Raw genomic sequence first — 144,179 nt, 5'->3', positions numbered from 1 at the left:
TGAGAAATGGCAATTGCACTGGTTGAGTCACTAAATATGGGAATTTGTGAGATTTTGAAGCCATAGTCACGCAGTTGAGTTTGCATCCATATGACTTGTGAGCAACAGCTGGCGGCAGCGACGTATTCAGCTTCTGCTGTTGATGTGGATACACAAGTCTGTTTCTTTGAAGTCCAACTCACTAGTCTACCTCCTAGGAATTGACAGCTACCAGATGTACTCTTCCTATCTAGCTTGCATCCTCCGTAGTCTGAGTCGGCGAAAATGTTCAGCTGAAAATCGGATTTAGCTGGATACCAAAGGCCAAGTTTGGGAGTGCCTTTAAGGTATTTGAAGATGCGTTTCACAGCAACTACATGGGATTCCATAGGATTTGCTTGGTATCTGGCACACACACATGTAGAAAACATGATGTCAGGTCTACTGGCAATGAGGTATAAGAGTGATCCGATCATTCCACGATATCTTTTCTGGTCAACGGGTTTGCCATTTAAGTCTGCATCGATTTTGTATCCAAAAGCCATTGGGGTTTTTGCGGTATTAGATTTGTCGATTGAAAAGCGAGTGAGTAGGTTTTTGACATAATTCTCTTGGTTGATGAAAATGCCATCAGTTGACTGTTTGATTTGAAGTCCGAGAAAAGTAGTCATCTCCCCAATCATGCTCATTTCAAATTTGCTCTTCATTAGATCTGCAAACTTAACACTTAAAGATTCATCAGTAGAACCGAAAATAATGTCATCAACATATATTTGTACGATTAACAGATGTTTATTAAATATTTTACGAAAGTGGGTTTGATCGATTGAACCTCTTTTAAAACCTGATTCTTAGAGAAAGGTTGACAACGTGGCATACCAAGCTCGGGGTGCTTGTTTCAAGCCATAGACAGCTTTCTGTAATTTAAAGCTGTGATCTGGAAATTTGGGATCTTCGAAACCTGGTGGTTGTTGGATGTATACTTCGCGATCTATCTCTCCGTGTAAGAATGCACATTTAACGTCCATTTGGAATACTTTGAAATTATGTGCAGCATATGCAAGAAAGATGCGAATTGCTTCAATTCGGGCAACTGGAGCATACATTTCATCATAGTCGATTCCCTCTTGTTGTGAATATCCTTTGACTACAAGACGTGCCTTGTTTCGACAAATGATTCCTTGATCGCCGATATTGTTTCTGTTTACCCATCTTGAACCTATAACAGTGACATCGGGTGGAGTAGGAACAAGATTCCATACGTCGTTTCTTTCAAATTCTGCTAGCTCTTCTTGCATAGCTTTTACCCAGTCTGGATCTTTTATAGCAGAATGTATGGTTTTGGGTTTAGTCATGGATAAGAAGGCTCTAAATAAACATTCATTTGTGGATGCGGCTCTAGTCTGAATGCCTGAGTTGGGATCTCCGATGATTTGGTCTGTAGGATGATTTCTGGTCCACTTTATTAAGCGATTCTCTTCCGCTATAATAATTGGAGTTTCAGTATCCCATTGTTCTTCTCCGGGTGTTTCATGTTGGAATAGGTTTGAAGGTTCCCCCATAAATGATGCATCAGGATTGTTTTGGCTATTTGGGGATTGGGTGATCAAAGGAGGATTTGGTGTTTGTTCCAAAGAGGAAGTATGTGTTGGTGGTTCCCCCTCAAATTGATCTGCATCATTTTGGTTTGTTTGTGTAATAACTTCACTGGGTGTTCCTGTAGGGTCAATTGAAGTAGTTAGAAGTTCAGAATTGTAAGCGGTTTTGGTTGTTCAAAAAGTAAATCAAGATCGATTTCAATGTCTATGTCAGGAGAAAGTGTTTGTTGAATTGGATTTTGAAAAATATTTTCAATCATTTTAGAACCAAAATGTTCACGATCCAATTTCCTGACATAAAATTCATCGAAATGAACATCGGTACTTTCTTCAATTACTCTAGTACGTTTGTTCAGTACTCGATAAGCAGCTGAAGAAAATGAGTAACCAAAGAAAACTCCTTTGTCCGACCTTCATTCAAATTTTGAAAGGTGATCTTTATTGTTCTTTACGAAGCATCGACAACCAAAAATATGAAAAAATTTAATGTTTGGTTTTCGGTTGTTAATGACTTCATATGGTGTTTTATGAAGATGTTTATGGATTAAGGAACGATTTTGAGTGTAGCAAGTTGTGGCTATTGCTTCTGTCCAGAAGTATTGTGGCAGATCAGCGAAGATAAGCATTGATCTTGCAGCTTCACATAAAGTTCGGTTCCTTCTTTCGACAACACCGTTCTGTTGTGGAGTGTATGGGGCTGAGAAGTTATGTTCAATTCCTTTGTCTTTGAGAAATGAATCTAGAGTCTTGTTTTTGAACTCTAAACCATTATCACTTCGGATTCTTCGAACAGGTCGTTTGAGCTTCAGTTCGATTTGTTTGATGAAGTTGATCATCTCTTCAGGTGCTTCTGATTTTAGTCTTAGGAAAAAGACCCAAGTAAAGCGCGAGAAACCATCAACGACAACAAGAATGTACTTCTTCCCTTGTATGGTTTGGGTTTTGGCAGGGCCACAAAGGTCTATGTGCAACAACTCTAGTGGTTCGGATACACTAGATTCTGAGATGCTTTTGTGAGTGGATCTGGAAAGTTTTCCTTTTTCACATGCGGCACAAAGAGTTTCGTTATCAAGCTTCAGAAGTGGTAGCCCTCGAACAAGATCATCGCCGATTAATTTGTTGATGTACCCAAAGTTTAGATGGGAAAGGCGGCGGTGCCATAACCAACTAATATCTGTTGGGGCTTTAGATAGCAGACATATATCGGGTTTACCATAGATAAGATCCATGTGAAGTGGATACATATTTCCGGCACGGTCAGAATCAACTATAACATCTTTGGTTTTGGCGTCCATGATCAAGCTTCGTTGTTTGGTGAACAGAACTTCAAGATTGTTATCACACAGTTGAGAGACACTGATGAGGTTGTGTTTCAGGTCATCGACGAATGCAACTTTCTTTATGGTGAAATTACCATTTGTTATGTTTCCATAACCTTTGATTTTTGTTGTCATGTTGTTGCCGAAGGTAACATCTTGATTGGTTTGTGTAGGTTTGAAGTCACGTAAGTAGTTTCGGTTTCCTATCATATGCTTGGAGCAGCCACTATCAATATACCATGTATGATCACTGGGTTCTCCAGCATTAAGTACCTGCAATCAAACATAAAGTTTAGGTACCCAAATCTGAATGGGTCCTGGTTTGTCAGTTGTTATTTTGGGTGCTTTGCTTAATATTCTTTTATCATTTGACTTCACATTATTGTAATGGTTTGGTTTATGACGATGGAATGGTTGAGGTTTGATTTGATCTATCAATTTTACCCAAAATGTGATTTGTTTTTGAAAACCTGTGGGTTGATAAGATCTGTGACTTGGTGAAAGATATTCTAGATGTGACGGTTTGTTTGAAAAGTTTTCTTCATATCTGGGATGTGATGGGCGGTTTTGAAAAGCTTTTTGAAGATGATGGTTTGAAACTTTCTGATGTGATGGGTTTTGAAAGTTCCTTGAATGATGAAAAGTGATATCTTGAAAGAGGTTTTCAAAACGTTTTCGAAAAGATTTTGGTTTTTGTTTGGAAACCTGTTTATGAGGTATGACGTAGGGTTGAACTGGTTTCTTTGGTTGGTTTTCAAAAATGTTAGGCTTGATAAGTGGGGTTTTGGTGACTTGAATGGATTTTTTGCTTGTTTGTTGTTTCTTGGAGTATTTTTGTCCCAGACTAGTTTTTCCAACAATTGATGAAATCATTGTAGGAAAAGCAGTTGGTACAGAAGTACTACCATCCTCATAAGAGGAATTTTCTCCATTCAAAAGGGTTTTATGTTTAGTGGTTCCGTCGGTATGTTTGATCTGGTGAGTTAAAGAACTAGCAGAGTCTGTTTCAGAATTTACAACTCTTTTGAAAGACTTTTTGGAAACAGTGAAAGCAGTATCATCTGGGCTACAGTTGATAACTGTTTCGTCATCTGAATCTTCCGCATTAACAGATGTGTAAAGATCTGGTAGAGTGGATTCAGAGTTTTCACAATTCGTCATGTTTTCCTGTTTTGCTTGTTCTATTTCAAAGGATTCTCTTCCAATTCCTGGTCTGTAATTCGTATCAATTTTGCCAGTTCCTAAGGTGTTTGCCTTGGTGAAAATATCATCGCTTAGTTTTCTAGCAACTTTGATAGAATCCATATTCCATATCAGTCTTTTATTCTCAGTTTCAAGAGAATTGATTTGTTTTAAAGAATCAGTCAGTTTTTCATTTAAAATATTGTATTTGTCAGTTGATTCTTGAAAGTCTTGTTTCAACTGAAGGATTTCCATTTCTAAAACATCTTTTATGTCAGAAGAAATGACTGACTGATTTTTTTGTTCCAAATCCCTTTTCTGAATTAGGGTTTGATTTAATTATTCCAAGACATGATTATAATCTTCTGATTTTCTTTCAACGTCTCTTTCCAATTTGCTTTTCGTTCTTGTTGATTCTCCAAATTTGAGTTGCAAGGTTTGTAACTCAGATTTGAAAATATCATTATTGACCATTGTGTCATGATATGTTTTGAGATCTGCTTCCAGACTTTTCTCAATCTTGGTTATGTGGGACTCAAAAATTGTTTTAGAAAAACCAAGTCCAGAGATCATAGACTATACCTGTTCTATGACGTTGGGAGCTCTTGAAGGTATATCGACACCAGCTACGAAGCAGAAGTTTGATTGTGTAGGTTCATTGTCAGTTTCGTCATCAGAAGTTGGCCAATATTCCACGCATGGTTCACGGATTGCCATCAATGCTCTTTGCTTTTCTTGGTTTTGTTTTTTTTTTGTTAATTTTTTTGAAAGGATTCTGAACAAGTGATATTAAAATGAAATATTTAAAGAAAATCTTATGGAAGGTTTATAAATGCTAACGAAAAGTTTTTCGACAAAAATTTCAAGGTAAATCACACAAGCTCTAATACATTGAGATATATTATTCCTTTTTATATCAGCTCAGATACCGATTGTTGGAAATATAAAAATCTGATCACCACAACAACAGACTCGGTTACCAGTTACAGTGTGACAGATATATAAGTTAAAGATATAAGATGTAGATATATATATAAGAATAATAAATGTGGAATAAGTATAAATATGAAAGCTATAAATGATTGAAAGCTATAATAATATAAATGACTGTATTTAAATGACGTAAAACTATAAATAATATAAATGACTGTATTTAAATGACGTAAAGCTATAAATAATATAAATGACTATATTTAAATGACATAAAGCTATAATAAAGTATATAAGTATATAAATATATATCAAGTAGGTTCGTCAATAAATTGACTGAACTGGACTGTTGGAACGACTGGTCGATATTTGAACTCTTGGAATGACTGGTCGATATTGGGACTCTTGGAGCGACTGGTCTATATTGGGACTCTTTGAACGACTAATCGATATTGGGACTCTTGGAACGACTGGTCTATATTTGTTCAAAGATCAATCCGGTATTTGATAAGTAACAAAAAGTTCATTCAAAGCTCGGTTTTATGTAAAACAAGTTGTTTACAAAAGGGTACAAAATACATGAGTTTATGTATTTGTATTTGAGGTATTTTTGGGTAAAAACATGCACACGGGTTGTGTAAGATAAGGCACAAGTAACACGGGTCGTGTAGGAAGGTTTAGGAGGGTTTTGGAGGGTTTTCTTGATGATGATCCTGAACACGGGTCGTGTAGAATAAGGCACAAGTGACACGGGTCGTGTAGGAGGTTTTAGAAGGTTTTCAAGGTCAAAATCCTGAACACGGGTCGTGTAGGATGTTTTAGAAGGTTTTCAAGGTCAAAATCCTGAACACGGGTCGTGTAGAATAAGGCACAAGTGACACGGGTCGTGTAGGAGGTTTTAGAAGGTTTTCAAGGTCAAAATCCTAAACACGGGTCGTGTTGATTTAGGCAAAAACAACACGGGTCGTGTTCGCGCAGATCCTTGCATTCACAGATCAAAAACCTTCAGTTTTCGGAAAATCTCTCTGGATAGCCAATACTCTCTCGCGTCTCTCTGGGGTTTCCCGTGGTCAAAATCGTCCACGAAAATTCCTAGATGTAGGTAAGGTTTTAAAGAATTTATGGTGAAAATCTCCCTAGTCTTATCTTTGCTGTGTTGTTCCCGGTTTTTATTTTCTCACTTGCAAATTCTGGTCTCGAAAACAGCAAGATGGTGATAGTTGAGGTGATTTAAAAAGGGTTTTTTGAGGAGGTTTAAGGAGGGTATTTGGAGGGTGTTTAGAGAGTATTTTGAGGTTGTTTGGAGGTTGTAATAAGGTTGATATAAGGTTGATATAAGGTGGTGATGGTGGTGAAAGTTTATGAAGATGATGATGAATAAAGACGGGTTTTGTTTTTGATCTTGATGCAGAAGGTTTTGGGGTGTTTCATGGTCGTGTTTTGGTAGTTTTGATGTAAGAGAGGTGTTTGGTGGTGAATGGTGTGATGAACAAAGATGGTAAAGATGAAGAACCTTGAGTTTCAATGAAGAAGATGAAGATGGTTGATGGTGTTCTTCATTTAGTTTGTTGATGATCTTGATGTTCTTCACTTCATTGTTGTTTGATCTTGGTGTTCTTCACTTTCTCCATGGATTTATCTTGGTGTTGAAGAAGATGAAGATTGGTGATGTTCTTGGGAGTGTTTGTAGGAAGTGTTACAAGATAACAAAATGAACACACACACTAACACATACATACTCACGTACATATATACTTGAAAACAAATATCTTCTTCTACTTGAGTGGTTGTGAAAGAGTAATGGCTGCAAGTTGTAGTAGGAGCTAGTAGCAAAAACGTGGGATGGGTTTGCTTCTCATTTCCTTGACTTTTCCTTTTGACTTTTCCACACATATATATATATATATATATATATATATATATATATATATATATATGTATATATATATATAATACATATACACATATATAATACATATATATATATATATATATATATATATATATATATATATATATATATTGTTGAAACTGTTCAGTCGCACAGCTAATTTTCTCGTCTATGCGTTTTCGTCATTCGCGTGTTTTCATATTTTCCGTTTTGATCACGCATTCATGCAACCTGAAATAACTGATAATATTTGTTAGATAATACAAAAACAGTTCGTCTTATTTCAGTGATGGTCACATACAAGGTCACATACAAAAACATTTTTCAACAGTTTCCTTGACCAAAGCAACTGGACAGGATGATTTATGGAGAGAGAGGATATTATGGTTTATTAATATATTATATGAATAATATATTAAAGGAGAAATCATATTGTTTAATTAATATTCGTCAAGAATTAAGTAAGAATTAGTTTTGTGGCTGAAAGAGATTAATTAAATAAAAGGGATTGGAATTTTTAATTATAAGATAATTGAATTTGGGTTGTGTATCCTTATGGATATAAGGGTGGATGAAATTAGGGTGGAAGCCTACCTTGAAATCGTTCAAGCCCTATTCCAGAAGGTTCTTGGAGCTGCTTAGGGCCTAAGCTATCCAATTAGGGTTTTGACTGAAACCCTAACAGCTCAGCTATTTAAGGACCCCTAGGGCTGCATATTTCGGTTACCAGAAGAAACCCTAGAGTTCCTATAGCCGAAATTGTGCCTCAATTCTCTCTCTTCTAGATCATCTTCTTTCCTTGGTGTTTGTAAGCCATTAGAGGTATTACACTTGTGATACTAATCCCTCAAATCTTGAAGATTCTTGCAACTTGTGAAAGGTAATCATCTAAACTTGTATTAGTTGTTAGTTTCAGTTTTGTATGGTAGATCTAGGGTTTTTAAGCTTTGGATAAATTTGCATGTATAATAGAGAAACCTAGATCCAAAGCTTTAGGGTTTTGCATGTGCACATATGAATGTTCTTTTGCTCAAAACCCATCAGCGGTATCAGAGCCTTGCTTGGTTTTTATTGTATTTGATGCATTGTGTGTTTGTCCTTTGCTTAAAATCAATTTTCTGGCCTTCTGCCTGACAGACTCGTCGAGTCCCAAAGTGGTCTCGCCGAGTCAGATGAACTCGATGAGTCTAAAAGGGGACTCGGCGAGTCGGGCTGTCAGACAGAGGGAAATTCGGGATTTTTTCTTACTTTGACTTGGGATAATTACCATAAATGTTTTTAATTAATAAAATCTGAATTTTATTGATTCCTTATGATTATCTTTGTCAAAATAAAAGATATTTGTCATCTAATTAAATAATTATTACATTATTTGATAAATCTTAATTATTTGAATTATTTGATCAATTATCTTGCATGAAAGTGGATTAGGTCAAAATTAGATAATCACCAAATTAATTATTTATTTGTATTATTTGAATTTTGATCAAGATATTTTGAAATGTTTCAAAACTTGCCCTCAAGTTTTGGGATTTTAATTTTTGGATCAAAAGTTTAATTTTGAAATGTTTAAATTCTAAACCCTAGAATTTTACAAGTTTAAAATTCACCCTATACTATTATAATATTATAAGAATAATTATTATATATGTATAAGATAAATGCTAGTCTTACCATTAGTAGGCCTCATTCACGAAACCGATCTATAAGGGGTGTCTAAGGTTGCTGCCTATAAAATGACAGTTTAATGGGTGTCCACTCTCACCCATCGCTTCCTTGATTGGTGGAGGGTCGTTAGCCGAACGGGTAGGATATGGCAACTAAATTCCTCATTAAAAGTATAATGATTAATAAAGTAACTAAATATTTTTTATAAAATTCCCAATCTTACTTACTTTAGGAAAAATGTGAAAATGATGCTATTCCATGAAATTACACTTTGTACCCTTGCCAATAAATTAGTCGAGCGTGTGTGGTTAACCGGCACACTAATTTGGGTCTAGCAAAGGTGGCAAAGGGTGACTTGATGTTTGTCATAGATTAATAGAGCATGTGTGGCTAACCGGCACATTGATTAGGTGACTGTAACATTGAGGGCACCATGTACATTTGCATGGTTATTCACACCTTGTTTGTGATCCTCAGTATCCTAGTCACAAACTTCAAGGGAATATCGAGATTTAAACATGGTGGAGATTAGTGAATCGTCATTCACTTACGTTCAAATTGTTTGTTGTTTAGATTACGGCATCCCTCTTTTAAATTGAAAATAATGTTGTTGGATCCTAGCCCTAATTTCTCATTTGGGTGTTTAATTGGGGATTCTTATCTAATCAACTTTGTCTCTTTTCCCTTTTATATGTCTAACTCGAACAATAACAACGCTTCAGGCTCAAACCCTTCAGGCTCATTCTCACTCATGAGTTTGTGTGGGAGGGTGATTTTTGATGGGACCAATTTCAACGATTAGATCCGGAACATCCGCATGGTTACCCACTATGAGGACAAAGAGTATGTTCTCGATGAAAAGCTGAAGGAGGTAAATGTCAACACTACTACTCCCGAGGAGATCTCTGCTTTTGAGGCCCACAAGCGCATGCTACGAAAGTCCATTGCATCATGCTCGCGACTATGACTGCAGAACTCCAAATTTCCTACGAGGACTTCTACCCCTATGAAATGCATCAGGATTTACTGGACAGGTACCACCAAAGCGCCAGGCACGAAAGGTACGTGATCATCACTTCGATGATCACGACCAAAATGAGGGACGAAGAGTCTGTCACTGCTTATCTCCAGAGAATGAAGAGATATGTTGACCGCCTACTGAAGTTAAATGTTAACTTCGATGAAGAGCTGGCGATTGATATTATTCTTCATTCCCTGCTTCCTTGCTACAACCAGTTCCGCATGAGCTACCACATGAACAAAGAGGAGGTCTCGTTGAGCAAGCTTCAAGGCCTGTTAAGGACTGCTGAGAGCAACCTCAAGGACAAATCCGTTGCACCAACTCCTACTACTGCTGCCCCCGTCTTGGCTATTAGGCAGGGGAAGGGTAAGAAGAGAAAGGCTCCTTCCAAGAGCCAACACAAGGGAAAGTCTCATGATGGCACCTCTTCTAGTGGAACCAAGGCTTGTACCACTACACCCTCCTCCAACCCTAAGGATGCAGAGTGCTACTACTGCCATGACAAAGGGCATTGGAAACGAAGTTTCCCGAAGTATCTGCAGGACATCAATGATGGAAAGATAAAACCATCTTACGCAGGTATTTATACTATTCAATCTAATGACTCATCGCATGCTATTTCTTGGGTTCTTGATACAGGATGTGGTTTTCACATTTGTTCTGATTTGAAGGGCCTAAGAAGAAATAGGGATGTGGAACATTGGAAGATAAACTTGATCATGGGTAACAGAAGATCGTCGCCTGTCACCAAGATTGGAGTTTACTCTTTAGTGCTTAGTAGTGGGTTAGGACTGGAGTTGAATAATTGTTTCTATTCTCCAGAAATGGATAGAAACATCATTTATTTTCGTGGTTTATATAAACAAGGATTTTGATTTTCGTTTGATAATGAAAAAGGTTCTATTGATGCTTTCTTTAATGGTGTTTTCTATTTTGAAGCATTTCCTTATAATGACATATATGAAACTGTGATGGTTGTAGATAATTTAGGAAATGATGTGTTGCATATCGATTCTTCCAATGATTTAGATAAAGCATGCTTGTGGCATTGTCGTCTTGGACATGTCATCAAGAAACGCATAGCCCAAATCCAAAAGGATGGAGTGTTGGAGTCATTTGACCTTAGGTACGATGACGTGTGCGAGTCTTGTTTACTTGGAAAGATGACCAAGTCACCATTCACTGGTTCTTGTGAAAGGGGTGAGGGTTTATTGGATCTCATACATACAAATGTATGTGGACCCTTTAGATCCACCACAAGGGATGCAAGCCACTTCTATGTGACTTTTACCGATGATTATAGCAGATATGGCCATATCTACTTAATCAGACACAAGTCAGAAACCTTTGAAAAGTTCAAAGAGTTCAAGTAGGAAGTGGAGAATCAGTTGGGCAGGAAAATCAAGATGCTTCGATCCGATCGAGGTGGAGAGTACCTAAGTCTTGAGTTCCATGACTGCCTCAAGGAATGCGGAATCGGTTCGCAATTGACGCCACCTAGGACACCGCAGTTGAATGGTGTAGCTGAGAGGTGCAATCGAACCTTGCTCGACATGGTTCGTTCCATGATGAGTCGTGCTTCGCTACCTATCTCATTTTGGGGGTATGCCTTAGAGACTGCCGCCCATATCCTTAACCTAGTCCCTACGAAGAAGGTTGCCAAAACACCTCACGATATGTGGATAGGGAAAGCTCCCTCATTCTCACATATCAAGGTTTGGGGTTGCGAGGCTTTTATAAGACGAGAGACTCACGACAAGCTCAAACCTCGTAGTGAGCGATGTATTTTCATCGGCTATCCACAGAAGTCCTTTGGATATCTCTTCTATAGAACTAGTGACAATGTTGTCTTCGTTGCGAGGAGAGGGGTTTTCCGAGAGCGAGAACTCATAAGCCAAGGAGATAGTGGAAGGCAAATCGATCTTGAAGAGCTTCAAGAATCGAACAATGAAGGAACCTCTAACACTGGCGCTCAACCTGAGGAGGAAACTCCTGTTGAATCGATTGACGAATCCTTACCTCTTAGACGTTCCAATAGAGTTAGTGTTCCACCTGTGTTATATGGTTTTCATATAACAAGCAAAGGTGATACGTTTATTAGTGATAGTACACTAGTAAATTTGGACGAACCTGTGACAACAGTCAAATTTTGGTCAAAAATAAATTGATCAATAATCGTAATTGGGATGAACCAAGTGGTAGAGTTTGTAACAAGGTTTCCAAAAACATAAAGAACACTGAAATCCGAGTTATAACGAAGAAGTTATGACCAATCGAAAATCCGCGATAAAACCGGCAAAACACTGTTCAGTGTAAAAAGCGAATTTTCAATAAAAGGATTTTTAGCCTTAACAATCTAAATGAAAGTTGTAGAATATGTTAAACCGAGAACGTTCATAAAAAGAACGTCAAAATCTGACTTCGTATGAGGAAGTTATGATTTTTCGAAGTTTCGGTTTAGCAGTAGACGGCTAAAAATTCGAAATATAAATCGATCGATATTTGGCCGACGCAACTTAAACGAGAATCGAAGGTCTCATCAAAAGTAGCACAACGGTAAAAAGACAGACAAAAACTGACGTCGGATGAAGAAGTTATGAATTTTTAACGGATTCCCGTCCCGGTCTATTTAAACTAATAATATTAGAAATAAAGGCAAATATAGCCGGCGAAGTCTAAACGAAAGTCGTAGAGTATGATTTTACCTACGCGTGCATATAAAGAACGCCAAAAACGGAGCTCGTATGAGAAAGTTATGATTTTCGCAAGTTTTTGGCACAAAAATCAAGAAAATGTTGAAAACCGGGAAATTTCGCATGAGTCACCTCGGACACGTCATCCCTCGCATGCGAGGCCTCCACGTGGCACCTCCTGATAGGACCGAGCTTCTTGTGTCGTCTTCTGATTGGACCAAGTCTGCGGTCCACTCGCATTCGGACAGCCTCGCAGGAGACACCCCGCGGATGCTCGTCGGACACCCCCTCGCATCGTGGCATCCTCCCATTGGACCAAAGGTTGGTCGAATCCGAAGCCCCCACCTGTCCGAACCGAAGCCACCGTCTCGCCACCGGGTCCGAGCCTCACACGTGTACACTTCACATGTCCGACGCGTGTCCTGCTGACTCCTCGCCCTCGCCAGGTGGCTGCTGACTCACCTTCTCGGACCGCACCCTCGCACCCCTATATAAAGGGTGCGAGACTCCTCGGCTAAAAAGGGTTTTTCACCCCAAAACTTCCCAAAATTCACATTTTAACCCCGTAAACTTTCTCACGACCCCCCAAGGCCCCGGTATCGTGTCTAAAGCCCGAAGCAAGCCCTGGAGCCCCGGAATTCTCGAGAAGTCATCCTCTCTCCTGTCGAAACTCTGCCCGGTTTGAGCCGGTTTTTCGTCAAACAAACTCTTTTCCGGAAAACGAAACGCTGCCCGAATCACCGCTTATCAAAGTGAGTTCATACCCCTATAATTTACCTTTTCAATGGTTTTTAAATGCTTTTTAGGGGGGGGGGGAATACAAGTTTAACACAATAATAAATTGTGTTAATAACTGTATGTGATAATAATCACACAAAAAGTTTCCGTATGCTTTTAAGAATTATCAAATACTTCCAAAATAACGTAAAGCCATGTTAAATCTTAAAAGTCATGTAAACTCTGTTAAATTCTTTGAAAAATATTTTAAAAGCTATTTCAAAGTATAAATGCCAAAATCATGTTTATATATGTATAAATATATAAATAAGATTTGAAGGGCTTAGGACTAATGAATTATCTTATATCCTTTTCCTTGTTTGGATGTGGAATTAGGGTTGTATTATTTGTCCGAAGGTCGTTTCCTTCTTAATTATACATATATATATATATATATATATATATATATATATATATATATATATATATATATATATATATATATATATATATATATTGTACATATATGAGTACAAAAGGTTACTCCTTTTGGTATCATCACCTTTGTAACAGGCTGAGCAAAGGTGTTCATCCATGAGAAACCATGCTAATCAGATAGAACATATAAATTATAATAGGTATAATTTATGATTCAAAACTAAAGATACAAGTATGACTCACGACTGTATGTTTTCCAAGGAAATTACCAAAATACATTCAACTATAACAAGATATGTATAACACCTTTAATATACGAACAACATATTAAAGAAGTAAAGATACATCATACCGGGTTTGCATTAACAAAGGTACTATACAGAGTACCAGAGTTAGCAAACATGAGCTAATGCCGGGTTTGCATTAGCAAAGGTACTATACAGAGTACCCGAGTTAGCAAACACGAGGTAATAATACATCCTGTCGGGTTTGCATTAGCAAAGGCACTATACAGAGTACCCGAGTTAGCAAACACGAGGTAATAATACATTCTGTCGGGTTTGCATTAGCAAAGGTACTATACAGAGTACCCGAGTTAGCAAACACGAGGTAATAATACATCCTGCCGGGTTTGCATTAGCAAAGGTACTATACAGAGTACCCGAGTTAGCAAACACGAGGTAATAATACATTCTGCCGGGTTTGCATTAGCAAAGGTACTATACAGAGTACCCGAGTTAGCAAACACGAGGTAATAATACATTATACCGGGTTTGCATTAACCAAGGGTACGATACAAAGTACCAGAGTTAGCATTCACAGGGTAATAATAATACATCGTAAATCTCGTTGAAACAATAAATTTGTGACCCTTCACGGTGTACTTATCTAAGTACGACCTTTTAAGTCCTGAACTATTAGCCAGAATCTCTTTTAGGGAGAGCGTGAATTTGTGTATAGATCTATATGGGACTGACAATCCCGCACCTCTACTGTTCGCTAGAGTTTGACCGGCAGGCCTAGGGTGTCAAATATCATTCCAGTTCCGACGCCTGAAGAACGTCGCCGCATGCATATCAGTCATATTAGTATGGTTAATAGAACTCACATGGATAAAACAACGAGTGAATTACAAAGTAATACACTTCTCTTATAACAGTAAGAAAAGTTAATTACATCCCGACCAGATATACCTTCAGTAGCTTTTACTTATAGTAAAAGCTACGTATCATGAAATCAAGTATTGTACTTCTGGTTTTGAACATTTAAAACCACAAAGCGGTATTATGGATAATACAATACTCTCCAGGATAAATACCAAGGTTTTTACTATATAACAGATATAACTAAGAACACTTTTACAAATGAAACGGTTTATGGGATTAAACCACTTTTACCAATGAAACGGTTGATGGGATTAAACCACTTATACAAAGGAAACGGTTTATGGGATTAAACCACTTATCAAATGAAACTTAGTCATTTAATCTTTGTAAACTAGTATAACATAAAAGACCTTTAGTGGTTAATTCTATAATTCCTTAGTTATTACATCAGAGTTGTACATAAGTAATGTCCGATTGATAGTGAAATGTGTGACTTCCGCCTTACTTCCTGTTCCTTGTTTGGTTGTGGGCTTAGGGCAGATACACCCATTTAACTGTCCATTCGATATTGTGTTATGTATAATCAGTATAAACTAGGTAATTATAGAGGGAAACTATTGAGGTTATCAGTTAATCACCTCAGGAGATATAGGATTTCCTGGAGAAACCAGTGAACTTATTCAAAGAACTTTGGGTATACTTAACAGAACTAAAATACTTATGAACTCACCAGCTTAAATGCTGATCTACTCTTTCCAAATAACTTGTATTCTCAGGAATCCAGTAGACTGGTACACTCCCGAAGCTTTTGAGAAGACTACCTAGTACCGTACCGCGACTCTTGTCTTCCACTGTACCTACTTTAGTGTTTGAATATGTAATGTTTAAACACTTATGTAAAACTTATACTTATTAATGCAATGGTTGTTTGTACTTTGATTAATATATTGCATTTGTTGTGATACTTACCTAAAGTCCCCCGCCCCCGAATATTTCCGCCATTCTGGTTTGGGGGTGTCACAGAACCTAACAGCTATAAGGAAGCCATGGCATGCCCGAAGTCTGCGAAATGGAAAGAGGCTATGGACAGCGAGATTCAGTCCATGTATGACAACCAAGTTTGGAATTTGGTTGACAATGTGTCAGGTTGTAAGACAGTCGGGTGCAAATGGATCTTCAAGAAGAAGACCGACATGGATGGGAAGGTACACACTTATAAGGCGCAATTGGTTGCGAAGGGTTTACTCAAACTCTCGGAGTTGACTATGATGAGACCTTCTCACTGGTTGCGAAGATAAAGTCTATTAGGGTGATGCTAGCCATTACTGCATTTCATGACTATGAAATATGGCAAATGGATGTCAAAACTGCTTTCCTCAATGGGAAGTTGGATGAGGATGTTTACATAAGTTAGCCAGAGGGTTTTATCGATGGGAAGCATCCTGATAGAGTGTGTAAGCTTGAGAAATCCATTTATGGATTAAAACAAGCATCTCACAGATGGAATCTTTGTTTCGATGAGAAAGTCAAAGAGTTTGGTTTTCTGCGAAGAGAGGATGAGTCATGTGTATATGTCAAAGTCAGTGGGAGTATAGTTAGCTTCCTCGTATTGTATGTCGATGACATACTACTCACAGGAAACGACGTTCCGACCCTGCAGGAAGTTAAGTCCTGGCTTGGGAAGTGTTTCGCTATGAAGGACCTCGGAGGGGCTGCCTATATTCTGGGAATAAGGATAGTGAGTAAAAGACTAATAGGACTTAGTCAGAATAATTACTTGGATAAAGTACTAAAACGTTTTAGTATGGAGAATTCCAAGAAAGGGGAGTTACCAATCCAAAGCAATTCCAAGTTGAGTAAGACTCAAAGCCCGAGTACTGAAGCCGAGATGGCAGAAATGAGCCAAATACCTTACGCTTCCGCAGTTGGCTCAATCATGTTTACCATGACTTGTACTCGCCCTTATGTGGACTTCGCTTTGAGCATGGTCAGCAGGTATCAAGGGAACCCTGGCAGAGCACATTGGACCGCAGTTAAGAATATTCTTAAGTACCTTCGGAGGACCAAGGAATGGTTTCTGGTCCTCGGTGGGAGTGATGACTTAAGGGTGCGAGGCAGTGTTGTAAAAATCTCGATTAGGTCCCGATTAATCTCTGATTATTCCCTAGGCGCTACTTGACCGATTAGAGAGCGCCTAGCGATTAATCCATGCATACAAAATGACTGAAACAGTAGAACCCGATAAAATTTTAACACTTTGAAGAAGTTATATCTCAATAGAAACTATTTGAGGTATGATTAGTGTTGTATTTATCATATTAACCTATTTTGTTATGATATTAGTGGTATTTATGAACTTTTATATGATATTAGTCATATTTAATTTTTTAAAATCTAACAAATTAGCAATTAATGGTCCCCGATTAATCTCTGCCTAGCCGATTAATCCCTTGACCCCAGTCGACCGACTAGCTAACGTCGAGCGATTTTTACAACCTTGGTGCGAGGGTATAGTGACGCCAGTTTCCAAACAAACCGAGATAATTATCGATCTCATTCAGGCTGGGTCTTTACCCTAAATGGAGGAGCAGTGACTTGGAAAAGTTCCAAGCAGGAGACCGTAGCTGATTCAACTTGCGAATCAGAATATATAGCGGCGAGCGAAGCGTCAAAGGAGGCGATATGGTTGAAGAACTTCATCGGAGACCTTGGAGTTGTTCCAGCCACAAAGGAGCCAATGGAAATTTTCTGCATTAATGAAGGAGCGGTTGCCTTGACCAAGGAACCGAGGGATCATGGCAGATCTCGACATATCGGGAGGAAATATCACTTTATTAGACATCAGGTGGAAGAGGGACTCCTCGTAGTGAAGAGGGTATCGTCAGAGGATAACCCAGCAGATCCCCTTACGAAGGAACTGAGTAGGGTTAAGCATTTGCAACACGCTAGGAGCATTGGGCTGAAGGACGATATTAGTTTAGATTAGATAGCTTCGAAACGTGTAATAGATAAATTGTATTAGCATTTGATGATTAAATAAAAGAGTATTATTTATAAGTAAAGTTACTGTCTTGTGTTAATCATTTACCTATTGTTTCACTTTGCATGTTTTGACTTCCTGAATAATAAGATTATTCGAACAGTCCACAGTCACTCATACTTTGGAAGTAGGTATGAAAGAAGACTGTCATGAATTCATTGTAGACTGTCTAAAGGGTATTGGACATAACAAAGGTTTGATGCAACGTTCGTGAGTGCTTATGAATAAAGATTTGAGCATTGGATTAAACCCACGCTTCCTAGTATCACTTCATGGAATTTATCACGAGTGATCGCAAGACGATAATACCATATAATCTTTAAACCTAGATATATGGTTTATTGTTTGCAAGTTGGTTGTGCATTGATAATGCGTAAAGGCATCAGTAACTTGATGTTATAAAACGCATTGTTGTGCATGATTTGATGAGTGAATAGTAAATGCATATAAGTCAAAGTTTATCTGTTCCTTTTATCCTAAGAGGCTAAAAGCGATATCTGGGCCCCTCGATGATTTGGTTTGACTTATGTGCGGTCCCGGTCATGACTAAGTTGATGTGTTCAATTAAGTTCTATGTCAGACGAATCAGAGATCGAGAAACAAACTGCTGGACAAGAAGTATGACTATGTTCCATGTATTTGTCCACACGATATCTTGAGAACGGAGGATTATACGATCCCTTGTCTACAGCACGAGTCAGAGTTCGACAGCGGCTTTTGAGAGCTATGATTGCTAATCGGATCCTGAAGTCGTACTTTCATTTATAGTTATTAGACTTATCCAAGGGAGACTGTTGGATTAGTGACTAAGTCCATAACTATATTTGGTATGTACTTGACCCGGTTGTAGCATGGTCCTTTTGGGTTGCCTTCACCAAAGCAACTGGACAGGATGATTTATGGAGAGAGAGGATATTATGGTTTATTAATATATTATATGAATAATATATTAAAGGAGAAATCATATTGTTTAATTAATATTGGTCAAGAATTAATTAAGAATTAGTTTTGTGGCTGAAAGAGATTAATTAAATAAAGGGGACTAGAATTGTCAATTATAAGATAATTGAATTTGGGCTGTGGATCCTTATGGATATAAGGGTGGACGAAATTAGGGTGGAAGCCTACCTTGAAATCGTTCAAGCCATGTTCTAGAAGGTTCTTGGAGCTGCTTAGGGCCTAAGCTATCCAATTAGGGTTTTGACTGAAACCCTAACAGCTCAGCTATTTAAGGACCCCTAGGGCTGCATATTTCGGTTACCAGAAGAAACCCTAGAGTTCATATAGCCGAAATTGTGCCTCCATTCTCTCTCTTCTAGATCATCTTCTTGCCTTGGTGTTTGTAAGCCATTAGAGGTATTACACTTGTGATACTAAGCCCTCAAATCTTGAAGATTCTTGCAACTTGTGAAAGGTAATCATCTAAACTTGTATTAGTTGTTATTTTCAGTTTTGTATGCTAGATTTAGGGTTTGTAAGCTTTAGATAAATTTGCATGTACAATAGAGAAACCTAGATCCAAATCTTTAGGGTTTTGCATGTGCACATAGAAATGTTCTTTTGCTCAAAACCCATCATTTCCACCATGAAAAACGAAATTGACTATTAAGTTTTAAATGGATTGAAATTCCTAGATCCTTTAAGATTCATTGAACTATTCAATGGCATGTTTAAATCTCGATTGTTCCCTTCAAGTTTGTGACTGGGATGCCGAGGATCACAAACAAGGTGTGAATAACCATGCAAATTAGCTTGATACACCCAATGTTACAACCACCTAATCAATGTGTGCCGGTTAACCACACACGCTCTATTGATCTATGATTAACATCAAGCTACCCTTTGCCATGCACTGTCAGTCCCAGGTTAGTGTGCCAGTTAACCACACACGCTCCACTAACGACCTAACAAGGTGTAAAGTGCAATTTCATGGAGTAGCACCATTTTCACATTTTTCCTAAAGTAACTAAGATTGAGAATTTAATAAAAGTTTAGTTACTTTATAATTATCATTATACTTATAATGAGAATTAATGTCCTATCCTACCCGTTCGGCTAACGACCCTCCACCAGTCAAGGAAGCGGTGGGTGAGAGTGGACACCTATTAAACTGCCATTTTATAGGCAGTAACCTCATACCCCCTTATAGACTGGCTTCGTAAATGAGGCATACTAACGGTAAGACTGACTTTACTCTGATATATATATATATATATATATATATATATATATATATATATATATATATATATATATATATATATATATATTAAACCTATAATATTATAATAGTATAAGGGTTGAATTTTAAACTTTTAAAATTCTAGGGTTTGGAACTAAATGTTTCAAAGTAAGACTTTGCATTTACAAATTCCAAAACTTGAGGGCAAGTTTTGAACTATTCAAAAACTTTTGGAATCCATAACTTATGAGTTTAATATAGGTTTTATGAAAAGACTCTTGACATTCCATAACTTGAGTACAAGTTATGGAGTTCATAAAAACATTTATGTAAAAGACTCTTCAAGTTCCATAACTTGAGGACTAGTTATGGAAGACTTAAAACCATTTTATGATGACATTTAAAAATGAGACTTTTCACTATCCATAACTTGAGGACAAGTTATGGATTTCATCAAAACATTTAGATTAAAAATTGTAACTAACAAAATCAAACAATTTGCCTATGATCTAATTAAACTCATAAATTAAGATAATTCATAACAAACAAGTTTCAAGAAATTAGCCTAATCATATAAACTAATACAAATCATGAAACTTTTACAATTATCTTTTATTTGGATGAGGATAATCATTACCATAGCAACAAAATCAAATTTTATGAACAAAAACATTTTGTGGTAATGATCCTAATCCAAAACAGGCCAAAAAAACGAATTGTTTTACTGAACAGTCACCACCTCGTGGTGATCAGGCAGATTCCAAAAAAATGATTTTTCTTGCTTTAAAAAACAATAAGCATCAAGTATAATAGAAAACAATCCTAGGCTCTGATACCACTGAAGGGTTTTAGTATACTACAACATCCTATGGTGCACATACAACCCTAAATGCTTTGGATCTATGCTTTCTCTAATTATACATGCAATATTGTTTCCAAAGCATTAAGCCAACAACTAGCATGCAATTGACATAAACAACATAGAAATGAGTTATAGAATTACCTCTTTGTTGTAGCTTGTAGTTTTGGCCTTTAAGAACTTAGTACCAACAGTGTTAATGCCTCAAATGGAATCACAACACACCTTTGGACAAAAGATGACTTTTGAGAGAATATGGTGTACACAAATCGAATCAATGATCTCCAAGAACACTAGTGTGTCTAGTCACCAATTTTGGATGCTAAGGGGCTTCTTATATAGTGTGGCAAGATTAGGGTTACACCATGTAAACCCTAATGTGCATGACCTTCCATATTCCTTAGGCTCCATGGGTTTAAACCTCCATGGATCATCCATGGATTGTCACATGGGTTTAGCCCAACCTAAGGAATCATGGATCATTGGCCCACACCATAATAATGAATGATTTACCAAATCAACCCCTTATATTTAATTAGTCTCTTTTGATCACAGAATTACTTCCAAACTAATTCTTGATCAATACTAATTAAATAATATGATTTCATATTAATATATTATAACTTATAATATATTAATAAATCATAAATAACCTCTTCTCAAAAGTCCATCCTATCAAATTGTCTTGGTGATATGCAACCCAAATGGACCATGCTACTCTCGGGTCAAGTACATACCAATAATAGTTATGGGCTTAGACACCTAATCCAACACTTGGTGTATGAATTCCTTTCTAATGAGTGTCGTAGATTAAGCATAAGATACCAAATCAACTTTATTAACAACTATAGTAGTTTTAATTATATTTTATGTGATAAAACATAATTGTGAAGTCTTTGTTGAAGGTTTCAAAAGTTGAGATGCAAACCAGTAAGAACCATCTAAGGCCTTAATGATAATAAAGGATGAATTAAATCTTACTTGGTATGATTTACTTTCTATTCGCTAGAAATATCCTCCTTTAATCTTTTTGGGATAATACTTCACTCACTATTAATTGTATCTTGAATACAAATACCAACTAATAAGTAGATTAAACACTTTATAAGATTTAGTATGGAAGGGCTCCATCTTCATCTTACTTAATGTTTTATGGATTTGAAGCTGTTGTTAGACTAAAGCTTCTAAACCTAAAATCTACTAAATACATATTTGTATAATAATCTAAATGTAGCTTAGATTATTATATTCAAACCCATCAAGAATAGATTCTCTTTTTCTTGTGAAAGCTAAATTAGTAGAAAGCAAGCTTCTAATGACAAAGTAAGTGGGAGGTACATGGAACTTGAAGTAGCTCAAGAACCATAACCTTATGTAGTAATAGTTGGCACTAACTTTAACAAGGATTGTTAAAATTTAATAATAGCTATTCACAAACACAAATTGTTCGCATTAATGGTAGAAATCATCTATGACTTGAGAAATGTGGAATCTCTCATTGATGAGCTTTTATTGTTGGTTTCTGGAAAATCCATCAAATACCAAGATGCTATGTCAGATCTCAAATATGATAAATGACTTAGAGTCATGAACATAAGATGTAACCCATGTATGCGAATCAATTATGGGATTGATCAAAATTTATCCCTATAGCAAGGCTAGAAGGAGTAAATAATTCTTCTAGAAAGAATAAATTACATGGATAACCATACACATTTAAAGCAAGACTTGTAGTAAAAGGAATTTTTCATACTCATGTCATTGACTATGGTCCTTATCATACTCATGACATTGACTGTGATTAAACCTTTTTCACATGTAGCTATGATTAGATCAACAAGGATATTATTTTCTATAAATTCATATTATTAATATGAGATATAGTAAATAGATTTCAAGAAAGACCGCTTTTCTAATAGACATCTACTGGAAGGTATCTATGTATAGATTAGCCTGGAGGTTTTCTTAATCCATGTTCTCCTAACAAAATGTGTAGAGATTGAGATCCACTTTGTGGATATAAAGCAAACATCTCAATGTTGCAATCATCATTTTATGTAAAACCGCAAGTTGTGTTTTTATATCAAAATGAATAGAACATGTGTGTTTACTAAGAACTAGTGGGAGCACAGTGAAATTCCTAATCTTGTATGAATGAGACATACTTAATCATTTGAAATCACATTCTGACTAAGCAATGTTTTTTTCACCTCGAATCGTAAAGTGTTTCTAAAATGAAAGACTTAGGAAGGAGAATATACATTCTTGGAATGTAAAATATATAAAAGATAAATAAAATGAATGTTAAAAGTTTCATGTCCTTATACATATATTGGAAATATCTTGAAAGGGATCAAGACACAAGATTCTTTTGGAGAATTCTTGTCATTGTCATATGGCACCATTTTGAGCTATCCTCAAAAGTACATAGCTCATAGGTTTGAACTAGATGAAATGATTTATATTCTATTTGGTTAACAAATGCATTCATCGTTTACGCCATATTATACATAGGACAGGGTATTTGATCATGCTGTAAGCATGTCATAGGATACTAATTGAATACATGGTTAAGTCACTGGATGACTAAGAGAGCATCCTAAGAGTACTTTAGAAGAACTAAGAGAATGTATATGAGATAATCAGTTTAGAAAGGATCTTTATGGAAATAGCTACACAAGATGTTAATTTCTAAATAGATGTAAGTAATTATGAATTATAATTGGTTTTTGACTTCAGTATGTAATGAAGGGAAAGTTTTTTTGGAATAAGGTCCAAGCAAAACATAATGATACAATCTACTACAAAATAAGAATACACTACTCTAGAAGTTGAATTCAAATATGATTGGATGAATGAGATCATTGAAAAACTATGTTGATTTCTGCCATTCAAAGATCACATAGAAATTTTTGTGACTTCGAGAGTATACTTAATCAAGCTAAGAGACTCTATGTCACGAGAGAACACCAATCATATTCTCCAAGATATTTAACTATACCTAGAGTAAAGTTAAGTATGGAGATGGTTGTATTCACAGAATTCACACAAGTTAAATTTTGACAAATCCATTGATAAAGTCATTCTTTTGAGCTAAGTATGATTGGTCACACTTCAACTATAAGATTTTATTATTCTAGAAATGGGTTTTTTATTTGGATTTAGTATTTGGATACTGGAACATTATAGCAACAACTATTAGATAATGTTATGATATATTGGGATATAGTCATCACATTAATACTTGTTGTGTTCTATATTAACATGTTTAATCCATGAATAATGTTATTATTCTAAAGGTTCATAGTCGGTTATAATTGTGGGAGCAATTATGAAGTAAGACTAATATGAATTGGATTGGTTGACTCTCACTAGATGAAAGTAGGCAAGTGGTTGTAACCAAGTTTCATAGGTACTTGTCAAAGAACTAGTATTGAACTGACCTGCATCAAGATTATCTCATGGATTGCAGTCATTAATGATACTTGATTAAAAGGTATTATCTTTGTATCCTTAACACCTAAGATACATAGTGGGACTTGAGTATAGGGAGTACTATGCTTCGATATGGTCAAATGTTGTTCCTTGACCGGGCAGTTATAAAAGCCATTTTCAGGTATGGTGTGAACTATGCAAGAGGCTTATGTAGTCAAGATGGGATTTGTTCCTCTTATGTGTTGAGAGTTAGACATCTAAGGCGCCTTACCAAAAGTTGAACAATAAATGAGATTGATCGCGATCCGAATCTCATGTTCAACATGATGTCTGTAGAAAAGGGATAACTGATAAACTTACCTTATACACCCATTATAGCTTTGAGCTTTTTCGGAATCGGGCATTGATAGAATGGCACAAACAATCGTATGGTCTTAGGGGCAGTGAAATGTCGCTAGACGTTCACCACTGTCTATATCAGTCTAATATGAGTCTTGCGCAAGTGGGAGATTGAAAGGCCTAATATGCTCAAGAGTCATATTAAAGTGATATTACTAAATAACATATGATACTAATGGGTCACATTAACAACAAATTGATACAATTGATTATTTATTAGAAATTTTTTTTAATAAATATTCAATAAAACTCTTATAATTAAATTGGAAATTATTTATTTCTTGGAAATAATAAATTCCATTAGCAAGTAACTTAATATATATCATATGGTATGATTTATAAGTCATGTACAAACTTTTGGACTAGTTGAATCCTTTTGTCTTTTTCCTAAAAGACAAGGTTTATATTTTATAAAAGCGTTTATAAAAGTTTGACTTTCTTTCTTCTTCTTTATGCAATTTTCGAGATACGCATAAAAAGAAGAAGTGTATGACTTGTCTAATCATGCTTTAAAGGCATGGGAGACATGCTTATGACAATGCGGACAAGTTTGCTTAAAGTGCTAAGGACTAATGGTTAATAACTTCACTTTATGCATATAAACAAGTGAGCTTGTACTTGGATTATTGTATCATTCATTCCTTGATGCAAAATTTGAATCCTCTCTTCCATCTCCCTTTCTCTCTAGTTTTGATTAAAAAACTTGAAGAACACTTGCATCTTCAAGCCCTCTTTAAGATCATATTGGTTATGAACTTAAAGCTTAAGAGTTTTGGACTAGCATCTACATCAAGTTGAGTCATTGTTGGTGTCTCAAAGGTTCCAAATTCTTCATTAACTTCCAAGCCTCCCGAGAGGACCCAAAGAACTACAAAGGTTGTTATTTCTTAACCTCTTCTTTGGTTTGTGTTTTAATCTTTCTATAACTTGCAAGAAGATCCTTGGTAGGTATAAAATGTTTATGTTATTTCAAAAAAAATTAAAGTCTTCCGTTGCCATATATTTCAAGTTTATGAAACTATTTTTTGAACTAAAACCCAACAATATAGTCACGTTGAATAGACTGAGGACCCTTGATCTAGGCTCTCTTACCTATTCCTTGTTTGGTTGTGGTTCTAGGGTAGGGTCATCTGTCCGGGTGGCTAACTCACATATGATTATATACGGCCAGACATTCCTTAGATTGTTGCTACTTAGTACGACATGGTGCTATAGTGATCAGTTAGATCTGTATTCTGGTATCGAGTATGCTGTTATGTTGTAGTGATCTGCTAGATCTGTATTATGGTATTGAGTATAATGTTATGTTGTAGTGATCTGTTAGATCGATATCCTGGTATGTAGTATGTCTCTATGCTATATGTATATTGGTTATCATCTGGTGGAGTGACCTAGGGACTGTCTGTGGTTATGTAGGATAGCCTGAGAACTCTTCTTCTAGGCTCTCTTTCTTGTTCCTTGTTTGGTTGTGGGTCTAGAGTAGGATCATCTGTTCGGGTGGCTATCTCACATCTGGCTACTTATGGTTACGCATTTCATGGAGGTTAGCTGGTAGTGGGAATTTGTGTTGTGAGAGGACTGGTAGGCAGGAGTGAATTTTATGATTGTCGTTTGCCTGTTTTATTTGCCCGCCTGATCCTTGTTTGTTTATATGTCGACATATGGTGGTGGTGGGTTGAGGCAGTCCTGCTTTGTGTTGTAGGCTGACATACCTTGTGCGGCCTGGCTGTAAGCCAAAGGAACGGAGGCTCGAGAGGAGCGGTTGGATTGAGGGGGTAGGCCAACAAACCCTGGTATTACGATATGGATAGACTGATGGCCTGTGAGGCGGTCCAGTCAGGCCGAAGGCCAAAGAGCGGTAGTTCTGCATGCTTGTATGTTTATCGTATGGGGTATTTTTGGGGAAACTCACTAAGCTTTATGCTTACCCAACTGTTTGTGCTTTCAGTTATCATTCGTGATTGCGGGACGGCGAAGGCGGGACTATACACACTCATCAACAACAATGAAGATTCTGCATTTTCTATGATACTCTGATTTTTAATAAATGTAATTTGGAATAAGTGGTTTTCTTAAATAATGGATTAATAAATTGGGAAGTTTTACCTTAATAAAAATGAAAAAATTTTGGATGTGAAAATGGGATGTTTCAGAGTTGCTAATAGAGCTTTCGTTTTCTACAAATCCTAGAACTGAGAGCAGGCTTGCACTTATTAATAACTTAAACATATATGTTCCAAGAGATGAAAGATTTAGGCATATGAGGCTATCTACATTTCTTCATTTTTTATTGAAATTAATTGTTCATTCCTTGTCAGTGAACTTAAGGCTCTACCTGATAGCACTCCTAATGAATTTGATTGTTTTGAAGACGTGTTCATGGCTAGTATCAACCCTGTTAGCATTTGACTTCTCAAATTAAACTCATTTGGCTTTGAATATTTAGATATTCATTTCTATGACTAATATTTTTATTTGTTTGATTGATAATTGATGAATTTTTCCACTTATTTTTGTAGGAGTTTCCTCCAACAAGCAAGCTAGATTCCAAAGTCCATGGTAAACAAAAAATATCCATAAAACATTCCCATAGTGAAATAAATCTCGATGGATTAAAGATAGAGAAAATAATTTTCCTACAACAAGCAACACAAACTTTTCTATTTTTAGAAAAAGATGGAACTCTAAAAAAAATATGAGTGGTGAAATGTGTACAAAAGAAAAATATAAGTGACTAAATATGTATAAAAACAAAACATAAGTAACTAAACATGTACAAAATTAAAACATCGGTAGCCGGAAAACATACACCAGCCGGTCATAATGGTATTTTGTGAAAAATCCAAACAAGTTAAATGGTCAGATTTGTAAAAAAGCAAAAACTATATTATCCTTATAAGTCATTATAAAAAAAATAAAAAATAAAAAATAAAAAAAAAAGTTCCAATTCTAATGCCCCAAAAAATAATTTTATGATAAAATCATTTTTTTTTCTTTTAAAATGGTATGGGCGTTTTTGTATTTTTCTCTAGCTTTAACAGTCACATGTGTATAAATTCTATAGTTTGTTGATATTTTTTCTATTAAACAAATTGAATTGTGTTTTTTTATAATTTTGAAACATTATTTTATTTTAAGACATTTTTCTGAAATTTTTTTTTGCCAACTCAACTATTAACTTCCTATAAAATCGATGATGAAAAAATGTTTTTTTGAACAAAATGATAATTTTATATATATATATATATATATATATATATATATATATATATATACATGCATATATATATATATATATATATATATATATATATATATATATATATATATATATAAAGGGTTATATGGAAAATGAATGATTAGGGCAACACATATTTGAACCAATGAAAACATGACAACACATCACTTTAGAGTAACTATATAAATAACTTCCACAATACATTACTTGTGAATAAAGAAATGGACACGTGTCATTTGATTATTGGTTCCAGCATATGTTGCCCTAGTTATTCATTTTCCATAGAACTCAATTATATATATATATATATATATATATATATATATATATATATATATATATATATATATATATATATATAAGGAACATGAATAATGGTCTCGTTGTGAACGTTCGTTTATGTTTGTTCGTGTAGGTTTTTTTATGTTCATATATGTTCAATTGTGTTTGTTTATCTTTGTTCATTTATGTTCATTTAGCATGTTTATCACACCCCAAACCGGAACGACGGATTCGTTCGGGGGCGGAGGACGTCATGTACAGTATCATAACAATGCATAATAGTAAAACAAGCAACAACATCATCCATTGCATTAATAATATAGTTAATACAAGTGTGTTCTGTGTAAAGTTTGTAAGACACCAAAAATATGTAATCAACAAAATAAAGACGAGTCTTGAGTATACTCCGTCTTCTCAAACACCTGGTCATCTGTACCTGTCTTCTGGTGAACTGAGAATACAAGTTATTTTGAAAGAGAGGATCAGCATTTAAGCTGGTGAGTTCATAAGTATTTTTGTGTCAATTGTTTGCATTAGTTTTACGAAAATGTTTGTATATGTAACTAAAAAGGTTTGTATCTTTCCAGAAAATCCTATATTTTCTACTTAAATGCAAAGTAGTCTTCTACCAAGACTCAACTGTTTTGTATGTTTGTTCTATCGTAGAATGTATGTTTTTCCAAGTTTATGACTATATTTACTAGAAAAATAGTTTGCGTTTCTCAATATGAGGATATCACTATATGAATGAATGGAAAAATGAAGATGTATAGTAGTGTGGTGTAAAATACTCTACTGAAGCACTAACTACCTTAAAACCAAATTGTTAAATAAGGTTAAAAATGTGATTAGGTTATAACCATGCTTGATTGACTAGTATAAAACACGACGTTCTTTAGACGTCGAAATGGTATGAAATTTGTCACCCGTAGACCTGCAGGTCCCACTGTAGGTAGTAGCAAGGTGTAGGATGGTCAATCCCATATACAACTATACACAAACTCACGCTCTCCCTTCAGGAGACTCTGGTTACAAAACGTGACACAACAAGTATATTGCTATGCCATGAAATAGTGTTTCACATTCTAGTTGTTCTGTTCTTGTTATAGTATGTATGTTCTTTTCTGTTATAGTTATAGTATGTATGTTCCTTCTTGTTCTAGTTATAGTTGTTGGATTAGATGTCTAAGCCCATAACTATTATTGGTATGTATTCGACCCGTGAGTAGCATGGTCCATTTGGGTTGCATGACATCGGAACAATTGGATAGACAAAATGAGAAAAGGATACTTATGATTTATATTAATATAGTATAAGTTCTAATATATTAATATGAAATCATATTATTTAATTAGTATTGATCAAGAATTAATTTAGAATTAATTTAGTGATAAAAAAGGAACTAATTAAATATGGACTCTTATTTAAATATAGGATGGGCCAAGTTCATTTAGGTTGGGCTAAGCTTTCATGGACAGTCCATGGAGTTTTAACCCATGGATCCTATGGAAATGAAAGGTCATGGGTATTAGGGTTTACATGAATGTAATCCTAATCCTCCACACTATATAAAGAGGTCTCTAGTTCATGAAATTGGCACTAGTGTATAGTATACAAGAGGGCAAATCCGATTTTCATAGAGTGAACCTAAGTATTCTTCTTCTCTAGTTATTCCAAGGGTTTTTGGTGTTGTGTGAACCATTTTAGGTGCAACACTTGGGGCACTAAGCTCTTAAAGGTTCAAGACTTCAAGCTCCATCAAAAGGTATGTCATCTAACTAGACTTTGTAGTATAGTTGTTCCATTGTATGTTAGTTGGGATGAGAACCTTAGAAAAATCATATTTGCATGTATATTAGAGAAAACATAGATCCAAGGTTTCTAGGGTTGCATGTACACCATACGAGTGTTAGAATGCTCAAAACCCATCAGTGGTATCAGAGCCTAGGCTTGTTTTCAACAATACTTGATGCTACATGTTTTTTCCAAAGTTGAAATTCTGCATTTTTTGCATCTGACTGCTCACCACGACGTGGCAGTCTTTACCACAATGTGGTGATGCCCCTGTATGCAGAATTTCGCGGTTTTGCTTGGTATTGGATGAGGATCATTACCCTAAACTGTTTGTTGAACCTTAAAACCTGTTTTTTGATGTGGTAATGATTATGGTAAACCAATTTCAAGGTTATTATCAAAATTTCAAGTTCTATATGTGTTTATATGATTCTTGAAATTGTTGATATGATTGTTCATACACTTATGAGTTTTGGTAGATCATAGGATTTATTTGCAAATTGGTTGTTAGTTAATTCTTGATCTAAATGTTTTTAATGGAGTCCATAATTTGTCCTCAAGTTATGGATTACCAAAAGTCATTTCTTTTAAAGATCCATTAAAAAATCATAGGTTATATAATTGAAGAGTCTTTCTCATAAAAAGTTTTATGGACTCCATAACTTGTCCTCAAGTTATGGATGTTCAAGAGTCTCTTCATTAAAGTTTTTTTTAAAAACCTTAATTTAACTCATAAGTTATGAAAATCCAAAAGTTTTTGAATTGTTCAAAACTTGCCCTCAAGTTTTGGAATTTGTAAAGTCTCATGCACACTTTAATTCCAAACCCTAGAGTTTTAAAAGTTAAAATTCAACCCTTATACTTTTTAGTATTATAAGTTAATTATATATATATATATATATATATATATATATATATATATATATATATATATATATATATATGTATAATAGCAAGTCAGTATTAGCGTTATTAGGCCTCATTCACGAAGCCGATCTATAAGGGGGTATAAGGTTGTTGCCTATAAAATGGCAGCTTAATGGGTGTCTACTCTCACCCACCGCTTCCTTGACTGGTGGAGGGTCGTTAGCCGAACGGGTAGGACAAGGACTATAATTCTCATCATAATTATAATGATAAATATAAAGTAACTAAACCTTTTATAAATTCTCAATCTTAGTTACTTTAGGAAAATGTGAATTTGGTGCTAACCCATGAAATTACACTTTGCACCTTGCTTAAGTCGTTAGTGGAGTGTGTGTTGTTAACCGGCATACTAACTTGGATTTAACAAGGTTGGCAAAGGGTGGCTTAAGTTTTATCACAGATCGGTGGAGAGCGTGTGTTTAACCGACACATCGATTAGATGATAAAATTAAGGGTACCAAGTTAATTTGCATGGTTATTCACAGATTGTTGTGATCCTCGGCATCCTAGTCACAAACTTGAGAGGGCGCAATCGATATTTAAACATGCCATTTAAAAGTTCAATGAATCTCAAAAGATCTAGGAGTTTCAAACCCAATTAAAACCTAATAATTTTTTTCGTTTGTCATGGTGGAAATTGGTGAATCGTCATTCGCCTACCTTCAAATATTTTGTAGCTTGGATTACGGCATCCCTCTTCCAAGTTATAAAATATTGTGTTGGGTCCTAGCCTTAATATTTCATACTGGGTGTTCTATTATGGACTTAAATCAACTAACTTGAATTTCTCCCATTGTAGATGTCTGGTTCAGACAAATATGATCTTCCTAAATCTCTTCGAACAAGCTTTCCTAATGAAGATGATGTCCCGCAATTGGATCATGGAAATCATTCTTCTCTTCCTCCACCTCCTCCAATTATTCACCCTGACCCACAAGCTCGAAGACTTGAAAAGTTCAAGATCACTCAAGCCCTACTTGCAATGAAACATAAAGATGGAAGACCTGTGTGTACTCATGTCTTAGAGATGAAGTCACATATTGACAGGTTGAGAATGTTGGGTGTCGTTATCCCAATGAAGTTGGCTATTGACTGGGTTCTTCAGTCACTTACTGAGTCATATAGTAAGTTCATTAAGGACTACTATGTGACAGATCACGACATGACCCTTATTGATCTTTCTTATTTGCTTGTTGTTGCTGAATCAGAAATGTTTTGGCGCACTGGAAAAGTAAATTTGGGTGGAAGGTCTATTTCTCAAATTTCCATGGACATTGACAATGGTAACATTGGAAGTCCAGAAAAGCTTTCTCTTCCCAATGGAAACGGATCAGCCTTGGTCAACTCTGTTGACCAAAAGGTAAAGGGAAAGGCTAATTCTGTGATAGTCCCGTGTACCATTCCCAAAGAGTCTATATATTTTTATTGTCAAGAGAAGGGGTATTGGTTGCGAAGCTTCCCTAACTAGCTGAAAGATCTGAAAGAAGGAAGAATCAAAAAGTTTGACTCTGCTTCAGGTAAGTCCACTATCTAACTCTGTTAAGTTCCTAATTGTTGATTCTTAATAAATGATGTGACTAGGTTGCATTTTGATGTTTGGCAGGATCATGCAAAGGGAAGGAAGCTAAAAACAAGAGTATGTTGAATCTGATCACGGAGATGGATTTCAATCGCATGGTTTGGAGATCGGATTTTTGAGCTACTACTTAGGGGTTATGATAGATTGCTAGGAAATATGTAATAGCATTGTTTTCATTTAAAGTTGCATTGTAAGGAAAAAGTTTTTTCCGTATTTTATAAATAAATAAAATTTGTTTTGTTTTATTTTATATCTCCTTGTAATGGAATTTATGGAAAATTGATGTTTGTATGTTTCTAGCAATAATGGAAATATGAATTTGATTCTTTCATTTGTGGTAGTGTTTAAATTTACCAAATAAGGAAAGATTCTCATCACCCAAGTTTCAGTTGGAACCGAAACTTGGAATCATGCAGGCTGTATTGTATGATGACTGAGAATTTTCATCTTTGGAAAATTAAGACTAATTCCTTGTTCACATGTATATGTAAGCCAAGTAAAGGACAAAGGGATCAGGTACACTTGGTTGTACGCTGGTCAGGTCCACCACAAGGAACAATGAGACTATTCGTCATGATTTACTAGAGTTTAGTAAATATGGTTATACTTACAAGCCTGAGTATAATTCTGAAACATTGGAAAAGTTTCAATGTATGGCAGAACGGATGAGAAGAATCAAATTAGGCAGAAAGATAAAAGTTTCTCAAATCTGAAAAGATGGGAGAGTACTTTAGTACCATGTTTTATGATCATCTTAATGATTAAGAAACCATATCACAATTTGATCCTCTAAGGACATCTTGGTGCATTCCCATGGCTAAGAAGAGGAGTCATGAATTGTTGAAGTGGTTAAATCAAGAAGATGAGTCATACTTCGTCCCAAAACAATTCTTAGAGTCATACTCCAAGATTGTAACTTGAGTGACATATCTTAAAGAAGGTTTATGACACTTGTCAAATGTAGAGTAAAATGTTTTCTACTCTTGTACACTTGAAATTGGTAAGTTGTGATGTTTTGGATAAAACAAAGACCAACTAAGGCCAATAGTGTGAAGTGTTTGTCTTGATAATAATCCGCACTATCTCTTGAATATTTGTTTGTCAAGGAATGGTTCTTGGCAAGAGAGACTTATATGTCAAGAGGACAGTGGGAGTCTAAAAGGTCCTGAAAGAGTTTCAAGAACTGATCAAGAATAAAACCTGTAGCTTAACTCTAGTGCACGACTTGAGGTTTGTAACCTATCATGTTGACACATTCTTATTTTTGTGCTCATTCCAGTTAAAGTTGACTATGCATCTGAGTTCTACAAGTTCTCAATCGCTTGCATAACTACTTCGAAGCAATGGCAGGCCCTTGTATTGCCAGGTGGCAAGAAGCTAAGATTGCACAAGTACGGTCCATATGAGTTTGGATTTGTCACTAACCTTGCCTTGTGATTATGGTTTTGACAAATTAACAAGGATAGGAACACATACACCATAAAATATAAGTGTCATAAGGTTTCTCTCCGGTTCATGAAAATGATGGTGAGGAAACGCTTTCACTAAGTAGATAGCAATTGTGATACGTGCATTCTCAAAGTCGTTAGTGGAGCGTGTGTGGTTAACCGGCACACTAACATGGACTTGTGAGAAATGGCAAAAAGGTCAAAACATTATGATTACGGCACCCTCTTCGTAATTGTTTATACACACATGTGAGCTATCTAAGGAAATGTGTATGATTTTGATAAAGTTTTATCAAAGCATCTCGTATCAGAAATCTGAACTTTGGTAAGAAAGTCAATAAAGTATTGATTTCTAGAAGTCCAGCTAATTTCTGGATACATGTCAAAGCTAGTGGGAGCATAAGTGTTATGCTAATAATTATCATGTTAGTGGGAGCATGATTATTATGTAAAGTGTTAGTTATAGAAAACAAAAGTCTCAATTCGTGACTCTGTAAGTTTTGAAAAGTTGTTTTGCTATAATTAAGGGAGAGGAAATTATACTTCTTTTCAATTCTAAAAAGCTTAGATTGAGATTTTACTCATTTTTAGTCAAGGATATAAATATATGAATTTTGGGTTGGAATGGTTCAACATGAGGAAATTCTATATATATTGCGTTCTCAAAATTCGATTATGATTACGGCATCCCTCTTCATAGTCGAATTATGAAAACATGGCAAAAACAAAAATATTTTAGCAAAAGACTGGTCTAGGATCATGTCTGTATATGAGACATCATGAATCGTGTCCCATATGCTTCGGATATAGGATCGATTACATGTGCTGTAATATTTATCCTTTCTAAATTTTCCAAATTCCTGGGGCATTAAGAGGGGAAAAGGCCTAGAATTTGATATGACTAAAATTATTAAGTAATTGTCGAGGACAATCTGAGGTTTACCAAAGATTGGTTGCTTATGGACAGTTGGAAGTATGGTGTAAATTTTTGGAAGGACCATATTGGCATATTCTGAAAAGCGGCAACTCTTGTTCAGAAGTGATAGTCAAAATGAGAATATGGAAATGTCTCCATAGGTGGAAGTTATTCAATCTATGTGAGATTAGAAAACCTAATGCAAGAAGGATGTTCAAAGCAATGTATTTTGAATTTGAGACTTCGTTTCCATGGAATTGATCTCCATTGGAATACTTTGTAATGTCTGTTGCCAAGTCTTTGTGACTTTTTGCATAGTCATTACAAGAGGATCAATGCATATGAGTTTAGAATCTGACAAATTTCGGTAAATGGCAGGAATTTGGAATTCTTACATTTATGATAAGGATTTGGGATTGTGAAATGAGAATCATTAGAATTATGTTCAATTGATCTATTCTACAAAGTAAGGATCATAGACAAACATAGTGTGCATACTTGATGTATGGCATAACTATTGTTTGGACAAACATAGTGTGCATGCTTGGAGCATGACATGACTACTATTTTAATTCAAGTATTAAGTTGATTATTTGAAATATTATGCAACGAATAATGTGTAATCAATATGGTGATAAATAAAAGGTGTTTTATTTATATTCATAAGTTCTGATACCATATTGGATTCGATTATTCTTGTGTTACACTTTACATGTTTTGACTTCCCGAATAACTAGGTTATTCAAACTATCCACAGTCGATCATACTTTGGAAGTAGCTATTGAGGCAAGACTGTCATGAAGGGTCTATAGTTTGTCTGGGACAAAGTGGCTGCAGTGTTCATGAGTGCTCCTGGAATGAGATTCGAGTATTGGATTCAACCCACGCTCATTTGAATCACTTCATGGATTTTATCACGAGTGAATCATGAGACGATAATATCTTATATTCTTCAAACGGAGACGTGTGAGTTGTAGTTGCGCATCAGTTGCACATTGACATATGAAAACGCAACCAGTAACTTGGTTGTTATAAAACATATCGTTGTGTGTAATTTGATGAGTAAGTACAAGCAAACACTTGGGTCAAAGTTTATCCATTCCTTTTACCCTTGGAGGGATAAAAGCAATATATGTGGGGCCCTCGATGATTTAGTGATGACAGCCCGAAGTGCTTGGCCAAGCCTGGACTGATTTGATTTGTTCAATTAGTCAGTCGTCATAAATCAGAAATTGTGAAACAACAAATTGACAGAGAGAATGATTATAATCCATGTCTCAGTCCATATGATATCTAGAATGGAGGAATATATGATCCCTTATCTAATGGACACATCATTTGACTAGGTCAGAGTTCGGCAGCAGCTTTAAGAGCTATAATTGCTAGTCGGGATCTTGGACTCATACGCAATAATAATTTTAGACTTATCCAAGTGGGAGACTGTTGGATTAGATGTCTAAGCCCATAACTATTATCGGTATGTATTCGACCCGAGAGTAGCATGGTCCGTTTGGGTTGCATGGCATCGGAACAATTGGATAGACAAAATGAGAAAAAGGATACTTATGATTTATATTAATATATTATAAGTTCTAACATATTAATATGAAATCATATTATTTAATTAGTATTGATCAAGAATTAATTTAGAATTAATTTAGTGATAAAAAAGGAACTAATTAAATATGGACTCTTATTTATATATTGTATGGGCCAAGTTCATTTAGGTTGGGATAAGCTTTCATGGATAGTCCATGGAGTTTTAACCCATGGATCCAATGGAAATGAAAGGTCATGGTTATTAGGGTTTACATGAATGCAACCCTAATCCTCCACACTATATAAAGAGGTCTCTAGTTCATGAAATTGCCACTAGTGTATAGTACACAAGAGGGCAAATCCGATTTTCATAGAGTAAACCTAAGTATTCTTCTTCTCTAGTTATTCCAAGGGTTTTTGGTGTTGTGTGAACCATTTAAGGTGCAACACTTGGGGGCACAAAGCTCTTAAAGGTTCAATACTTCAAGATTCATCAAAAGGTATCTCATCTAACTATACTTTGTAGTATAGTTGTTCCATTGTATGTTAGTTAGGATGAGAACCTTGGAAAAATCATATTTGCATGTATATTAGAGAAAACATAGATCCAAGGTTTCTAGGGTTGCATGTACACCATAGGCGTGTTAGAATGCTCAAAACCCATCAATAGTATGTATGTTCCTTCTTGTTCTAGTTATAGTATGTATGAACTGACTCATGTATGTTTCACTGATCTAGAAATAGTAAGTAGTAATCCTTTAAAGTATACCTATTTTAGTTTACTAGCATGATTGTTTGATTGTTTCTGATTTGAAGAAAAGACTCAATTACTCACCATAAGCAACTAAGTTAAGTATGATCCTTAAAATGGGTTTAATATTCATATATGTATTTAATGAGCATAACTATGATTTAGCCGACAGTCGAACTAGTGATCCTACCCTAAGCCGACAAGGTATTTAGCAGTACTCCTAAGTTCGTTAAAGCATACTTATACGTAAATAAACAGACGAATATGATTTTGATATAAAAGAAGTCTAAAATAGTTTAAAAGAGTTTTAACAAGTTTTTGAGTATAACAAATCCTTTTGTTTACTGTTTTCACACGTAAATGGTTAACACATTAGTATTGTGTTTTACTTGTATCCCCCCCCCCTAAAAGCATTTAAAAGTGTATTTGTAGGGGTATGAACTCACCTGATGTGAGTGATTCGGATGAAAGTTCGATATAGGATGCTTGGTATGCCAAGTGAAGTCCATAGCACAAATTGATCCTATTTAGCATATGTTAACATATATAGGCCTACAATTAGTGTATGCAACTACTAATATGCAAAGTAAACACCCTTAGGAAGTAAGAAACAATTACAATGAAGTGTTAGAATCAAAAATGGGGGGTTGAAACTTGATCACGGCCAAACAATGAGGGTTCACAGCCTTAGAGTGGTTCACAGCCCAAGAACACTTGAAGTGTTCACGGCCCTAGCTTGAATCTATGTGTTGGGTTATGAGCATTCTAACACTCCTAAGTGTACATGCAACCCTAAATACCTTGGATCTATGTTTTCTTTATTATACATACAATTATGAACATCCAAGGTATTATCCTAATCTAGCATACAAAATAATAAATATAACAAGATAGAATACATACCTCTTTGATGTAGAATGTCTTCATGAAGCTTGAGTGCCTAGTGCCCCAAGTGTGACACCTCAAATGGTTCACACAACATCATGAACTCTTGGAATAACCATGAGAAGAAGACATACATGTTCAAATCGGCTAGCCCTCAAAATATGTATCACTAGTGCCAATTTCTTGAACTAAAGGGGTTCTTATATAGTGTGGCTATTAGGGTTACACCATGTAACTCATGACTTTACCCATTCCTTATGCTCCATGGGTTTTAACCTCCATGGAGTATCCATGGATCACCACATGGGTTAAACCCAACATAAAGGAATCTTGGATCATAAGCCCACATATATAAGAATGAATGATTTACACAATCAATCCCCATATATTTAATTAGTCTCTTTTTGATCACTAAATTAAGTCCAAATTAATTCTTGATCAATACTAATTAAATAACATGATTTCATATTAATATATTAGAACTTATAATATATTAATATGTCACAAAATGTCTTTTCCTCATAAACGGTCTATCCAAATGTTCTGATGCCATGCAACCCAAATGGACCATGCCGAGTCGGGTCAAATACATACCAATTATAGTTATGGACTTAGACACTAATCCAACAGTCTCCCACTTGGATAAGTCTAAAACTATTATTGCGTATGACTTTAGGAACCAACTGCCAATCGTAGCTCTCAAAAGCCGCTGTCGAACTCTGACCTTGTAGATGAACTCTGACCTTTGTCAATGACTTGTCCATTAGATAAGGGATCATATATTCCTCCATTCTAGATATCATATGGACTGAGACATGGATTATAATCATTCTCTCTGTCCATTTGTTGTTTCCCGATTTCCAATTTATGACGATTGACTAATTGAACAAATCAAATCAGTCCAGGCCCGGCCGAGCACTTACATTTGTCATCACCAAATCATCGAGGGGCCCACAGATATCGCTTTTATCCCGAAGGTAAAAGGAATGGATAAACTTCGACTCATATGGCTTGTTCTACTACTTGTTAAATCATACACAAAGGCACGTTTTATAACACCGAGTTACCGAATGCGTTTTCGTGCAATCAATGTACAACCAACTCATAGTAACAACTCATATCTCTAGGTTTGAAGAATATAAGATATTATCGTCTCATGATCACTCGTGATAAAATCCATGAAGTGATTCCAATGAGCGCGGGTTGAATCCAGTACTCAAAACTTATGAGCACTCATGAGTGTTGTAGCCCCTTGTCCAACATCTTAGACCTCTACAAGCCAACCCATGACAGTCTTGATTCATATCTACTTCCAACATATGACCGACTGTGGATAGTTTGAATAACTTAGTCAATCAGGAGAACGACCTAGTTATTCTGGAAGTCAAAACATGCAAAATGAAACACAATAATAATATAATCTAATATGGTATCAAAACCTATGAACATAAATAAAACACCTTTTATTTATCACCATATGATTACACATTATTCATTATATACTGTTTCAGCTATCAACTTTATTCTTGAATTTAAAACAATAGTTGTCCCATGCTCCAAGCATGTACACTATGTTTTCTAAACACTAGTCATGCCATACACCAAGTATACATACTATGTTTGTCTATGATCTTTACTTTGTAAAATAGATCAATTGAACATCACTCCAATGATCCTCTTTTCACAGTCCCAAATCCTTACTGCAAATGCAAGAATTCCAAATTCATGCCATTTACTGAAATCTGTTAGATTCTAAACTTATATGCATTGATCCTCCTGTAATGATTATGCACAGAGTCAGAAAGACTTGACAACAACCATTACAGAGCATTCCAAAGGAGATCAGCTCCTTGGAAATATCCTTCTTGCATTAAGTTTCCTAATCTTACACAGATTGAATAATTTCCAACTTTGAAACATTTCCATATTCCATTTTGACTATCACTTCTGAACAAGAGTTGCCTCCTTACAGATTATGTCAATATGGTCCTTCCAGAATTATCACTATACTTCCAACTGTCCTTGAGCAACCAATCTTTGGTAAACCTTAGATTGTCCTCGACAATTGCTTAATCCTTTTAGTCATATCCAGTTCTAGACCTTTTCCCTTCTTAATGCCCCAGGCATTTGGAAAATTTTAGAAAGGATAAATATAGCACATGTAATCGATCCTATATCCGAAGCATATGGGACTCGAGTCATGATGTCTCACATAAAGACTAAACCAGTCTTTTGCTATAACATTTCCATTTCTATTTGCCAAGTTCTCATAATTCAGATTATGAAAAGGGATGCCGTAATCATAATCGAATTTTAGAACGCAAATAATGGACCCATATATAGAATTTCCTTATGTTGAGTCATTCCAACATGAAATTCATATATATATCCTTGACTAAATACGACTTAAAACCTCAATCTAAGCTTTTAGAATTGAAATGAAGTATAATTTTCTCTCCCTTAATTATAGCAAAACAACTTTTTCAACCCCTGCAACCTCACGAATTGAAACTTTTGTTTTCTATAATTAACATTGCTAACTTGCAACCTTTGTCATAATTATCATGCTCCCACTAACATGATGATTATTAGCATAACACTTATGCTCCCACTAGCTTTGACATGTAATCAGAAATCAGCTGGACTTCTAGAAATCAATACTTTATTGACTTTCTTACCAAAGTTCAGATTTCTGATACTAGATTGCTTTGATAAAACTTTATCAATATCATACACCTTATCTTAGATAGCTCACAGGTGTGTCTAAACAATTTTAGAACTATGAAAAGGGATGCCGTAATCATAGTCTCAATTGTTTAGACCTTTTCCACTTCTCACAAGTCCATGTTAGTGTGTCGGTAAACCACACACGCTCCACTAACGACTTTGAGAATGCAAATATCACAATTGCTATCTAGCTAAAATCTACTTAGTGAAAGTGTTTCCTCACCATCATTTTCATGAATCGGAGAGAAACCTTATGCCACTTAGATTTAATAGTGTATGTGTTCTTATCCATGTGAATTTGTCAAAACCATAATCACAAGACAAGGTTAGTGACAAATCCAAACTCATATTGATTAAACTTGTGCAATCTTAAATTCTTGCCATTTGGCAGCTCAGGTGCCTGCCATTGCTTCCAAGTAGTTGTGCAACCAATTGAGAACTCTCAGAACTCCTATGCAAAGCCAACTTGAATAGGCACAAAAATTTCAACACGATAGGTTATAAACCTCAAGTCGTGTGCTAGTGAAGGACTTTAGGTTTTATTCTTGATTAAGTCTTGAAACTTTCAAGAGCTTTAAGACTCCCACTGTCCTCTTGACATATAAGACTCTCTTGTCAAATATTCAAGAGATAGTGTGGATTCTAATCAAGACAAACACTTCACACAATTGGCCTTAGTTGGTCTTTGTTTTATCCAAAAACATCACAACTTACCAATTTCAAATGTACAAGAGTAGAAACCTTCTACTCTTACATTTGACAAGTGTTTTTAAACCTTCTTTAAGACATGTCACTCAAGTTACAATCTTGGAGTATGACTCTAAGAATTGTTTTGGAATGAAATATGACTCATCTTCTTGATTTAACCACTTCAACAATTCATAACTCCTCTTCTTAGCTACCAGAATGCACTTAGATGATGAATTATGATAAGGTCTCTTAATCATTAAGATGATTATATAACATGATACTCAAGTACTCTACCATCTTTTCAGATTTGAGAAACTTTTATCCTTCTGCCTAATTTGATTCTTCTCATTCGTTCCGCCATACACTGAAATTTTTTCAATGCTTCAGAATTATACTTAAGCCTGTAAGTATAACCATATTTACTAAACTTTAGTAAATCATGACGAATAGTCTTATCGATCTTTTGTGGTGGACTTAATCAGTGCACAAGAATGTGTACTCGATCCCTTAGTCCGTTACTTGACTCACACATCCATGTGAACAAGTAGTTAGTCCTAATTTTTCCAATGCTTGAAGGTTCTCATTCATCATGCTCTACAAATTGCATGATTCCAAGTTTCGGTCCAATTGAAACTTGGGTGATGAGAATATTTCCTTATTTGGTAAATTTAGACACTACCACAAATGAAAGAATCAAATTCATATTTCCACTCTTGCTCTTAATGGAATCTTATAAGCAACACAGTTTTTCACAAATGCCATTGTAAGGATATTTTAAAATAAATAAAATCAAAAGATTTACCTTTTATTTTAAAACTTTGCGGAAAAACTCATCCTTACAATCCATATGAAAACTTGTTGTTATCTATTCCTAAGCAAAATATCATAACTCCTAAGAAGTAGCTCAAGAATCCGATCTTCAAACTATGTGATAGAAATCCATCTACGCGATCAGATTCAGCATATTCTTTCTTTAAGTTTCTTCACTTTTTCTTTGATTCTTAAAACATCAACATGTGACCCAGTCACATCATGTATCAAGAATCTCATAATAGAAACTTAGCAGAGTTAGATAGTGGACTTTACCCGAAGTAGAGTCAAACTTATTGACTTTAATATCCTTAGGTAAATTTGGCAGCTTCGCAACCAATGCCCCTTCCTTTGGCAATAGTTACCTATGGATCCTTGATAATGGGACTATCTCAGACTTCGCCTCTCTCTTTACCATTGGGTCAACAGAGTTGACTATGGCCGATCCCTTTCCATTGGGAAGAGAGAGCTTTACTGGATATCCAATGGCATCATTGTCAATGTCCATAGCGTTTTAGGAAGTTGATCTTAGCAAATAGATAAGATCATTAAGGGTCTTGTCTTAGTCTGTTTCATAGGATTCCCAAAAGAACTCACTATGTGACTTAGAAAGTAGTTGAGCCACCAACTTTCTCAAGACTTTGACACCCAACTCTCCCGGCTTGTCAATATGTGACTACATCTCCAAGATGTGATCACACCTAGACCTTTCCTTGCCAATAGGGCTTGAGTGACCTTAAACTTTTTAGGAACTTGTGGGTTAGGGAGAATAATTGGAGGAGGTGAAAGAAGTATGATATCCATGGGACATCATCTTCATTTAGGAAAGCTTGTTTCAAGAGATTTGGGAAGATCATAAATGTCTAGACCAGACATCTTTTTGGGAGATATTCAAGATAGTTGATTTAAAGTCCTTAATATGACACCCAATATGAAATATTAAGGCTAGGACCCAACAAACTATTTTATAACTTAGAAGAGGGATGCCGTAATCCAAGCTATAAAATATTTGAAGGTAGGTAAATGACGATTTACCAATTTCCACCATGAAAAACGAAATATAATTAAGTTTTAATTGGATTTGAAACTCCTAGATCTTTGAGATTCATTGAACTGTTCAAAGGCATGTTTCAATCTCGAGTGTGCCCTTCAGGTTTTGTGACTGGGATGCCGAGGATCACAAAACAAGGTGTGAATAACCATGCAAATATACTTGGTACCCTTAATATTTACCCCTTAATCAGTGTGCCGGTTAACCACACACGCTCCACCGATACTATGATAAATATTAAGTTACCCTTTGCCTACCTTGTTAAGTCCAGGTTAGTGTGCCGGTTAACCACACACGCTCCACTAACGACTTAAGCAAAGTGCAAAGTGTAATTTCATGGGTTAGCACCAAATTCACATTTTCCTAAGTAACTAAGATTGGGTGTTAATAAGAGTTTAGTTACTTAGTATTTATCATTAATACTTTTAATGAAAGGAGAATTATAGTCCTTGTCCTACCCGTTTGGCTAACGACCCTCCACCAGTCAAGGAAGTGGTGGGTAAGAGTGGACACCCATTAAACTGCCATTTTATAGGTAGTAACCTTATACCCCCCCTTATAGACCGGCTTCGTGAATGAGGCCTACTAACGGTAAGACTGACTTTACTCTTATACATATATATAAATATTATTAACTTATAATATTATAAAGTATAAGGGTTGAATTTTAACTTTTAAAATTCTAAGGGCTAACTTGGAATTAAAGTATTCATAAGTGAAAACTTTTCAAATTCCAAAACTTGAGGGAAAGTTTTGAAACTATTCAAAACTAATTAATTCCATAACTTATGTGTTTAAATTAGTTTTAATTAAAAAAAACTCTTCAAGTTCCATAACTTGAGGACAAGTTATGGAAGACTTTAAACTAATAAAAGAATGTAACTTTTCTTTATTTTTGTAACTTATGGAGTTAATTAAGGTTACACATTTTATTACTTAATGAAGTGACTCTTGAACCTCCATAACTTGAGGACAAGACTCTTCATTTTTGTAACCATTGCCAACTTTTATGAGTTTTATGAAACTTAAATGTGACTTTTCATATAACTTGAGGACAAGTTACAAAAACACATTTTAGAATCAACTCTTAGATTAAAATGGATTGAAAACACATAATCAATTAACTTTTCTATTAATCTAAGCAACTCATAAGAACAAGATAATTCAAATCAAACTTTTCCATGTAATTAGCCTAATCACTAAACTAATACAAAACATGAATCTATTGACAATTATCTTTGAAATTGGATTAGTATGAACATTACCACATCAAAAACAAGTTTATAAGTTCAAAAACATCTTAGGGTAATGTTTCTAGTCCATTTCTAGCCAAAAAAAACTCGAAAATATGATGTCTGGGGCTCCTACTCATCGAGTGTATCAACCTACTCGCCGAGTATGATGATTTTCTTCATGGACTCGGCGAGTTCATCAGTGGACTCGGCGAGTCCAGTGCCCTGAATGCCCGAAATTTGACTTTTTCAGCATTTTTCAGCAATTTGCATCAAGTATAATTGAAAACAAGCCTAGTCTCTGATACCACTGTTGGGTTATGAGCATTCTAACACTCCTAAGTGTACATGCAACCCTAAATACCTTGGATCTATGTTTTCTCTATTATACATACAATTATGAACATCCAAGGTATTATCCTAATCTAGCATACAAAATAATAAATATAACAAGATAGAATACATACCTCTTTGATGTAGAATGTCTTCATGAAGCTTGAGTGCCTAGTGCCCCAAGTGTGACACCTCAAATGGTTCACACAACATCATGAACTCTTGGAATAACCATGAGAAGAAGACATACATGTTCAAATCGGCTAGCCCTCAAAATATGTATCACTAGTGCCAATTTCTTGAACTAAAGGGGTTCTTATATAGTGTGGCTATTAGGGTTACACCATGTAACTCATGACTTTACCCATTCCTTATGCTCCATGGGTTTTAACCTCCATGGAGTATCCATGGATCACCACATGGGTTAAACCCAACATAAAGGAATCTTGGATCATAAGCCCACATATATAAGAATGAATGATTTACACAATCAATCCCCATATATTTAATTAATTCTTGATCAATGCTAATTAAATAACATGATTTCATATTAATATATTAGAACTTATAATATATTAATATGTCACAAAATGTCTTTTCCTCATAAACGGTCTATCCAATTGTTCCGATGCCATGCAACCCAAATGGACCATGCCGAGTCGGGTCAAGTACATACCAATTATAGTTATGGACTTAGACACTAATCCAACACTATGAAGGGTTCACGACCAATGATGAAGGTTTACGGCCCTATGAAGGGTTCACGGCCAAGAACTCTTGAAGATCTTTGATGAAAAGATGATGAATCAAGACATGAAAGCAAATGGTTTCTAAGGAATAACAAGAAAAGGGATAAGGTACTCACGTTTTTGGGTTGAAAGAAGACCCTTTTGTGGATGATACTTGCGTGCAACTTGGATGATCACGGCTGGAGGATGAGAAATGAAGAGAAAATGAGCCAAAACTCATATATATAGCATGAGTTCACGGCCCTAGGATGGGTTCACGGCCGTGAAACTAGTTTGCGGTCGTGAACCTATTTTGAAGGTGTTTCCGGCTCGAATGTAGTCCACTGATCTCTTGCTAACACTTCCTAACACACAATCCCTTAAGTGTACTAGGCCTAGAACTCATAAAATGGCCCTTAACTCAGTAAAAGATAACAGAAACAAGTCTGAACTTTTGATTGATTTGATTGACTTTACAAGATAAGAATTTCGGGTTGTCACATCATCCCCCTATTAAAGGGAATTTTGTCCCGAAATTAGAGTTTAAGAAAATACACATAGACTAAGGGAAAAGATGAGGACACGTAATTTTCATTTGATCCTCCCGCTCCCAAGTGAATTCAGGTCCCCGCTTTGCATTCCAGCGAACCTTCACTTTCGGGATACGACTTTGTTTCATTTGCTTGACCTCCCTATCCATGATTTCTACTGGTTCTTCCACGAAGTTGAGGCTCTCATTTATCTCGATTTCATCGAGTGGGATAACAAGAGTCTCATCGGATAGACACTTTTTCAGGTTCGATACGTGGAAGGTAGGGTGTACGTTACTAAGTTCTTGAGGTAGTTTGAGTTTGTAAGCTACAGGGCCGATCCTAGAGAGAATATCAAAAGGCCCTATGTACCTTGGATTTAGCTTCCCACGCTTTCCGAAGCGTATCAAGCCCTTCCAGGGTGAGATCTTCAATAGAACAAGGTCACCAACCTGGAATTCCAAAGGTTTCCTTCTCTTGTCAGCGTAGCTTTCTGTCGATCTCTAGAGGCTTTCAATCGTTCACGAATCTAAACAATCTTCTCTTTCGTTTCCCGAATGATTTCCGGACCCATGAGAGTGCTGTCAGGAACTCGTCCTTTAGCTAGTTGTGTGTCACCCACCTCAGCCCAGCACAGAGGGGATCTGCACTTCCGGCCATAGAGGGCTTCAAATGGAGCAGCCTTTATGCTTGTGTGATAACTGTTATTGCAGGAGACCTCGACAAAGGGTAAATGAGTATCCCATGCCTTTCCAAAGTCAATCACACAGGCTCGTAACATATCTTCAAGAGTTTGAATAGTCCTCTCACTCTGTCCATCAGTTTGCGGGTGGTAGGTTGTACTCATGTCCAGCCTAGTTCCCACGGACTTTTGTAGAGACTGCCAAAATCTTGAAGTGAATCTACTGTCTCTATTAGAGATAATAGATATGGGAACACCATGTAGTCGTACGATCTCCCTAATGTAAGTTCTTGTCAGTTTCTCCATCCTGTCGGTTTCTTTGATTGGCAGGAAGTGAGCGGACTTAGTTAACCTGTCTACGATCACCCAAATGGTATCGAGACCACCCGTTGTCTTGGGAAATTTGGTTATGAAGTCCATTGTGATCCGCTCCCACTTCCACTCAGGTATTTCCAGTTGTCGTAGCAAACCTGAGGGTTTCTGGTATTCGACCTTAACCTTTGCGCAAGTAAGACATTTACTCATGAAGGTAGCAATCTCTGCTTTCATGTTAGGCCACCAGTATAACTTTTTGAGATCCAGATACATCTTATATGAACCTGGGTGAATGGAATATCGAGTATTATGCGCTTCGATCATGACCACGTCTCTGAAACCACCGAGCTTCGGTGTCCAGATCTGATCCATGAGGTACAAGGCTCCGTCACCCTTGACTTCTAAGTTCTTATCCATCCCTCTAAGGGATTCATCTGCCACATTTTCAGGCTTCAAGGCTTCTAACTGGGCCTCCTTAATGTGTGTGGACATATGTGAATGGATTGTCATAGTCAATGCTTTGACTCTACGACCTGATTATTCTTTCTGACTTAGGGCGTCTGCTACTATGTTGGCTTTACCGGGATGATAACAAATTTCGCATTCATAGTTATTGAGTAGCTCGACCCACCGTCTTTGTCTCATGTTGAGCTCCTTCTGGTCGAATATATGTTGAAGGCTTTTATGATCTGTAAAGATAGTGCTTTTCGTACCATACAGGTAGTGTCTCCAGATCTTCAGAACAAGTACCACTGCTCCTAACTCCAGATCATGTGTAGTGTAGTTGACTTTGTGTGTCTTAAGTTGTCTTGAGGCATATGCGATGACCTTTCCTCGTTGCATAAGAGCACAGCCAAGCCCTTGGTTGGATGCATCGCAGTAAACCACAAAGTCTTCTATCCCTTCTGGGAGGGATAATATCGGTGCGCTGCATAAGGCTCGCTTCAGCGTTTGGAACGCCTTCTCCTGTTTCTCTTCCCAGTCAAAGGTCACACCTTTCTGGGTCAATGTAGTAAGCGGTTTCGCGATCCTAGAGAACTTCTGAATAAACCTGCGATAGTAGCCAGTAAGGCCTAGAAATTGACGACTTTCTGTAGGCGTCTTTGGTGCTGACCAGTTCTCAATGGCCTTTATTTTGGAAGGGTCCACGTGAATTCCCTCTTCTCTAACCACATGACCCAAGAATTCGACTCTTAGAATCCAAAATTCGCACTTAGAGAACTTCACACAGAGTTTCTCCGATCGTAGCATTTCTAAGATCTGACGTAGGTGTTGACTATACTCCTCTTTACTTCGAGAGTAGATAAGTATGGCATCGATGAATACAATAACGAACTGATCTAAGTAAGGACGTCACATCCGGTTCATTGAGTCCATGAACACTGCGGGCGCATTGGTTAATCCGAATGGCATCACTACAAACTCGTAGTGTCCATAACGAGTTTGGAAGGCTATTTTGGGAACATCTTCCTCTAAAACTCGTAACTGGTGATACCCGGATCTTAGATCAATCTTCGAAAAGTAATTTTCCCCTTGCATTTGGTCGAACAAGTCGTCTATGCGCGGTAGAGGGTATCGGTTCTTGACAGTAAGTTTGTTTAGTTCTCGGTAGTCGATGCACATACGGAACGATCCGTCTTTCTTCTTTACGAACAAGACCGTTGCTCCCCAGGATGAGAAGCTTGGTCTAATAAATCCATTGTTGAGCAGTTCGTTCAGTTGACCGGATAGCTCCTGCATCTTAGCTGGTGCTAGTCGATAAGGTGATTTGGCTACTGGGGTAGCTCCTAGAACTAAGTCGATTCTGAACTCGACTTGACGTTGTGGTGGTAATCCTGGTAGTTCTTCGAGAAAAATGTCGGGAAAGTCGCTTACTTCTGGGATGTTCTTTATGTCTTTCACCTTTTGGCTCATATCAACCACGTGAGCAAGAAACGCATGATATTCTTTTTGTAAGTATTTATGGGCTTGTATACTAGAGATGATTCGAAGGTTCGTTCCTGGTTTGTCGCCATAGATAACTAAGGTTTTGTTAGACGGTAGATTAAGACGAATGGCCTTCTCAAAACACATGATGTCAGTACAATGAAGACTCAACCAATCCATGCCGATAATGACGTCAAAACTTTTAATTGAGACATGCATGAGGTCGATTGGAAACGAATGGTTATCTAGAGATAGGGTACATCCTACGTATATATAGCTAGTGCTCTCAGTCTTTCCGTTAGCCATTTCTACGGTGAACGGTTCTTTTAGTGCTCGTGGTTATTGTTTAAGTAAGTGTGCACATTTTTGGTTCACTATCAAATAGTATGCATGCATAAGAATTATCGAGGAGAAACGTACCAGTGACCACTGTAGGTTCTGCTACCGCTTCCTCATGGCCTATCGCCAAAACCCTTCCCACTCCACCAGCGTTCCCTGCCTTCGGGCAGTTCCTTTTGTAGTGACCAACCTCACCACACCCGTAGCATGCCTGGCCCACTCCAACGCCAGGGACCTGGGTGACTGGCCTAGCCGGAGCTTTGCAGAAACGGGCAGTGTGCCCCTTCCTGTTGCAGTTTGTACACTGTATTTCCCGACAGGGTCCGTTATGGTGGAAGTTGCACTTGTTGCACTTTGGCAAACTCCCAGCGTACTGTTTCGTCGTCGCAGTGGTAGCAGGTGCTGTCGCGGCATGAACAACCACGATCTACTGCTTCTTGGCAGAGTTTTACGCCGCAGTGCTCTTCTTCTTGTCCCAAAACTTCCGCTTGTTGTCGGCTGTTTTAGCTGATTCTGGGACAGTAAGGGTTGTTGTTGGTGTGTGGACTCCATGATCAATGAGTCGTTGTGACAATCGCTTGGCACTGTCGAAGGTAGTGGGGTTTAAAGCTAACATATTCCCCTAAAATGGAGGTACCAGCCCCCAAATGTACCTCTTGATCTTCTTTCCCTCAGTGGGGACCATTCCTGGACATAGATCCACCAGATCACTGAACCTGGCAGTGTAGGCTACTATGTCGGAGCCTTTCATGGTTAGGCTCCAGAGTTCATGTTCAAGTTTCTGAACTTCGCCCCTCGGGCAGTACTCCTCTATCATGAGGTCCTTTAGTGCTTCCCAGCCCATCGCATTAGCCACTACTGGAGTAAGTGAGTTGACATGGCTATTCCACCATGTGAGGGCTCTGTCCGAGAAGGTGCAGGCAGCAAATTTTACTTTGCTTCCTTCCGGGCAGGAGCAGATCTCAAAGATCGACTCAATTTTCTCGAACCATTGCGATAGAGCAATGATTCCTCCGTTGCCGTTAAAGGATATGGGTTTACAGTTGGTGAAGTCTTTGTACGAACACTCTCTAGAGCGCCCGTGAGCATCACCTTGAGTAGAATTAACATTTGTTCCACCCCCGCTAGTACTGCTAGCGTTGAATTGAGTTAGGGTTGCCGTAACAGCCGCAGCCACTGCAGCGTGAAGAACTGCAAGATCGTATTGTGGAGGAGGTGGTGGTGGTTAAGTTGGAGTTATCGGAGGATTGCGTCTTGTTGATCTATGGGGAGGCATATTTCAACTGAAGTTTACAAAGATGAAGATAATAGTAAGCATTCAATAGTGAGAATAACGAGGGTGATCCATGAACTAAATCACCATAGTTCAACAATTAGATGAGAAAGTGATTGCAATAGAGATCTAACAATAGAAGGATGAAAGCATTTGGACAAATATTTCCCCAGGAGATTAGATGTCTGTCAATATCATTGGTATTAAAGATGCAATAAGTTAGGGAAAATTGACCTTGGAGTAGGTCTTACATCATACCAGAAATGAGAAAATTTTGACAGCACAAAGACCTAACAGACTTAAAGTTCAAGGTCTTAACATAAGCAGGAAGTTAATACTAGAGTCTATACATATACCTAATCTATATCCAAAAGAGAGAGTAGAGTAGAAATTACTCACGAGGGGGGTTGTTCTGGTTGGTACTTGATTCAGCCCTGGATTCAGCCAGCTGCTGTTCCGTTTCCCATACACGCCTTTGCAGTGTCACCTGGTTCTGACGAAGATCCCTAACTTCAGATTAGCAGGCATTCAGTTCTACCTGTAGGGCGTCAGTGCGAGTCTTTTCTAAGTTTTGGTCATCGGTAAGATGATGGAGACGAACTGTGTTGACTCCGGAGTTAGCACGGATCTCCATGACTTGGTCGAAGTTTGCTCTTCCCTGCTCAGCATTGCGAGCAACACGACGCACCAAGATAGGAAGGACTCTGTCTGCTGAGCCTCCCTCATCCAGATTATAGAAGCTTCGGTCGCCATCGTAGGGAGGTGGTTGTCCTTGTTCGTGGCTCCACCTTCCCAAGTTCACCGCCCACATAGGCGTCCCTTGAAAAGTCGGACGAGGGTTAGGATTTTGAGCAACTTGGGGTGGATCATAGACCTCTGGTTCTGTGTTTGAGTCTTCTTGGACTTCCTCTTCATTCTCTTCATCAGAACCTTCCTCGGGGTCTTCTACTGCTGGGACCACCGGGTTCTCTTCTTCAGGCTCCGCTTCAAGCCATCCAACATTCCCTTGATCGGGAAAGTACGAGTCGCCAGGTAGATGGAATCCATCCATGTTATCTAAGCGAGAAAAGGGGTGTAAGAAACATATAACAGACGTACTACTAAAGATAATTATAGGATGAACCTTACCAGTTACTTCAATATTTGCGTAGTGCATATCAGTCATATATAACCAAGATAGAATAGACCTTCGAATAAGTGACCCAACTCTAAGTCCACAACCAAACAAGGAACATGAAGTAAAGCAAAGGTCACAGATTCTAAGTCTATAACACCTTAGTCACATATAACCTTAGCGTATCCACTCAGCAACTATTGACCTACTAGTAAAGACCTTTTAGTTTTCACATAAGTAACTATAGTACCACAAAATACTCCTATAGTATTTTAAGTTTATGTTATGCTCTAGAGTTTTCATTGTAGTAGAGTTGGTAAGTTTTTAGACTTGTTGCAACACCACAACCATTCCTTGGCAGATGCTAATCACTTCTCGGATAGATATAGTTGATCAGGCTATATCATTCCCAGACCTGATTATATGTCCCCAAGCCTACTTGTGTTGTCCAACAACCGCAATACTTTTGTTATGTTCTAGTATGACACTGATCCTAGTATGAATCCATGTATGTATACTTTAGTAAAATATTTTATTATTTAAAAAGTATAAACTCTTGGTCAGAGTGTTTTAATCTGGATGTGTTTATAGTTGTGTATCTTTTATGGGTTAATATACTCAGTTCACTATAAACAAAGCTCTGATACCAATCTGTCACACCCCCAAACCGGAACAGGGGAAACGTTCGGGGGCGGAGGACGTCATGTACAGTATCATAACAATGCACAATAGTAAAACAAGCAACAACATCATCCACTGCATTAATAATATAGTTAATACAAGTGTGTTCTGTGTAAAGTTTGTAAGACACCAAAAATATGTAATCAAAAAAATAAAGACAAGTCTTGAGTGTACTTCGTCTTCTCAAAAACCTGGTCATTTGTACCTGTCTACTGGTGACCTGAGAATACAAGTTATTTTGAAAAAGAGAATCAGCATTTAAGTTGGTGAGTTCATAAGTATTTTTGTGTCAATTGTTTGCATTAGTTTTACGAAAATGTTTGTATATGTAAGTAAAAAGCTTTGTATCTTTCCAGAAAATCCTATATTTTCTACTTAAATGAAAAGTAGTCTTCTACCAAGACTCAACTGTTTTGTATGCTTGTTCTATCATAGAATGTATGTTTTTCCAAGTTTATGACTATATTTACTAGAAAAATAGTTTGCGTTTCTCAATATGAGGATATCACTATATGAATGAATGGAAAAATGAAGATGTATAGTAGTGTGGTGTAAAATACTCTACTGAAGCACTAACTACCTTAAAACCAAATTGTTAAATAAGGTTAAAAATGTGATTAGGTTATAACCATGCTTGATTGACTAGTATAAAACACGACGTTCTTTAGACGTCGAAATGGTATGAAATTTGTCACCCGTAGACCTGCAGGTCCCACTGTAGGTAGTAGCAAGGTGTAGGATGGTCAATCCCATATACAACTATACACAAACTCACGCTCTCCCTTCAGGAGACTCTGGTTACAAAACGTGACACAACAAGTATATTGCTATGCCATGAAATAGTGTTTCACATTCTAGTTGTTCTGTTCTTGTTATAGTATGTATGTTCTTTTCTGTTCTAGTTATAGTATGTATGTTCCTTCCTGTTCTAGTTATAGTATGTATGTTCCTTCCTGTTCTAGTTATAGTATGTATGAACTGACTCATGTATGTTTCACTGATCTAGAAATAGTAAGTAGTAATCCTCTAAACTATACCAATTTTAGTTTACTAGCATGATTGTTTGATTGTTTCTGATTTGAAGAAAAGACTCAATTACTCACCATAAGCAACTAAGTTAAGTATGATCCTTAAAAATGGGTTTAATATTCATATATGTATTTAATGAGCATAACTATGATTTAGCCGACAGTCGAACTAGTGATTCTACCCTAAGCCGATAACCAAACAATGAACAGGAGTCAAGGTATTTAGCAGTAGTCCTAAGTCCGTTAAAGCATACTTATACGTAAATAAATAGACGAATATGATTTTGATATAAAAGAAGTCTAAAATAGTTTAAAAGAGTTTTAACACGTTTTTTAGTATAAGAAATCCTTTTGTTTACTGTTTTCACACGTAAATGGTTAACACATTAGTATTGTGTTTTACTTGTATCCCCCCTAAAATCATTTAAAAACATTTAAAAGTGTATTTGTAGGGGTATGAACTCACCTGATGTGAGTGATTCGGATGAAAGTTCGATATAGGATGCTTGGTATGCCAAGTGAAGTCACGAGCACAAATTGATCCTATTTAGCATATGTTAACATATATAGGCCTACAATTAGTGTATGCAACTACTAATATGCAAAGTAAACACCCTTAGGAAGTAGGAAACACTTATAATGAAGTGTTAGAATCGAAAATGGGGGGTTGAAACTTGATCACGGCCAAACAATGAGGGTTCACAGCCTTAGAGTGGTTCACGGCCCAAGAACACTTGAAGTGTTCACGGCCCTAGCTTGAATCTATGAAGGATTCACGGCCAATGATGAAGGTTTACGACCCTATGAAGGGTTCACGGCCAAGAACTCTTGAAGATCTTTGATGAAAAGATGATGATCAAGACATGAAAGCAAATGGTTTCTAAGGAATAACAAGAAAAGGGATAAAGTACTCACGTTTTTAGGTTGAAAGAAGACCCTTTTGTGGATGATACTTGAGAGCAACTTGGATGATCACGGCTGGAGGATGAGAAATGAAGAGAAAATGAGCCAAAACGCATATATATAGCATGAGTTCACGACCCTAGGATGAGTTCACGGTTGTGAACCTAGTTTGCGGCCGTTAACCTCTTTTGAAGGTGTTTCCGGCTCGAATGCAGTCCACTGATCTCTTGCTAATACTTCCTAACACACAATCCCTTAAGTGTACTAGGCCTAGAACTCATAAAATGACCCTTAACTCAGTAAAAGATAACAGAAACAAGTCTGAACTTTTGATTGATTTGATTGACTTTACAAGATAAGAATTTCGGGTTGTCACAATGTTCACGAACATAAATGAACGAACATGAACAAGACAATTTGTTAAACGAACGAAAATGAACAAGAAAACTCCGTTCGTTTATCTGTTCGTGTTCGTTCGGTTGTTCAGCTAACTTAAACGATTGTTCATCAACAAACTTTTGTTCGTGTTCGTTCGGTTCGTTTACAGCCCCACTCATAGTATTCCGAGAACCCAAGAACTAAAGATGGAGCGTTAGATCAAAATTAACTCATTAAGGGTATGATCGTCATCTTACCAATCTCATTTAATGTTTATTTTTTTGTGTTATTGAAATATTAATAAAAATGTCTAAAAATTAACATAATAAATCAAATTTTTAGATTTAAAAAAAATATTAATTTTCGATTTTTTTTATTAAAAATGCAGGTTTTTAAATTTTTTTTAGAAAACATGAATTTGAAAAAAAATAAAAATAAAATACTTTTTTTAAGAAACTCTACAACTTTTTTTTTAAAAACAGTAAATTTTTAAAAATCTGTGAACTTTTAGAAAAAAATGGAATATTAAAAAAAAACTATAATTTTTTTAATCAAAAAAATCGACGTTTTAGGTGCATATAAGCATATTTTTTCAAGTGCATATATTCATATTTTTTATACTATAATATTCGTAAGTAAATCATAATTAAAAAAATCATTTTTATTTACTAATCTATAAACACAATAGTACAAGTCTTTTGTTTGATACAAAACAAAATATAAAAAACAAAAAATGCTACAAAATTTCAAAGAGTTTTCAAGTCTTAGTGTCAAGATTTCCATATTTTATTCAGTTGATCACTTTTTACATCTTCAATATTTTTTACAAATTCATTTAAAGAATTTGATTAATGGAAGAACACTCGTAAAAATGCATATGTGTATATCATGCAAGATTCACATGTGATTATATAATGTGATATTCACATGATATTGTATCTTTTAAGATTCAAATGTGAAATTTATAATAAAATTTTAAAAAATAATAATTATTAACGAAGAACACTCACACAAAATGCATGTTTCCATATATTTTATTCATATGTGATTCACTTGTGATTTACATGTGAATCACATGTAATTCACATGTAATTCATTTGTAATTTACATGTGAATCACATGTAATTCATATGTGGTTTACTTGTGATTTACATATGAATCACATGTAATTCATATGTGATTCGCTTTTGATTTACATATAAATCACATGTAATTCATATGTGATTTACATATGAATCACATATAATTGATATGTGGTTCACTTTTGATTAAATGAGAATTACTCTGTCATTCATATATGAATCACATGTAATTGATATGTCATTCACTTTGTGATTTATATTTGAATTACATATAATTCAAATGCTCAAAAGTTGTTATGATGTAAACAAAAAGAATTCAAGTTAACCAGTATAACTAAAGAATATGGGGTAAATAATCCAATAAAAAAAAGTTTATATTGATCTCATATCTCAGTGTTAGACCTTTGTACACCATATCTAAAAAACTAATTAATTATTCAAGCCAATATATTAACCAAAAACTATAAACAACATATCATGCCTGACTTTGAGTCTCTTTTCCTCTAAATGAACATAGGTAGATGAAACTAAAACACAATTTAATCGAAAATTTATAGGGGAAAATACTAATCTAGTCAAATACACTAATTACCTATCCAAAACTAGCCAAAAAAACACGTTAGCCAAAACTAGCCCACGAAATAATAGATAGGTTAGGGTTGACTACGGTCAACCTTCGAAAACTACTCTTTCGTCGCAATTGACTACTCTTTCGTGGCCCGTCTACTGTTTTGTGGCCCATTGGCCCATAGTATATAATGTCTTATTTTTCAGTTTAGGTTACTTTTTCCTCATTTTTTCTTCCATCGTCTACTATTTTCTCTCAATGGAGCACCCGAAGAACAACGATGTACGTCTTTTTTAATCAAAATTTTACTGTATTGTTAATTAGGAGTAGTTTTGTATATGGGGATAACTTTTTTTTTGAAAAAAACCGAAAAAAAAATTAAAACCATATGTTTCTTACGAAACCTACGGTGTACAAATCCACAATGTACAGATTGTGCAGTGTGGACTTGTACACTGTAGGTTTCGTATGAAACCTACGGTTTTAATTTTTTTTTCGTTTTCTTTTTCAAAAAAAAAGTTATTCTCATATACAAAAACTACTCCTAATCAACAATACGGTAAAATTTTGATTAAAAATGGACGTACCTCGTTGTTTGTTCGGGTGCTCCATTAAAAGAAAATAGTAGACAATTGAAGAAATAATAGTTAAGTTTAACAAAAAAAGTAGTCAAATTTAGCAAAAAAGTGGTAAAATTTAGCAAAAACGTAGTAAAATTTACCTAAAAAGTAGTCCAATTTACAAAAAAAATTAGTCAACAAATTCAAAAAAATAATCTACATTTTAGCAAAAAATTATTTTATCAAAATAATTGTTAAAAAACTATTTTATATTTTACAAAAAATATTTTTTTAACAAAATAATTGTCAAAAAGCTACTCTACATTTTACAAACAATATTTTTAATCAAAATAATTCTCAAAAAAATACTCTCTTTCAACCAAAAATCGTAGTTTTCATAAATAAATAAAAAAAACGTAGATTTAACCCAAAATCGTAGGCTGCGGTTTGGGAAACCGTATTTTATAGAGAGAAAACCGTAAGTTTTAAAAAAAACCTACAGTTTTATATCTTCAAAATTATTTTTTTTATACTAAACACGAAACAGTAGACGAATTAGTGAAACAGTAGACGATTCTAAATACCTACGGTTTCGTGGGCTATTTTGGGACAATTCCTAATTTTTGGCTAAAAATGGTTAATTACTTTCTTAATTTGGCTAGATTAGTAATTAGCCCAAATTTATAAAATAGATGTGCGATAAAGGCAAATAAAATTCAAAAGTAAAATATAGACTTGTTGTTAAAAGAGAAACGACTGTGGAGTCGAACACTTCTAATTTCGAGTTGAAGTCCTACATCGACAGTAGGAGAAATAAGAGAGAGTTCTTTGGCAATAGACGTGACACATATAAGAAGACAACTAAGTACACTCCAATAATCGATTTCAGGTTTGGGTCGATGAATAACACCTATTTTGATGGATCGATTAAGAGAGATAAGGGAATTGAAGTCTCTCTTCTTTCTCTACATCTCCTCACCGCATGTTTAATCCAAACCATTTAAAATTTAAATGTAACGTTTCACATTTAGTTCTCGGAAAACTAAAACTATAAGTTCTTAAATAATCATTTTTCTTTCTCTTTGTGTGTGTGTATATATATATATATATATATATATATATATATATATATATATGTTTTTTTTTATACTAAACAGGTTTTGAATAATTTTTTTGTACAATTTTTGAACTCAGTTATGCTTTTAAGTCGTTTTCTAAAACTAAAAGTTAAAAATCTCTCATATCGTTGTCGAGCATAGCTTAGTTGCCCTTATATTTCTTAATTTTGCATTTAAGGGCCGCTGAATTTTCTATTAGTTGCACTTCTGCTGAAGGTCCATGTCCTTGAACATTCAACTTCTTTCCTATTTAGTCCCTGTGACAAAAACAAACAAAAAGGTTACAAATTTATTTGTATTTTTGTTTTGATTTTTGTTTAAAAGGAGATCGGAGAAATATAAAACAAATCAAGTGACCCAAACTTGCTTGTTAAGACTTCGTGTTGACATCCTAATAGTTAAGACTTCATTTGGGCGTTAACGAATCAAATAACTTCCTTGTTAAAACTTCATGTTAACATCTTTTTGGTGTTCTACTTAAAGATATTTGCATAGATTTTTCAACAGAATAAATTATATTGTATACAATACAATTTATCAGATAACATTAAATTTCCTTTTTTATATCATAATAATTTACTTAGTTTTGACAATTAATATGATATATCCCAAAAGATTACAAAAACCTAAACTAAATCCATGGTATATCTTTACCATTATATATGATCACCAATAAATTAAAAATAAAAAGATGTAAAAATCAGCTCATATCAAATTAATGAAAGTTTTGTATAAAAAATAATTAATTATAAAATATAACAAAATATGCATGGAATATGAGTAAACTAACCAATGCAATGAGTTTTTCAAAGAAAATGACAAGGAAAAAAAACAATTTTCAAAAAATCATCATTTTCTCTCCTGAATGCTTCATTTTGGACTGTGTTTCAAATTTTTTTTTTTTTTTTTTTTAGCTTTTTAAAAGAAATTTATCTACCTATATCTGAAATGTGTAATTTAAAGTATTTAGTTTCATTGTTTTTTTCAATCAAATGTTTGATTTTAAGTCACGGTATCTTTTATATTATATGTTTGCTATGTTTGTTTAACTATTTTGTTAAATTTTAAAAACAAAATTTTCCTCGAAATTCCAGAACTATTTATTGGATTTCAGACTCATTCTTTAACTTCCGATTTTTTTTTTTTCGAAACCAGGAATGTCAATCCAAAATGAGAAATTAAATATTCTCCTACTTTTCTTCCTACATATCCTCCTACCCATTTGAAATGATGACAAATGTACTAAATTAATGATAATCTTATCCAAATATGACACATGTCACTATTTTACATGGGTAGGAACATAAGTAGGAAGAAAATGTAGGAGAATATTTAATTTTCATCCAGAATATATTTTTTTGTTAGAAAAAATCATTTTTTTTGTTGGTCCGAAATTCTCCATTCCGGACTTGATGGTTATTTTGCCAAAAAAATATTTTCTTTAAATACACATTATGGTTAGATTATTCAATTTCTTTACAATTAAATAAGTTAATTATACAAAAAATAAAATAAAAAGTATAGAACTGAATCTTTATTTAAGAAAGGGTAAATTACATCAATCGTCCCTCGTGCATATGCCAGAAAGCGTGTTTAGTCCCTATTTTCAAAAATTAACTCAGACCGTCCCTCGTTTCTTTTAAACTTGCACGCTTCATCCCTATTGACATAAAATGACTATTTTGCCCTTAATAATTTCTTTTTTTTATTTTCTTTTATTTATATATAATTTTTTTATTAAGAAATAAGAATAAACAAAAAAAACACCCCCACCCTTCCCCCTTCCATTTCTTCCTCGATCTGAAGGTCGAATAAAACATATAATTTTTTCTGCCTTCGTCTCCTTTTTTCTCACTCGATCCCTACGCCAACGAAAACCCCATCACCGCCACCTTCACCAACTCTGCCATCATCACTATCATCTCTAACCCTTAAAACCTGCAACAAGATTCGACTATGGTCACCATATTCTCCATATATTACCCACCCTACGAAGAATCCATCGAAACAAAATCGATCGGGACATCCATGGTGGTGATTTTTCCAAATTTGTCAATGTCGTACATGTCGGGGTTGCTCTCTTCATAGAGCTTCAACAAAAGAATATACCCAACTGACCATAGCTTTATTTGATTTGCCAAATTGCTTGACAGGAAATCGAGTTTCGAGAATTCGTATGTACCAAGCCGTAATTTATTCCCGATATCATGTGATGAACCATCATACTTCTTTAACAGGAGAGGGAAATCCATGGTGGTGATTTTTCCAGATTTGGTAAAAATTCATATATGCTTAAGGGTTGAACTAATACAAGTGTGTGTTTCCAGAAGAATCCATCGAAACCAAATCAACCAGAAACACAAAATCAAAATCGATTTAGGAAGGATGGAGAAGGGGAAACGAAGAAATAGGGATAAGCTGCTCAGTGAAACAATTGGGAAGGGCATCATTCGAAGACTAAACCTTCACCCGTTTCCTCCGATCTCCTCTTTGCCTCTCATCGGAAACATAAATTTGTGATGGGGTGTTCTTGGTGTTGCTAGAAGGGTGTTCATCAGATGGAGTGTGGAGGTGGGAAAAGATAATCTAGACACCAAAACCTTCCTCCTTCCCATCGACCCGATCGTTGGAAACTACCTCCATATATGTCGGAAATTGTTGAACGGAACGTCGCCGGAATGTTGGAGGCTGAGGGTTTGATGGCTCGTCGGAATCCTAGAATGTGAGGGTGAGGTTTAATGAGAGAAAAGATAAATAAGGGGAAGGGCTGTTAATTTTTTTTCTAAATATAATTTATAATTAATAATACTAAATAAATCAAAAATAATTAGAAAATAAATAAATAAAGGGCATTATGGTCATTTCAGATCTTATATGGACTAGATTTGCAACAAAACCACTTATCGGGGATGGAGTGTGCAACTTTTAAATAAACGAGGGACAGTCCGAGTTATTTTTTGAAAATAGGGACTAAACAGGCTTTCTGGCATATATACGAGGAACGAATGGTGTAATTTACCCTTTAAGAAAAGATGTATAAGTCCTTGGGCTAAATATATTCAATGGATAATCTTATCGACATAAAAAAGATTCCCACGCGGAAACTTTGAGCATACAACCCTTTATAAATCCCCCACTCCATTTCTGTGCTTTCAGAATACGCTTGCTTTTGATCGTAACAACTAACAAGCAAAAACCTCAAAAATAAAAAATGGCACCTCTTGGAGGAATTCGCGAGTCTAAGGGAGCGGAAAACAGTCTTGAAATCGACAACCTTGCTAAATTCGCTGTCGATGAGCATAACAAGAAACAGGTACGAATCATCTTTTCTCCGATTAGTTTTACAGGTGCAGATTTCGTTAGATGTCAATTTTTGAATAATCAATGGTTCGAGATGCGTTGGATGAACATTCTGATCTTCGATCTGTGCCTATTTTAGGATATGATGTTTGAAATTAGGATTTTTTTGGTGCAAAATCTCCACAAGTTTGATCGTATTGGAATTGTGTTTTGCAGAATTCAGTTTTGGAATTTGAGAAGGTAGTAAGTACAAAGCAGCAGACAGTATCAGGCACTTTACACCATATCACACTGGAAGCAAAAGATGGTGGTGCTAAGAAAACTTATGAAGCCAAAGTGTGGGTGAAGCCATGGATGAACTTCAAAGAACTTCAGGCTTTTGGGCCTGTTGATGCTGCAACTTCATCTTAATTAAATAATTAACTTTCCTCTGACTCTGGTAAATTCCTCCTATTCAGTGCTTAATTTTAGTTGATTGGGGATTTGGGGTATTAAGCAGAATTTGTTGTTCCAAATGCAGGTGATCAGAGTGCTGACGGTGTAAAGCTTGAATTTATTCAAGTCGATGTTTAAGTATTTCTACTTTTGTATGAATATTGTGTAAGTTTGGAGTCTGTTGTTGAAAACATGTATCTTAAAACCTTCTGTTAATGAAATAATTAGTATGTGTTCCTAATCTCACATTGGTTCCGGAATCTGGATTATTTCTTACAGTTCGTACGAAGTCTGTTTATCTGTTATTCAAATAATAATTAACGGGCCGATTGAATAATGATTTCCCATGACATGACCCATGGCATGCTGGTAAGGAACATACAAACTAAATAAAAAAAATTAAAATAAGTGTTTTATGAATATTATGATTGAAATAATAATTAACGGGCCGATTTAAAGCTATGTGATTAAAAAGCTAGATGCGTTTTAAAAAACAAAGTGTTACATGTTTTTGATTTTTCTTTAAGACTAATTGGAAAAAATTGTTTTGAAAAGTGCTATAGAATTTGTCAAACATTTTTTTTATCAACTTTTTGTAGGTATTAATGTCGTCTAAGCTTGTTTTCCAATTAACTTTCCACTCTGATTATTAAGTTATTTTCTTGGTCAACGACACAACTGATAAATACAGAAATATAGACATGGATCAGGAGTGAATCCTAAAGGATTATTACACTTACAACAACCATATCAATAAACAATGATACGGGCAGGCAACTATCCGACACAACTGGATTTGTCAGCATGTGAAGTAGCATTCGATGAAGATGGCTCTGTGTACCATTGTTGATCTCCACGTGTGATGAAGGTAGCTTCTGCACATGCAAAAAATGATGGCATTAATGTAATAATCATATGATAACAGTAAAAAAAAAAAAAAAAAAACAGTAACAAGTATAATAAACAGCTATACTCCACTGAGTCTTTGGCTATTGATTTGCAAGAATGAGAATGATCAAGTACGTAAATTCTAGGTTTACTATACGAATTCTAGCTATTAGTTATTAAAACTTAATGTATAATCATAAATACATATACATAGTAGTAATACTGACTTACCGGATAAAAAGACGTCCTTATAATCTTCATCATCGTATATAAATTGTGGGGGATCAGGAGAACCAACCCCTACTATGGTGCTTCCACTGCAAAATTAATATGATGGAAGAGTGTTAAGGTGATATCTTAGCAATAAATTTTTTTTATTAAAAAGGACTCCATGAAGGATACAACAGTTTGTGGTAATTAAAATTTAGAACTACTTTTCCGCCCACAAAGGAATCTAGAAAAACACACTCTTCCATCAACCTACCGAATAATAATGGAAAAGGGGAAAATCAAAACTATACAAGCATGTATGTTTCACAAATTGAAAGAAGGGCTAAATGCAAGATACACCAACGTACATTCATTATTTCATGTATATAGATAGCATTTTTCTATTATAGCTTTGTACTTTCAAAATCAATTTTTATTTAGACATTGTACTTTATACCAATTATAACATTCTACTTTGATTTTTTTTTTCTTATTAGGGCATTGTACTATGAAAAACCTAACGAATTATAGTAGTAAAAATTTCTTCGTATTTGGGCGATAATGCTATAATTGGGTAAACTTTTTAAGTAGAATGCTATAATAGGAAGAAATGAAAGTAATAAACAAATAAATGAAAGTACGTTGCTATTTAATGAATCCTTAAGTAGCGATAAAAGTTAGCACCTTCCGGACATAAAAACGGCATCGTATTTCCCACGGCCTGCAGCAAGTATGCGTTGTTTTAGTCTTTTCAAAGATGGAAGCACTTCAAATGCAGGGGCTTCTGTGGAGAGCATAAATGTGAAGTCAAATCAATCATCTCATTCTCATCCATGGAAGAAATCGATGCAAGACGAAAATGATAGTGAATTCATACCCAAATCGTTTACACAAACATCTTGCGATATTCCATTTTTTGAGATTTTCTCCAGCAAAGTTGAAGGTTCAATGCTACTTGATACATCCAACCGGAAACGCTAACAAGAAAATTTTAAACTTAGAACAATGATTATGATTATGTTATCTACATTCAATATTACCTGTTTGATACGTATGACATGACATGACAGGACTGTACAAGTTGTACTGTGTTTGGCATGTATTCAACCGGAATTGGGACGGTTGCATATGGGACAAAAATTGAAAATTTAATAATGAGGATGAGGAGGGGGATTTATGTCTTTTACACACACGATATATAGAGAGCGAGTCCCTATGGTATGCCACCTAGTTCAACTCTTTGGGTAGGAAAAAAATGTATAGTAACTTTTAACTCTATTCTAGAGACCACTTAATTCAAAATTCATGAATTATATTTACAACGACATAAAACAGCTAATCATAATAAAATCTCATTATAAGTTATAACACAAATAAGATTAGTGTAAAAAATATATTGCCTAGTTATCTTTCAATATTTTAAAAGGTTAGTAGTAATTTAAACTGAAATCATGACATTTTTAAACAGAAATTGTGTCATTTAAGATTACATGAATAAAAATAGGGCATATTGTAGTGTTTAGTTATAATTAATGAACTTTTTAATTACAAAATTACAAAAATAAAATGTAATAAAAACTCATTAAAACCCAAATATATTATGATATAAAAATATATATATATATATTTTTCTAGTTAACTTTAGAAAAGAAAACTGTAAAACTTTATAAAAAAAGATACGTGTGGTTAGAAATCACCTTGTAGACTTCAGCTGTGGAGCATGCCTGTGGAGGCTTAATCAGAACCATTGGCAAATCGAAAGGTAGAGGTGAGGGTATATCTTGAACAATCTGAAATCAGCAAATTTCATTAATATATTTTAAAAGCAAATTTGATTACAAAATTACTAAATTGGAGATTTTTTTTTTTTTTTTTTTTTTGGCATGAGAATTGAGAATTGAGAATTTGACATACCTCACCTCTACCTGTGCAATAGGCTGCTCCATTAGAGAAGAAGAAAGGGACATCTGACCCAATCTCACCTGACCATTCTTGGAGTTCCTTCTCAGTCACCACCCCACCACTGAACTGGTTTGCCGCCCAAAGAGCCGTTGCAGCATTACTGCTTCCACCGCCAAGCCCCGCCCCTGTTGGAACTCTTTTATCCACATGAATCTGCCACAAATAGTAACCTACTTTCATTTTTTTCTTTCATTTCTTTCCATTACAACATTCACATTGCAGTAACCAACATAGATTTTTCATGATTGTATTATTGTATTGATATGATTTATCTAACTGCTAATTTTACACATCTTACCCAAAAGAATTTGTCACTTCCGGTCTTCTTCCGATAAAGGTTCAAGGCTTTGATTATCTGAATGCATAAAACACTTGGTAAAATATCTACATTAAACAAAAGAATAATAATTAAAACAAAAAGTAGTAATTTACCAAATTTCTTTCATCAAGTGGGATTCCAGGCACATTAGTTGATAGGCGATCTTTAGATTTTGATGGGGACAAGGAGAACTTTATCTTATCTCCTAAGCTGATTACCTTGAATTTTCAACATTGTATGAAAAACATCAAAAATATTAAAAAACTTAAAAAGGAAAAAGATCAATATATTGTGGAACTTACATGAAATAGAGATGCTAAGTCATGAAACCCGTCTGGCCTCTTACTGGTTATTCTTAGAAAAACATTGATCTGTGTTTCAAAATATTACAGACCCAATTCATAAAGCATAATGTTTACAAAACAAAAAGTAGATTCAATCCACTCAGTTCCACTGAACTCATCCTACTTTCATTTCTTCCTCTTACTATGGAACTTTGAAAACTAACTACCTATGGTAATTTAATTAATCAATTTCATCTGAAACAAAAAAAAGTAGTAACCTATGCTGCATAATGAAGTAGCCTTAGAAATTAAGAAATCATAAGAGTTTTACTTGTGGTCAAATGGGGTATTTCACCTTCAAGATCCGTAAAGACTATCTTCAAGTTGCCAGAATAATATGGAACTACATCATAACTTTTAAAATATTCTTGAATTCTAACAAATTCCATATAAATTTTATATTCTGAAACTAGTAACATACATCCTTCCTTCCCAATTTTCGTATTTTCTATCACAACTATTGCTAAAAATATTTGTAGAGAGTACCAATTAAATCATAAATTTACTTGCAATTTCACTTTCCATCAAGACCACAACAAAGAAATAACACAAGGAACATTATTATCTTACCTTGCAAGGAGAAAACAGAGAGAGCCTTGACAATCCAGCGTTCATATCCACCTCATCAGCTAATCTATTTAGCTTTTCATCAAGATTATACACAAGCTAAAATTCCCACAATTAGAAAAGAAAATAATGAGACTTAACGACAATAAGCACAGAGGGTAGCAACAAAAATCGCTAATTAACCCAAATAATTTGACAAAATCCACCTCCACTTGTTTTCTGTCATGTTTTGAGCTATCGGATATTGCTTTGACGATATGAGTTCTCGAATTTCTGCATTTCGTTTGAAAAGATGAGAACCCTTTTGACTTATGGGAAGAAAAATACGGTCTTAAGCTTCCATCTCCAAGGGGATTACTGAATTTCGATATACTATCGCTGGAGTAGTTAATGTGGCGACTACAAAAGAAGTGAGAGGCAGCCATTGCCGCCATGAGAGAAGAGGATTATTAGGTGATTCAAAGATCAAAAATGGCGTTTTGAGTTGACGAGGAGTGGTTTTTTAGGTGAGAAACGGAATCCAAATGTAGGATGGGTATGGATTCTTTGGCGTATTTTCTTTTAACGTTTTCGAAGGCACTTCTTTAGCCAGATTACACAACACTCCCCTCGATGTTTTTTTACAAAAAGAATTCATTTTCTGTAATCTTGGACAAAATTTACCTTCGACTTTTATAAAAAAAAAAAAAAAAAAAAAAAAAAAAAAAAAAAACATTGTGATTTAAACTGTTTTGACCAACAAATCGTAATAAGAAATACAATTTACGCACAAAGAACACTATTAAGTATTAATGTATGCAAATTATACTATATTGCTGTTGTTTACGAAATATACAAATATATCGACTAAAATGAAACAAAGCTCCTACTAAATGAAAAAAATACACTACATAATATACGTTTCAACCCTTACAAAACTTGTATTTTATAGGTCTTTTGGTTGATGGTTATTACCTACTGGAAGGCTATTGGTCTGCTTTGGTGTAAATGGATCCATTAAAAGGTAGATCATCTAAAAAACCTTATAAAAGTTCATTTCATCAAATGAAAGGTTTCTATAACATAATTTATATAGGCATTTTTTTTAAAATCCATTTAAATTTATTTACAAGAGCAAGATTAAGGGACTATGCCAACCAAGTCAACATTGTATTCCTCATTTGAAAAGCAGTTAGAACATTATTTTGTGATGCACATTAAATGAGTTATTAAATTGAACAGAAGAAAAAAGGGCCAACCATTCACTGTTCGACTGATTATTAATCGTCCAATATTTTATTTATTTATTTTTTGAGTATGGACTATTTTCAGTTCAGTTAAGGGTGAGACTTTAGTTTAGTTATGGAGGCAACTAAAGAAAGAATACGCAAATAATCAATAAGCAATAGGGAGACATCATGATTGAGAAAAACAAAAATCAACACCACATATTTTCAAGTCATGTTTTTTCCTTTAAATCTTTCATACCCTTTTTTTCTTTTTATCTTATTCTTTTATCAAACTCCCCTCTCCCACTACAGAGTGGGGGAAGAAACAAACTTTCTGGGTAAACTAAACAAATCCTTCTCCTCAAACGGAGACGACCATTCCCGAGAACCACCACCCACCGCCTCCGAACCACCACCAACCACCCCAACCCCAACCCCATCAGTATGGTGGTGCAGCAACCCATTAGCCGCCACCGGTCTCACCGCCATTTTACTCCCCGAACCACCCATCCACATCCCGTTTGGTCTCAACGAGCTCGGTGATGGGATCCGATTCAAACTCCAGTCAATATTTGTATAATCAAACTGCGAGGACCAGTCACCATGCCAATCAACATGAGCCGCCCCCGCCCCTGCCCCTGCCCCTGCCCCTTCCCCTGCCCCCGTCGTGCCGCCCGGAGCTCCGCCTGAGCCCATCCCGGAAAACAGCCCTAGAGAAGAAGCAGCCGCCAGAGTAGGAGTCGGCACATAGTGCTGTGGCGGCGGTTGTTGGCGGTGCTGATAATGAAACTGGTTGCCATTGGCATAGGTTGTGGTGTTATTAAAGCTTCTTGTGGTGGTTGGGGTTGGCATATGAGGAGGATTCCAATCAGAAAAATGAGATGAAGAAGATGATGGAGATGGAGATGGAGATGGAGATGGAGATAAAGATGAACTCATACTCATACTCATACTTGTGGTTGGTAATGGTATCTGCTTTGATTGGGGTCGTTGCATCATTACAACAGATCCCAGCTGTAAACCTTTAAACTCATTTCCAAGAATTTCGCTTTTTGAAGCTGCTGGTGGTGGTGGTGGTGGTGGTGCCGCCATTGTAAAGGAACCGGAAGGGCTCATGCTCAGCCCATTTACCGACCATCTTTTTTCCGGAGCGGAAATGGGTTGTTGTGGCTTTACCCAGTCGGAGATGGGCTGGGGCTGAGCCTTTTTCAGCAACTGAATGTTTTTGGTGCCGGATTCCGCCAACAGCCGCCCGGCCGGAGCAGCCATGGATGGGTAGTTGTCGTCCAGTTTCTGTATAGGCAAAGCTCCTGAAGATAAAGTTCGTTTCGGTTGTACCTTCGGAGGAGTGGGTAGTGACTGTTTACCACCACCACCACCGCCACCGCCAACAACCGCCGGAGGTTCGGTGGACTTTAGTGGTGGAGGTTGAGATTCTTGTTTCTGGAGTTTTATCAAGTTTTCAGCCGCCCGTTGAAGGTCACCCTCACATGCTACAACAGCTCGTTCAACTTCTTGTTTTGAGCATTTGAATTTGATTTCCATTTCAGCAATTTGAGCAAGCTCCTGTGATATGTCAACCTTCAAGTTACCACCACCAGTATCAAGGTTGTGGTGGCCGGAATCTTCACTGCCTTCAAACAACCACGCCACTGACTCCTCTACTCTTCCTTCATTCATAATCAAAGCCATTGTTGCACGTTCTGAAGTAAACCCCATTGCAACAAGCTTTTGAGCAAGTGCTTCTAGTTTTCTTGACATTAGATAACCACAGCATCGATCATGGAGTTCTTGAGCTCGTCTTTCTTTTTGCCGTTGATGTTTCTTCTCATTTTTCTGCCGGATTTTTTCCCGTTTCTCACTATCAACACCGGAAACCGCCGCCGCCTCCTGGCGGGAGGCGGTGCCCTGAGAAGATTTGTCTTTTGGATCTTCTGACTCGCCGGACCAGCTGCCATTGTTGGAAAGACAATCGTAGTCCACCCCTATGCCCACCGCGTTGCCGCTAGGGTCATCGGTGTCATCAATATCTCGGAAACGGCCATTAACAGGCGGCACAGTAGAAACTGGGCTGGTTTCAAGTGTATGGAAGGTCCCCAGAAGTGGATTGTAGCCGCCAGCACCAGCGGTGGTGGGTTTTGCAGAAGGTTTCAGTGGCTCTTTTCCGGAAGCTCTTTTATCCTTGGCTTTTGATCTTGATGGAGACATTTCAAATACTTGTTCCCTGCAATGTCAATGACTTTTTCAAATTTCTCAACTCCTTTTGTATAGACTTTACAGTTTACTTCTTAATCTCACAATTATAAGAACTGATTTGAATATTTAGAAGGATCATATGATTTGCCAGTTTGTAGGAATAGAAACATATTGGTCTAATTCTTACAGAATAGATTTCATCAGCATAAGCAGATTTTACAAATCCTAATATCACAACTGTCAAACCACCATGAGAGAGAAGAGATGCTATTTACTAACATCTTACAAAGCTATAAACGCAAGAGAGGGATCTCATTTTCCAAATCCAATGTAGAATCAAGCTTACCATATGAATTACGATCATCCACATATATTATAAAAAGTTACAAACACAATTGCACTTGATAATAAATGCAGCTATAAAAGTTTAAGCCAATAACAGCATGTTCTCATGTTAAGAAATGATGTTATGAGGATAACTTAGAGTTCTGAGAGTTTCTTGGCAGGAAATGTTAGCTGGCAAAGAAACTACCGACAGCAAAACTAGTTTCTTGGTGTAGCATTTGGCATAATGATACTTGTTCATCCAAACTCTGAACATCTTACAAAGCTATAACTCAAATAAAAGCGATTCAGTAGGGTTTACAAAGGAATTTCATTCAACGCGCTTTCTCTCCAAATTATTTCAAGTAGTTTTACCTTGTTAATCTCTGTAACCGATTCAATTTAACTAACTTTCAAGGATTAAAAGCTAAAACGCATCAATTGACCAAAGAAACACATAGACATCTTCCAATTGGAAAGAAATGCTCGTAGAAAAACCAAGACACATTGCGAAAAAGTCAAATGATGAAAATGAAAACAAATTAATCGATTAACTCACCACCGTTACTGCTAAATCGATTTGAAGAAAAAGCTTGGGCAAAAAACAGCGCCTCTGGTGAATTGTTAGGGTTTTTGCTATTCGATCCTTTTTCTCCCCTTTTTCGATCGATAGGGTTTGCAAGTCGACTTTTCGAACGTAATATTTCCCCTTTTTGTTCTTCTCTCACTCGCTTCTATATCTATCGCTCTCTGCACCAAAGCGTGCACCATAATTCTTACGTCGCGGACTTTAGCCCATTAAGTACGTGATGTGGATTGGGCTTATCATGAACTTTAGTTTGGCCTAATTGTAAATGTGACTGCTAGGCTAATATATTATGAATAGATTTATTGGCAAATTCAAATTAATAATAATAATAATAATAATAATAATCACTATTTTTTTCCGGTTTAATCTTGTTTTTTATTGCAAAAATTATTGTGAGTTTTTTTTTCCGATTAATCAGTTGTGAAGAGAAAACCTTGTTATAATGTAATGTGCAAAACAATGGTAAAAAGAGCTTTTCTTGTTAATGATGATTTAAAAAATGAAAAAAAAAAAAAAAAAAAAAAAAAAAACGAAGTTTAATGGTTTGATAAAAAAAATTATTAGAGTGGTTAATTGAAAAAAAATCATAGTGTAATGTTTTTTAGAATTTAAAGTTTTATACAGTGTATAATTTAAATAAGAACAAATTACACGAATGGTCCTTTAGGTTTTGGTTTTTTCCCTAAAGTAGTCCCTACGATTGTTTTTTCTCTCAAATGGTACCTACGGATGTTAAGTTGCACTCGAATAGTCCCCGAGTTGGATGTCCGTCCATTCCAACGTTAACCTGCCCTCATGTGTGGATGTCGGCCCATTCCAACGTTAATCTGCCCCCATGTGACTTGCACATGAGGGTATTTATGTCATTTTACCCTAAAGGACCTTTTCTGAATAACTAACTTAATAGCTTTAACCATTATGGTGCGCGGGGTTGAGTTTCAGACATTAACTTTCACCATTTATCTCTTTCCCCAAGAAAACCTCTTGATCATCCTCCCTTCTTCAATCATCAGTTCTTATCTTCGTATGACAACTTAGTTCAACTGATTCAAGGGTGTGTTGAGGAAAATGGTGCTCACATTGTGGTCGTTACGTCTACGCTACACCCAACCACCTGACCTACGTAAAGAATATGGTAAGCACAGAACTTGTAATGGTAGGGTTGACGAAATGTTGTACACATGTAATTTTGCTTTTCTCCATCTGTAACATTTTTTTCTTGAATTTTCACCTCAGGTTCTATTTCAAGCTTTTGCACATTCAAGGTAAATCATGGGGTTTCGTTCACAAAAACGGTATCTGGAAGTTCGTACATGAATGGGTTTGTGGATCACTTTGATTTGTGGACAAGGATGTGTTTTCAGTCCACGAGTTAAATGATATGATGATAGTTTTAGGGTACAAAGATGGAGGTATAATGTTTTACCATTTCATGATCCTATAGACAGACTTGGATAGTGGATTGTTACCCCTTGGCACCGATCAGGAAGTCATTCAGCTAGCAAGGTATGTGCCTAATCATAAGGAAATTAGTTTGTACATTGAGCATGGGAAGACTGCAGTAGTTATCACACCCCCAAACCCGGATGGCGGAAACGTCTGAGGTGGATGACTTTCATGAACAGTATCACAACATAATGTACAATAGTGATCAAAGAAAACACAATCATCATAAATATAATTGAAATTGTTGCATTGTTACCATGTATTTTATGTTTCAAACCAATTACATTATGATGACAGAAATGAATAATACGACGTCGTAACGTCCCATCCTCAAAAGCCTTGTGGTCACTTGTCTAACGGTTTCCTGAGAATATAAGTAGTTTTGAAAAGTGTAACAATTAAGTTGGTGAGTTCATAAGAATTTCGTATGTGAAAAATTTGTAACTTTTTCCTTGTAAAATGATAGTGTACGTTCCCAGAAAATCCAATATTTTCTTAAAAATGAGTTGTAGCCTTAAAAACTCTAAGACCAAAAATGTATAAGTATTTCTATACTTCAAATATTATTATGTAGTTTCATTCTTATATAAAACCATTTGAACGCGTGTTACCCCGTAAACTAAATATATTGTTGATTTTCCATGTGAGTTATTACAACCATACTAAAACCGAAGTTGGCCTGCTACCACGTTCTTCAAGCGTCGGAATGTTAGACATTTGTCACCCCATACCTGCCGCTCTAGCTGTAGCTAGCAGCTTAGGTGCGGGATTGTCAGTCTCGTATAGATTTATACACAAGTGTCATGCTCTCTTACCGAGATTCTGGTTATAATTCAGGACTTTAGTGTGTACTCTTGTAAGTACGGTGAAGATTGTGTATCACATAATTGTTTCAACAAGTTTATGTATAGTGTAATGAAAACCCTTGTAAGTGCAAATTTAACATTTCCATAGTATTTACATAGTGTAAAAATAATTATACTTTTATATAATTATGCGTATTGTATCGAAACGGTAAAATAGTGTCAATGACCCATTAACTATACTTATTATAGTTTATTATAAATGTTTTGTTGTGCCCATATATATATATATATATATATATATATATATATATATATATATATATATATATATATATAGGTCTAGGTTATTCTATTCTAACTAATTATTGTGTTATTGTATGAATGATTGTGGGCCAATCATTTTACTTATTTTAAGAAAGTGGTTATTACATATTATTGAATTAAATATAATTGAAAAATACCATCTAATTTAACTAGAAGGGTATTTTAGTCAGTTAATATAGATTTAATAAAGGAAATTTGCATATTTTTAAGAAAATTGCATATTTTAAGGGAAAATAGATTCTATTAATTTTAAAAATCTGATTGTATGGATGATAATTCTCCTAATTCGGAAATTCTGACGGAATATGTTTATCAATATATAGAAAAATAACAAAAATTATTGAACCATACAAGAATACACATTCTGATATAATATATATTTTGATCTAATGAACTTCTTGAAGAATAACAAAATTTGGGATACAAGTTAAAAAAAAATTCATTACATTCTTAGAAAAGAAAAAAAATTATATACTATTCTATGAGAATGTTACACTTATTAATAACAAAGAAATACAAATATATAAATCATTCTACCAGAATATACTATTATTCTGCTAGAATAATCCATTCTTTTTGGAATATTGGTGGTCATTGTTCATCTTCATCCCGTAGAATAACCCATTCGATGTCCCCTCTTCCCTCTATATTTTCCTGTCAAAAATCAAAATCAAACACCAATTCCTACCAATGATTTCTGTTCAAACAATAAAAAAAATAAAAAAAAATATAGCAGCTAATCAAGTAAAATATAACAGCTAAAGCATAGAATTATTCCAAGTTTCACTATGACCAAAATCACACTCAAATTCTGTTTCTCCTGTTGGTCCTTCCATTGCAGCCATTCTACCTCCTGAACACTCAATAAAAGATTAAACTCAAATAAAATCAACACTCTATTCTAAAATAATATATACAAGGATAAAAACTTTTTGTGAGATATGGATGATCAAGAAATACCCATCAATTCACTGTAAAACATCAACACCAAATATCCATTCCTTCATCAGTTTGTGTCAAAACAAACAAAGAAAAAGGAATTTTCATTGTTCTTCTGTTCCTCTCTATCAATTTCTATCAAATACAAATCCAAACATCCATCTTTATCCTACATTGATTCCTATCCCAAAAAAAAAACGAGGCTGCTAAAGCAAACCCCATGCTTATCTGTTTCACTGATATTTCAATGGAGCTATTGCTAGATCAAGAAAAAAAGAGAGAAAAAGAACAGGGGAGCTGCCGTAGCAGCCCCCGTCCACGCACCTTTCAACCACCGAGAGCTATACCTACCGAAGTGGGTGTTTCCCCGGAGCAAAACCAGTCGGCGACAACCCCCTCTGATCCCTCGACCTCTTTCCTACCGCGACGATGCTGCTGCCCTACCCTATCCTGTTCTTCCCCTCGTCACGTCGAACCCAGGAGACCACATCGCTGCTTTTTCACGTCTTCGATGCTTCGGCCTCATGGAGCCCCAGAGTCAGCGATCCTCCTCCTGATGGATCGACCAGTTCCTACCGGGGGGGGGGGGGGTTTAGGTTAAAATCAAAACTTTGGATCGTGGTGGTAATTAAAAGGGGATAAATTAGGTTAAAATCAACTAGCATAATTATAGAAAAGTATTTGGGAAAGTTGTTTATAAAATTACCTAATTACCCTTATTTATTTATTTAATTATTTATTTATATTTTAAATTTTGATTGACCCATATTTATGCATACAATAACACAATAAATACTTTAAACAAATGAACCTAGCTCTCTCTCTCTCTATATATATATATATATATATATATATATATATATATATATATATATATATATATATATAAAAGTTAACATGCTTAGATGTCCCTAAATAACATATAATTTACAACTAACACAAGTATATGAACATTTAGTATGGTGAAGCTAATTTGCTACTTTTTGCCCTTTTTACGTCACCAAACGGTAAAAATTGAGTTATAAACTTGGTAAGATTTATTTTTACTTTTTTGTGGATATCAAGTCAAACTAACCTTATATGTTTAAAATAACATATTTTAGGTCAAATCTCATAAAAATTGTACCATAATCTATTCATGACCATTTTTGCTAGAAAAACCCTACTTTTACATAAAAATGGTGGGTCTTTAGGTTTTCTTTTTGTAAAACCAAATCATTGGTATTTTTAACTAGTTTCATAACATATGTCCAAAATAACATATTTTGATTTGTATCCCACAAAAATGATGTAATAACTTGGTTAAAACCATTTTTGCTAGAAAAAGTCATATTATGTTCATAAAAACCATAGTTTTTATAGTTTTGTTTTTGTGACTTTTTCTCAAGAACATATAGCATGTTATACTATTTTTTCATAGATTTGCATTTCAAACAACATACCACACATAAATGTTCATAATACTAGGTAATAACATTATTTCATGTGAATAATACTTTTACACAACTTTAAGACAAGGCATGTATAACAACTAGTGTTATTATATAAGTTTACTTGTATTCCCCCCCCCCCCCCTCCCCTTCTAAAACTTGGATAAAAACGAAAATGAGGGGTATGAACTCACATTGAGTGTGTTTCTTGGTGGATAATGTGACAACCCGGAATTTTCTATCCTGTACAGTCAAACACTTCATTGAAAGTCAAACTCATTCCTGCTAACTTTTAGCACAATTTGGAACCCGTTTAAATGTTCTGAGCCTTGTACACTTAAGGGATAAGTGTCGGGGTTTATCTGCTGAAGCTATAGCACAAAGAACAAGCCTAAAACACATTAACCATGAGTTCACGGCCACCACAATGGATTTTACGGCCGTAAACTCCATGTGGGCCGTAAACTCACCTTATATGGTGAAATGTTGGCCATTTGTTCATTCCTTCCTTTCCCTTGGCTGAAATCCTCTCAACTATCACCCCGATCTTCGTCCCCGATCTTCAAAACTCGTAAGTTTCTTGTCCTAACTAGTTGATATCTTACTTGATCTAGTGATCTTACATGATTTCATTCGTGAAATCATTCCATTTGTGTAGATCTTCAAGTTTCACCAAGAACACCAAGAACACATACTAGTGTTCTTGGTCAAAACCGACCATTCAAGCCCCTAGATCGTAAGTACTCTTATTCTAACTTGTTGTACACTAGGTTTAACATGTTTAGGCCTTAGAAACATCAGGAATCAATGGATGAATGAGAGTTTACGGCCAAGGATCTCCCAAGGCCGTAAACTCCCTATAAGGGTGCAATGTTGCCCTAATTCCCTTCCTTATGCCTAGAACCTAGCCTAGATCACATCCTTGAAGTGTTAAAGACCTTAAACATCAAAGAAAACATGTCCACATGGAGTTGACGGCCGTAAACTCATAAGGAAATGGTCCTTAGGCCGTAAACTCTACAAAGGGGTGATATTGTGCCCCTAATGCTTCCTAAGGCTTGGACTTGATCATTGAATGCTCGGTCTTGACTTATAAGACCTCAAAACACCCAATGGCACTTAGTACCATGAGTTTACGGCCGTAAACTCATGGGGGAATTGACCTTAGGCTGTAAACTCCATAAGGAGTGGTCCTTGGGCCATAAACTCCAATACCATGCCATACAACCTTTAGATGCAACCCTTCGGTACCTATAGCACTTGAATCAAAGTGTTTCCATGTCCTAGGGTGTCTTAACTTGGTTAATTAGTTGTTAAATGACTAATTGGATACATATGTGTTTCATTATATGTTAACTAGGATCTTTGTGTGTGTTCAAGTCTTCACTTGACACCTAGCATTTGTCCGACACTTCCATCCGATCCACTCACTACAGGTGAGTTCATACCCCTTAATTAACCTTTTTAAATGTTTTTAAATGCTTTTATGGGGGGGGGGAATACAAGTTGAATCATGATAGTTATCATATCAATCACATGTGATTAATAACTATCAAACTATAGATTTACTACACTTTTAGCTGTTTTACCAAGTAAACTACTTCTAAATGATTTCTTACACTTTAAAATGTTCTTATCAAACAAACTGCTTTCGAATCATTTTATAAACTGACATCAAGTCATCGATTTCTTATTTATTAAACTTTTCAAGGGTTTTACCAAAACTTCTTTTATACTTTTATATTGTTAAAAGCATGCCTATATATGTATAGTTATATAAGTAATGTTTAAAGGACTTAGGACTGCTAACCCGCCTTATTTCCTGTTCCTTGTTTGGTTGTGGACTTAGGGTATCCAGTTATTGGTCCGAAGGTCGTCTAAATATTAGTTATATATTATGTATACATATATAGACATAAAAGTTCTATCAGTCAGTTCAGTACCTTTGGGTAGCAAAGGCATACTTTCGGTTATTCACATACCTTACAGGTAACTATAATAGGCATAGTTAGGAGATACTATTTACTATTTCTAGTACAATTGTTAAAAGCATGCCTATATATGTATAGTTATATAAGTAATGTTTAAAGGACTTAGGACTGCTAACCCGCCTTATTTCCTGTTCCTTGTTTGGTTGTGGACTTAGGGTATCCAGTTATTTGTCCGAAGGTCGTCTAAATATTAGTTATATATTATGTATACATATATAGACATAAAAGTTCTAGTCAGTCAGTTCAGTACCTTTGGGTAGCAAAGGTATACGTTTATATATTTCTAGTAAGCTATTATAGGTATAGTTTTGGGTATATATATGTTTACGTAATATAAATGTGGATTTCGACCTAGCGATTCGTTGTGGAAGTCACCTTTAATTTCCAGAATCTCTTCTAAGGAGAACTTTTAGTATGGGGACCATCAATCACATTATTACTTACTTTCAGCGGGTCTCGTGAGAAGACTACTTACTTACAGCGGGTCTCGTGAGAAGACTACTTACTTACTTACTTTCAGCGAGTCTCGTTAGAAGACTATTGACTTACTTTCATTCGGGTCTTGGTAGAAGACTACTTTTTATACTAGTAGGAAATATGGGATTTTCTAGGAAGTTCAAACGTTTACACTTTTACTTACAAACCTTTTCATTGATACTTATATAAATAATGACATTAAATACTTATGAATTCACCAGCTTTATGCTGATCTACGCTTTCAAAATAACTTGTATTCTCAGGTCACCAATAGACAGGTACGACGACCAGGTTTTGTGAAGACGGAGCAGTCAAGACTCGTCTTTTATTTTGATTATTCATTATGTTGTTTTATACTATGAAAGAACACGCTTGTAATTAAATTATACTATTAATGCAATGGATGATGTTGTTGCTTGTTTACTACTTTGCATTGTTGTGATACTATACATGACGTCCTCCGCCCCATAACGTTTCCGCCGTTCTTGGTTTTGGGGTGTGATAGATAAAGAGGTGAAGATGAAAGTTTTCAAGCTAAGAACACTTGAAGACACTTGAAAAACACTTGAAGATCAAATTATCCTATGGATAACACATGTTAATGTGTGTAATTGTATCAAAACTAGTATATATGTCACTAGATTAGTAAGGAAAAACTTACCAAAAGATCAAGAACCAACTTGTAGGAATTAACCTTGAGAGAAATGACCGTGTTCTTGAGAGGAAATGAAGAAGAACGAAGAAGATGATGAAAATGAAGTGTAGGGGGGGGGGGTTCGGCCGAGGTTTAAAAGGGGAGGGGGATGGGGTGGGTGGGGTGGGTAGGGTATGGGGTGTAGGAGTTGAGTTTATTAAAATAATAATTCTTTCATAAAGTGTATCATCACCATATGAGACAAAAATTGTCACTTTTATTTCTATAAAAGAATGGGTAAACTTTTATAAAAGTTAGTGATTTTTATAAAAAGTGTGGTAAAAATGATGTATATTTACTTAATTTGATTCATTTAAATTCAAATTATTATAAAAATTATTATCATCAAAAATACTAACACATTACATGAGAGTTAGGATAAATCCTAATTCTTTTCGTTAACGTTTAAGTGTTTAAGCTGGGTATAGAATCTGTCGCATTTGGTGACGAATTCACCAAAAATTTGTAAATGTATGTTTTGTTCTCTGTAACAGTTTAAATGTATGTTTTGTGCTCTGTAATAGTGTAAATGTATGTTTGTTCTCTGTAACGATGTAAATGTATGTTTATACTCTGAAATTGTATAATGTATGTTTTCCATAAAAGTAGACTATCTTTAATAGAAAAATAGTATGTTTGTTCATGTATGAACCTTTCTGTGTGCAGATAATGGAAAATAATAACTTGCAGTAGTATTGTTAAAATAACACCACTGAAGTAAGTTTGTTTTGTAAACCGACTGTAAGATTACTAATCAATCGAAGTTATATATATTACTCGTAAATAGGTCGGGATTTTCTCCCTGTGAGTTCTTATAACCATACTAACCCTGTCTGCCTGATAACGACGTTTTTCAGACGTCAAAATTGGTAACAACATTTGTCATCCCAGATCTGCCGACCTGACTGTAGCTAATAGTCGGGATGTGAGATTGTCAGTCCCAACATAGATCTATACACAATTGTCATCGCTCTCCCTACAAGAGACTCTGGTTATAAGCTCGGGACTTTTACCCATACTTAGATAAGTACATAAAAAGACTCACAAATTATTTCAACGTATTACGAGTAATAACTGAGAATCCTTTTTGTTTATAACTTAACCTTGTGAAAATAGTTTTGTTTGTCCCTTAAGTATATTCGTTATAAATTATAAGTCTGTTTCCGTTTTGTTATGAAAACTGTTGTGTCGTAACATGTTTGTAAATTGTTTCTTGTAATGTTTCTCTGATCTAGAAAATAGTATGAATTGATTTCCTAAACTATACCTATTATAGTTTACTAGTATGTTTGTCTGTACTGTAGATGATTTGAAGAAAAGACTCAATTGTCTAACATATGCAACTGAATTAAATATGATCTTTAAAAATGGGGTTTAATATTCATGTATATATTTAGCATGCATAATTATGATTTAACCGACAGTCAGACTAGTGATCCTACCCTAAGCCCACAACCAAACAAGGAACAGGAGTCAGGGTATTTAGCAATAGTCCTAAGTCCATTAAAGCATACTTATACATAAATATATAAATGAATACGATTTTGATAATAGACAGCAATCTAAAATAGTTTAAAAGAGTTTGAAAATGATTTTTAACAATATTTGTAAGTATAAGAAATTCTTTGTTTGTTTGTTTTCATATGTAAGAGTTACCACAAATTTTATTGTGTTCTACTTGTATTCTCCTCCTAAAAACATTGAAAAAGGTAAATTGCAGGGGTATGAACTCACCTTATATGGGTGATTCTTTTGAATGTTCGATATAGGATGATTGTTTCCACAAGTTAGATCCTGAGACAAAACAAGTCCTAAAATGCATTTCACGTAATATATATGTATACAATTAGTGAATAGAATCATAAGAATGATAAGGAATTGGACTAATTTGTAAGTTTAACTTACAAATAAGAGTGTTAGAAGCAAAATGGAAGGCTGCTAGGAGTTTACGGCCAGCCCTGGGGTTTACGACCCAAGAAGATCTTAGTGTTCTTGAGTTTGCGGCTGAGTGTTCTTGAAGGAATGAAGGAGATTCAAGGGTTTACGGTCCAATGATGTTGATGAATGAGGAACACTTGAAGATCCTAAGCAAGATCCTAAGAAGATTCAAAGGAAGAAGGATGATAGTTGAGAGAGAATGAGGGTTTTCGGTTGGTGTTCTTGAGAGTGGAATGGTGAGTTTTCGGCTGGAAATGAAGAAGTGAGGAGGAGTTCACGGCTCAGCCCCTATATAGGGTCAAAACTGATGGGACACCTTCATTGGTTTCAACACCGAAGGGATAAGACCGAGGTTTATGGCTGCGAACCTCGTTTGCGGCTGTGAACCTCGTTTGCGGCTGCGAACCTTGTTTGTGGCTCATGTGAGGGTTTGCAGCTGCGAGGGAGTTTTCGGTTCGGACAAGGTTCTCAGTTTCATGAAATTCACTCTTAAATCAAGCAACACTTCTAATTTAAAGGTTTTAAACCAATCTAGAATTTAAATCTACATAAATAAAATAGATCAAGATAAGAAGTTTGACTTTAGCTCGATTTTTACAATAATGAAAATAACGGGTTGTCACAATCAATTTGTCAGTGATCCGACCAATGATACCAGGCAACTACTCTAGTAAAATTTGTGAGACCTCAGTGGCAATCCAGTCACAAAATTTAGCGTTGTCTGTACCCATCTCAGAAGACTCTGCCTCTCGTTCAGACATTGACATCCTATACAATAAGACCCAAATTGTCATCTCATAACCAAAATATTATCATCAATCCATCATACTTTAGTCATTTCTTAAAATTGTGCACATCATCCCTTTACCGACTTCTTAGATATCTCGTGACTCTCCTTAAGTCGAGTATCGATCCTGTGCTTTCAGTAGTACGGGCCCAATTCTACCTTCCACACCTTTCCAAACTTTCCTTAAGGATTATCCCGAATTCTCCAAGTCACCTTCTCAAATTGATACTCCAAATATCGTGCTAAGTAGCGCAACCAACTCACTACAGCACATCCTAGGCTCTCCTAGGTTCCCGACCTCACCCTGTCATCAGCTGCTGAAGAACTCCCAGTAATGTCAGTTAACTAATTCATGAATAAAATCATATGCAACAAAGCTTAAATAATCCTTCGAGCAAAAGACCCATCCCTACAACGGTTAGACTCAGACGAGAGCTACGCAGTAGGGTCAAATACGTCACTCTGATATTATTTAACCTATGCAACCTGTGACTTAACATATTCACTTAATATTTAACCCACATCATCAAGAGTCCCACCAATCACAAAGCAAGCATCATTCGTGCAGTAACACTCCAAGCCACAGTCAAACAGAGGACATCTCAAGCTCACTTCCAAGAAAGATTCCAAATCTAGTATAACATCCAATTCCACTTAGGCTACAAGGCATCACATATCAGGCTCATCCATCTGATCATCCGAAATTCATACTAACATGCAATTCTAAAAGCTCAAACAATCAGACATATAAAAGCATCTCTCCTAGTCATGAAATCCTGAGCAAATCCTTAGCCCTAATCTAGCATGCAATTCTGGTAACATATAACATAACAAACATGTATGAGTATTCTAGGAATCACTTACTTGAGCTCGAGTGATTGCATGCACCACACCCCTTTTCTTTTATTAAAAAAATCCTTTAATAAAACTTTTATTATGTATAAAAAAACTACCAAACCCTCAGTTTGAGTTTAGACACACCCGAGAGTATGCCCAAATCCCTCAAACCAAGGGTCTGATACCAACATGTAACGTTCCATAAATTATGAGGTGAAAATATCATTTTTAATTCAACAAAAACACCATTTAATCACTTCAATCATTCAAAAGTATATCAGAGTAAAATAGTTATCAGAGTACAATTCCCAAAATCATAAAGTGCAAAAACATGGGTGGATGCCCTGCGATCAAGTCAGGCCCTTACCTCGCGAACCGGGAGTACCTGAAATTCATTTTAAACATAAACCGTAAGAATAAAGCTTATTGAGTTCCCCAAAATACTGCATAACATACATATTTGCCAGCTCAAGGTGGTGTCGGGTCTATTTCACCCCCGGGTCTATTTCACACTCGAGTCTATTTCAACTCATGTGTCGGTCCAAGGCTGTATCGTGTCTATTTCACCCACGAGTCTATTTCAACTCATATGTCAACACAAGGCTGTATCAGGTCTATTTCACCTCCGGTTCTATTTCACACCACATACATATAGCAAATAGGCACACATGCATATAACACATACAACAGGAGTCACAAAGATTACAAACACATAAAATATCCTAGTATCCTACAGTATAGTGAGCAAACTCACCTCAGTATGCTGTCTGAAAAACAGATGCTCGTGCTGCTGAGCCGGATAATCCCTGTGCTAATCAATCAAATAAAACCCCAATTAATAATTGGGCCATAAACCATAACCAGGAATTTGATTCATTTATCCAACTCCTAGGGTAAAAGACCATTCTACCCTTTCCTCACTTGGCCCAATGACCGAGGCCCAACCCAACGGCACTAAAAGCCCAATATGGCGCAAACTCCAAAATGATACCCAAAGCCCATCATGGACCCAATCCAAGAAGGCCCAAAGCCTAAGAATAGCTTAGCCCAAAGTCAGAAAGACTTGTGGCCCAACAAAGCCCAAAACCCTAATAGTCAAAATATGGCCCAAAACGCCCAACGTACTCTCTTCATTGCTAGTACGTGCAGCATATGATCTGGGTACGCCCAACATACTCCGCAGTCACCCTAACTCTCGATTAAGAGCTTAAACGGTTAAGACACTAAGCCAAATTCTCATATTTGATCCTCAATGATGTCTTAACACGTAAAGTTGGCAACTTTAGACCCTTTCATGGCTTAATGGGATCCAAAACTCAAAAAGAACCATAATAACTACCCTAACTCATGCATGGTCCAAAATAACTCATCAAGATTGCATTTTTATAAATAATGGACCTAAAAAAAATGCCAAGATCTACCATCCCTAGCTTCCGGAGTAGCTCAAACTCTCAAGCATGGCTTAAAGGATCATAAAAGCATAAAGACAAGCCCTAACTAGATCTAACCAAATGATCTATCAATTTAAGAGCTTTATACCTCAAATAGCTTGCAAAGTTGATGAACATTCTGGATCTTCAAGCTCTAAGTCCACCAAAGATTCACCACCAAGCTTCACCTCCTTCAAAGGATCCAAAAACACCACAAGATCATAACAATGGCTCACAAACACTCAAATGAAGGCTAGGGTTTCATCCTTAGGGTTTTGAGTGATGGAGGTTGGTCATAAGAAACTCCCAAGGCAACTTAAGGTGTTTAAGTAGGGCACAAACCCTAAAAATTAGGGTTTGTCCCAGTCGAGCGTACGCCCCGCGTACACCCATGTACACCTAACGTATGTGGGTGCCTCCGCGATCATAACTTCTTCGTTCTAAGTTCGATTTCAACGTTCCTTATATCCACGGAAAGGTAATGAGAAGCTCTAAAATCCTATCAACTCTACTTTGCCTTAAAAACTTCAGAACTTAAATACAAAATTCATAAAAGGTCCGCATCATCACTTTACTGATATGTCATTGGGCTCCAAAACACAAACCGAACCTCGGTATCGACAACCTACATAATCCATCACCAAATGGGTCTAAATCTCTCTTTCCCAAGGATTGAAGCCTTATGATACTTGATCCTCAGGTCACGACCCCAAATTATGAAACGACCCGAAACAGGGTGTTACACATTGCTATTATAACTAGATATGGAAATTGTTCGATATGATGTTCACTATTGTATTGGCATCAATTTGAATTTCCATTATAAACTATTTAGTCATAATTCATGTAATACAACCTTGCCATAGTTCTTATCTCAAAAAACCTAATTGTTGAAAAACGGGTGCTATAGTCCTGTCATAATTTGTGCCCAATATCCATAGAACACGATTGTATTCGCAAAACTGGGTCATATAATCGTATGGCTAAAAGACATGGTTGTAGAAATAGAAACTAGGTTCTTTTAGTTCAATCATAGCATGGTTCGTTATATTAAACTAGGTCATATAACTCACCCGGTCTTTTCATAATATATATTCTAATTTTTTTTCTTCCAAAAAACGGTTCCTATATAGTTAGTCCTACGTAACTTTCTATAGAATATATGTAAGCATGTTATTATGTTTATCATATAAAACTCGACAAACAACAATGTCTTTGTAATTTCACATATACAAACTACAACTAAATATACAAACTACAATCATTTTGACTTTTGAACAAACTTTAACATGGAGATGCTCTTATATTCATTTATAACGGGTCCTATATGGTTAGTCCTATGTAACTTTCTATAGAATATATGTAAGCTTGTTGTAATGTTTATCATATATAAGAATCGACAATGTCTTTGTAATTTCACATATACAAATTACAATTAAATATAAAAACTACAATCATTTTACCTTTTGAACAAACTTTAACATGGAGACGCTCTTATATTCATTTGTAGAAAAATTCTAACATAAAGTAGATTTATTGCTATTTTTCTTAAGAAAGATAAAAATCATACGAAGTAAACACAATCTACAGATCATTCTTTAACCTAGCTAGCTAGGAGCTTCACATGTCAATGTTTTTATTAGAAAACTGGTATACCTTGTGGGCGCCTAAAGAAATTCTTCGGATCAACTTTGGCCTTGATTTGGATCAACTTCTTGAAATTGTTCCTTTTCCAGTACCTCTCACCCCAAACACTAGCTTCTTCATAATTATCATTTCCAACACCCAAATCCAGATCCACATAGTTAGCATAAGCCTCCCTCGGGTTACTTGACACATAAGGCGTTAATAACTTCTCCAAGCTTTCCAGCCAAGCTATCCGGCTGAGTGATATAGGGGTTGTATCTGAAGATTGGTCGAAAAAACTAACAGTCTTGAGCACCTGGTACAACACCCCAACTCTATGAGGATACGGAATTGCTGTCTCCGAGTAATCAGCTATTGTTCCACCAAGAGGATTGATCATTAGAAGGGTTGATCCATCATTTTCGAAAAACTTTCTCCATATCTTTTTGAGTCCGCTTATGGGGATCAGTGTCCTAACATAGTCTGATTTACTTTTGTTGTCCACACTACAAGAATAAACACTTATAGGGACGAGATCTATAGGGACGACATCTGTCGTCGCTATAGGTTCCCTATAGGGATGACATGTCGTCTCCATAGAGTTGACCAATTTTTATTGACTCTTGAAGCTACAGGGGTGACTTCTTGTTTCAACATGTTAAACGGGAAAAGAAATTGGGTTGGCGCCTTATTGAAACACCTGTAGGGACGACTTCTTGTCCCCATAGCTTTCTATGCCCAAAAAATATTTTTTTTTTAATATATTTAGTTGGAAAACAAAAAAACGACGTCGTTTGTTTATGGTTATAGTGACGATAGGTCGTCCCCATAGGGTTATGATCTGAGAATCCCTTTACCCTTGTCGTCTCCGGTCTCAGATTGTTGCTCATCGATCCATCTCTATTTCTGGTTCGTTCACTCAAGCAAATCTCCATTTTATGTACAGGTTCAATCAAGCTCATGCGCATCTCCATATTTCTATGTTTTTTTGTTCCTTTGTCTCCATCCCTAACTCGTGATTTTCTATGATCGATCACAGTTGCTCTCTCAAGACGCGATTTTCTCACATTGATTAAAAGGTATTTTGTTTTCAGCATTGATAATCTGCTATCCTTGCTCATACTATACTTCACTTGTTGAAATCTTTTGTTTTTCTTAAATCTAGTTGAGAATTTCATATGTTTGCTTAAGAAAATCCATGGTTTTCATCCAATTTTGGGGTTTTATGTTGCCTTATTACAATTTTGGGTTCATTATAATTAGGAGAAGAAGGAACAACTCAATTGGCAATGTTAATTATGCCTTCTATTGAAACTCCTCAGGTAACTTCAAAAATGTTGACTCTACAATAGCCATCAATTAAAGTAGTGTAGGTCACATGATTTGGATTTGTGGCTTTCATTTCTTTGAACATTCTTAATGCTTCCCTCATCTGACCTTGTTTACAGTTCCATAGATCAACGAATTATAGGTTATAATGTCGGGATGAATATTTGATCTGTCCACACCAGCATTTGGTATTCATGGCTTGTGGATCTTTACTGTACTTTTTGCCTGATTACAGTTTTACGTGTTTAGAGATGCATAAACCCAATCTAGGATTGAATCAGGAATAACATTAAACTTATTTACAGCGGTGTGAGAATACTCCCCTGTTTTATAGATATCATTCAATTGTTGAAAGTCAATCCAAAAATAACTTCTCATGTGGCAACATGAGTTTTCATGATTTGGATTCCATTAAGATAGGAATAATCAATGTGGATTTTCATGGTAATGGTGAGCTTTTCAGAAAAAGATTTAGTGATATATGTATCCATTTGTGTAGTAAGATCTTGAATTGATGAAGTATTATCATTGGGATTCAAAATGACACATTTAGCCTTTGCTTTTATCCTTTTTCTCTTCCTTGATGCTTCATAACTTGCAGTGTTAGCACCATTAGTGTGTTTTGTGTACTCTTCTCCTTTTGTGACCATTTTGCCCTTAACAATATCTAAGTAACTTCCTGCTTTTGAGATCATTTTAGGGTTCCCTTCTCTTTTGTACACTATACTCTTCATATTTTTGATGGATATTCAAATTGTGAGATTATAATTTTGAATTTGATTCCCATTTTTGTGATTTCTCATATTAGTAGGCTGCATTGATTTCTATTGAGTCAAGTTTCAGAACTTTTGGTCTTTTAATCTTATTTATAGTATTTATTTATGTGTGTGATGTTTTTTGGTTCTAGGATTAGCACTTGAACGTTTGATCAGGTCTTGGCATACTTAAACCTTTTGTCTTTTTTACCCTTTAGATTTGTTCAAGGGATTTTTGGATTAATGAACACTCTTTTTTCATGTGACTCATCGTTTCTTTTGAAGGGGATAACTTTTGATGATCTTAATTTGTAGGTAGATTGAGAAGACGCCAAAGAATGGGAATAGAGTTGAGCAGCGGAATGTAAATGGGGAGTAGGGATATGAACAAGCTCAATCTGGTTCTGTAGCAGCACTTTAAGGTATTTATATTATTTCTGTTCTTTGATTTGGTTAAGGAAAAAAGGGTTGCAAGATTATATTTCCCAAGAAATAGATGTCTCACATGCTAATCAACACTTTCAAGTTTTAACAGTCATTTCTGTGAAACAGTTTCTTGGTTTATGCTATGTCTAACTTATACATTGAGGTTATAATGATAAATTATTATGAAAATTTCTTATTGGTTGATGACACTAAACATGCTATGAAATACCTATTTTTCATGATGTTAATTCATAAACTTGTATTTTATATTTTAGTTTTATTAATGTTCTTTGAATCTTTTGAATTATTTATATTGTGTTCTTCTGTTTGATTCTTTTCTATAACAGTTTTACCACTTCCATCATCTTTCTTCTTTGAAGAAGATTTAACATCACCTAAATTACCAGAATTATTTTTCTCCCTCTTTTAAACCTATCATTTCAGTGGTTTAGCATCTGAATCACAATCTTCTCCTTTCTTCACTATAAGGTAAGAGTTGAATGTATATATCTACCTATGGAGAGGACAAGTTGTCTCTATAGCTATGCCTATCGAGACGACATGTTGTTTTTATAGATGAATCTATGGAGACGACTTGTCGTCTCTATAGCTTCATCAAAGGAGACCATCAACTTATAGCGACGAACCAGAATAGAACGACAGATCGTCTCCAAAGCCGACCAATTGCGACGATCTTTTTAGCGACGACAATAAAGATCTATTGCGACGGGGCTATGGTGACGAGAGCTATAGGGACGACATGTCGTCCCGGACACCTATAGGGACGACTTTTAGAACCTATAGAGACGACATTTGTCGTCCCTATAGGTCTCGTTTCTTGTAGTGCCAGCTTGGCTATGGCAGATCTGTTCGTGAGAATCTATGTTGATGTAGAGCTTGGCAAGCCCCAAAACATAAGGGTTGACTGAATGTTTTTTACTTCTTGACAAATTTCTCGTATAACACCAAGCTCAGGAAAATTTTGGTCCAACAATGGAAGCAATGTGTCGGTTGTTCCCTGATAAATTCCTTCAAACCTAATTCGTATTGTTTTCTTGGTGGTGTTGCGGATATATTCACCAAAAACCTGAGTTCTTATGTGCAAATTTCTATCCATAGATGGTGCAACGTATTGATATTTATGGAAATTTTCAGTTACGCCTTCTTCCAAAGTTTTGTTCAGTATAAAGACAGTAACTTTGTCTGGAACCGGAACCAACTGCAGCTTCCATGCAAGAACTATTCCAAAACTTGAAGCTCCACCTCCTCGAATCGCCCAAAACAAATCTTCACCCATCGAATTCCTATTAAGAATATTTCCATTGACATCCATGAAATGAACATCCAAAACATTATCAGCAGCAGTACCATGTTTTCTCATTAGGTTTCCATAGCCACCACCGCCTATGTACCCGCCAAAACCCACCGTCGGACAAACACCTGCCGGGAAATACAAGGTGTCGGTCTTCTGAGAAATAATGTAATAGAGTTCACCAACCACGGCGCCTGCCTGGACCCATGCAAGCCTGTTTGGTACGTCAACTTCTATAGACCTCATGTTGGTGAAATCAATCATAACAAAGGGAACATCAGCAGTGTAGGAGAGGCCCTCGAAGTCGTGGCCCCCGCTTCTGATTCTGATCTCGTAGCCATGTTTCTTGGCGCAATATAGAGCTGTTTGGATAAGGGTTTCTTCCGCTGGTGTCATGATGACTGATGGTTTAGGAGTTGAGGGTTTAATGAACCTTGTGTTTTGTATTGCGACTTGCCAAATGGGTAAGAAAGAAGTATTGAGAGGAGTGAAAATGAATTGAGAGATGGAAGTGACATTGTTGGAGTTGAATTGTATGCAACTTATCATGAGATCTTCAGAACCTGATGTAACATCAACAAGGGAATGAAAGGTTTCCAAAGAAACAGAAAATGAGAGAGTTAGAACAAAGAGGAAGACACAGGAGCTTAGTAGAGACTTTTTCATGTTCTCATGCATGGGTGGCCTTGATTATTAACAACCATATATTTAAATAGAGTACGGTGCATGAAGTAACGTCAAAAAGTAATTATAAAATGGTGAACAGAAATTGGTTGGAAAAATCATGGAAAGAGGATGGTTAATTCATATATATATTTTTTGCTTCCATTTTTTCCCAATAGAGTATCTTAGCATCCACGAATCAAAAGAAATTCATATTTCATATATATATTTTTTATTTTTGTCTTTTCCTCATTCAAAACATAATTCTAACTCTTTGGTAAATTTGAAAACATTTGTTACTAGTAAATGAATATGTAATGAAGTAGTTTGTTCATAAGACAAAAACAAACTAAATGTAATGCTCGTCAATAACAATCTCTCTCTCTCTCTCTCTCTCTCTCTATATATATATATATATATATATATATATATATATATATATATATAGGAAGGATCATTTGAGAACTCATAGTTTCCCGAGAACCTGAGAACTAAAGGTGGAGCGTTAGATCAAAATTTTGAACGGCTTGGATTGATCATGGCATAATTGTAATTATCACTTGTTTTAATGGCATCAAAGACATTTTATAAGGAATTATAGGGGCATATTGGGAATTAAAAATATCACTTCCTCACAATTAATAATTAATTTAGTTTATATACCAAACACACACAAACACACACTATTTCTCTCTCTCTCTATTCCTCATCATATCTCTCTTTCCCTCTCTCTAACTCTCACGTCCTTCTGCATCTCCATCACCAGTTCGCTGGAGTTCATCACCATCCTCGACCTCAACTCGGCGTCCTCTGTCGACTGAAGATCTGAATGGAGTTTCTCCGTTCGAACAATCGCCTTCTCCTCCCACCGTTGGAAACAATCTCTCACCACCTTCCTCCTCCTTCCATCCACCACTTCTACCTCTTCTGACGATGAACAACGACTTACCACTCCATTTTCCTTATCTTTCATTTCATCGACGGCGAATCCACGAGCCAAGAGATCGACGTCGTTCATTTTCATCTTCGATTGCAACAGTAATCGTCAAATCACATTTGTGGATCACTTCGATCTGGCAAGGGTCTCTATCTGCCTAACCTCCGCGATCAGATTTTTATGAGCTTCGATCTCACTCTAAATTTGGTATCTGCTGATGAAAATTTAGGTAACATCTGTTTCTATTGTTCATTCCTGGCCTTTGTTTGATCTTTATGAATTGTTTTTGCCTAATCGTTAAGTTGAACCTGTTTAGTCAATATGTTTTTAAATAGAGTTAAATTTGTATGTTGATTGTAGGTATAAAAATAGACGCCTGTGTTATAGAAAAACATAGATATTTGTTTGCACTCAACATGTTCGATGAAATGCCTCAATGAGAAATATCACATGTTAACTTCACTTTGACTTCATGGATGATGCTACTTCTGGATTAATAAGAATAGGTTTTCTGTTTTAGTTATACTATAATTTGAGTTTGATTGGTTATTAAGGTGATTTAGTAACAATTATATTATTTTCGTGTAGGAATTTGTTTTTTCAATGCTAATTGTGCTATCTAACAGCTTCTGAATATGAATCACCACCAATTCTTATGTGCTTTATTCGATCATCATCATTGTTGCACCTGCATATCTTAAACGCCTGTTTTCCGGTTTTATTTGACTGGACTGTGTGTTTTTAATGAAAGACTATGGAGTTTTTGAATGATAGCATAGAAATTGCTTTTGTTTCTTGCAGGAATTAATTAGTGAAATTGTTGGATATCCCAATCCAAATCCAGTTACCCATATTAACCAATCTGAATAGCTTAAATGGTTTGAACCATAAAATTGGTATTTAGGTAATCCAATTTTCCAAATAAGTAAAATAATCTTTTTTTAAATGTGTTTACTTAAATCTAATCTACATGTTCAAAGTTTTTGATAGTTGTTGCACAAAGAAAACCAGTGCTTCTTATTGCATCAAATTCATCACCGAGTTCTTCCACTAAATAGTTTCTCAAATCTGTAAAACAATAAGCATGGATTTTTTTTTGATACATAATGTGGAATTGTCAATAAAACAACCTGTATGAATTATTGTTGTAGTAGTTTGGAATTGTCTTATGAAGTATAAAGCTCTCAAAAACTTCAAATTTCCTCAAATAGAAACCTGCGAGTTGCTCATTCTGGATAGATCAATCGACCAGGTTCATACTTCATACATTATTATATATTCCTATTGCAAATCTGTTGTTTTTAATTTTTTTTTAATTTTTTTTCTAGATTGCTCCTGTTATTCATGAATGGAGATCTGATGCCATGTGCCATGATTTACTTAACATGGATGGGAATAAATATGTTCATGAGGTTAGTCTCTGTTTCTAGGCATGGATTGTTCATCGATTTTTTTTACCTTTATTTTATGGTGAGTCATGTTGTATCCTCTTGGCTTCTTATATCTTATTTAAAATTGGTTTATAACTTTGAAAGTAGATTTGAATCTTTGATCTCTATTTTCTTTCTTAATACAACTCATGATCAGTTTTCTTTTTTACTTAATGGGCTTAATGAGTTCAACACTTAAATTTGGACAACTATGGTTGTTTCTTTTTTACTTATCTAAATTTATAAAAAGTTCAACGTTGTAATTACATGTGATTCACATGTAAATTACATATGAATTACATGTGATTCACATGTAAATCACATGTAATTCACATTTAAATCACATGTAATTCACATGTAATTCACATATGAATCACATGTAATTCACATATGAATTGCATATGATTCACATGTAAATCACATATGAATTACATGTAATTCACATATGAATTACATGTGATTCACATGTAAATCACATGTAATCCACATATGAATTACATGTGATTCACATGTAATTCGCATCTGATTCACATGTAATTCACATGTGATTCACATGTAATTCACATATGAATTACATGTGATCGCATGTAAATCACATATGAATTATATGTGATTCACATGTAATTCACATATGAATTATATGTGATTCACATGTAATTCACATATGAATTATATGCGATTCACATGTAAATCACATATGTATTTTTGTGAGTGTTTTCGCATCAATCATTTTTTTTTAATTTTCTTGTAGATTTGGAAGAAATTATGGTGAATATTGAAGAGGTGAAAAATGATACAATGAAGAAAATATGGAAATATTGACACGAAGACATGAAAACGCTTTGAAATTTTGTAGCATTTTTTTTGTTTTTTATATTTTATTTTGTATCGAATAAAATATTTATTCTATTGTGTTTATAGATTAGTAAATAAAACGAGTATCTTATGATTTACTTACAAATATTATAGTATATGAAATATTTATATATGCATTTGTAAAAATATGCATATATGTACCTAAAATGTTGATTTTCTTGGTTAAAAAATTATAGTATTTTTTAAATATTTCAGTTTTTTTTTTAATTTTATTGATTTTTAAATGCTCTAAAAACAATTGCAGTTTTTTTTTTAAAAATATTTTTTTTCAATTTTTTTTCATAAATTCTTGTTTTCTATAAAAAATTAAAAAATCTGCACTTTTAAAAAAAATGAAAAATATTATTTTTTAAAAAATCCGAAAATTTTATTAATTATGTAATTTTTTAGACATTTTTATTAATATTTCCAATAACACAAAAAATTAAACATTAAATGAGATTGGTATGATTACGATCATGCCCTTAATGAATTAGTTTTGATCTAACGCTCCATTTTTAGTTTTCGGGTTCTCGGAAAACTATGAGTTCTCAACCGATGTCACCCCTATATATATATATATATATATATATATATATATATATATATATATATATATATATATATATATATATATATATATACCTTAGAACCAGGGTAGGCCCAGCCCACCCTCAAATTTTCAACTTTTTTTTTGCATTTCGAAATAAGATAATATTTAGGTGTAAGTTATTCCGAAAACATATGTAGTTCAGTTGGCAAGGCACCAGGGGCAGAGCTAGGATTTAAGATTAAGGGGGGCTCACAACGTAATAATATATTAAAATATAATGTTATACCCGAATAAAGTAATAGGTCTAAAATTTTAAAAGAAAAAATTACAAAGAATTAAAAATTTGTCTCCATTAACCTCAATCTTCAAATATTTTCAACTAACTAAAAGCAGCGACTCATATTCATCCTTTAACCTGCAAGTATTGAAATAAGTAATTATAACATAGATACATATGGTTTATTTTAGAAAATTAAAAAATATATAAACATAAGAAATAGTACCTTAGGCACTTTAAGTTGTGCTCGTCTTTGTTTAATGGAGTAAAAATCATCTATAATATCATCCGTAGGAAATGTATCAACAATCTCTCTCTCTCGATGTTAACAAGCAAACAACTTTTAAGAAAATCATCATTCATGGTATTTCGGAGTCGTGTTTTCACAATTTTCATTGTTGAAAATGCTCTTTCAGATGTCGCGGTAGAAACAGTGAGAGTCAATATAAGACGAATCAATCTATCAAGCAAAGGGTAAGTACCTGACTTTCCTGTTTCATGTAGGCCTCTACACAACTCAGAAATTGTAGAAGAAATTTTCAGTTGTGGGTGATTTTGGACATCTAGTTCATAATGTTGTAACTCAAGTTTCAACAACTTCCTTTCGTGCTCCATAAATTCCATAGGATAATATGATGTTGCCAATTTACATATATCCTCAACATTTAAGGATTTTCTTGGATCTAGCATAACACTAAGATGGAGAAGCTCTGTTGCAGACTCATTAAATCTAGAATTCAACTCTTGCAACTGACTATCAATAGCAGCAATGAATAGTTCAACCCGATAGTGATGCTTTGTGGTTTTATTGTCTTTGTCACGACGTTGACGAATTATATATCTATAAGTTTCATTCATGTTTAGGGACAGGAATGCTACTTTTCCCACAAAAACAAACCACTTGGTCCAAAAGCGATTGCCAACCTTCATTTCTCAAGAATCAATTTTTTTGTTGTAGAAACCAAGGATAGAGCATTAACAATATCAATAGATTTTTGTTGTAAAGTTTGGCAAAGCTTGTCAGTTATCCCCATTATTTCTTTCATTATGTGCATAACAATGATAAAATCGAATGATAATGCATGTGTAAGTGCAAATGCCGCATCACCTTTTTGAGAAGATGTAGAACCTTTTATAGCAATATCATTCAATACTACACAAGATGGACCAAACAATCTCATCAAAATGCATATTGATTTGAAATGAGAACTCCACCTAGTATCTCCAGGCTTCTGCAGTGTTTGTATTGTTGGATTAGTGTCTAAGCCCGTAACTATATTTGGTAAGTACTTGACCCGGTTGTGCATGGTCCTTTTGGGTTGCCTTCACTAAAGCAACATGATAGGATGATTTATCAAGTGAGAGGTCATTATGGTTTATTAATATATGAATAATATATTAATGGAGAAATCATATAGTGTAATTAATATTAGACAAGAATTAATTAAGAATTTATTATGTGGTTAAAAGACATTAATTAAATAAAGGGGACTTAAACTGTCAAATGTGTGATAGTTGAGTATTGGGCTGAGAAGGCTTATGGAACTAGGCTTGGACGAAATTAGGGATGTATCCATCCTAATTTCAGCTAAGAGGCCCTATTCCAGAAGTTTCCTTGGACTGCTTAAGGCCTAAGCTATCCACTAGGGTTTTGGCTGGAACCCTAGCAGCACTAGTATATATAGGACCCCAAGGCATTCAATTTTCGGCCACTTGAACCCTAAGAGTCTTCATAGCCGAAATCCTGCCTCCCCCTCTCTCTCAATTAGCATCCTCTTGCTTGTGGTGTTTGTAAACCATTAGAGGAGTGACACTTGTGACTCTAAGCTCCAAGAACAAGAAGATTCAAGCTTTGTTCAAGAGGTAATCATCTAGATCTGTTTTCTTGTATCAATTTCGAAATATATACACTAGATCTAGGGTTTGTAAGTCTTGGATGAATTGCATGTACAATAGAGTAACCTAGATCCAAGCATTAGGTTTTGTATGAGCACATAGGATGTTCTTTTGGCTCAAACCCATCAGTGGTATCAGAGCTTTGTTTGGTTTCTATTGTATTGATGCCTTGATTGTTCATTCATGCTTTAAATTCGTTTTTTTGGCTGTCTGTCTGATGAACTCGACAAGTTCCATAAGGAACTCGACGAGTTGGATGAACTCGACGAGTTCCAATGTGGACTCGACGAGTTTAGCTGTCAGACAGAGAGATTTTCGGGATTTCTTGTTGTTTTGCTTAAGGATAATTACCTAAATCGTTTTTGACTAATAGAATCTGAATTTTATTACTGTTTTATGATTATCCTTACCAAATCAAAAGATAATTACCAATTGTTTGAATAATAAATTCCTTATTTGATAATATTTGATTATTTGAATTATCTTGTGAATAAAATTGATTAGGTCAAATTTAGATAATCATTAAATTAATTGTTTAATTTAAAATTATTTGCTATTTGATCCTTTATGTTTTGAAAAGTTCAAAACTTGTCCTCAAGTTTTGAAATTTAAATTTTATGATTAAATGTTTAATTTGAATTACTTAAATTTCAAACCCTAGAATTTTACAAGTTTAAAATTCAACCTTATATTTTATAATATTATAAGATTAATATATATATATATATATATATATATATATATATATATATATATATATATATATATATATATGTATGTATATGTATAACTTAAACGCTAGTCTTACCGTTAGTAGACCTCATTCACAAAGCCGATCTATAAGGGGGGGTATAAGGTTATGGCCTATAAAATGGCCGTTTAATGGGTGTCCACTCTCACCTACCGCTTCCTTGATTGGTGGAGGGTCGTTAGCCGAACGGGTAGGATAGGGCAACCCTTTCCTCATTAATAAGTATAATGAATTATAATAGTAACTAAATGTTTTTACAAAATTCTCAATCTTAGTTACTTTAGGCAAAAGTGAATTGATGCAATTCCATGAAATTACACTTTGTACCCTTGCTAAGACGTTAGTGGAGTGTGTGTGGTTAACCAGCACACTGATTGGGTTCTAAGCAAAAGTGGCAAAGGGTGACTCATTGTTTGTCATAGTTCGTTGGAGCGTGTGTGGTTAACTGGCACATCGAATAGATGACTGTAACAATGAGGGAACCATGTATATTTGCATGGTTATTCACACCCGCTTTGTGATCCTCGCACAAACTAGAGGGGCATATCGAGATTTAAACATGCCATTGAAAAGTTCAATGAATCTCAAAAGATCTAGGAGTTTTCAATACATTTAAAACTTAATCTCTTTTTCGTTTTTCATGGTGGAGAATTAGTGAATCGTCATTCACTTTCCTTCAAATTATTTACTTGTTAGATTACGGCATCCCTTTTCTAATTTGTAAATAATGTTGTTGGATCCTAGCCCTAATTTCTCATTTGGGTGTTTAATTGGGGATTCATTTCTAATCAAACTTTGTTCTTTTTCCTTTTCAGATGTGGAACAACAACAATGCTTCTGGCTCGAATTCCTCTGGCTCGTTCTCACTCATGAACTTGTGTGGGAGAGTGATTTTTGATGGGTCTAATTTCAATGATTGGATCCGCAACATCCGAATGGTCACTCGTTACGAGGACAAAGAGTATGTCCTCGATGAGAAGCTGAAGGAAATCAACATCAACACTGCCTCTGCTGAAGAGATCGCCGCCTTTGAGGCTCATGAGCGTGATGCCACGAAAGTCCATTGCATCATGCTAGCGACCATGACTGCAGAACTCCAGAAGTCCTATGAGGACATGTATCCCTATGAAATGCATCAAGACTTGCTGGACCGGTACCACCAAAGTGCGAGGCAAGAAAGGTATGAGATCATCACTTCGATGATCACTACCCAAATGGGTAATGAAGAGTCCCTTGCCGCTCATCTGCAAAAGATGCAGAGATATGTTGATCGCCTGCTAAAGTTAAATGTTAACTTTTATGAAGAGCGGGCAATCGACATCATCCTTCACTCCTTGCCTCCCTGCTACAACCAGTTCCGCATGACCTACCACATGAATAAGGAAGAGGTCACTTTGAGCAAGCTTCAAAGCTTGCTAAGGACTGCTGAGAGCAATCTCAAAGATAAGTCTGTTGCATCAACTCCAACTCCCGCTGTTGCCCCTGTCTTGGCAATAGGGCAAGGGAAGGGTAAGAAAAGGAAGGCTCCCTCAAAGAGCCACCACAAGGGAAAGTCCCAAGATGGTACCTCTTCTAGTGGAACCAAGGCTGGTTCTGCTAAACCCAACTCTAACCCAAAGGAGGCAGAGTGCCATCACTACCACAAGATAGGGCATTGGAAGAGAAGATGCCCAAAATATCTGCAAGCTATCAAGGATGGGAAGATCAAGCCGTCCTTCGCAGGCATTTACACTATTAAATCTAATGATTCATCGCATGCTATTTCTTGGGTTCTTGATACAGGATGTGGTTTTCACATATGTTGTGATTTGCAGGGACTAAGAAGAAATAGGGATGTGGAGTGTGGGAAGATAAATCTAATCATGGGAAATAGAAGATCGTCGCCTATCACCAAGATTGGAGTATATTCCTTAGTGCTTAGTAATAGATTAGGTTTAGATTTAAACAATTGTTGCTATTCGCCAGATATGGCAAGAAACATCATTTCATTTCATGGTTTATATAGACAAGGATTTAGATATTCATTTGATAATGAAAAGGGTTCTATTCATGCTTATCTTAATAGTGTTTTATATTTTGAAGCATTACCGTGTAATGGAATATATGAGACTGTGATGGTTGTAGATAAATTAGGAAATGATATATTGTGTGTTGATTCTTCCAATAGTATGGATAAAGCATGCTTGTGGCATTGTCGTCTTGGACATGTCAACAAGAAACGTATAGCCCAACTCCAAAAGGATGGAGTGTTGGAGTCATTCGACCTTAAGGACGATGACGTGTGCGAGTCTTGTTTACTTGGAAAGATGACCAAGTCACCCTTTACTGGCACTTGTGAAAGGGGTGAGGGTTTATTGGATCTCATACACACCGATGTGTGTGGGCCCTTTAGATCCACCACAAGAGACGCGAACCGCTTCTATGTAAATTTCACCGATGATTATAGCAGATATGGGTATATCTACTTAATCAAGCACATGTTAGAAACCTTTGAAAAGTTCAAAGAGTTTAAACAAGAAGTGGAGAATCAGTTGGGCAGGAAAATCAAGATGCTTCGATCCGATCGAGGTGAAGAGTACCTAAGTCTTGAATTCCACGACTACCTCAAGGAATGCAGAATCGTTTCGCAATAGACGCCATCTAGGACACCACAGTTGAATGGTGTAGCTGAGAGGCGTAATCGAACCTTGCTAGACATGGTTCGTTCCATGATGAGTCGTGCTTCACTACCTATCTCATTCTGGGGGTATGCCTTAGAGACTGCCGCCCATATCCTTAACTTAGTCCCTACAAAGAAGGTTGTCAAAACACCTCACGAGATGTGGACAGGGAAAGCTCCCTTGTTGGCACATATCAAGGTTTGGGGTTGCGAGGCTTTCGTAAGACGAGAGACTCACGACAAGCTCGAACATCATAGTGAGCGATGTATTTTCATCGGCTACCCGCAGAAGTCCTTTGGATATCTCTTCTATAGACCGAGTGACAATGTTGTCTTCGTTGCGAGGAGAGGTGTTTTCCGTGAGCAAGAACTCATAAGCCAAGGGGAAAATGGGAGGCAAATCGATCTTGAAGATATTCAAGATTCGAGCAATGAAGGAACCTCTAACGTTGGCGCTCAACCCGAGGAGGAAACTCCGGTTGAACCGATTGACGAGTCGTTACCTCTTAGACGTTACGAAAGATTTAGGTTTCAACCCCAGTTATATGGTTTTCATATTACTACAGAGGGGGATACGTATATTAGTGATAGTACACTAATAAATTTGGACGAACCTAACAGCTATAAGGAAGCCATGGCAGGCCCAAAGTCTGCAAAGTGGAAAGAGGCGATGGACAACGAGATTTAGTCCATGTATGACAACCAAGTTTGGAATTTGGTTGACAATGTGCCAGGTCGTAAGACGGTCGGGTGCAAATGGATCTTCAAGAAGAAGACCGACATGGATGGGAATGTGCACACCTATAAGGCACGATTGGTCGCGAAGGGTTTTACTCAAACTCCCGGAGTTGACTATGATGAAACCTTCTCACCAGTTGCGAAGATAAAGTCTATTAGGGTGATGTTGGCCATTGCTGCATTTCATGATTATGAAATATGGCAGATGGATGTCAAAACTGCTTTCCTTAATGGGAAGTTGGCTGAGGATGTTTACATGGCTCAGCCAGAGGGTTTTGTCAATGCGAAGCATCCCAATAGAGTGTGTAAGCTTGAGAAGTCCATTTATGGACTTAAGCAAGCGTCTCGCAGATGGAATCTTTGTTTCGATGAGAAAGTCAAAGAGTTTGGTTTTCTACGAAGCGAGGATGAATCATGTGTATTTGTCAAAGCCAGTGGGAGTATAGTAAGCTTCCTCGTATTGTATGTCGACGACATACTACTCATAGGAAACGAAATCCCGACATTGCAGGAAGTAAAGTCCTGGCTCGGGAAGTGCTTCGCTATGAAGGACCTCGGAGAGGCTGCCTATATTCTGGGAATAAGGATAGTGAGAAACAGAAGTAAGAGACTAATAGGACTTAGTCAGAACACTTACTTGGACAAGGTACTAGAACATTTTAGTATGGAGAATTCAAAGAAGGGAGAGTTACCAATCCAAAGTAATGCCAAATTGAGTAAGACTCAAAGCCCGAGTACCGAAGTCGAGATAGCGGAAATGAGCCGAGTACCTTACGCTTCCGCAGTTGGCTCGATTATGTATGCTATGACTTGTACTCGCCCTGATGTGGCCTTCGCTTTGAGCATGGTCAGCTGATATCAAGGGAACCCTGGCAAAGCACATTGGACCGCAGTCAAGAATATTCTTAAGTACCTTCGGAGAACCAAGGAATGGTTTCTAGTCCTCGGTGGGAGTGATGACTTAAGGGTGCGAGGGTACAGTGACGCCAGTTTTCAGACCGACAGGGACAACTACTGTTCACATTCGGGCTGGGTCTTTACCCTAAATGGAGGAGCAGTGACTTGGAAAAGTTCCAAGCAAGAGACCGTAGATGATTCAACGTGCGAATCAGAGTACATTGCAGCGAGCGAAGCGTAAAAGGAGGCAATATGGTTGAAGAACTTCATTGGAGACCTTGGAGTTGTGTCAGCCTTACATGAGCCTATGGAAATTTTTTGTGATAACGAAGGAGTGGTTGCCTTGACCAAGGAACCGAGGGATCACGGCAGATCTCGACGTATCGACAGAAAATATCACTTTATTCGACATCGGGTGGAAGAAGGACTCCTCGTGGTGAAGAGGGTATCATCAGAAGATAACCCAGCTGATCCACTTACGAAGGGACTGAGCAGGGTTAAACACTTGCAGCACGCTAGGAACATCAGGCTAAAGGACAATATTAGTTTAGATTAGATAGTTTAGAAACGTGTAATAGATAAATTGTAATTAACATTTGATGATTAAATTAAAGAGTATTATTTATTAGTAATGTTACTGTCTTATGTTAATTGTTTAACTATTGTTTCATTTTGCATGTTTTGACTTCCTGAATAATAAGAATTATTCGAATGGTCCACAGTCGTTCATATGTTGGAAGTAGGTATGAACGAAGACTGTCATGAATTGGTATGTAGATTGTCTAAAATGTATTAGACATAGCAAAAGTTTGCTACAACGTTCATGAGTGATTATGAACTTGATTTGAGCATTGGAATAAACCCACGCTTGCTGGAATCACTTCATGGAATTTGTCACGAGTGATCGCAAGACGAGAATATCATTTGGTCTTAAAACCTAGATATATGGTTTGTTGTTTGCTAATTGGTTATGCATTGATAATACGTAAACGCATCAGTAACTTGATGTTATAAAATGCATTGTTGTGTATGATTTGATTAGTGGATAGTAAATGCATATAAGTCGAAGTTTATCTGTTCCTTTTATCCTAAGAAAATAAAAGCGACATCAGGGCCCCTCGATGATTTTGGTTTGACTTATGTGCCGGGCCCGGTCAGGACTAAATTGATGTGTTCAATTAAGTTCTATGTCAAATGAATCAGAGATCGAGAAACAAACTGCTGGACAATAAGTATGACTGTGTTCCATGTGATTGTCCGCACGATATCTAGAACAGAGGACTATACGATCCCGTATCTGAAGGACAGGTTACTGATAAGATCAGAGTTCGACAGCGTCTTTGAGAGCTACGATTGCTAATCGGATTATATTTACATTTGTAGTTACTAGACTTATCCAAGTGGGAGACTGTTGGATTAGTGTCTAAGCCCGTAACTATATTTGGTAAGTACTTGACCCGGTTGTGCATGGTCCTTTTGGGTTGCCTTCACTAAAGCAACATGATAGGATGATTTATCAAGTGAGAGGTTATTATGGTTTATTAATATATGAATAATATATTAATGGAGAAATCATATAGTGTAATTAATATTAGACAAGAATTAATTAAGAATTTCTTATGTGGTTAAAAGACATTAATTAAATAAAGGGGACTTAAACTGTCAAATGTGTGATAGTTGAGTATTGGGCTGAGAAGGCTTATGGAACTAGGCTTGGACGAAATTAGGGATGTGTCCATCCTAATTTCAGCTAAGAGGCCCTATTCCAGAAGTTTCATTGGACTGCTTAAGGCCTAAGCTATCCACTAGGGTTTTGGCTGGAACCCTAGCAGCACTAGTATATATAGGACCCCAAGGCATTCAATTTTCGGCCACTTGAACCCTAAGAGTCTTCATAGCCGAAATCCTGCCTCCCCTCTCTCTCAATTAGCATCCTCTTGCTTGTGGTGTTTGTAAACCATTAGAGGAGTGACACTTGTGACTCTAAGCTCCAAGAACAAGAAGATCCAAGCTTTGTTCAAGAGGTAATCATCTAAATCTGTTTTCTTGTATCAATTTCGAAATATATACACTAGATCTAGGGTTTGTAAGTCTTGGATGAATTGCATGTACAATAGAGTAACCTAGATCCAAGCATTAGGTTTTGTATGAGCACATAGGATGTTCTTTTGGCTCAAACCCATCATGTATTTGATTTATGCATTTTCCACTCTCAATTTCTCCAGCTTCAGTTAAATGAGAAATTTCAGCAATTTGAGCATCTTGCAACTGATCATTACGTTTGGAAGAAGAAGATATGACGTTAACTACAAAGTTTAAGGTCTTAAAGAAGTTATGTACCCCAGTCACATCTTTAGACGCTGCAACTAGAGTGAATTGTAGTTGATGGGCAAAGCAATGTATATAATAAGTGTATGGACATTCCTTTAATAATAAAGCTTGCAACCCATTCCATTCTCCACGCATGTTACTAGCCCTATCATATCCTTGACCCCGAATATCTTGAACACTAAGTTTATGATAAGATAAAGAACATAATATCTCATTTTTCAAGGTCAATGAAGTTGTATCTTTAACATGAATTAAGTCCAAAAATCTTTCTTTGACATGCCCATCTTGGTCGACAAATCTCACAACAATAGCCATTTGCTCTTTCTTAGATTCATCTTGAGACTCGTCAACTATTAAACAAAATTTTGACATCCCAATTTCATCACGAATTGCTTTTTGTACATTTGTAGCTAAAACATGTAATATTTCTTTTTGGATATCTGGTGATGTGTACTTTGCATTTTGAGGAGCATTTTCTAACAGAACATTAGCAACAGTCTTGTTATAAGAAGCAAGGAACTTTATTAATTCAAGGAAATTCCCTTGATTTCTTGAGTTAGGTCGTTCATCATGACCTCTTAAAGCACATCCCTAAAACATAAGTCATTTAATGGCTTCAATAGAAACTTTAAGGCGTAGTCTATTGTCCATAACTTGTTGAGTCGTTTGCTTTTCTATCACATTCTCTATGTGACATAACTGGTTTTTTAGATCTTCATAGCATCTAACAGAAAAATTATGTGTTGAGGCTGGAGTCTTACCTTCATGTATGATGAAAGCACAATCTTTACCATAATTTACCTTTTTCCATTTATTAAACCCTGATACGGTAAATGTATCTGACCCGACTTTTCCAATAGGTTTTTTATTGAAAAGGAAGCAAGGGAAACAAAATGCAGCATCTTTTTTCTCAGAATATCCGAACCACCAAAAATTCTTGAACCAAACTTGTTGAAAACTGCGCATAGATCCTCTAGGACCACTAGGACTTAATGGATACTTTGATTTTTGAAGTTGGTATGGTCCAAGTTTAATATATAATCTCTAATCTCATCACGCTGGTTAGTTGGATAGCTTAAGATTGAAGGTCGTTCTCCTGGATCACGAATCAAAGAATTTGACATATCATTTTTTTTTCATGTTCAATATTATTGGGCTCTTCAATGTTACTATTTATATCAGGTTGTGGGTGTGTATTATGAACATCTTCTTCAATATTATCACTAATCAGATGCAATTGTGGGTCACACACATCCTCCGTTCGTTTGAAAAAAGAATCGATGGTTCTTTTCTTGCTCATAATTTACCCTATAAATTTATAATTATAATAAACCAAATTATAAAACCATAATTAAATTACTAATTACAAATAACAATAAATAAAATATGCAATAAAAAATAAAATTTACCTTCTTCTTGATGTAATATGTTGCCGAAAAACAATTTGTTACTTGAAATTTAACCTCTTCAATGAATAATAGCAGCTGCGCACAATATTGAACCCTGGTTAAAGCATCGACTATCAAACCTTTTTTATAAGGGGGTATTTGAAAAGAGATTATTTGATAACCAATTAAAAAGATATATATGATGGCGGCGTAATATGGGCCTCATAATTCTACTTCAGTACTCATTGTAATATTTGTATATATAATATAAAATTATTTTTTTGAAAGAATATTGACAGGGGCTCATACAAGATCAATTAACCAATGTGGGCTAATGTTTTTATTGTTGGTCTTTTTTTTTATCAATAATATAACTACAATTGAAAAGGGATTGGGGGGGGGGGGGGGGGGGAAGAACACCCGACAACCCCCCGGTACCTCCGCCACTGCAAGGCACATAATGAGCGTGTTCGGCAGAACACGGGGCAGAACACCCGACAACCCCCCTGGTACCTCCGCCACTGCAAGGCACATAATGAGCGTGTTCGGCAAAACTAGCTGGTAGCGGGTAGCTTGTAGCATGTAGCTTGTAGTTTGTAGCGTTTTGTTAAACGCTATATGAAGTAGCATTTCGATTTGGAGCGTTTTGATTAAACTAAACGCTAGAAGCTTGTAGTGCCAAACGAGACTTTTTGTTTTAAACGGAGCGTTTTGTCAAACGCTAAAAGCTAGAAGCTCCAAAACGTTCCGTGCCGAACACGCCCAATATCACATCCTTAAACACTATAAGATCGATTCCATGGCCTTACATTTTGGCATGCTTTTTTTTTTAATAATTCATTTTTAAAGTTACATTTTTGCCCCTCATATTTAGAAGTTAAATTTCTATAGTAAGTTAGTTTTTAATATATATATACACTAGGGATGTGTAAGGGTCGTGCTTAGCATGGCCCACAAAGATTTTTTTGTAAACGTCAATAATTTTTGTAAGAAATTCTACAACTTTCTCAAGAGGGTTGTTATTGGCGTTGGAAATTTATGTTTCACATGTTTTTAGGCTAATTCTTCAATAAATATGAATGGAGATGCACACATATGCACTTACACTTGCTATGGTTTAGCAAAGCAAGCAAACGAACCAAAAGAAAACTTGATGAAAAATAAGTCACATTGACAAACGATAATTACCCTTTAGATCAATGCAAAAATGGTTGATGATAGCAATCCTAACAAGCCCCATCGAACCCAGCCTCCAAGGGTACTCGATGAGGGGGCATATTTTGACTCACTCGGCTGCTTGGAGGTGTCGTGTATAGAACCCACAACCTATTTCTTATCAATGCAAGTCTCACCCATGTCTTACCAACTGAGCTACATAGAAAGACTAAACGACTTTCTTAACTTATTCGGCCAAATTTATTACAAAAAAAAAAACACAACTTTATAAATTTACATTGTACCAGAAACTATCTCATCCACTTTGCTTTTTATGTACCAAACTTCATGTTTCTCGCATTTGCAAATCCCAGAATAGTCATACTAAAATCACCATGAAAGAATTGCTCGTGAACAGCTTTGCATAACATCAAACCCTACAAATGTATAACAATTAACATTAATTACTGTACTGAAAACATGTATATCATAGTTTGAAAAAAGCATACGAAGATCGTCATTCACATGTTTTGGCTTAAGTGGTTGTCCCATATGATTGGTAGTAGAAATCTTCCATCTATCAAAAACGACTACTGCAACATGCTCTATGTCTCAAACCATTATGCACAAGCCTAATTTTTTCTCCTCCGACCCTAAACCATCACCACATTTGAAAACTTTGGCCAAGTAATTTCCAGTTCCAGCATGTACCATGGCCACCCGAAGTGCGAATACATACTTATAATTTTTAAGGGAATTCAATATTCATCCTGAAAATGGGATACTATTAGCAAATTCCTTCCCTTTTGTTGATCCCTAACAAAAAAAAATTTGTAATATATTTTAAAAATGTCTAGTTATACTTGGCTTTTAGACAAAAAACAAATGAAAGATATAAACCTTATAAACCAAAATAACATCACCAAAACAATGTGTAAACCAATGTCAATTAGCCATTATGTCCTTATTTATAATATGAGAGGCAAAAGGACTTGAAATGACCTGATGCTGCAAAATATATTAGCCCAACACATAAACATCACCCACAACTATTTCTTGCATTTAAACAACTAAGTGAAAGTAAATGACTTTTAACACTGCCATTGTTGGATGATATTTGCAATAATTTCTGTTGTTAGCTGACAAAAGGACGTACATGTGAGAACACATCAATAAAAATATAACAACCATCTAATATCCAAATCGTGACTCCGCTGTTTCAACATAAAAACTTCTTTAAGTAAGAAAATGAAGCGAAATACATAAGAAATTTCAAAATGAGACAGAGAGAAAGTTGGGTTGATGGGGAAGAGACATATCAAAAGTTGTTGGAATTTTCATGTCCAAAAAAACAAAATTAGTAAAAGGAAACGTCCAATGTTGCATTTCATGAATTTAAATTTAAACTGAAACTTGCAAAAAAAGAAACGGAATCAGACATCCCATGGCCTCGTCTATGATTCCCTTAACCAAAGGATGTTCGATAATTTCCATTATAGCTTTCTAGGAGTTCACAAGAAACAGGTAGTCAAGAGAACAACTCTCAACTTCTCCCATGGAGAAGTACATATATTCCGATGTTTAAAAACAGTATAAAAGACATGAACATTGTTGGAAAGTTGGTGTTAACCAATTTATAAAAATAGGTTTTCCCCTTTTTTTTAACACGTCTAAAATGGATTTTATATGAAAAGAAATTAATAATTAAAGTAATGGTGTTGGAAGAAGTAAATAAAATAGTTTAATGAGTGGGAGAAAGAAAAGAAAAGTTCAGGGACCTTTCTTGCAAATATTTCTTTCTTTCGTAACTGAAATTGTATTTAATATTACAATTTAATTACATATTAACACACATTAATCTTTGTGATTAATAGAGGTATTTAAATGAGAGGTTATAGAATGTGTAGTATAAATACAACTACTCTACAACCATTTGAGGACACCAAAAAGAATGTAAGAAAACTCTCTTCTTCCCCACTTCATCTTATTCTTTTTCTAGCTATATTGATGATATAATTCAGACCTATTGAGGGTTCGGGTGGTCTAGAAGAACCACTTCAAACTATTGTATCCTGGGAAACAAACACCCGATAGCGGACAAATTTGTTTTAAGGACAATGTGTTAAACACATGCCTCAGTTTTTCTATTTTCTTGTTTGTTTTCGTACATTACCGAAATATTATTCCTACAATCTTAAAACAAATTCGTTTGTACGAAACGAACTAGAAATTGGAAATAATTTTACCTATATTATTTTGATATTGTATGATTTTCATAAGAAAAAATGGATCTTTTTTGTGATTTTGAAGCACCTTTGGTCATTAATTCATTAAGAAATGTTTTTTTACTAAGTATCGAATTTTCCAGATTCGATACTGATTTCATTAAGTACCTAATGGGTTAAGAAGCTAGCTTAACTCAAAAACACAATTTACGAGTTGCTGTGAAATGCTCTAATCTGTTTCAATCTTTGAAAAATCATAACTTTGTCATGGATGCTCAATTTTTGTTGAAACCAATTCTCAAAGTTTTGTATATGAGTCTACTTCGTTTCATTAATTTTGGCCGAAATCTGGAAACAACTCTAACTATGGTAAAAAAAATACGATTTTCACTGACTGGTTAGTTTTTTAGCAGCTATGATACATAATTTTGTAAAATTTATAATAAATTGTAGAAAAATCGTATAAACATCTGAAAGTAGTCCCTGGAAAGTAGGGATGAACATCGGAACCGGGTACCCGCTTTTGGAACCGGAACCGCCTCGGAACTGCTGGTTTTGGAACTGGAACCGTCTTAAGCGGTTCCGGTTCCCGTTCCTAAAGTTATGGAACCGCCTTAAGCGGTTCCGGTTCCAGTTCTCGTTTTTTCGGAACCGCTACCCGCTGGGTACCCGCCGGAACCGGTTTATATATATATATATATATATATATATATATATATATATATATATATAATTTCATATAAATATGTGTGTTACTTAGACCGGTTTAGAATATATATTGGTCCAATTTTGTCCGTCTTTGGTCCGAATTGACTTGATTTGGATCGAACTAAATTGCGGTTTTATCGATAAAAGTTAACAAAATTAATGTAACCGGGTTACCCGCTCCCAGAACCGGAACCGCCGGTTCCGGGATTGGTTCCAAACATTTAAGAACTTCCTAGAGCGGTTCCGGTTTCGGTTCTGACTTTCTAGGAACCGCCGGTTTGGTTCCGGTTCCGGTTCTCGCCAAATGAGGCGGGTACCCGCCTATGCTCATCCCTACTGGAAAGCTAAGAGACAGGGCTACTGAATTATGAACTTAGATTGCATTTTTGACAGGATTAAGTGGGGCTAAAGCAGTCTTGAACAGACTGCATTGTTTTGTGGAAAACAAAAGGCTTTGTTTAGTAAAAAACGACTTCAATTTTATGTAAAACAGCTTTGGAACTTAGAAAACAACTTGGTTTTACTCACAAAACATCACATTTTAAATATTTTTGTTGAAAGAAACCATCATATTTTCTGATATCATAATTTATGCATCAGTTTTCTGCATGAGAAATCAAATTTTAGAATTTATGCCAGAAATCAAGTTTCATAATTGTTCAAATATATATTTTTAATTATGTTGAGTTTTGTCTAAGCAAGAGGCATACATATTTTCTGGAAATTAGAATTCTAAACATTTATATTTCGAGTATAAATGATTTCAGAAATGTCACCATCCAAAGTGGAAAATTTCTGAAGTAAACTCTATGGATGCTGCTAACGCCATTGAGTGATGGATTGATATAGGTGCTACACGCCATGTGTGCTCAAAGAGGGAGTGACTCAAGAATTACAAGGTTGTCCAAGTTGAGGAAAAAAAATTATTCTTGAAATTGTGATTCTAAACACTTAAATTTGGTGTTTAAGACATTCCAGAAATGGATAACATAGTAAAGAGCTAACACTTAATGATGTGTTGTATGTTTCATAGAAGAACTTAGTGTTTGGATGGTTTTTGAACAAATATGGATTTTGTTTGGTGTTTGAGTCCAATAAGTTTGTACTAACCTAAAAAGGTATGTTTGTAGACAACGTCTATGAGGATGGTGGAATGTTTAAATTCCATATATTGGCTAATGAACCTAATATCAATGAGTTGGATAACTCTTCCGCTTACTTGCTTAAATTTCTAATGTGTGACATGCTAGATTTGGACATGTAAATATTGACCATTTAAGAAGGTTAATCAAACATGAACACATACCTCACTTTCCTATAAGTCAAAATATGGATGCAACACTTGTGTTAAGTTAAAGTTAACACACCAATCATTCAAGTTCGTTGAAAGGACAACTAAACCACTTGGATTAATTCACACAAATGTGTGTGATATGAGGTTGAATCCATGTAAATGTGGAAATAAGTACTTTCTCACTTTTACTGACGTTTCACTAAACTTTGTTATGTTATATTACTTAAAAGTAAAGATGTACAAGTTTAAATTGTACAAAAGTGAGGTTGAGAATCGTCTGCACAAAAAGAGTGATTGTGGAGGTGAATATGCATCACCATTTGAGGAATTTTTTGCAAGTCATGGTATTAAACATGAGCTTAAGGCACCTTATTCACCATAACAAATGGCATCACCGAAATGAAACATCATATCTTAAATGAAATGATTAATGACATGTTGTTGCTTATGTTTTGGGTTGCGACACTCAATGTGGGGGGGGGGGCAGTTGTGTTGTCGACTAGTTACCTTTTTAATAATGTACCCCAAAAGAAAACGGGGGAAAAAAATACCATCTAATTTATGGTCGGGTATAAAATCATCTTACAAATGCATTCGAATGTGGGGGTGTCTCGTAAAGGGTGTTATACCTAACCCAATGGTTGTAAGGATTAAACACTAGATTGTTGGTTGCATTTTTATTGGTTATGCACAAAACAATAGTGTTTATTGTTTTTTTATACACTAATGGAATAAAAAAATGCATCATACTTTGAAAATGTGATTCCATGTCTTGATAAATAAAATACAAGTGCTCCAAAGCAATTGGGCACAAAGAATCCTCTTATGAAGAAGAAATGGAGGAATAAATAGATCATGATGCAGTAAAAGGGGACAAGTGAGAAATCATTGGGAGATGATTTGTGCATGTATATGGTTGAAATAGAGCCTCAAACTTTCAAAAAGGAATTCACTTTGACAGATCTCAATGAAAAGAGGCAATTAAAAGTGAAATGGATTCTATCTTGCCAAATTACACATGAGAGCTAGTGGATATACCTCTAGTATGTAAACCACTAGGCTTTAAATGGATTGTCAAGAGGAAAATGAAAAACGATAGATCCAAAGAATATGAGAATCAGTTAGAACAAAGTGTTTTTTGATTTCAGTAGAAATATGCACTGATTTCTTGTTTTGAAATTTAGAATCAAATGATACTCCTATACTCCAATAAGGTATTTCCATTAAATCCAATAATATTGGTTTGAATTCATCACAACAAGATAAAGGTTTTGATGAATATTAAGATATTCAACATAGATTTCAAAGGACTATGAATGGAAATATGAGTTTTCTAAGTTTGGAATCAAATGATCGTTTCTTAAAAGATCATATTGGATTAAGTTGTAAAAACTAATAATGGTTCTATCGTTTGAACTATTGAATTTGAGAAATCATTGCGATTTAGTGGGTTTCCAAATGAGAAGTACGAGCTGATGACATATTTGAAATATATGTTTGGATTACAAACATAAGAATGTCTTGATTAATTTCACTTGTATGATGTTATAATTATATATGGTTGTAGCTTCTCGAAATTTGGAAGTATATCATTATGATATGAAACTAAAACTTCTAAACATAGTTTTTGAAGTATAAATCTACATGGAACTGCCAAGCAGTTATCTTACCCGAGGGAAAGCAACAAAATGTGTGAGTAGTAAAGTAATTATATGATTAAATCAAGCTTTGGAACAACGGGTATCAAAAGTTTGAATATGTCGTTCAACACCAATGGATGTAATGAAAAAGATCCATATAAATGGCACTTTAAAGTGTTATTCTATTTTATGACATAATAGGATCCTTGAGATAGGATGCCTAAATAATTTTACATGTAGATAGTTAAAGCAAGAAATTGCATGAAAAATATGATATTTGCAAGAAAACTCATGTACGGAATATTCATAATTACATCTGGCTAATGTTATTGTGAATTCACAAATACATGTAATACATATGATTATATGTATTATGTTGACACTATTATTCATATTCAATATTGGTAACTATGGTGTAGTAATAACCATATTGATAATGGTCAACATTTGTTGGAAAATATAGGAGAACAAATTTGCAAGTTTATCCAAGGTTGGACAATGAACTAAAGGACTTTGTAAGTTCTTGGGAGACGTCCCATGACGAGCCAATAACTCCTATATATGTACATGATAATGTAAATAATGGTGAGTCTAGAGATATTTGTATAAGACATAACACCATTTAACAATGACTCTCAAGATGAATTATCTTTAATGACTACATAAAGTCAAAATAAGATTGCAGATCCGCTAACAAAATGCTTGGATGTCGGTGCGCGATAGCTGGCCCGGAAACCCTCGTTAGGGAAGTTCCCTTTCCAAAAAAAAAAACAAAATGCTTGGAATGAGAGGTCGTTATGAGGAATGGGACTAAAACCCATAGATCAATCAGTTATTGCGAAGGAAAACCCAACCTAGTTGACTGGAGATCCGAAGATCTAGGTTCAATGGGACAACCTACTTGCATATAACATTTGTGAATCACTGTGGGGGTTAACCCCAACCCATTCCTAAAACAAACAGTGATGCAGGTTAAGCTAATAGCCGAAGATGATAAGTTGGAAATCATCATGCATTAGCTTTTAATGATTATGATGGAATCACCTATGTGAGAGAGAAGTGAGGTCGCTTCAAATGGAATTGTATGGGCACATTCCTAAGAGCTCTTACAGAACCAAGAAAGTTTCCATGACCATAATGGACACATCAATGAGAACCTAACTAGGTCAGGGAGAATCATGTGAGACACATATTGATTATTTACACAAACGGCAGAACAGTTCAAGGACATCGAGTCTACGGGTCTGCTAGTATAATAAATATGTATCTTAAGGGAAGTTTCAAAGGGTAACACCTACCTATCCTATGCATGATTCAACTGTTGGATTTTATCTAGGTAGCTTGAAAATGCTTGATCAATTTTCATTCATGTGGGGGATTGTTGGAAAGTTGGTGTTAACCAATTTATAAAAATGGGATTTCCCCATTTTTTTAACACGTCCAAAATGGATTTAATATGAATGAGAAATTAATCTTTAAAGTAATGGGGTTGGAAGAAATAAAAGAGTTTAATGGGTGAGAGAAAGAAAAGAAAAGTTTAGGGACCTTTCTTGCAAATATTTCTTTCTTTCGTAACTGAAATTGTAACTAATATTACAATTTAATTACATATTAACACACATTAATCTTTGTGATTAGTAGAGGTGTTTAAATGGGAGGTTATAGAATGTGTAGTATAAATACCACTACTCTACAACCATTTGAGGACACCAAAAAGAATGTGAGAAAACTCTCTTCTTCCCCACTTCATCTTATTCTTTTTCTAGCTATATTGATGATATAATTCAGACCTATTAAGGGTTCGGGTGGTCTAGAAGAACAACTTCAAACTATTGTATCCTGGGAAACAAACACCCGGTAGCGAGCGAATTTGTTTTAAGGACAATGTGTTAAACACATGCCTCAGTTTTTTCTATTTTCTTGTATGTTTTCGTACATTACCGGAATATTATTCCTATAAACATAACGAAAGGAAATGAAAAGGTGTAGCTTGAGTTTATTGATAACTAAAAAAACAAAAAAAACAAAAAAAAGAGGAATTATAATAAAGATCCACTCTTACATCAGATCATTGTTTTAATATCATAAGTTTTGCAAAATATATGAAGCGATGATTATTATTAAAATTCAAGAAAATAGTTTTTTAAGCTGGATTGAAAATCGATATGCAAAATAAATGTGAAAATTTATAAAATAGCAATTTTATAGATGGGAATTGAGAAGGAACGTACTTGTCCTCCATTACAGGTGCATAAGGTTTAACGAGCAGGCAATATAAAAATAAGATTGCATGAAACATATGAATGTGCGAAGAGAAACTGTATGAAACTGATTGAGCTTAAGAGAAAAGGTATATTAGTATTTCCCAAAAATCTGGTAGACTTCTAGATTTACGCACCCTCAAGCACTAAAAAGTATAAATCACAGTTCTTAAGCCTCATTTCTCAATAAAAATCTCAAATTTGAAAAATAAAAATAAGATATAAAAAGTACAGGTTACCCTTTTGAATTTTCGACCTCCAAAGATTTTGTTGTTCTCATGAAAAGGTATGACTCTCTCATATTCAAATCAAATTCAATTAAAATTTAGTACTGATCCTAAAATTAAGCACATGAAATTGATATAGTTTGATTTAAATTATTCAATATCCAATGCATAACCATAGATATATGAACCCGAGAACATGAAACACCCAAACATCATTTCTCATTTCTTCTAAAATCCATGAAAGAACCAAATCAATAAAAATAAATCAAAGCTAGTAATTGTTAAGAGCAAATAACTCTCTCTCTCTCTCTCTCTCTCTCTCTCTCTCTCGTTGAAAAGTAATATAATAACAGTGGAAAAAATTAAAACAAAGGGAAAAATAGACGACGGGAATATAGAAACCTTGAAGAGCTTTTCTTGAAGGGCGACTTCCACATACCTCCTAGTCGGACTCATTATCTTCGTTTGTTGAAAAAAGATCTATCACAATGATATCAGTCATCGGGTGATAAAGAGAAACCACAAGACTATTGTCACTAATATAATTCCAGCTTACAAGCCACTCCAGCAAAAACAATCATGATAGAAGTTAAAAGAAACATATTGTATGGTATGTACTCGGATATAACAAGACTACTTTGTTATCTCATGACAAGAACATAGTCAAACAGTCTTGAGATGATTAAATGGAATAAATATTATGTACGTAGCATACATAATATGAACCAGAAGCAGAAGAATCGACTTTATATATGCATACGGAAAAAAAATTCAAATTAAGTGAAACACTAAAAGAGAGTGAATGGGACATCAAGAGTTTTGCAAAAAGGCTTGAGATCAAAGCTTGAACTCACCATGAGCTGTGATACAACACGCTTCATAATTTTATCAACGAGAATGGATAAAAATAGCTAAGCATAAACTGTCTTCAATCTATCTAAGTTAATCCTTTACCGAGCTTTTGGTTTTGGGTTCACCATATTCTATTCTGTAAAATTACGTGATTCTGATAACCAAAACCCCTATAAAACGAAATTAATTGGTAAAGCTTTAATAATCACATAAAATGCTTAAATATGATTACATACCACAACATCAATGATATATCCAATTCCAATGATATTTTATCAAGGTGGAAAGAGGAGCAGTCTTGTCGGTGGTGTAAACACAGGTGTTTCCCCTTCTTCTTCAGAGGATGTGGATGTGGGAGTGGTGGTCAACGAAAAATGGACCAGCACTTTGACGTCTCCATCTCTTCTACTGCCAAACCCATTACAACAATATTTAGGGTTTCAATTTGGGGAGAATGTGGGGAGCGGTTCAAAAGAGACGAAACTTACCTGAAACTGCCTTAAGAAACAACACTTCCACTTGTTTGAGATGGTATTCTTTGGAGAATTTAGAGAGAGAAAGTGGATGTGTGTTTTAGAGTGTAACGCCCCGTTTCTGGTACGTATTTAATTCTGTAATTGTCATTTTATAAGACCTACTCGACGAGTTGTAGCCCTAACTCGTCGAGTAGATGTCAGGTTTGGACGCGGGTTTTAAGTGATCTACTTGGCGAGTCCGCGCCTTGACTCGACGAGTAGGCCAGTCTGGGAAGCCCTAATATTTAGGGTTTGCACCCTATTTAAGCAACATTATGGGCCTCTTCTCCAGCCTCCATCACATCCAGAGCAGTAATCCCGAAACCCTAATCCTCCATAAGTGATCTTGAGCTTTCTTTGTGATTTTGAGAGTTATTGGGTTTATTTGAAGCTTGTGAGAAGAAGAGGAAGAAAGAGGACTTCAAGAGAAGATTGTAGATCCAAGAACAACATCAGCTTCTCTTCACTTTCTGGTAATCAAGCCTCATACTTGACTTGTAGTTTCTTAGATCTCCTTATGGTCATCTTTATGATGTTTTGGGTCCAAGGAGCTTGACCTTTGAGACTTGGACGTCCCAAAGTCGATTTGCACTCAGATCTGCAACCTTAGAGGGTCCTCATGGCATAAAGGTGCCATATTTATGGCCATGAGAACCCCAAGTATGAAATAAACCTCATTTGTGGTCTTTTGAGCATAAAAGTCCCATGCATGAACGTAAAGTTCCTGGCTTTACGTGTTATACCGATCTTAGGAGCCTAGATCTACCTTCTGGATGAGTTTTGCCCATCAGAAATCGAATTATTAGACTTGGACATGCATGGACTCGGCGAGTCGTTCTTGGGACTCGGCGAGTCGTTCTTGGGACTCGGCGAGTCGTGAGTTGGTTCCCAAAACTGTTATGACTCAGGGGAACCCATTTTAGTTCAGAAGAGATTTAGATGAGTCCAGGGAGGGGACTCAATGGAATGGACAAAGCCATGGATCTAGAAACCATGGGACTCGGCGAGTGCAGGAACGTACTCGGCGAGTCCAAGGCCATCTCCCAACTCATGAAGACGGACTCGGCGAGTTGTTCATACAACTCGGTGAGTCACAGACTTGACACGTTCATAAGATGAAGATAAACTCGACGAGTTCAGTAAGAAGTCGGCGATTCAGATGAAGATTTTGTCTCGATGTTATGATTGAGGGTGAACTCGTCGAGTTTTTGCTAAACTCGACGAGTAGAGTCGGGTTGGGGGTAATTGAGAAGATTGGGACTCGGCGAGTTGTCGATCCAACTCGGCGAGTCCGGTCAACTGGGAAGTTGACTTTGACTTTGACTATGATGTGGACTTTAGCCAGGGGTAAAAGAGTCATTTCACCCTAAGGATAGCTATTAGTTTCTGACTAAGTGTCATTGTGGAATTTATAGCCGGAGAGTCGCCGGAGCAGCAGCCAGATATCTTTCCGCTCAGTGTTCAGCAGCCAGTTACACGAGGTGAGTTTCCTTCTAGTAGGAACGGGTCTACGGCCACAATGCCGACCCATTTAAGTAGTAGAGCATGTCGGGGTGAGCCCGATGCAGATATATGTTCCAGACTTCGGTCCGATGTCGGGGCGGTCCCGAGAAGTAGTTATGTATGCCTGATGTCTTTGTGATTCATGCATGTTTATGTGTTATGTGTTATGTGTTCCGGGGTGAGCCCGATGTATGCTAGTTTACATGTTATGATTAGGTGTTCCGGGCTTTGGTCCGATGCCGGGGCGATCCCGATGCAGATTGTATGTGTTTATGATATATGTTATGATGTGTATGTGCCGGGATAAGCCCGATGTCGGGGCAAGCCCGATACCGGGGTGAGCCCGATGCCCGATGCGGTCGGATGCCGGGGTAAGCCCGATGCCGGACAGGAGTTCGATGCCGGGATTCGTCCCGATGCAGTTGGGAGTAGTCCCAGAGTTATGTTATTTGTGATATGTGTTATGTATGGTATGTGGTAGTTTGGGGGAGCTCACTAAGCTTCGTGCTTACAGTTTCAGTTTTGGTTTCAGGTACTTCCGGTAGCAAAGGGAAGAGCTCGGGATGATCGCATGGCACACACCACCTTCTTCAGCCTGGGAGTTTACTCTGATATGTTATATGAGATTGTGATATGATGACAAATTTTATGAGACTTTGAGATACATGTTTTAAGATTTTATACTATGACGATGATATTATGTTTGTTAAATGATTTTGAAAACGAAATTTTTGGCTAGTATTTTTGGGATGTTTCAAGTTGGTATCAGAGCCTTGGTTTGAGGGATTCGGGTACACTCTCGGGTGTGTCTGAACTCAAACTAAGGAAGTAGTATGAAATTTTCAAAAGAAAATCATTTTTTTTTCAAAAAGGATTTTGAAAATAGAAAAGAACTTTGAAAAGAGAAAAGGGTGTGGTGCATGCAATCAGCCGAGCTCAAGTAAGTACTCCCAAATTACCCATACAAGATCATGTTATGATTATCAGCTTTATTAGAACAACATGCTAGATTAGGGATAAGGATCTAGGAAGGATGTCTTATGTGCCTGTTATATGTGTTCAGCTTTATGAGAACTGCATGCTAGTACAAATTAGACAGTATGATAGCCAGAGTAGCATATGCTTGATTATGTATACTCAATGCCCGAATGCTGCTTGCTTTGTGCTTTTAGGAGTTCTAGTTGTCTTTCATTAACTAGTAAACGAATATGTTAAGTTACATATTGCAAGGACTAAATAACTTCAGAAGGTTAGGTCCAACTCTATTTTGCAGCTCTTGTTTGAGTCCAACCGTTGTGGGGTAGGATCTCTCATTCGAAGAATTATCTAGTCTGAGTAATATGTAATAGTATTCGCGAGCTAGTTAGGGGAAGAAAGCAGGGACTTCTTATGCAGTTGATGGCGGAGAGTGGGTTGGTGATTTCCCTAGGGCAAGCCTAGGATGAGATTAGCATGAGATCAGCAGTAGTAGTAGAAGGGACTTGGTGGAGTCGAGGCAGTACTTGAGGAAAGTACGGATAGATGTGGAAGGTAGTATGGGCCCGTACTACTGAAAGAAGAGGATCCGTACTCGAATCAAGGAAAGCTGAGATAAGACCAGGGAACTTGTAGTGTATATGATCCCTCTAGTTATATTAGTATTCTGACGTTTGATATGATGTGTTTTCAGAATGGTGGTTTTACGCCCTAGACCAGCAGATGGTAGTTCAGGCGCGAGAGAGGGATAAGGCTCAGGTTCTGGTTCTGGAGCCGGACAGTTAGATGAGCAGACCAGGGAGTTTATCTCCTCGGAGGTCACACACAACATATTAGACCAGACCCCTGTGATTTTCGGGTCGGTCAAGGAGGGTATCTTAGAGCTTTTGGATGAGAAGCTGAGCGCATTCCGTACTGAGATAGCGGCCATGATGGGATCGCGCTCGTTAACTTTCAGGGAGTTCAGAGCTTGTGGAGCTCCAGACTACCATGGGGCTCGAGACTCCATTGCAAGTACCAGATGGTTGGCGGATGTCGCCAACGCGTTCCGCACCAGCAGATGTCCCGAGGGGGACAAGGTCAGATTAGCATCCTGTATTCTAAAGGACAGGGCACGAGATTGGTGGGAGGAGGTCGGGAGAGCCATTGGAGATGACACCGTGTTGGATACTATGACCTGGAGTGATTTCATGACCAGGTTCAGAGCTGAGTTCTCACCTGTTATAGAGGTGCAACAGCTTGCTAGGGAGTTTCAGGACTTCCAGCAGACGACAGAGACCATGGCGGAGATTACCGCCAAGTTTAGGGAGAGGGCCCTCCTTGTTCCGGAGTATGTGGCGGACGAGGAGATGAAAAAGGCCCGATACCATGAGATGTTGCGGAGTGATATCCGCTAGTTTGTGAGCCGATCCAGCTGCAAGACGCTGGAGGATATGATAGCGAGGGCTCGAGAGAGAGAGAGTTGGATTTAGAGATGGAGAGGAAGAGGAAGCCAGAGGGAGTTCAGTCAGGAGGTTCGGGCAAGAAGCCCAAGGTATCAGATCACAGATCTCGGAGCCAGCAGAGCCACGGTCGTTGTGGCAAATGCTGCAGGATGCACGAGGGGGCGTGCAAGGCAGGGAGTTCGGGCTGCTACAAGTGCGGCCGAGTGGGTCATTTGAGCCGAGATTGTACACCTACTACCACCACCACACCAGCATCAGACCTGATTCCAGTGCAATCAGAGGGGACACAAGCGGTCCCAGTGCCCGCGTTTAGCAGCATCAGGGAAGGTGGCAGCACGTTCTCCTGCCACCTTGAGGATTACAGATGGCCGTCAGGGCCGGGCAGAGGCGCCTACGGCGCGGAGCAGGGATTTTCAGCTTACTGCAGAGGAGGCACGAACAGCTCCTGACGTGGTGACGGGTATGTATTTCCTCTTATATCTGTAATTGATTTTGTTTATTTCTCATGATTATATATTTGTGTATAGGGTCGTTCTTAGTGAACGACATTTCAACTATGGTATTGTTTGATTCGGGGGCTACCCGATCATTTGTGTCGCTCGCTCTCAGCAAGCGATTTAGCAGAGCTCCGGGGGAGCTGGATTGCCCACTTGACGTTGAGATAGCAGATGATAGGACCGTCAGGGTCGCGAGAGTTCATAGAGGATGTACACTGCGGTTATTCGATGAGCGGTTCTTAGTGGATTTGGTTCCTATTCCCCTGCGAGGGAATAAGGTTATAGTGGGTATGGATTGGCTGAGTTCCAATGGAGCAGTGATTTATTGTGAGTTATAGTTGGTGAGGGTTCGCACTCCTAGTGGGGGAGAGTTAGTGATTCGGGGTGAGAGGCCACAGCACGGACCGATTCTTTGTTCAGCAGCGAGAGCGAGGCGCTATTTCCAGCAGGGTTGCGCGGGGTACGTCGCCTATGTTATGGATACTCGGGATAAGGGTAAGGCGACAGTTGACGATGTACCGGTGGTACGTGAGTACCCGGATGTATTCCCGGAGGATTTTCTCGGGGTGCCTCCTGAGAGACAGGTTGAATTTCGGATTGACCTGGTTCCTGGTGCGGCTCCGATAGCCAAGGCACCGTATCGGTTGGCTCCTCCTGAGATGCAGGAGTTGTCTATGCAGTTGCAAGAGCTGCTAGACAAGGGTTTTATCAGGCCGAGCAGTTCACCATGGGGAGCCCCGATCCTGTTTGTGAAGAAGAAGGACGGGTCGCACAGTATATGCATTGATTACCGGGAGCTGAATAAGGTGACGGTGAAGAACCGTTACCCACTCCCGAGGATAGATGATTTGTTCGATCAGCTTCAGGGAGCGTCTTGGTTTTCCAAGATTGATTTATGGTCCGGGTATCACCAGATGCGGGTTAGAGATGATGATGTGCAGAAGACCGCTTTTAGGACCCGCTATGGTCATTATGAGTTTGTGGTGATGCCGTTTGGGCTCACCAATGCTCCAGCCGCGTTCATGGATGTCATGAACCGCGTGTGCAGACCGATGCTGGATCGGTCTGTGATAATATTCATTGATGATATCTTGGTTTATTCCAAGACTGAGGAGCAGCATGAGGAACACCTGAGGGAGGTGCTTGAGACCTTGAGGAGGGAGAGACTTTTCGCAAAGTTCTCCAAGTGCGAGTTCTGGTTGCGCGAGGTGCAGTTTCTGGGGAACCTTGTCAACCAGAAGGGTATATTAGTAGATCCGGCCAAGATTGAGGCCGTGATGAAGTGGGAGGTCCCGAGGTCTCCATCCGAGATTCGGAGCTTCCTGGGTTTGGCAGGGTACTACAGGAGATTCATCCAGGATTTCTCCAAGATAGCAGTTCCACTGACCCGACTGACCAAGAAGTCGGTGGTGTTTCGCTAGGGTCCTGAGCAGCAGACAGCCTTTGAGACGCTCAGGCAGTGACTGTGCGAGGCACCGATTCTTACCCTGCCAGAGGGAGTAGATGACTTTGTAGTCTACTGTGACGCTTCGATCACAGGTATGGGAGCAGTGTTGATGCAGCGGGGGCATGTGATAGCTTATGCCTCGAGACAGTTGAAGCCTCACGAGACTAACTACCCGACGCATGATTTGGAGTTGGGGGCTGTATTGTTCGCCCTCAAGATTTGGCAACATTACCTCTATGGGGTTCGGTGTACTATCTACACGGACCACAAGATTTTGAGGTACCTCATGGATCAGCCGAATCTGAACATGAGACAGCATCGGTGGTTAGATGTGGTAAAGTATTATGACTGTGAGATCCTTTATCACCCGGGCAAGGCCAACGTCGTGGCTGACGCCCTGAGCCGCAAGGTGGTGGCGGCTTCGATCCGAGATATCTGTCTGCGGATGACAGTGGTTACTCCATTACTGGAACAGATCCGGGAGGCACAGGTCGAGGGTCTGAAGGAAGAGCGCCAAAAGTGCGAGAGGATAGTGGGTCGAGTAGCTTCATTTGATTACGACAGTCGAGGATTGTTGACCCTGCATGGGAGGGTCTGGGTACCGTACTGGGGAGGAGTACGACAGGTGTTAATGGATGAGGCCTACAAGTCTCGGTTCTCCATCCATCCAGGGGCGACGAAGATGTATAGAGATCTTCGACCCGATTACTGGTGGCCCTGCTTGAAGCGGGACGTAGCTTGGTATGTGGAGAGATGCCTGACCTGCAGGAAGGTTAAGGCAGAGCACCAGAGGCCACACGGCAAGATACAGCCGTTAGACATTCCCGTGTGGAAATGGGAGGATATCACTATAGACTTCATTACAAAGCTTCCCAGGACCGCACGTGGGGTTGATTTGATATGGGTCATCGTGGATCGGTTGACCAAGAGCGCCCATTTTATACCGATCCAGGAGAGCATCTCGGCCGAGAAGCTGGCCGAGATTTATGTGCGAGAGGTAGTGGCACGTCATGGAGTGCCTGTCTCGGTGGTGTCAAACCGAGATGTCTGGTTCACTTCCAGGTTTTGGAAGCGGTTTCACGACGAGATGGGTACTCGTCTCCATTTCATCACCGCTTTCCACCCTCAAACGGACGGACAGAGTGAGAGGACGATCCAGACTCTCGAGGACATGCTTCGGGCATGTGTGCTAGATTTCGGTGGCAGTTGGGATACATATCTTCCGTTAGCGGAATTTTCGTATAACAACAGCTATCACTCCAGTATAGACCGGCCTCCCTTCGAGATGCTCTACGGGAGGAAGTGTAGGACCCCAATCTGTTGGGGTGAGGTCGGTCAGCGAGTCATGGGGAGTACAGAGGTGGTACTCAAGACTACGGAGCGGATTCAGCAAGTCCGGAGTAGACTCCAAGCTGCTCAGAGCCGGCAGAAGAGTTACGCCGACAAGCGGCGTTCGGACTTGGAGTTTTAGGTGGGCGATATGGTCCTCCTGAAGGTGTCACCCTGGAAGGGTGTTATCAGATTTCGGAAGCGGGGCAAGCTAGGCCCCAGGTTCATTGGTCCATTTAGGGTTTTGGCCCGGGTGGGTCGGGTTGCCTATCGGTTAGATCTTCCAGTAGAGCTCAGTCAGATCCACATCACGTTCCATGTTTCTCAGTTACAGAAGTGCTTGGTGGATGATTCAGCAGTAGTGCCCCTGGAGGACATTCAAGTTGACGATAGCCTGAACTATATCGAGAGACCAGTGGCGATTCTAGATCGCAAGGTGAAAGAGCTGAGGAACAAGAGAGTAGAGTTAGTGAAGGTGCAGTGGCAGTACCGCAAGGGCTCGGAATGGACATGGGAGCCCGAGGAGGAGATGAGAGAGCACTACCCGGAATTGTTTCCAGATGCAGCAGACTTCGAGGACGAAGTCTAATACAAGTGGGGGAACGTACTCGGCGAGTCCAAGGCCATCTCCCAACTCATGAAGACGGACTCGGCGAGTTGTTCATACAACTCGGTGAGTCACAGACTTGACACGTTCATAAGATGAAGATAAACTCGACGAGTTCAGTAAGAAGTCGGCGATTCAGATGAAGATTTTGTCTCGATGTTATGATTGAGGGTGAACTCGTCGAGTTTTTGCTAAACTCGGCGAGTAGAGTCTGGTTGGGGGTAATTGAGAAGATTGGGACTCGGCGAGTTGTCGAGCCAACTCGGCGGTTCTGGTCAACTGGGAAGTTGACTTTGACTTTGACTATGATGTGGACTTTAGCCAGGGGTAAAAGGGTCATTTCACCCTAAGGATAGCTATTAGTTTCTGACAAAGTTTCATTGTGGAATTTATAGCCGGAGAGTCGCCGGAGCAGCAGCCAGATATCTTTCCGCTCAGTGTTCAGCAGCCAGTTACACGAGGTGAGTTTCCTTCCAGTAGGAACGGGTCTACGGCCACAATGTCGGACCGTTTAAGTAGTAGAGCATGTCGGGGTGAGCGCGATGTCGGGGTTAGCCCGATGCAGATATATGTTCCGGACTTCGGTCCGATGCCGGGGCGGTCCCGAGAAGTAGTTATGTATGCCTGATGTCTTTGTGATTCATGCATGTTTATGTGTTATGTGTCATGTGTTCCGGGGTAAGCCCGATGTATGCTAGTTTACATGTTATGATTAGGTGTTCCGGGCTTCGGTCCGATGTCGGGGCGATCCCGATGCAGATTGTCTGTGTTTATGATATATGTTATGTTGTGTATGTGCCGGGATAAGCCCGATGTCGGGGAAAGCCCGATGCCGGGGTGAGCCCGATGCCGGACAGGAGTTCGATGTCGAGTAAGTCGATGTCGGGATTCGTCCCGATGCAGTTGGGAGTAGTCCCAGAGTTATGTTATTTGTGATATGGGCTATGTATGGTATGTGGTAGTTTGGGGGAGCTCACTAAGCTTCGTGCTTACAGTTTTAGTTTTGGTTTCAGGTTCTTCCGGTAGCAAAGGGAAGAGCTTGGGATGATCGCATGACACACACCACCTTCTTCAGCCTGGGAGTTTACTCTGATATGTTATATGAGATTGTGATATGATGACAGATTTTATGAGACTTTGAGATACATGTTTTAAGATTTTATACTATGACGATGATATTATGTTTGTTAAATGATTTTGAAAACAAAATTTTTGGCTAGTATTTTTGAGATGTTTCATAGAGAGAAAGAGGAACATGGGAGAAAATGATGAAATGGGAGAGCTTATACAAGGGAGACGGAAAAGAGAGTAATGAAGCGGTGGTACGGAAACCGGAGTAGGTGGGTTACTTAGTGGAGCACATGTGTCCTTTTTGTCAACAAGAAGACGAAAGGTTTCTTCCTCAAGATGAAGAGCAGATGTTCTTCTATTGAAAATTGTCAACCCCACGCGGACAAGAAGAATAAAAAGAAATCCAGACACGCCAAAAAAAATTCTATGTGTGAGGAACACGAACTAACCTCAAGCTTAAAAGGTTTTCGTATAAAATAATGTTATATATATATATATATATATATATATATATATATATATATATATAGGTTCGGTTGAGATTAAAAATAAAATAGAGATCTTGAGATTCAACCTCAGCCACATATTTTACATCTGCCGCTCTAACCCTCCAGCGTACCGGCATGGTAGGCTTGTTATAATCATAAATGATTATATAGTGTCACCCGCTCTTTTTTCCTCTGCCACCACAACCGCCACTGCCGCCACCACTACCACCACCTCTGACACCAGCCGACCCCACTACTGCCACCTCCGTTACTTACACCGCCACCACCTCCGTCACCACCACCTCTTCTGCCACCAACTGTCATAATCATATATGATTACTCAGTCTGTGAATAGACATATATGTATAATCATTTATGATTAGGTATATATATATATATATATATATATATATATATATATATATAAACATGTATAATCATATATGATTTTACATCTCTGTCATATAATCATTTATGATTAGGCATACTCCGCTGTTGCTAGTATGTTGGAGCGTTAGAGCGGCAAATAAGAAATATGTGGCTGATGTTGAATCTGAAGATCTCTACTTTTTTTTAATCTCAAGTGAACCGTCCCCTATATATATATATATATATATATATATATATATATATATATATATATATATATATATATATATATATATATATATATATATATATATATATATATATATATATATATATATATATGTGAAATCCGTTGAAAACTCAAAGTTTTCCGAGAACCCGAGAAGTAAAGGTGGAGCGTTAGATCGAAATTAACTTCTTAAGGGCATTATCGTCATCTTACCCATCTCATTTAATGTGTATTTGTGTAAGACAAAGTATTAATAAAATTGTCTAAAAATTAACATAATAAATCATATTTTCAGATTTTTTTTAAATAGTTTTTGATTATTTTACAAAATACATATTTTTTAATTTTTTTAGTAAACACGAATTTAAAAAAAAATGATTCTTTTTAAAAACTGCAATTTTTTTAAAAACAGTGAATTTTAAAAATAGTAAAAAAATGGAATATTAAAAAAAAAAAACTCTAATTTTTTAACCAAACAATCAAAGTTTTAGTGGCATATATGCATATTTTTTTTCAACTTTATATATGCATATTTCTTATACTATAATATTCGTAAGTAAATCATAAAAAAAACTAAAAAGATAAAAATAAAAAACTTATTTTTATTTACTAATCTATAAACACAATCGTTCAAGTACTTTATTCGATATAAAATAAAATATAAAAAAAACAAAAAATACAACAAAACTTCAAAACGCTTTCATGTCTTCGTGTCAAGATTTCAATATTTTCTTTAATTTATCACTTTTCATCTCTTCAATATTTTCCACAAATTATTCCAAATCTACAAAAAATATAAAAAAAAATGATTAATGCAGGAACACTCATAAAAATGCATATGTATATATCATGTAAGATTCACATGTGATTATATCATATAAGACTCACAAATGATTATATAATGTGATATTAATATGTGATTGTATATTTTAAGATTCAGATGTGAAATTCACAATAAAATTTTTAAAAAAATAATTAACGAAGAAGCCTCACACAAAATGCATATGTACATATAAATGTAATTCTTATGTGATTCACTTGTGATTTACATGTGAATAACATGTAATTCAAATAATTAACAAAAAACACTCACATAAAATACATTTGTGCATATATACGTAATTTATATGTGACTCACCTGTGATTTACATGTGAATAACATGTAATTCATATGTGATTGACATGTGAATATATGTGATTCATATGTGATTCACTTGTGATTTGCATGTGAATTACATGTGATTCATATATTATTTACATGTGAATCACATGTAATTCATATGTGATTCACTTGTGATTTACATGTGAATATGTCATATTATATTCATATATTGATATATCATGGTATATTTACATATCAATCCTAATTCAATATTAACATGTGAATATACCACATAACATTCACATATAAATATCTAACCAACTTGAATTCTAACGAATTGAGTAGTGAGATAAATATTTTTTTGTATGTGTGTAAACGGTTACATTTCAGGGTGAAGAATAAATTTACCTTCCAGGCATAGGCTCCGACTTTGTAAAGGCATAGGGAAACCGACAGAATCAATGAGTGAATCATCGGTGGAGTAAGTGCACATAGAACTTCAATCAGAAGTCGAAGCCTATTCCTAAGATATTATATCCATGCTACACAACCTACAGCAAATCAAAATAAAAATTATAATAAGATAAATAAGCTAAATATGTGAAAAAATGATAATAAAAAAGCTTATTTTTTTAAGATATTGCAAACCTACTGGCTTCAATCAATGGGAGAGAATCATTATTGGGTTTTTCAATCACATGCATCACCTGAAAGAAACGTCAAAAAGTAACACATCTACTTTAGCAAGGGTAAAAAAGTAAATTTGCATGAATAAAAGTGAAAACTAAAATCTTAATTTTCAAAGTAACTCTTGGCTTTCGGCAAGTTGCTTTTTCAAACTTTCAGGTAAGATTACAGTAAGCAACTTTGGTCTTTCAGCTCTTAATGCACCTCTAATTACAGCTGCCTTTGTTCCAGAAGCTCCTGATATGAAGATGTGATTTTCTCTTTGACATCCCTTAAATATGTCGTTCACAACTATGTCTTCGACACGACAAATCTACCAATTTTATACAATAAATACACTTAAAAGATAAAGTTTTGATAAAATACTAACTAGTTTTCACCTCCTTTTGATCTATCCCCAACCATTATGAATCTTTCATCTAGCCATATGTTGTGCAGTAGCACTAACTTCATCATGATGTTGTGCAATCCATAAAGCATCAACCAATTAATATGTAGTGCCCCTGTTTTTCTCCTTCCCTTCATCACTTATAATTGCCTAACTGCCTAAATATTTATCAAAAAACTAAAATAAACCAAAATGTCGATCTTAAAAACCTTACTTAAGCAATTAAATTCCATTCCATTCAAATTCACAGAAGCAAACAACATCTAAAATATCATGGCATACACTTGCAATCAAATCATTTGTATTATACTTATATGATCATATTGAAACTACTTAACTTAAACTACTGTTGTAAGCATAAATATAATCTAGAATGTTGATTAAGTTGAGAAAAAACTTATATACATTCTCAAAGAATAGAATAAAATCAAACACAATGAAGTCATGATTATTAGAAAATGGTTTATGAGAAACTCATTCAAATTTCAAAAGTTTATAGTTGTCACGTACAAAAGAGTAACAAATAAAACTAATTGTTTGGAGTATTACAAAACAGACTGGAGATCATCGAGAACGAAATTCATTGAATGTTAATTTCCTTAGTTTTTGCATCCCAAATGATGGATCTATAAATGAGCTTTTGGAGAATCTGAATGAAAGAGAATGAGTGAAAGCTAAATTCAATCTAAACTTACTCCGTTTAAGTGAATCCGAACCTGAGTTGCGTTGGGGCATGTCCCGATCGATTTAGGGTTACAGAAGAACACTGTTGTCACCACTCTTCCTGTTCCACAAATCCTCTCGATGCCTCCACAAACACTAAAATCACAAAAAAAAAACAATTATATGTAAATGAAATCAAAATTTAACTATAAGGATATGGAATTTCACAGTGAGTTGCAGCATTCGACATTCAAAACGGAAATCATGGAGGTGTGTTGAAGAGAACGACGACGATCAGGAAGGCAGAAGGCGACAATCTGGAAGGCTGAGGGCAGCGATCGGGAAGGCTAAGGATGGTGATCTAGAAAGCGAAGCAATGAAGACATGAGTGTGTGTGTTAGAGAGAGAGAGAGAGAGAGAAAGAAATAGAGAGACAATAAGAATAACGACATAGAAAGCTTTCAAAATTTAATTAATAAAAATAATTATTAAGAAAGTTTTAATTATAGTGTCCAATATGCCCCTATGATATTTTAAAAAAGTCTAAGATACAATTAAAATTGTTGGTGATTACAAAATTGTTATCTTTCATCTAGACCATTAAAAATTTAGATCTAATGCTCTACTTTTAGTTCTCGGGTTTTCGGGAAACTTTAAGTTCTGAAATGATCATTCATCTCTCTCTCTCTCTCTCTCTCTCTCTCTATATATATATATATATATATATATATATATATATATATATATATATATATATATATTAGCCGTTTGGCAAAGCGACAGGTACAAATAATTTTTTCAGAAATTAGTTTCTAAAGACGATTAGTTCTTTTGCACAAGTAGTTTACTACATCAAAACATTTATTAATAAGAGTCATGATAGCAAATACGAAATCAGTAAGAAAAAAGAGTTAGGTTTGTTTACAAATGTGTACGAACACATGATTGATTGTAAATTAGTAACCGTGCATCACTTCTTTATACGCCACATTTGATGTATAGATTTTATTGCCTTTAAATTTTTCGTTAGGCTTCAGTTCACTAATACTTTCGTATAGACACATGATATCCCTTTGGACAATGCCAGATAAAGTTGGTCATGCAAGAAAATCGATTCTGGAAGATAAACCTACATTTAGAATTGCTTGTTATTGAGTTTTATTGATTGTCATTACAAAATATATTCGAATTAGAAATTGTTTTCTCTTTAGCTTAAATGAGAACATGCCATCTTCATAAGGACATAGAGGAATGACGATGAGGTTGCTAAAGGATTGAAGAGAACGTTCGACATTTTAAGCAATGACGAAGTCGGAAGTTGGTGTCCGAAATCATGAAAATATATACAAAGAGAACGTGAAGCTGCCCACCAACATTTTAATTATTTAGTTTTTGTATTTTTAAGTTTTTATGTTTATAATTTCTTACTATTTATTTTTATTTCACCTAATAAAATTCTAAGTTTTTATTAAATTAAGTTGTTAAAATAATTTTATAAAATAAATGTGACATGTCATAGTGCCCGATCTTTGCCTATGACAATAATTAATAAAAATATTGTAAAAATAAAAGGACGTTTAGGTGGTGCTAGGTGGTGCTGATGTGGGAGATAGAATAAATGACAACCATGACACCAATCATTCCAAGCTAAGCAATTGGTATGTTCTCTCGTTAAGTATCATATGATAAATAATAAAGAAAATAAAATCTTACTCGACTTGGTCAAATGGAATAAATGAAATAACTTGTAAACTTCTCTTTATCCATTTATACTTCAAATTTAACCTGAAGAATAGCGATTATAAAAAATATTGTATATTTTTAATTTAATATTTTAATATAATTAAAATATAATAAATAATAGGCATCATGACCATCATCTTTTATTCTTGATATTACATTACTTTTTTAATACAATAAAAACTAAAATGTTTATTATATATGTAAAGTATAATTTAAATCTTCTAATATAATGCCCCTTGCATGTAGCAAAGTTCTAAGATTTCTTAATCTTCTAAATCGTGTATGTCTTTCTTTGAAATTCTTGCTTATCACGATTTCCGATTGGATATATTTCTTTTCATGCCACATTTGTTGATCCAATCAATTTTATTTCATTTATTTAGCCCAAACCGAATTTAAATCATTTTTATCCGATTTTATGCATTCAAGAGCCCAAAACATAATCTGTTACTATTTACTTTTCAATTGATCCATGTTCAAAGCCCTATTACTCTTGATTTAGCCCAATTTTGATTCATTTTGTTAATATATTACTATTCATTGATCCATTCTAATTTTCGAGTCATATGAATTTGTATTTGTTGACCCGGATCCTAGCTTGTTCACATCGTTTGCTCAATTCTCGTTCTTCTCAATTTGTACCTCCTTGAATCGAGAAAAGAGATGTGTTCTTGCATTGTTATCGCATTACTTCATCTTTGTATGTCAATCTTCTCTTGCTTAATCAGAAATCGTTAGTTCACGATTCAATATGCGTTCATCATTATCGTAGCTTTGATTTTCTTGAATATTACCGATTTCAATCAATGTTCTTTATTGTTAAATTCAAATTGATTGAGCTATGTTTTAAATCGGATTACATTCGATTATACTCTCAATTTCACTGATTGATTTCGATTCCGCTTTCTCACCATTCATGGAGATATTAAGGTTTACTGACTATTTGAATGATCGAAGATTGTGTTGTATATTCTTGCTAATGAACGTTTAAGAACAGATGAATAACACTATGATAATTGTTGGATCAGTATATTTGATCTGAAAATCGATTTCAAGGAGATTGATTTGGTGTTTATTGAAAATTTGAAATTGATTTGCATGTCAAGGCTATCGAAGCTCTATGTGTGGTGTTTCATTGAAGAATTGATGGAGATCATATGGGTATCGAAGTTTTTACAAGAAAATTTTATGGTGGCATCGATGTTCAGATGCATTTGTGACTATAGTTTCGATGTGTTTGGAACGGTATCAATACTCACTAATTGATGGCCAATGCCTTTGATTCAAGGATAATCAGATTTGGTAGTCAAATGAAGCAAAATGAAAAGTCAAAGATAAAAGTCGGAGCTTGTGAATTTCTGGGTTGAAGATAATTGATGGTTAGATGTTGAGGTTTCGATGGTGATTCATGGTCAAAAGTATCTGAGATGATGATTATCAGATATTCGATATACCAAGCTATCTTACAAGTGTATTAAGTGGTACATTGAATGGTTCTGACCAAAAATTATGTGTGGTTGTCAAAGTCAATAAGAAATGGTCAAATTGGTGTTCTAGTTTTCGATTTTAAGTGCTAAGGTTGTGATGAATTCGGTATTATAGCTATCAAAGTATTGAAACAGATGGTGGTTTAGTGGCTTTTCGACAATGGTTCCATGGTGCATCGACATTGCCGAAAAATAAACTTTGATGGTGGTTGTTCAATAATGGTTCAATGGCATTCGATGATGGCTCGATAGTAATGGATGTTTGATGGTGATTAAAGGTAGAGAGTTTGAGGTCGAAGGAGTTGAGTGTCGAAGTTTGAGCATTTGGATATCAAAGTTTGGGCATCTGAGTGTCGAAGGATTGATTTTTCCTTAAAGGGTCGAAGTTTGGTGATTTTAGTGTCACCGTGTTATTTTATGTAATTGGAACTAACATGTGAGCTAAGGGGTTCATAATTTTTACTCTAATATATGTACAGGTTTGTGCAGAGTGCGCGCATGTATAAGATCGAATTAGAAGTCGGTTCGACGATAAGTCGGGGGTTCGGGGTTTCCAAAGGGGCAGCGCCCCTTTGTCGGGGTCTAGGAGCAGCGCCCCTAGCGGGGTCCAAGGGGCAGCTCCCCTGGCTGGTGATTATGGTAAAACTAACGAAACTCGTTAGTTTTGGAAACCTTAAATCGTCATTTAATTTTGGATTTCCTGACTTGTTTCTAAAGCAATCCATGATGGCCAACCCTAATGAAACCCTAATCTCGTTTATTATATAAACGACTCTTCTCTTAGAGAAGAGACACATGAAAATTATTAGCTCTCTTCTTCTTCAAAAGATCACCGAATCTTCTAGCAATTTGGCTTATGACTTCTGTTCCTAGAATCGTAAGTTTCCTCTTGGATTATCATAGGCTGAATTTCTTGCAACCCAAGCATAGGGTAAAAATATCAGTTCGGAAAGTGTTCACACGATCCAAGTGGTATCTAGATCTCCAACATAAACCCTATTTCTTCCAACAATCGAACTGATATTTCCTGTTTCTGGAGATAGGAGACTCAATCCACGAGATGATCACGAAGTTTGCAAAGCTGGAGAAGGTCGAAGACGTCGACTTCAGGCGTTGGAAGAAGAAGATGCACTTCATGCTGACTACTTTGAAGGCAGCATACGTGCTGACCACTCCAAGAGCACCGGAGGTTGAGGAAGGTGCAGTTGAGAAAATTAAAGAGATAAGGAGGAGACAGAAGTGGGACAAGGATGATTACATCTGCAAAGGTCACATTCTGAAAGATATGTCTGATGCTTTATTTGATATCCATAGTGACGCTGTGTGTGCCAAGGAGTTGTGGGACACCCTTGAATTGAAATACATCACTGAGGACGCTTCTAGCAAGAAGTTTCTAGTTAGTGATTTTGTGAGAGAAAGATCGATGCGCGGGGACAAGGTTTGAAAACTCAAACCTTGAGTGAATGCTTAAGATCAATGTCTGCTTACTAATAATTGTTCAAGTCAAGCGTGGAAAGACCAGTCAAGTCTTAGATAATATATTCAACAAATGATCAAGTCATTAAATGAAGAATGAGAGTAAATGATCAAGGTAAAGTTAATAAATGAAGAACAAGAAGAATGTTTGAATGAACTTAGTGAAAATGCCAAAAGTGTGTGAAAAGATCCGTTGTTGACTTGTATTGAATGCTCCTTTAAATAGGAGTAAAGGTTACAACAAATTAACTAGAATGTATACATAGGATCAGACAAAAGAAATATTTCTGACATTCTGATTGTCCAAATAAGATAAAAGACTAAGTTCTATGAAACGTTACATCAATACAAGTACGAATATAATAAATACTTTAAGACAAAATAAGGTTCTTCCGGATCAGTATTCATTCCGGACATGAGAGTCACTTCGGAATGCCTTCAGTCTTCTCTTCACCTTCTTTCTTGGTCCGGACAAGTTCCGGACTACTTCTCCATTATTGACTTCGGAACACTTACTCCGAAATGCAAGTACTTGGGAATTAGGACTTATGATTGCTAGAGGTTCACTTTCAGGTTCCAACAATCTCCCCTAAGTGAACTTAGCAATCCAGCAAGCTTAGTTCATTTCTTTCTTGATGAAGGTGTATGCTCTGAATAACCACTCTCGGGCTTCAATGTACCATGCCAACTGACTTACAAACTTTGCCTTGACCTGTTCCGGAGCATCAGACTTGGATGCCCTGGATATGAACTTCTTCAGGGCCTTGGTCGGAACTAGATGTTTGTCAAGGACTCGAAAGCAGTCTTTTTTGTTTGTTTTCCTTGTGGTGTAGACAAACCCTAGAACCGGTTCTTCAATGGGACCATCAGCAAGGATTTCAGCCTCCGGAAGAACGAAGTCGATTTTGGCAACGAGATGTTCAGTTCCGTAGAGGTGTGCAAGTTCATAATCACGTCGACAGAATTCCGCAACATAATCCTTCAGGAAGCTTAGAGTGGCATGATAAGCTCCCAAACCTATGTCATCCTTCTGATTTTCTCTGAAGTAGGCAGCTAAGGTGAGGATGTCGTTCGGATTCATGGATGGAAAGTCCGCATCAGTAACAGTCCGGGGAGTAGGCTTGTTCCGGAGGATGTGAAAACGAAAGAGAGGACAGTTGAGCTCAAATTTCACAAGATTTTTTCTTCCGAAACCTTCCACCTTGGTGATTCTTTTCCTTGACCAGACTTCCTTGAGAGGTTGAGCATGTTTGGAGTAGAAAGTTTTGAGTCTCTCTCGCTCGGTCCGGATAATCAGCTGCGGATCGTCTGATGGGTGAAGGGGAGCAAACTTAGTGTAAAATTTGCTGAAGGGAGAGAGAGGAAGATCCAACTGATAGGAATCATTTGAAGAGACGTTGTAGTACATGCACGAGATTATTTCTTCAGCCTTGAGAATGCCTTCACGGAAAAAAGGAGAGATGCCTCGCATTGGATCAGGATTGTCCTTTAGGGCTTGGATCCGAATGCTATCCTCTAATGCCTGATTGATTTCTTCCTAAGACCATCCATGTTTTTGTTTGAGAGGAGGTCCGGAGTGAAAGGCTTGTTGTTCGGCAGTCATAGGCTTCTTCCCTTTGTCTCTTTGAAGTGCAAATATAACCAGCTTCATATTTTCATCAATCGTGAATTCCGGAGTGGGATTTGGAAGTGGTTCTTCCGGAATTTCATCAGGGATCCGGAGGGGAGAGCCCTGGTCGATTGGAGCGATTTTTGGTTCCGGAATGGGAGGCTGCACGAAAAGAGTGGCTCGGAAGGCTTGTGCGGTGAGGAGATATTTTGCCTTGGCCATTTGAACGGCCTTTTGAAAGGCATCTGGTAGAGAGGTTGGCCAGGAGATTGCGGACCATATTCTCTTTTCTTCCTCAGTCAGAACCTTTGGAAATATCTTCTTTGGAGCTTCAAGGCCTAGAACTCCTTTGGTGACGTACTTTTCTTCGTCCCTGTCTTCTTCATCAGCAGAGGAATTTCCTAGAACTCCGGATACAATTTAGACTTCATCATCGGAATTCAATTATTCATCTCGGAGTGTGAACTCCGAGGCAGGTTTCCACGGTTTACTTGGACCTTCTCCCCCTCTTGCATTGGTGGTCCTCGGAACCGGTGCAAGTAACAATGTATCCTTGAGATCATCAAATTTGGAAAAGACTTTCTGAAGGCCCGTGTTAAGCTGAAGAGTGAGGGTATCATATGCTTCGGATGTTGGGGCTTGAGCAGCAATGTGTTTGAACATGTCACTAAGGATAGATATCATCTTATCAAACTTCCGGTTCGGAACATCAACGATATTCCAAGTTGAGCGAAGAAGTTTTTGATGAGGACTTGTTGAATTATCATGTTCATTTCATCCTTCTTCTTGATCTCCTTCTCTAGCCTTTGGATTTGTTTCTCATGACGAACGTGGGTCTGCTTTATTAGGTCGTTGGTAGCAGCCACCAAGTCGTCATGGACTTTTAGCATGGAAGTGATGGTGTTGAGATAGTGATCAACCAGAATGTCGTACGTGGCGTCAACTTCTTCCATTGTGTGCTTAAGCCGATCAGAGATTAACTGATCCAGTTGAGCTTCTCTTTCAGCAACAGATGGTCCTAACCGCTGAGATAGAGATTGAAGAATGACATCAAGCTTGGAATCAAGTCCGGAGACTTTTTGATCCATCTTCGTATTGAGCTCAGTGACAGAAGTTTCGAGAGATGATACTTTCTTCATAGTATCCGAAACATTGGTTTGGATATCAAGGAGAGCGAAGGGGTCTATGTAGTCACCAGCTGAGGATTCAAAATCAGAATCTGAGTTGTGCGGATGAGCTTGTGAGGAAACATTTGTTGAAGGACCCGGTTTGGTTGCATCATCATCTTCAGGCATTTTGGAGTTGAGGGTAGCATCCGAAGTGGCTGACGATGAAGATCTGAAGTCATAAGCAGACTTGGATGCGGATGCCTTTGATGGAAAGTGTGTTGAAGTCATGAAGTTGGTGGCCGGAACACTTTTCGCTTCATCATCTACCATGGCTTCCTCGGAAATCTCTTCATCCAGATTTGTGTGGAAAACACTTTGATGGGTGGTAATGGGAGGCATCTCAGAAGTAAGTTCGTTTACGGAATCAGCATCAGTAGGAGGAACATAAGGCATGTTGCTTTGAATGGCCCTGTTCCTCATGGAAATAAGCGTGGAATCCACTTGAGTTCTGGTGAGATCCGGACGCTTGGATGCGGCCCTGTTGACAAAGTCTTCCTATTGGGGATCATTAACACCTGGTCGTCCTATACTCCTTCCGGGTATCAGACCAGTTGAGGCTTCCAGAGTCAAAGAGAATGCTCCATCTCCGGAAAGCTTGGGGTCCGGAACAGGGGTTCCGGAGTGTGTGCGTGTGGAAGAAACAATGGGATCAACAAAGGTGACTCGTGGGTTTGTTCCAGGGGCTGCAAGGAACTATGTTCAACACCGGCATCAACTTTTTGGGAATGTGAGGGTGGATTATGTGGAGACTCCCCGTGAGTGTGTGCGTGTGTTTTTGAAACATCGAGGGGTACCTCGGATGAGTGGGTAGGTGGGGTGTGCGGACGGCCAGAATCAGCCGGAATGTCATGGGTGCCTTCCTGTTGAGAGGAGGCACTGACTTTGGCTTTCTTTTTAGTTTTTGGCTTTGTAGGAGAAGCCTTTCGCTTGGCTGGTTTCTTAATCTTAGGTCCAGACTTAATAAGTTTGGCCTCTTCTAAAATAGGCTCAACAGATACTGGGGCAGGTTGTGTTGGGTCGAACACAAACGAAGTCTCTAAGTGTTGTTTTAAATAAAGGGAATCGGAAGGAATGAGGGCCAACATGTGGTCCGGAAGATGTCTGACCGGACCAAAAGAGGATTGGTCCGGAATCCTATAGGCCTTAACTACTTTGAATGAGACACATACCTCCGGAGGAACGGTGTTAACCGGAAGTGGTTCGGAAAGCTCCTTGAAGATTTGTTGAAGTGTCAGAGCCCAGAACCTAGGACTCGAAATTTCATTGTTCTTCCTCTTGATGGAAAACTTGCAAAAGTCTTGCCATAAGACTTCCGGAAGATCCACGCCATTTTCGCGTCCGGAGTAGATGTTGAAGACGACGTTGAGCCAGTCCTTGCTTAAGGTATCAGTTCCTCCATGCTTTCCGGACATCCATCTGATGATGAGGTGCATGAGTACGGTCCAGAGTCCAGAGACAACATACTTCTGGAAATCTTTGGCCTTGTAGTCTTGAGTGTATCCGATGTAATTCAGAAACGTCTGAAACTCTTCAGACGTTGGTTCTACGACTTTGAAACCCTTTGGGTTTGCTTTTACACCAATCTGTCACACCCCCAAACCAAGGATGGCGGAAACGTCCAGGGGTGGCGGACTTCATGTATAGTATCACAACAACGAGTATAATAGTGCTCAAAGTAAATACAACCAATCATAAATATAATCAGAAAAGAATTACATACTTTCAAGTGTTACATATTTCACTGATTGGTTACAACATGATATAAAAATAGTTGTTCAACGCCGTAGCGTTCCATCCTCAAAAGCTTGTGGTTACCTGGTTTCGTTGATTTCCTGAGAATACAAGTAGTTTTGAAAAAGTGTCAACAATTAAGTTGGTGAGTTCATAAGCTTTTTAGATGAAGAGTTTGGAAACCGATCTTTGTAATGAATTGTGTGATACCAAGAAAAATCCAATATTTTCCTTACAAAATTGATGTGTAGTCTTTAATTCCAAGACCGAAAGTGTAAAGTAATATCCATACTTATTGATATAAAAAGTGATTTTAAATCGACATAAAACCCTTTTTGATTTGAGAAAATCCCAGTAAACTTTATGTGTTGTTAACTCCCTATGTGAGTCGCTATAACCATACTATGACTAATGAACATGCCACGACGTTTCTCAGGCATCGAAAAAGATAATGACACTTGTCACCCCAGACCTGTCGATCTAGCTGTTGCATGCAGCTTAGGTGTGGTTTGTCAAACCCAATATAGATCTATACACAACTATCATGTTCTCCCTACAAGAGACTCTGGTTATAACTACCAGGAATTTTAACCCGTACTCTAGGAGTACTAAGAAAAATGTCTCACAATTTATGTTAACAAGTTTACGTGTAGTGTGCGTGAGTGTAAAACCATTTTCTGTGGGAATAAAACCTTCCGAAATGTGTTTGTTGTGTTAATGGAAACATAAACTATACCTATTATAGTTTAACATAATTGTTTGTAATGTGTATAAAACATAAACTATACTTACCATAGTTTATCATAAGCGTTTGTAATGTAAAAGAACCTTTTTCTATGTAAGTCGAATGTATAGCAAAAACATAACTATGTTTATCATGCCTTGTCTTGTACTTGTAAGGGTCGATGTCTTGTAAAGAGTCGAATTGTGTTTAGTCTATTTCGTATATAATGTATTTACTAAGTCACTTTTGTACGAAGCGTAATGGTTCCAGACTTAGTATTTTTTGTACTCTCATGTTTCCTATAAATAGGGACTGAGCTTTGGTTTAGACTACGAGTTTTCCAGATTTCATAGTCTACTTTTGTAATCAAGCTTATTGAGAGTAATAGAAACTTCAATGTCTTATTTACTTTCTGAGTTCATTACATCGATTGATCTTGTTCTTAATCGATTTCTCATATACAATTCAACTACAATTGGTATCAGAGCAGGAATCAAACTGCATTGATCTAATTTTCTTTCTGAATCATCTGATTTTGAGTCATTTTTTTTGTCTCAAAAGTTTCCGCACTTTTGGTTCTGAAAATCACATCTGATCTACAGATTTGATTAGATCCTGCATTCAAATTGTATAATCAAGTGATCGATTATAAGTTTCTGATCAATTCGTTTGATCAAATATCAAATTCATCAAGTTTTCTGTGATCTCTGAATTTTTTTTTCTCGTGTGTTCATCAATGGCGAACTTTAACATGAACACAATGACTTCTTATTCTCATCTGCTTGGATCATCAACCAAAATTCCAATGCTGATTCCAGAATACTATGATCAGTGGGTTGATCGTATGGAAGACTACTTGAATGGTCTGGATGAAGAGTTGTGGAATTCCATCAACGGAACAGTTCAACCTCCACCGAATGTTCAAAATATTGGTTCATCTGGAACTACTTATGCTGTTGGAGAACAACAAACAAGACTGGAGAAACACGAAAAGCGTTGTATGAGAGAATTAAGAGGTGCTTTGCCACCTGTTGTTTATAACTACATTCGTGGTTGTAAAACTGCTAAGGATATCTGGAATACTCTCAAGGAAAAGTATCAAGGAAGCGAGAAGACTAAGATCAATTCTGTTAAGCAATGTTTAGTTGAGCTGAAAGAGTTCAAACAGAAGGAAACTGAAACAATTGAAGTTTACTATGATTGTCTAAATGAGTTGATCTACAGATGTAATCGCTATGGAATCACAAGGTCTCTAATGGAGTATAATCTTAATTTTGTTATGGGACTTAGGAAGGAGTGGAGGAGTGTTAGTATGATGATCAAAAATCAACAGAGCTTTGATACTTCTTCTTTGAATGATGTTTACAATCAGCTGAAGACACACGAAAGTGAAGTGTCTGAGATAATGGAAAAAGCGAAATAGAGTTTAGGAGGACCACTAGCTCTGGTTTCGAAAGTATCTGAGGTGGAATCTGCAGAAAAAGAGAATTCAGATGAAGAAGGTTTTCTCTTGAATTCGGATGATGAAACTATAGCTTTTTATTCGAATAATCGAGTTAAGAAGTTTTTCAAAAGGCCTTTTAATTCTAAGGGAAAGAAAAGTGAGTTGAAAGGAAATCTTACGAAGTCTGGTGTAGAAGAGAAAAAGAAATTTGAAAAGTCTGAGAAGGATGATGACAAGGTGAAAGAGTTTAAGGCAGAAAAGAAATTGAAAGGAGATTCTGGTGTAGATTGTCATTACTGCAAAGGTGCGAATCATTTTGCAATTGATTGTATGCTTCGTAAGAAAGAGGAAAAGAAGAATAGAGTGAAGGACGAAGCATACTATGCTGAAAAACTGGAGGAAGTTCGTGAGAAGGCCAAGGGATTGTCTCTTGTGGCAAGAGGAGAGAATGAAGATGAAGAAAGCGGTACTTATCAGATTTGGTCATCCGGGTCTGATGATGAGGAAATGAGACATCCTACTCATGGTGCCATGTATGCAGAATTCGAGGATGGAGAAGAAGAAGAGATATCTGGACATTGCTTTGTTTTGAAGTCAAGTGACAAATCTCCAATGACAACAAAGGTACGCTCTATACTCGAATCTTTCAATATTCCTTTACATGCATATGATTATGAAATAATTACTTTTGATGATACTGTTGCTTACTTTGATGCTATTGTTGTGTCTGCTAGTAATGAGGCAAAGAAACTTAATAATCAATTGCTTGAGACTCAAAAGATGCTAGACACGAAACGTTGCAGGGTAGAGTATCTAGAGTTGCAATTAGAAAATGTCAATTGTGATCGAGAGAATCTAGATAAAGATGTAAGAATGTTGTTGGCTCAACGTAACATCTATTGTAATTCTGCAAAACGGTTATATGCAAAATTAACAGCATTACATCATTCTTCTGATATTAGCAAAGAACAACATTGAAAACTATTGCCTTTTCTTGCATTCGAAAGAGAAAAAGTTGATGTCATGTCATATGATTGTTAAAACACAATAGCTGATTTTAACAAAGTACCAGACGATAGGTTTACATATGGCGTTGTTAAGATAGATGAGTTTTTAAATGCTTGATGAATTGGTTAATATTGTTAATGAAAGTTTGACAAAAGATGAACAAGTGAAAATTTTGAAAAGAACTGAACATTCGAAACTTGATTCACAACTCAATTTTGCTGATGTCGATGAGAATTCGGATAATCTTAGCGAAATCAGTGAAATTGAAGAAGAAGAAAGTATTGATTGTTCTCAATTGTCTATCATTAACATCACATCTAAGGCCAAAGGTAAAGAAATTGTTAATAATTCGATGGTTAAGGATGACATTGGAAAACCCTCTACTTCGAAATTATTTGACTTTGATGAAGTGGAAGTTCGAGACAGTCAGACAGATAGTAGTGATGATGAAGAGGATGAAATCAAAGCTTCGAATGTTTGTAAAACAGAAAAGAAAGTTTCAACTGAAACTTCAATTCCAAGAGTTGTTGTTGAACAAGTTTATGGAGAAACTGAAAAATTTAACAAGGTGATGAATGACAAAGGTGCTCACTATTTGGAAACTCATACTGTCGTGTATCCGAATTTTACATGCACAGATGATGTAGTTTTTCCAAATCAAGTATTTGTCACAACTGGGAATGCTGAGAACGTCAAGCCCGAATTCAACAAATTGGTCGAAGAAGACAATAAGCGTTCCACTGATGAAGGATTCTTTGCAAATCAAAACATTGTTAAAAACAATCTCACTAAGAATTCGTATGTTTTTCAAAAACAAAACTCAAAACAAAAATGGGTTGTTAAATCAGAAAAAGAAAAAGATGTTGTTACAAAAGAAGTTGTTTATTCAACTCCAATTGTGAAACTCAATTCAAACGAATTCAAAGTGCTTGTTAACAATTTTTCAAAAGAACACAAAGTTTCAAAAAGAAAGGCACGAAAAGTAATTTTTTGGCAAGTAGTGTCTAACGAAAAACCCGCTCTAACTAAATCCAAAGTTTCGTATGAGACAGTTAGTGTTTCAAAATCTAAATTCTCAAATTCTTCAAAAACCAAGAGTTCTCAAAAACCAATTGTCACAGAAAAACAAAAAGACACGTCTTTTCATCATCCAATGAGTGTAATAGACAAATTTCCAATAAATCAAAAGGTTGCACATATTCGAAAATTTGATAACATTCGAAAGTATGAGAAATCACACCAAGTTGTGAATGATCAAAAACTTAATAATGTTCGAAAATCAACGAATAGTCAACAAGTTCCAAACAAAACTTTCAAATAAAAAGTTACATTTACTCCACAAAAGCCAAAATTTCCAAATCCTTCAATCACAAAACCAACAAGAGTTTCGTGTTCAAATGAAAAATCATAAATTCATTCTATCAACAATTGGCTTGAAGGACAAGGCAAAAGGTATTAGTCTGGGAGGTTTTCTCAAGTTCAGATCAAAACAGCTTATGAGAAGTATTTGAATGAGTCAACAACTAGAAGTTTATCTTCTTAAGATTCAGAAATTCCGAAACAAAGATGGAAACCAATCAACAAATTAACAAGAATTGAGAAGCCTGAGGAGCAATCTAATGAAAGTCCAAAACTATCGAAAAATTATATTTCAATATCTTTAGATAATGATGTTGATTTAATTGATAGTATAACTGCATAAATTCGAACTCGGGCTTTTAATTCTAAAATTCACTCCTTGTTTCAAACTAATAACCAAGGACTCAAAAAGCCTTGGGTACCTAAATTCTTTAATTAAATGCAGGTACTTTGTGACGAGCAATATGATACGAAGTGGTATATTGATAGTGGTTGATCACGTCACATGACTGGAAGGAAGGAGAACTTAAGAGATTTTCGAAGTCTTGAAAATGTTGGGGTGGTGAAATTTGGTAATAATAAAAAATGTCAAGTGAAAGGATATGACAAAGTAACGAATGGGCAATTCACAGTAAATCGCGTTGCATATGTAGAAGGTCTTCAACATAACTTGATTAGTGTTTCACAATTAGTTGTGGGCACTGGAAATCAAGTGGTGTTTAACGAAGAAGGGAGTATAATCTCAAAAGTCAAGACGAATGAAGTATTGCTAAAATCGAAACGATATGGCGATATGTTCACACTTGATATTAAACCAATAATGGGCAAACCATCTGTTTGTCTACTTTCGAAAGCTTCAAGTGATGTCAGTTGGTTATGGCATAGACGTTTATCACATTTAAACTTTCGAAATCTAAACAAGCTGGTTACAGAAGATTTAGTTCGTGGTCTTCCTGTGTGAAAATTTGATAATAATACTCTTTATGCAGCTTGCGAACAAGGAAAACAACATCGCAAAGGACATCCTATCGTGATTGACTCAAAAATTGTTGAACCATTGGAACTTCTTCATATTGACCTTTGTGGACCTTCGACTGTTGAAACAATTAACAAGAAACGGTACATTTTGGTTATAGTTGATGATTTTTCACGGTTCACATCGGTATTTTTTCTCAGGTTAAAATCTGAAGTCGCTCAAACAATGATTGATTTTATCAAAAAGATAGAGATGAGTCTGAAAAAGAATGGTCGTCGAATAAAGAGTGATAATGGCACTGAGTTTAAGAATAAGATGTTGGATTCGTTCTTAACTGAAAAAGGAATTTCGCATAATTTCTCATCACCATATACACCACAACAAAATGGTGTTGTTGAAAGAAGAAACAGATCATTGTGTGAGGCAGCAAGAACAATGTTGACATATGCGAATCTTCCTCAATATCTATGGGCTAAAGCCGTTTCAACAACATGTTTTACTCAGAATCGTTCTTTTATTCATAAAAGATTTAATATCACTCCTTATGAAATACTAAATAATCGGAAACCTAATGTCAAATTTTTTCATGTTTTTGGTTGCAGATGTTTCATCATGAATCTTAAAGATAATCTTTCAAAGTTTCAAGCTAAAGCTGATGAGGGCATATTTTTGGGATATTCGCATACTTCTGTTGCATATCGAGTGTTGAACAAATGAACTCATAAAGTTGAAGAAACTTTTAATCTCACCTTTGATGATTACTATGTTAAACAAGTCGAAAGAAAGTTTGACCAAAAACCAATTCTTGCTGAATCAAACAATCAAACTGAGAATAATAATACAATTGATTTTGATTATGATCTCATTTTTGGTGTTCCAGATAGAGCAATTGATGCTGAAGTTCATGCTGATGATAATCAAACACCCGAATCATCAAAACATACTGATGATTCAACACTCACTTCGGATACTACTGAAAATGGCGAAAGTATGCTAAATGTTCGTATGGATGGGAAGCATACGTCTATTCCTCTAAATGTTGAGGGGGAGCATCCTTTCGATGGGGAGAAGAGTAGTATGAATCATGAATTTGAGGGGGAGCATCGAAACGATAATCATGTTGAGGGGGAGCATGATGATACAGATGCAATTAATATTGATCAAAATGATGAATTTCATGAATTTGATGATAATATTTCTGTGGCAGGTACTGAAAATGAAGAAATGTACAAAGGTGCACCATTGGAATTTGATCCAGCATATCCACCACTTGAGAAATGGACAAAGAATCATCCAAAAGAGCAAGTTATAGGAAATCCACAAGATGGAGTTTTAACAAGAGCTGAAATTCGTGCGAAAAATGAGGCACTGAATACGAATCAAGAATTTTGCATGTTTAATGTTTTTATGTCGAAAATAGAGCCAAAAATAGTTAAGAATGCTATGGAACACTCAGATTGGGTTGTTGCTATGCAATCTGAACTTGCTGAATTCGAACGAAACAAGGTTTGGAGACTTGTTCCAAAACCTGATGATGTTTCGATTGTCGGGCTAAAATAGATTTTCAAAAATAAAACCGACAAAGATGGCAATATTATTAGAAATAAAGCTAGACTTGTTGTTAAAG

The 144,179-nt window shown here is 36.3% G+C and overlaps 4 protein-coding genes, 1 long non-coding RNA gene and 1 pseudogene across 9 annotated transcripts; 1 reads left to right on the top strand and 5 right to left on the bottom strand.

The window, feature by feature from the left end:
• The first annotated feature begins 60,988 nt into the window (after positions 1-60,988).
• Positions 60,989-61,866, top strand: LOC145159350 (cysteine proteinase inhibitor A-like). The gene is made up of 3 exons (XM_079078291.1): positions 60,989-61,198; positions 61,402-61,624; positions 61,706-61,866. The coding sequence occupies exons 1-2, from the start codon at positions 61,097-61,099 to the stop codon at positions 61,594-61,596; spliced, it is 297 nt and encodes a 98-aa protein (XP_078934417.1). The 5' UTR covers positions 60,989-61,096; the 3' UTR covers positions 61,597-61,624; positions 61,706-61,866.
• Positions 61,382-66,459, bottom strand: CDPMEK (4-(cytidine 5'-phospho)-2-C-methyl-D-erithritol kinase). Its single transcript, XM_079078290.1, has 11 exons — positions 66,117-66,459; positions 65,914-66,009; positions 65,302-65,370; positions 65,113-65,217; positions 64,979-65,035; positions 64,633-64,833; positions 64,416-64,508; positions 63,596-63,695; positions 63,403-63,502; positions 62,740-62,825; positions 61,382-62,495 (listed from the first exon to the last, which is right to left on the bottom strand). Exons 1-11 carry the CDS (start codon positions 66,342-66,344, stop codon positions 62,398-62,400), a joined length of 1,233 nt encoding a protein of 410 aa, XP_078934416.1. The 5' UTR covers positions 66,345-66,459; the 3' UTR covers positions 61,382-62,397.
• Positions 66,460-67,281: 822 nt separating this feature from the next.
• LOC145159348 (uncharacterized) lies at positions 67,282-70,379 on the bottom strand. The gene is made up of 2 exons (XM_079078289.1): positions 70,198-70,379; positions 67,282-69,342 (listed from the first exon to the last, which is right to left on the bottom strand). The coding sequence occupies exon 2, from the start codon at positions 69,324-69,326 to the stop codon at positions 67,425-67,427; it is 1,902 nt and encodes a 633-aa protein (XP_078934415.1). The 5' UTR covers positions 69,327-69,342; positions 70,198-70,379; the 3' UTR covers positions 67,282-67,424.
• Positions 70,380-84,965: 14,586 nt separating this feature from the next.
• On the bottom strand, positions 84,966-89,440 carry LOC145157653 (tetrahydroberberine oxidase-like; annotated as a pseudogene).
• Positions 89,441-94,415: 4,975 nt separating this feature from the next.
• On the bottom strand, positions 94,416-106,018 carry LOC145157652 (uncharacterized). Its single transcript, XM_079076662.1, has 5 exons — positions 105,923-106,018; positions 105,645-105,741; positions 104,171-104,289; positions 102,641-103,352; positions 94,416-94,642 (listed from the first exon to the last, which is right to left on the bottom strand). The coding sequence occupies exons 1-5, from the start codon at positions 106,016-106,018 to the stop codon at positions 94,416-94,418; spliced, it is 1,251 nt and encodes a 416-aa protein (XP_078932788.1).
• A 19,617-nt stretch (positions 106,019-125,635) lies between these two features.
• On the bottom strand, positions 125,636-128,209 carry LOC145156467 (uncharacterized). 5 transcript variants are annotated; one of them, XR_013736726.1, is made up of 5 exons: positions 127,859-128,209; positions 126,980-127,321; positions 126,737-126,795; positions 126,497-126,639; positions 125,636-125,770 (listed from the first exon to the last, which is right to left on the bottom strand). It is a non-coding gene; the product is annotated as an uncharacterized LOC145156467 (long non-coding RNA). The 5 variants fall into 5 exon arrangements; XR_013736723.1 differs by having other exon boundaries at positions 126,737-127,321; positions 127,859-127,982; positions 128,055-128,209; XR_013736722.1 differs by having other exon boundaries at positions 126,737-127,321.
• Positions 128,210-144,179: the final 15,970 nt, after the last annotated feature.

Source organism: Lactuca virosa, chromosome 2, assembly GCF_052849685.1.
Source record: "Lactuca virosa cultivar CGN04683 chromosome 2, Lactuca_virosa_CGN04683_v6, whole genome shotgun sequence".
Taxonomy (NCBI): Eukaryota; Viridiplantae; Streptophyta; class Magnoliopsida; order Asterales; family Asteraceae; genus Lactuca; species Lactuca virosa.
The sequence above is the reverse complement of the archived record's forward strand: the minus strand, read 5'-3'. Positions and strand labels throughout refer to the sequence as shown.

Excerpts from the sequence above, each read along its gene's own strand:
- CDPMEK (XM_079078290.1), bottom strand. The coding sequence starts at position 66,344 with ATGGCGGCAATGGCTGCCTCTCACTTCTTTTGTAGTCGCCACATTAAC. Across the intron at positions 64,834-64,978 it reads GAAGTGACAAATTCTTTTGG|ATTCATGTGGATAAAAGAGT; the intron begins GTAAGATGTGTA and ends TATTTGTGGCAG. Across the intron at positions 64,509-64,632 it reads ATTGCACAGGTAGAGGTGAG|ATTGTTCAAGATATACCCTC; the intron begins GTATGTCAAATT and ends TGCTGATTTCAG.
- LOC145157652 (XM_079076662.1), bottom strand. The coding sequence starts at position 106,018 with ATGGTACATGCTGGAACTGGAAATTACTTGGCCAAAGTTTTCAAATGT. Across the intron at positions 104,290-105,644 it reads TGCGAGAAACATGAAGTTTG|GTTTGATAGTCGATGCTTTA; the intron begins GTACATAAAAAG and ends CTTATAAAAAAG. Across the intron at positions 103,353-104,170 it reads CATATTACATCAAGAAGAAG|GGATGTGCTTTAAGAGGTCA; the intron begins GTAAATTTTATT and ends CTTATGTTTTAG.
- LOC145159350 (XM_079078291.1), top strand. The coding sequence starts at position 61,097 with ATGGCACCTCTTGGAGGAATTCGCGAGTCTAAGGGAGCGGAAAACAGT. Across the intron at positions 61,199-61,401 it reads ATGAGCATAACAAGAAACAG|AATTCAGTTTTGGAATTTGA; the intron begins GTACGAATCATC and ends TGTGTTTTGCAG.
- LOC145159348 (XM_079078289.1), bottom strand. The coding sequence starts at position 69,326 with ATGTCTCCATCAAGATCAAAAGCCAAGGATAAAAGAGCTTCCGGAAAA.